Source organism: Prionailurus viverrinus, chromosome D4 (genome assembly GCF_022837055.1).
Source record: "Prionailurus viverrinus isolate Anna chromosome D4, UM_Priviv_1.0, whole genome shotgun sequence".
Lineage (NCBI taxonomy): Eukaryota > Metazoa > Chordata > Mammalia > Carnivora > Felidae > Prionailurus > Prionailurus viverrinus.
The window spans coordinates 1,138,073-1,252,303 of NC_062573.1; the positions used below are offsets into that span (position 1 = coordinate 1,138,073).

At 56.8% G+C, this 114,231-nt stretch overlaps 6 protein-coding genes and 1 long non-coding RNA gene across 19 annotated transcripts; 6 read left to right on the top strand and 1 right to left on the bottom strand.

Moving 5' to 3' along the window:
- Nucleotides 1-7,512: 7,512 nt before the first annotated feature.
- Nucleotides 7,513-42,992, top strand: EEIG1 (estrogen-induced osteoclastogenesis regulator 1). The gene is made up of 11 exons (XM_047830117.1): nt 7,513-8,485; nt 30,884-31,004; nt 31,254-31,283; nt 33,246-33,362; nt 35,325-35,371; nt 35,499-35,653; nt 37,694-37,798; nt 37,882-38,077; nt 38,529-38,650; nt 38,757-38,826; nt 40,242-42,992. The coding sequence occupies exons 1-11, from the start codon at nt 8,340-8,342 to the stop codon at nt 40,285-40,287; spliced, it is 1,155 nt and encodes a 384-aa protein (XP_047686073.1). The 5' UTR covers nt 7,513-8,339; the 3' UTR covers nt 40,288-42,992.
- A 1,872-nt stretch (nt 42,993-44,864) lies between these two features.
- On the top strand, nt 44,865-47,730 carry DPM2 (dolichyl-phosphate mannosyltransferase subunit 2, regulatory). The gene is made up of 4 exons (XM_047831426.1): nt 44,865-44,949; nt 45,240-45,329; nt 46,121-46,223; nt 47,039-47,730. Exons 1-4 carry the CDS (start codon nt 44,947-44,949, stop codon nt 47,095-47,097), a joined length of 255 nt encoding a protein of 84 aa, XP_047687382.1. The 5' UTR covers nt 44,865-44,946; the 3' UTR covers nt 47,098-47,730.
- Nucleotides 47,731-50,317: 2,587 nt separating this feature from the next.
- PIP5KL1 (phosphatidylinositol-4-phosphate 5-kinase like 1) lies at nt 50,318-59,004 on the top strand. The gene is made up of 11 exons (XM_047831104.1): nt 50,318-50,559; nt 51,371-51,574; nt 52,664-52,714; nt 52,921-53,075; nt 53,348-53,472; nt 53,965-53,999; nt 54,090-54,145; nt 55,147-55,259; nt 55,567-55,720; nt 57,756-58,520; nt 58,849-59,004. The coding sequence occupies exons 1-10, from the start codon at nt 50,530-50,532 to the stop codon at nt 58,021-58,023; spliced, it is 1,191 nt and encodes a 396-aa protein (XP_047687060.1). The 5' UTR covers nt 50,318-50,529; the 3' UTR covers nt 58,024-58,520; nt 58,849-59,004.
- On the bottom strand, nt 56,262-59,082 carry LOC125150771 (uncharacterized). Its single transcript, XR_007146471.1, has 3 exons — nt 59,046-59,082; nt 58,561-58,730; nt 56,262-56,335 (listed from the first exon to the last, which is right to left on the bottom strand). It is a non-coding gene; the product is annotated as an uncharacterized LOC125150771 (long non-coding RNA).
- Nucleotides 59,083-59,224: 142 nt separating this feature from the next.
- ST6GALNAC4 (ST6 N-acetylgalactosaminide alpha-2,6-sialyltransferase 4) lies at nt 59,225-71,781 on the top strand. 4 transcript variants are annotated; one of them, XM_047831109.1, is made up of 8 exons: nt 59,225-59,317; nt 62,220-62,393; nt 62,823-62,909; nt 64,436-64,621; nt 67,940-68,352; nt 69,329-69,386; nt 70,134-70,241; nt 71,098-71,276. In XM_047831109.1, exons 3-8 carry the CDS (start codon nt 62,898-62,900, stop codon nt 71,134-71,136), a joined length of 816 nt encoding a protein of 271 aa, XP_047687065.1. In that variant the 5' UTR covers nt 59,225-59,317; nt 62,220-62,393; nt 62,823-62,897; the 3' UTR covers nt 71,137-71,276. The 4 variants fall into 4 exon arrangements, with proteins under 4 accessions (XP_047687065.1, XP_047687063.1, XP_047687062.1 ...); XM_047831107.1 differs by lacking the exon at nt 69,329-69,386 and having other exon boundaries at nt 59,235-59,317; nt 62,775-62,909; nt 71,098-71,781; XM_047831106.1 differs by lacking the exon at nt 69,329-69,386 and having other exon boundaries at nt 59,236-59,317; nt 71,098-71,781.
- A 6,509-nt stretch (nt 71,782-78,290) lies between these two features.
- ST6GALNAC6 (ST6 N-acetylgalactosaminide alpha-2,6-sialyltransferase 6) lies at nt 78,291-91,543 on the top strand. Of its 8 annotated transcripts, none has more exons than XM_047829072.1 (7): nt 78,291-78,430; nt 79,600-79,656; nt 81,289-81,379; nt 83,203-83,382; nt 86,090-86,496; nt 89,249-89,356; nt 90,042-90,376. In XM_047829072.1, exons 2-7 carry the CDS (start codon nt 79,631-79,633, stop codon nt 90,229-90,231), a joined length of 1,002 nt encoding a protein of 333 aa, XP_047685028.1. In that variant the 5' UTR covers nt 78,291-78,430; nt 79,600-79,630; the 3' UTR covers nt 90,232-90,376. The 8 variants fall into 8 exon arrangements, with proteins under 8 accessions (XP_047685028.1, XP_047685022.1, XP_047685020.1 ...); XM_047829064.1 differs by having other exon boundaries at nt 78,312-78,383; nt 90,046-91,543; XM_047829066.1 differs by lacking the exon at nt 79,600-79,656 and having other exon boundaries at nt 90,046-91,543.
- A 6,044-nt stretch (nt 91,544-97,587) lies between these two features.
- On the top strand, nt 97,588-106,289 carry AK1 (adenylate kinase 1). Of its 3 annotated transcripts, XM_047829074.1 has the most exons (8): nt 97,604-97,687; nt 100,244-100,315; nt 100,502-100,540; nt 102,211-102,246; nt 102,417-102,580; nt 103,285-103,401; nt 105,601-105,792; nt 106,044-106,289. In XM_047829074.1, exons 3-8 carry the CDS (start codon nt 100,534-100,536, stop codon nt 106,110-106,112), a joined length of 585 nt encoding a protein of 194 aa, XP_047685030.1. In that variant the 5' UTR covers nt 97,604-97,687; nt 100,244-100,315; nt 100,502-100,533; the 3' UTR covers nt 106,113-106,289. The 3 variants fall into 3 exon arrangements, with proteins under 3 accessions (XP_047685031.1, XP_047685030.1, XP_047685029.1); XM_047829075.1 differs by lacking the exon at nt 100,244-100,315 and having other exon boundaries at nt 97,588-97,687; XM_047829073.1 differs by lacking the exons at nt 97,604-97,687; nt 100,244-100,315; nt 100,502-100,540 and adding an exon at nt 101,768-102,046.
- Nucleotides 106,290-114,231: the final 7,942 nt, after the last annotated feature.

The window sequence follows — 114,231 nt, forward strand, 5'->3', positions numbered from 1 at the left end:
CTAGGGCCACACCTGCGTGTCCCCCACCGCAGCCCCAGTCCCAGGGCAGATGGTGTGATAAACACCTGTGAGTGAAAATGGAGGAATGAAGTGCTTGGCAGACCTTGGCAGGCTGGAGACCTCGGACGCAGACAGACGGCAAGGCTGGGGAGGCTGCTGGGCTGATCTGCAGCTTGTGCTAAGATAGTACTAAAAGGAAGGGCGGGGCCAGCATTCAGAGCCCAGGATTTGGACTTTGCACTTTGTTGGGTTAGTGATTTGGAGTCCTGGGCTTAAGGCATGCTGGAGCCAAAGCCAGGGTTTAAGAAAGTAAGGCTGCCCTCAAAGCCACAGGGGAAGGTGGGTGGCTCTGGGGAAAGCCACCCACAGGTCTCTGGACACAATGGGAATGGGGTAGACACACTGTCATGTTTTAGCCTCGGAATCCGGCCTGATTCTGCACAGTGTCGGGTCAGGCATTGGGCCTCGGCCTTTACACACTCGATGATCGAATCTCCCCAACAGCCCCAGGAGGCAGGGACTGCTGTGGACCCCACTGGACAAGATGGGGAAGCTGAGGTTCAGAGAGGTGGAGCGACCTGCCCCAAGTCACACAGGGACTCCCTATCCCTGCCTTAGTTATAAGTTACTGCAGTTCGCTCAGAAGTTAGGGGGATCCAGGCCATCTAGACCTGCACTGTCCAATATGGTCGTCATTAGCCCCCCGTAGCTATTTAAATTTTAAATTGAAATTAAATGGAGCTTAAAATTCAGTTCCTAAAAAAAGATAAAGTAACATAAAAATAATAAAATAAAATTCAGTTCCTCAGTCCCACTAACCACATTTTATTTTTCAATGTTTATTTTTTGAGAGAGAGAGAGAGAGACAGAGCAGGAGCAGGGGAGGGGCAGAGAGAGAGGGAGACACAGAATCCAAAGCAGGCTCCAGGATGTCAGCACAGAGCCCAAGGTGGGGCTCGAACTCATGAATGGAGAGATCGTGACCTGAGCCGCAGTCGGGGGCCCAACCGACCGAACCACCCAGGCACCACACTAGCCACATTTTATGCTCTATAGCCACATATTGGATAGTTCAGATATAGAACATTTCCATCACTGCAGAAAGTTCTATCAATACTGCTAGTCTAGACTGTGAAGGTGGACAGGTCCTCGGAGACCATTTAATTCAATGCTCTTATTTAACAGACAAAGATAGATCAGGGACTGGTTCAAAGTTACACAGTGAGTCAGTGATAGGGGTGGAACTCAAAATCTCGGCTCCTGACTCCCAACCCAGCTGTCTCCATTGACTCCTATCTCTTAGCTGGAGCTTTGTAAGGGGCTTCTGTGAGGCAAAAAGATCCCACAAAGTCCTAAGACAATTGCTTAAGTAGAAGTAATACTTTAATGTTGAAATATAACAGAGGTTGATATCCATAATATGTAATAAGCTACTGCAAATAAATAACAACAACAAAAAAAGATGACTACTTCAATTGGAAAAAATAGACGAGGAGAAGCCAGGCAATTTACAGAAAAAAAAAAAAAAAAGAAAGAAAATTGAAAAAGATTCTAGTGAAAGAAATGTACAGTACTATAGCTTTTTTATTTTTATTGTCTTCGCCAAACAGACTGGTAAAGGTGGAGAAAATGTGGGAATGGGTGCTATCTTATACTCTTGGTGGCAGTATAAATGGGTCCAACCTTTTTGGAAGGCAGTGTGGCCACATTTTTTCAACACTAAGTATGTAAATACTCTTTGAATCAGTAATCCCTAGGCTGGAACCCAAGGCCGTCTGACTCCAGATCTTGTGTTCTGAACCATGACTACTCTCCATGAGTGATGGTCAGGCTTAGGTTGGAAAGGGCAGAGTCAGCGGGTCGACGGGGATACTTGTGGACTTGACTGTGGGAGGTTTAAGCAGGACGGATCCCCGTGGGCGAGTTCTTTGGTGCCCTTTATCTTCTTGTGTGACTGGCTCAGATATTAGCAAGGGGCCCAGCACCAATCAATACACGCTTGGTCAGCTGCTGTGGTGGCTCAGCCGCCATTCCAGTTCTGCAAATAATTGGAGCCCAGTCACCGGTGAATCAGCACCGGCCGCCCTTGGCAAGCAAGGTTGGGAAGGCGGCTTGGCGTGGCGCTCTGTGCTGGGTGTCAGGTGACAGAGAGCAGACCAGCTGGGTAGCTGCCCTGAGGGTGATTTGGGCAAGTGACAGTCTCCACCCTGCCTCAGTTTCCTCTTTCCCCCTTTCTTTCCCTTTCTTTCCTTGTTTCCTCTCTTCTTTCCTCCCTCCCTCTCCCCCCACCTTCCGATGAGTTGCCAAATATGCGCCACTTATTGTGACAGCAAACAGAGGGCGAGGTCTTATTTTCTCTGCATACAGATGGTTGGTAACTTGGGGGGCACAGATCAGGGAGTGAGTGTGGTGTCTGACGTGGGGGCATGGGGTGGGAGAAGATGCTTGAGCTGAAGCTTCATGCCCGGTAGGTGTCACCAGGTGGGCAGAGGACAAGGCCAGAACCTTTGGGTGGGGCTACAGGGGCCTGGGGGAGGCAGGTAGTGAGAGGCTCACCCTCAAGAGGGTCTTGAATGCCAGGCTAAGAACCTTTGATTTTATCCAGAGGGTGATGGGGAAGCACGGATATTATTTATTTTTGCTTGCAATATCCTTATCTGTTATTAAATTACAAAATGAATTCATCATATTATAAAACACAAACGATACCCCGTCCCCAATTCATTAAAGTAGGGTTAAAATTTCCCTGTAAACTCTCTCCCCAGGTGGAAGCTTCTGGTAGCAGTTTAGGGTGTATCCTTCCAGATTCTTCTCTATGCACACATAAATATACCCGTGCTTCTTGACAAAAATAGGCTCGCCCTTCACATACTATTCTGTGACTTGCTTTGCCACGGCAGGGTAGACGTTTTCCATCTCGGCCACACACACACATCTCCCACATCCTTGTCACAGCTGCGTAACATCCCATCGATGACACTCCCCTTCATATGACAAATATCGATTGAGCTCTGTCGTGTACCAGGCACCATTCTGGGTGCCGAGGATGCAGCAGAGAACAAAACACAGTTCTTGCCCTCAAGGCTTCCTTCTTCCTGTTGCCAGACATCAGGGTTGCTTCAATATTTTTGTGTAACATACAAGGGTGCAGGAACAGTCTTGCATATGTATCTCTGCATGCATGAGTGAGTACTGCTATTGGGTAACTTACTTTCTTTATAGAATTTTAAAAAGTTTTTTTTTTTAAATGTATTTCAGTAATCTCTACCCCCGACGTGGGGCTTGAACTCACGACCCTGAGATCAAGAGCTGCATGCTCTTCCAACTGAGCCACCCAGGCACCCCTGGGAACATACTTTCCAAGGTATTGTGCACATTGAATTTTGGTAGTTATTGGCAACACTGAGGAGTTTTAGAGTAGGAGGTGATTTGGTTAATCATCCATCCACCCTTCTATCCATTTACCCATCATCCATGCATATGCACATATATGCACACGTACATCGTGAATGCATCTGGGCATCCATTGCTTTGACAGTCATTTATGGAATATCTACCATGTGGCAGGCCCTGAAATTGACATACAGACACCATGGATGAGGTGTCTGACCCTGTGAAGCTCATGCTGGAATAGGGGGGGAGAGAGAAGTAAACAGTATCACAGGAGACTGTCCAAGGCCAGACAAGGGTAAGGATTCTCTAAGGTCTCCCGCTTTCTGCAGCCGTGATTCTGTTCCAGAGGCTGTGGTCCCACAAAATTCCTCTGTTCCCCCTATTCCTTCCTCATACCTATTCTAGTGCTTATGCTCACTCACATCCTGACTTCAAGAACCCGGTGGAGGAGGGGCGCCTGGGTGGCTCGGTTGGTTACGCGTCCAACGCTTGATTTGGTATGAGCTTTTTTTTTTTTTTGGTAATGTTTATTTATTTTTGAGAGAGAGAGAGCATGAGTGGGGAAGGGCCAGAGAGAGAGGGAGACACAGAATCTGAAGCAGGCTCCAGGTTCTGAGCTGTCAGCACAGAGCCTGATGTGGGGCTTGAACTCACAGTTCGTGATCATGACCTGAGCCAAGGTCGGATGCTTAACCGACTGAGCCACCCAGGTGCCCCTATCCAACGCTTGATTTGGGCTCAGGTCATGATTTCATGGTTCGTGAGTTCGAGCCCTGCGTGGGGGCTCTGTGCTGACTGCACCGAGCCTGCTTAGAAGTCTCTCCCTCTCTCTCTGCCCCTTCTCCCCACCAAAATTAATAAATAAACATTAAAAAAAAAAAAAAAAGAACCCTGTGGCATTCAGTCAAGTTCAAAACCCTGGGAATATTCAAGAAGTTCTATTTGAGTAACTACTACTGTTGCTCAGGAAATGCTGAGCGCTTCCTCTGCAATGTGTCCCCTTTCTCCTCACAGCACGCTGGCTCCACCCTGGTCTGAGCTACCAGTCTCCTGTGTGGCCATAATAGCTTCCTCCCCTATCTGCCTGTTCCTGTTCTTGCCTGCCGGCAATCAGCCCATTCTCCACGTAGCCAGAAAGAACTTTGAAAGAGGCATTTTGGATCTTGTCATTAACCTTCTAGCATCCTCCAGTGACGGCCCTTTGGGCTTAGAATAAAATCTGAACTCCTTCCAGGCTCACAGAGCCCATGTCAGCAGGTTCTGACCCCATGCCTCCCTCTATTCCCCTGCAGTCACACACAGCCCCCCAAACACACCAGTCCCTGTCTCTGCCCCTGGAGTTTCCTGCACTTGGGCCCTCCTTATTATGAAGGTCTGGGCTGAGATAATACCTCCCACAGGCCAGGAACCCCGATCCAATCATCCTCTCTCACATTTCCCTGGATTTCCCTCCCCAGACCACTTGTCTGAATTATCTTGTTAGTTACTGCTTTCCTTATATGTCGGCTCAGGGCCTCGAGTAGGTAGGACAGGTTACGCTTGGGAATTTGGGGGGTGCCGGAGAACTGTAGAAGTGCTGGCCTGGGCCCCCTTCTGACCCCTCGCTCAGATCTCCACGTCTCTTCGGGCCTAAGCCATTTGCAGGTGTAGCCCATTTGAAGTCCTCACAACTTTCTGAAAAGGTTGATATTCTTTTTTTTTTTTTTTTTAATTTTTAAAAATGTTTGAGTCTACCGACTCAGCCAGTCAGGCATCCTAGGTTGGTATTCTTATTCCCCTTTTACAGGTGAAAAACTATGGCTCAGAGATTTAAAAAGAAAAAAAAAAAAGTTTAGGCTGTATCCCTCAAGATTCCTTTCTATCCATGCAAAACTCCAACCAAAGTTTGTGCGACGCAGGTGGTCAGTGTTATGTAAGCCAGGTTTCGAACCCTGCCCTGATGGCTTCCGAGCAAGTAGTTCTAGCCATATCATACTGAACCCGCTCTCTCTTTGGAGTCCCCAAACCTCAGTGTCCCAAACTAAGGCTATACTGCCACTGTGCAGCAGAGCCAGGATTCTAAAACGAGTTTCTCTCACCCTAAATGGAGCATCCTGAACTGGCACCAGGCTCTCTCCCTTCCTCAGGCACCATCTGGGAAATGAGGAAAGGGAAACTTCCTGGGCTCCGAGCCCTGAGGCTACAGAGAGAGAAATACCCCATCCGAGCTAAGTCTGGCAGCCAGGCCCACCCTGCTTCCTGTTAGAGCAGTCTGAGGTTACTCATGGTCACAGCTGAGGAGCCAGCCAGGCCTTGAGAACTCCTTGGCTGGTCCTCTCCTCTGAAATCCCCTCCTGGGGTCAGGTAGGCACAGGATCTTCCCCTGTGGAGCAGACCCAGCTAGGATCAGCAAGGGGGACACACCCCACAGTGTGGGCAGCACGGCTTGGCCCTCTAGCGCCTGTGCTCCAGGGTCAAGACTGTAGGCAAATGATCTAAACTTCCCAGGCCTCAACTACCCTGGCGATAAATGGGGATATGTGAGAGCAGGGAGAGCTGCAATCATAATTTTTCACCTACCTGGCTGAATTGTTTTCTAAATGATGGGACAAACTGGAGAGAAGCACGGGTTGCTACCCATTTTATGGCTGGGAAGCAGAAAGAAATCAGAAATTTGAGCCCTCAGTTACATGTCTGGACCCAACTCAGCCCCAAGTCCATTCCGTTTCTGTCTCCAAATGCCTCTCAAACCCATCCTCTCGTTTTCTCTCAGCTCTGAGGTTCTGCCTTCATCATTTCTTGCCTGGATCACCACAAGCCTCCTCGCCCCTGTTTCCCATATGCTCTCCTCCACACTACCTACCGTGAGAGCAAGCTTCTTACAACAAAAACCAAGTCTGGGTCACTCTCCTGTTCAAAATGTGTGAGTGGCTCCCCTCCTTACTCTGGCCTACAAGACTCTGCAAGATCCAGCCACCACAGGCCTTCCAGCTGTATCTCTTGCCCTCTGCCTCCCCCAGATCTCAATGCAGCCAGATGAAGTAGTCAGGGCTTCTGTGGGCACCTCACTCTCTGTTTTCCTGGCCTCTAGAGGCTCCCTCTGCATGGGCCCTGCCTAACTCGGGGCACGCATCCCGCTTTGGCTTGGATAACTTTGTGTGAGAAGCCTCATGGTTTCGCCCCTCGTCCCTGCATCCACGCAGCTCCTCCAGGCCCCTGTACATCCACTATCACAGTTCTCATCTACCAGATTTGTTGCTGCCTGTGTCCCAGGCTGCTTCTTCACCTGATCCTTGGCTTAGAGAGGCTCGGAGGAGAGGGCCACCACTCACACAGCTGGGAGCAGATTGCCCCTTAACATTTCGGGGCTGAATGAATGAACGACAATGTGTTCAGAGCCTGGGAGGTCCGAGGCTCTAGAAGCGGTCTCTGCATCCAGGGGAGTTAATGTAGTCAGAGAGACCAGCCATAACTATCTAAGAAGCTAGCCGACAACAAAAGGCTTGGAAAGCAGGTTGGGGGAGAAGCTGGGTCTAGCACGGGTTGCGTGATGAACTGCCCCAAGTCATTCCTTCGGCTAAGCCTTTGCAGACACTTCCTTCTCAGTGTTCGGAACTAGATTCCCAGGCGAAGAACCTGCTTGGTCTAGTCCTGGCCACCTCTCTGGGTGTTTTTTCTGAAAAATGGATTCACTACCTCTGGGCTCGATTTAGTGTCTGAGTTCAAGTCTGGGGGGGGAGGGGGGACGCTGGAGGGCCATTACAGCCATAGTGTTCGTATAGTTTCTTTTCATTGTTTCTTCTTTTCTTCCGCTCGCGCCCTCCTCCTCACCGGACCAGCCTGGGCTTCCCGCCCCGCGACCTCCCACCGCCTTCTCGGGGGCCCTCTCCCCTTCCCTTCTCCCGGCCTAGTCCGAGGAGGCGGGTCCAGCCGCGCGGCGCACCAATCCAAGCGTCTTGGGCCGCCTCTGCCTCCCGCAAGTCCCGCCCCACGCTGCCGTCCCCCAATCGCGCTCCGCGCCCGCCCCGCGGGGTCGCCCAATCGCGGGCAGCCTGGGCCGCCGGTGCCCCGCCCCTCCCGCGCTCGGCGGCGGCTCCGCGGGCGGCCGCGCTGGGCCTCAGCATTCTCCGAGTGGCGCCGCACAGCGTCGGGCCCGGGCTGCCGCGTCCGGAGCGCAGGCGGCGGCGCTGCTGCTCGCGGGGTGCTGGGCAGAGTTGGCGAGCGAGGCGGGTGCCACCGGCCGGCCGGAAAGGCGCCTCAGCTCCGCGGGGCCCGCGGCGCGGGACCCAGGACCGAAGAGGAGGCGGCGCCCCGGCTGCCCGGGCCTGGTGCCCGCCCGGAGGGGGCCGCGGCCGGCCGTTCCCGGCCGGGAGTGTCCCCATCGCGCCTCCCGGAGAGGCCCCCAGAGCTCCCGGTCGCCCCCTGGGGGTGCCCTCAGCAGCCCCGGACTCACCTGCTAGGGCCGCCCCGCTCCCAGGTGCGGGGGCGTGTGCGCGGCGAGGGCGCCTCCCCCGGCCGCCAGCGGGGCGGGGGCGGGGCCGCCCGCCGCCCTCGGCCTCCCCGGTCCGCCAGCCGCGCCTGGTAGCGCGGCTGAGAGCTCCCCGGGGACCGCGGTGCGGGATGCTGCCCTCCAGCGCGGCCGGTCTCTCGCCGCCTGCCACCCTTACCCCTGCCTCCTGGGCCATGCCCCGCTGTTTACATGCCGGTGAAGCCCCCGGCCACTCTGAGCCCCTCCGAGCCCCGGCTCCCCGACGGTGAAGCCAGCCGGCCCGCGAACTGGACTGGTCGCTCAGACCTGGGCCCTCCGGACTCAGATCTCCGCCCGCTCGGCCGCCTTCGCCACCATCTGGGCGGGATCCGGCTCTGATGTTTTGAGGAGGGGGTGTGGTGTAGGGAAAGGAATCCTGGGGATTTCTGGCTTCCCCCCTTTTTTGGCCTTCGGGGCTTCAGACTCAGGGAACTCGCTCATGGCTTTCTTGATGAAGAAGAAGAAATTCAAATTTCAAACCACTTTCACCCTGGAGGAGCTGACTGCGGTCCCCTTCGTGAACGGAGTCCTCTTCTGCAAAGTCCGGCTGCTGGATGGCGGGGATTTTGTCAGCTTGTCGTCAAGGTAGGAGCTGGGGCAGTCGCGCCTGCAGGGGAGGGGGATGATGAGCCAGATCTAGTCACTTGGCACGTGGAAGCGCCCTTGTGGGCCCAGGGAGTTCTGGGGATTGTGTGTGTCTGGGGCAGGTTTGCACAAGGCAGGGCTGAGTGATCTGGGAGGTCTGGGCCTGAGAAGCTGGCAGGGTGCCGGGCACCCGTCTGCAGGTGACCGGCTGGTTAGGTGGGGGTTCATTCTTTCAGCCCGTCTTGGGGCCCTGCATGCCGGCCCATTCCTCAGACTTGCACAAAGAGCCCACCAGGGTTTGTGCCTGGAAGGGCTGAGGCAATCAGGAGTATTCCAGGCCACCTTGCACCCAGCTGGCCGCTTGGGCTGTCATATGATTTAGAGACTGGGCCAGCCACAGGTTCCCAGGCACTCCTGGTCTGGATGGAGGGAGGTGGCTAGGTTTTGGCCTGCCCAGCCCTGTCTGAGTGACTGTCCTCTTTTGGCTGGGGCTGGGTTGTTTTGCATTGCAAATGCCCTTGTTAAGGAGGCTGCCACTCTCTCAGAAAGAGGCCCAATCCAGTTTGGTCTTGTGTTCTTCCCCATCCTGCAGGTCCAGCTGTCCAGCTCATTGCTGAGGGTGACTGAGTTCCCAAGCTGCCCCCACTGAATGGGCCCACCTGGGATTACATAGTTTGGGCCTGTGGTGGGGAGAGTGTCTCTGAGTCTGACAGATGGGGGTTTGAGTCCTGGATCTGTCACTTTCTGGGCCCAGTGCAGGTCTCTGTAAGAGTTGTGGAGAAGTTTCAGTAGATAGAATGCAGTACCAGGGCCTGGGACATGTGCCTAGGACATGCTGGTTCCCTTCTCTGGTCTGTCCCTTTGCTCCTCAGACCTCCTTGTGGGCCCAGTTGGCTGGAGCTGCTTCGTGGTTCTGCAATGGAGAAACTGAGGCCCAGAAAGAGGAAGTAAGGGCTTTCCAGGGACCTCATAGGAGGTAGTTGTCAACTTGGCCTATTTGGAGACCTGTTGGATGAATCTGGTGATCTGGGAGGACGGGTGCGGGGCGTGGGGTAGGGGGTGGGTGGGCATACAGCCTAACCCAGATTTAGGAATCTCCGGTGTGGACAGGGTGGGGTGCTTTTTCTCTGCACTTGGGCCCACTTAGGCCCGGAGGCTCCCCAGTCTTCCAGGAATTGCTTATCTGAGGAATTCAGAGAAGGGCTGCCCTTTGCTGTGGGGGCTGGTGGCGGTCCTCCGCTGCCTGGGAAGCCTGTGATCCCGTGGCCACCCACATAGCAGCACAAGGTTTCGGGGATGGGGTTGTGCTCAGAGCTAGGGCCTGGGGTCGGCCACTCACGGCCGGGCGACCTTGGGCGATTTACCTAACCTCTTGGATTCCAAGAACCAGCATTCGTTGGTGTAGTGCTGCCTGTTTTATTAGCACTTCTTCCTTAATTCCTTGACTATGCCATGGAGCCGGGTCCAGGTGGGGAGGGGCTGTTGTAGGATTTTTATCCCCATTTTACAGAGGTGAAAACTGAGGCTCAGGGAAGGAGTGATTTGCCTGAGCAAATACAGCAGAGCCCAGATTCAGAGTTGGGGTGTGCTTTTAACCACTACCCTCTTCTACCTTTGAGCCTTTGTTGCCTTGTCTGTGAAGTGGGAGAAGTCACACCTGTCCCTAGAGTTGTGAGGATCATGGGTAATGTCTGTGCCTGTTGCAGCAGTTGTAGTTACTTATGGCAGAGGGAGGGGTCCAGGCCCCAGGCCCCAGCAGTCCTGTGTCTTGGAGGGACCAGCTGGAGTCAGCAGAGGGTCTATATGTGAGCAGGGTATTGGATCCCGTTGAGGAACCGGTATTCAGCCCCACACTGAGGTCTCCTCCCAGGCACTGGGGCCACCGTCACCCTACCTGGCCCGTCAGCCTTTCCATTGCCATAAAGCTGCCTCCTCATCTAGGAAGCTCTAGAAAGTTCTAGGTTTTGGCCCACAGCGTGTGGATTTCACCCTCTGCCTCCCCTTCTTCCCTCCTGGCAAGGAGCCATGGATTCCCTGAACCCAGCCGAGCCCAAACAGCTTTTCCCAGCCCTCATCCTGGATGAAACCTGAGAGGGTTGTGGAGGGAGGAGCTGACGTTGAGCCCCCAAGGCTGGACGCTTAGTGAGCTCTGGGTACCTGTCTGCTGCTGGGCAGGTGTGGCTGAAGAGAGCAGACAGTGATGTTGGGACCTGAGGCTGCTTTAGAGCTGCTTTGGCTTCTGCCCAGGAGATAGGGGTTCCTGGGCTCCTTTCACCTCCACTCCCATCCCACCCATCCTGTTCTGCAGTCTGGGAGCCCCGCCTCACAGCCCACCCTTCCAGATGGCCAAGGCCCCATTGTTTTGGAGTTCGAATAGGGTCAGAGGTGATGAGACCTGCTCAGATCCTGGGCCCAGATCCAACACCATACGCTTCCCAACCCCAGGGACCCCTGGGATGGCCCAGAGACTGCTGGTGGCGGCATGGGGGTTGTGTGAGTGAGGCAGGCCTGAGGCCCCACCCCTGCAGCACCCGCCTTCCTAGCCGGAGTGTTTCCTTATGTTGGGTACCATGGCAACAGCCGGGTACACAGCTCCAGCCTGACCCAATTTGAGCAGGTAGAACAGGTGGTATGTCGCGCTGTTCCCCAGCCTCAGCCTTCTGAGGCCTCCTTACGAACAGTGACGCTCACAGCTACCATATTCCGAGGACCGGCGCTACGTGCCCGGTGCCGTGCTCAGTGTTCTGCAAGCGGTATGTCCGCTAATCCTCTTGGTCACCCGGAGGGGCACCAAGGCCGGAGAGGTGAAGTCACGTGCCAGTCACCCATCTGGTAATGCAGTTGGGAAGATAACCTTTTTATCATTAGGGTTTAAACTGCCTTTGATGTGTACTTACCGTGTGCCAGGGACCTGCCGAGCACCTTGGATGTGTGATCGGTTGAGCCCTGGAACCGCTCCATGAGCTGATGAGGAAACTGGGGTCAGGACACCTGAAGTGATGGGCCCGTGTCACTCAGCTAGGGAGTGGCAGGGCTGTGATTTAAATCGGGCAGGCCCAGCTCCGAAGTCCTGCCTTGCCTTGGTAACAGAGGGCTGGAAGCAGCTACAGCCCATGTGATATCCTCAGACTTTTGAAGAAGGTTCTTTTTATTGGGCTGGGTCCAGATTGGGAAAGTCCAGATTTGGATACTTTCTAGGCACCAAGCTAGGTCCTGTGACATCTGAGGAAAAGGGGCCCTAGGGCCACAGGTGGGGGTGAAGCTAAAATCGCTGCTGTGGATTTGGGGCCAGGCATGGGCTGGCACTGGGGCAGAGTAGGCATTTGCCAAGGTCCCTGCCTGGAGGCCTTCCAGGCAGATGCATCCAAATGGCATCTGGAAGGCTTTCCCCGGGGTCCTGGGAGGGATGCCGAGGTCCCAGCCAAGTCTGGTGAGTTGGGAGGCAGCAGGCTGGGCCGTGGTCTCTCCAGGGCAGGGTGCAGGCTTCCAGCCTTGAGCCAATCTATCCTTCAGGCAAGAAGAATCCCAAACATCCCGAGAGGGCTCTGTGCCCGGTTGGCACGGGTCCTGTGGCCCGGCCCATGCACGTGCTGGCGGTGCCAGGGGAGGGAGGGAGAGGGAGGCGCTGATTTACCTTATAGCAAGTCCTCTCAGGAGGAGAGCACCTCCTTAGCCGAAGGGTTGGGGGGCTGGTGCAAATGAGGAGGAGGAGTTGCCGGGCCTGACTGCTCCTGGCCTTGAGGGCCCAGCCGAGGGGCAGGGGAGCAGTGCGGCCTGGTTTGCCCATTAGGATGATGGCTCTTGGCTGCTGAGTGGAGAAGACACAAGGGGGCCTGACCAGCACCCTGTAAGGGCCAGTTGGAATTGGCTGAGCGGGTTTTGCTGGCCCGGCTGCGTGGTGGCAGGGAGAGAGAGAGAAGAGTGGGGAGACTGGAGAGAAGGTTGGCAGGCAGAGTGGGCAGGTGGGTTTCCTGGTCCTGAAGTGACTGGCACCACTATTGCTTAGTGGCTGCTAGAAGGTGGAAGTTCAGAGGGTGCACAGTGGCCAAATATCGCTGGGGTTTGGCTGCCCCATACTGTGCTCTGATAGTTTTTGACAGAGTAAAAATCCAGACTTTCGGTTTCTTTTAAGTTGGGTATCTGGCAACAGTGCCACGTGGCAGCATTTGGCCCAAGGGGCTTTGCGACTGCCTTCTCCACGGGCTGCCTGCTCTAGGCTCCTGACCCCACTGTACACCCTTGGACTTCTGCCATAGTCTGTCTCCCTCACTTTACTAGGTCCTGCCTGGTCCCCGGGGCCTCTGCAGAAGGCCTTCCTTGTGTGGGCTGGGGGGCATGAGGAGGCAGACACTTGCGGAGAGAGGTCCTGCTGGCGAGCCATAAAGGCCACCCCAGGCAGCCGGGCTGTGGCACCAGGCCAGCCGCTGGGTCAGACCGTGCTGCTGGTGCCCCTGGTGAAGCCTAAACCTGTCCAGCCTGTGCCTGGCCTTGGTGTCTGCTCCTTGGACCCGGCCTTTGCTGCCAGCTGGCCACACCTTTGCCAGGTGCCACCCTGGCAGCCCTGCCGCCTGTCTCCCAGCCTGGCAGTGGCAGAGCCCTGACCTGAGGCGATCTGAGTCTCCGGAGCCAAGGCTATTCCCTGAAGCCTGTTCCTCACTTCAGGCTCTGTCCTGGTAGCCACTCTGGCCAGGGGTTCTTAGCAGCGATGACATCATGTGTCTGAGGGCCCTGAGTGCCCTTGAACTCGGCTTGTTTGGTACCTGGAAGTCCTGACTTGCATTTGGGAAGCCTTTACTGAGCCTTGTGATGGCCACTGGCTTGTCTGCTCACGTGCCTCAGGAGCCTGAGGACTCAGCGTATGGAGTCTGGTGACTGCCATGGGGCGACCGTGCGGTCGCTTGCCTGTTGCCGGGGATGGGCAGTACAACACCATGGCAGCCAGTATGCGTTTATCTTCATCCTGACAGACAGCCACGGCAAGGTTTGAGCAGGCGACAGACCTCGGATTTGCTTAGAAAGTGACCTGTAACTTAACATGAGGTGGGGGCAGCGGGGGCGTCTCTCTTCATTATCCATCTTGCCTGGCCAGTGCTTCTAGTTGTAGAGGCACCAGACCAGCTCCCAGGGCTTCAGATGTGCCCTGTGACCCGATGTCTGTCATCTCCTGGGCCTTCTGGCTCTCCGTGAGGTCACACCATGCCGTTGGTGGCCTTGGTGAGGCCTTAAACTGCCCAGTCTGTGCCTGGCAATGGTGTCTGCTTAGGGCTGTGGTTGGAAACCTGTGGTCTCCGCTCTGAACCATTTTTGGCACCTTGGGCTTGGAAAGGCGCCCACGTGCAGGCTTGGAGTCGCCATCCCCCCGTCCCTACCCAGATGTCAACTGAGAGTGGCCAGCCAGCAGCCCCCTCAGCCAACTTGGTTCAGCGGTCGGGAGGAAGCAGCTCTGATGGAGGACTTTGCGTGTTCGGTCAGGCTGGTGCCTTGCCCCTGCTGTAGGACTGGGAAGGACATTCCTGTCCTGCCTCTTGCTGCCTGTGTGACCTTGGGCAAGGGACTTAGTCCTTTAGACCCTACCAAGTGGGGCTGGTTGTGCCTGCCTCGCAGTGTTCTTGGGAGGACGCAGTGAGATAATGCCTGTCAAGCGTCCAGCTTGGCTTCTGGCACATGCTAGAAGCACAGTGCACGCTGCAGTCCATCCTCCCGTCCCTGGACTGGGTCACAGCGTTGGGCTGGGTGCACACCTCAGTTCCCACCCCCTTTGCCCACTGGTCCTGTGGCAGCTGGCACCTGTTTGTGGGCCAGGACTGACCGGAGTGCTGTGGAGAGAGCGCACTTTCCCCAGGGGGCTCTCTGCCTTCCAGAAGTGGGGGAGTGGGCGAGGAGCACGTTTAGTGTCTAAGGGGCGTGCTAGCATGCTGGAGCACAGGGTCTCCGGTGGGTCTCCGTGACCGTGCCTTTTCTTTTTTTTTTTAGTTTATTTATTTTTTAAGAGAGAGAGAGAGAGAGAGGGCAGGGGAGGGGCAGAGAGAGAATCCCAAGCAGGCTTCTCGCTGTCGGCACCAAGCCTAATGTGCAGCTCGAACCCAGAAGCACTGCGAGATCATGACCTGAGCCGAGATCAAGACGGGACACTTAACCGACTGAGCCACCCAGGCGCCCCGGTGGGTCTCCGTGCTTTTTTGCCCCCATTGGTTAGAACCTTGGGGTGCTTGGCTCTGAGCCAGAGAGAGCTGGGGCACTCTCCCCAGGAGGGCCTGGGCTGGGGTGGGGTGGGCTCCTGCCTGCGGGAAGGGACCCTCTCCACGGCCAGCTTTGGAACCCACTCTGACAGGCTGAAGATAGCCCCCCCCACTCGAGGTGGAGGTCCCCGGTGTCAGACTCTGGAGACGGGAGCGGGCGAGGAAGCCAGGGGCCCCTCAGTGGGTGGGAGGCCCCTGGCGCTCCCCTGGCTCCCACCGGACCTCACTCTTCTAGCTATTTGTTTCTGCAGTTACTTTGACCTCAGGCTCCCTTCCCCCACTGCTTCACTCAGCTAAACTCCTGCTCAGCCCAAGAGCCACCTCCTCTGGGAAGCCCCCCCTGGATTCTTTTGTCCTGTACACCCACCATGGGCCCTTATCTTGGGACACTATAGGCTGTGTCCCTGTCTCTTCGCTTCTTCCCCGGACTGGGCAGGAGTGGCCTCCACTGCATCTTAGTCCTGGGACTTGCTGCTGTTGGTCGTTGCTGGCACGGCGCTGGGACTTTTCTCTCTTGGCACCAAACCAGCGTGGGCACTGATGGTGCCGGATCGTGTGCCGGATCGTGTGCCGGCCACTGCCAGCTGCTTGGGTCCAGCCCCTCCCCACCCCGGGGCCAGAGGTATCAGTCCGTGTCAGGAGCAGCCCTCACCCGCATAGCGGGCAGCTGGGCACCACCATGGGCTCAGAGGGTGTGATGGAGAGGCAGCTGGGGGCACTGATGGGTTGTGGGAGGTGGGGATGCTCCTGGTGGGATGCGGAGGACGAGGGGGTTGGGGCCCGCCCCGGGCTCTGCTGTTGGACCTTGGCAGCTGCTCGCTGGCTCTGTGACTGTGGCCAGAGGCCTTGTCCTCTCAGCCTTGGTTTCTTCCTCCATGGTGTGGGGGTGCTCATACGGGGGCGGGGGGCTACCTGTTCAGCACAGGGCCACGTACCTGGCAGCCAAACACAGACGAAACTTGCTGAGAGGGGAGAAGGTGCATATAGCCCAGGGCTCGGGAGGGCACTGGGAAGGAAGGCAGAAGTCTGGGTCCTATTCGCAGGCCCGGCATCTTCTCCCATTGCTTCCTCTCTGCAAGCAGACACGCGGGGGCAGCACACCTGCGGCCCTCAGTCCCTCAGGGATAATTTCCTGAACACCTTCTGTGTGTAGGGCCCGTGGTGGCTCCTGGGGGTAAAGTCCTACAACCACAGCCCTCCCCCGCCACACACAGGAAGCAATGCTGGGTTTGGTCCCAGTGAGGAGTGGGCAGGTGGTGGGGAGAAGAGCACCCTGGGGTGGAGGGAGGGCGAGGGCAAGAGTGCTGAGCAGGGAGGAGCCAGTGGCCTGGGGGCTTAGAGTGGCAGGAGGCCATGGGAGGAGGGGGTTGGACCTTTCCCAGGCAGGAAGCCGGTGGAGGAGTCAGATCGCTTAGGACCAGGGGCAGCCATGGTGTTGACCGCCTGGGGCTCCAGTTTGCAGAAGGGGAGGTGGCTTTCAGCTGAGAGGGCAGCTTCCCACCTCGGTCATCATGGAATGGTTCAAAAACAAGGCTCAAGCCTCCACCGCTGCCCCTCACAACCAGGACGGGCATCACAAACGACATTGAGGGAAGGAAGCAGACAGGAGCACGTTGTGTGATGTTGTTTATATAAAGTTCAAAAACAATCTGATTCAAAACCCACCTGATACAGGTCAGGATGAGGTTATCTTTGCCGGGTGGCTGTCATGCCTGGGAGGGACTTCTGAGGCCTGTCCTCTTCCTTGGGGGCTGGTTACAGGGCTGTGCTGAGACTCTGGGAGCTGAACACTGAGGATGTGTGTGCACACATGTGTATCAGCAACAGCCGTGAGACCTCCCACGCCTTCGGGAGTGCTGGGCGCCTCTAGACAAAACTGAAGCTCCTTCTTGGGTGCCTGGAAGCCTGGAGAAGGTCCTCAGTCTTGCTGGAAGGGCGGTCTGAACCGTCCTGACCTGATAAGCATCGCTCCTGTTTACGAGGCCATAACTCATCTTGGCAGCTGCCAGCGGTCTTCTCCGGCTGCAGATTTTCCTTCTGCTGCTCGCAAACCCCAGCAGGGGCTTCTGGACCGCAGGGCTTGGCAGTTCGGAGGGAGGAGTGGCTCTTGAGGCTGCCAGACCACGGGATCTCGCTAAGCCTTGCTTTCCTCATCTGTGAAATGGGGTGATAAGCTATTTGGTGTGGGATTAAGTAGATTAACACCTGTTGTGTACCCAGCATAGCCCCTGGCACAGAGTACGTGCTCAGCGAAGGCTGGCAGTGATTGTTATTAATCCCGGGCAGTTATTGGAGGGGATCCACGGGTGGGACAGAAAGGAAAAATCCACGTTCCTCCATTTCTCCTTTTAACTGTTTCTCTTCTCTCTTCCTGTTTTTCACCCAGTCAGCAAACATTTGTGATTCGAGCCAGGCTACTGCCCTGACCCTGCACTGGGCACTGGGCCCAGCAGTGGCCAAGACAGCCATGGCCCCTGACCTGGGGGCCCATGAGCCGGGGGAGACCATTAGTCGCAACCATGCTCAGGGAAGTACTGAGCACCGAGGGGGAGGGGAGGCATTGGCTTCTCCCTCCTGCTCTGGCCCTGCCCCATTTTTTGGGAATGGCCCTTTGACTGACTGGGTACTCTCTGTGAATGCCAAGAGAAGGCTCCAGCCCCTTCTGAAGATTTTGAGTTGGCTGAAGAGGAATCACATGGACTTGAGTAAGAATGGCCACGCCCGGTTTGGATGCAGACAAGACTGATGCCCAGGCTTATTCGGGGGGTATCTTCAGCGTCCCCCTCAGGCCCAGCTCAGTGTAGTTAATGCTCAGTTAATGTATATGGCATAAGTGAATGACAGAGGCAGTGATTGGCCCAGGGTCAGAGCATGAGTCTGTAGGAGAATCAGGTGTCAAGGAGGAGGTAGAGAATGGTGAGTGATGGCCTCATGGTCCCACCTGACCCTGAGCTTTCTGTCCTGTGGTTGGAATCTCGGAGAAATGCTGAAGATGGCTGGTAAAACAGGTCTGAGTCTGTGAGGAGACATGACTCTGAGTCTGAGTGGTCTCTGAGTATTCCTCGGTCACTTCAGGAGACCAGGGAGCCATGTGCGGGGCAGTGGGAACAGCTGGGGACAGATCCAGAGGTAGCGATAACTCTCGACGCCTTGGACTCTGTGGAGAGCCAGAGGACATGGCCCAGCCACCGCTGGGAGGCTCTCTTCCTGGAGACGGAAAGAGCATTGCACGAAGGCCCATGGCAGCCCTTGTTGAGAGCAGGGCTGTGAAGGTCACTGATTTAGTCATTGGATACTTACTGAGTACCTACTATGTGCCAGGTGTCATCCCAGGACTCAGAAGCAGCAGTGAGTGAGACAAAGGCCCTGCGTCCAGGAGTCCCATGCTCTGAGACACAGGAGCCTTGTTTTGTTTTCACCTAAGACCCAGACCCAGAAGAGGAAGTGATTTGTCCAGCTGCAGTAGTTGGGGGAAGGGTGCTTACCTGGAAGGCCTAGCGGGGTTGGATAGGGGCTCAGAGGACAGGGACACACCCGTGACTCACTTACGTCCAGCCATTCAAGGAACAGGACTCTGGGGATGGGATTCCCTCCCCCCTGTTTGTCTTCCTTGGATGATTCAAACGCCACCCAGATGTGAGTCAGCCAAGAGCAGCCTGGGCCACCTGCCGGGTTCAAGGCCTGGGGAAATACCCAGATATATGGTCCTGGGGTGGGCAAGGGGAGGCTCAGTTAGGAAGTTAGGAGCCTGGCTTCCTGCTTCCGACGGTTGCAGCCACATCCCCCATTCCACGTGAGTGCCCTCTGGGGGTGGGCTCGTGAGGTCAGGCTTGGTGGGCCAGATAAGCACCTCCTGTGTGAGCAGAGGACTTCTTGAGAGTTTGCTCATCTGTGAAGTAGGTGGCGGTCGTGCCTGCAGAGAGTTAATGCTTGAGTAGCACCTGGCACGTGTGCCTGGATACCTAGGAAACAGGAGCCAGGCTGGGTCACACTGGGTAGTGGGGTGCGTGGGATTGGATCAGCACTTGGTCAAAGCTAGCAGTCTACTTTGGACCCCTTCAATGGCCCGCTCTCCTCTTGGGCTCTAAGAACAAGAGGGAATGGCCCCCCGTTGTCAGTTGAGAAGAGCGTCCATAGGCCCTCGCCTGCGTGGTGGGGAGGCCACCTACATGGCCTGACTGGGTGCAGAAGGCTGGGGCAGAGAGGCTATGTGCCTGTGTCTGCAAAATGGGGAAGCTGGCACTTGCCCGCTTTTGGGGTTTTGATCCAGCTCGGGGTTGTGGGGCTGATGAATGGCAGGATTCAAACTCAGGTGCATGTGACTCCAGAATCCTACTCCTAACCCTATGCTTCCCCACTAAGCCTGAGTGGTTTGGCTGACCCCCTACCCCTTTTCCGATGTGGAGTTTCTGAAGCCCCCAGGGGGCTGTCCATTCTGTACTTCCATGGGTCACTTGCTGATGCCAGCCTTTGCTCCTGGGCCACCAGCAGGACTCCTATTGGCAGGGGAGCAGAGAAGAGGTCTCGGGGCGGCCGGGGCCCCCTCCCTCCACCCGCCCGCCCCCGCCCCCGCCCAGCACTCCGGTGTCAGCACAGAGTGACTGGCTTCTAGGAACTGGCTGCCGCCTCACCCTGTCACTGGCAGTGTCAGAACCACAGCAAGCTGCTTCCCTGCACGCGGCCCTGAATTCCTGGCAGGAGCCCGATGCCGCTGGGCTGCCACGTTGGCCACGTTGCTGGGATGGGAGCTCGAGCGCCTCACAGCCCCTGGATGGACGCCTTGGCTGCTCCCTGGGGTGGGCCCCTCCCCGGGCGGCTGTGCTCTCTTCTCTTCGGGGAAGCGCAGGCAGATGTTGTGGATTTAAATTGTTTCCTTATTAGACTCTCTCCTCTCCCGGCCTGGGCTGGGTTTCATCAGCCGGGAACCTGGGTTGCATCACTGCGACCGCTCGTTCCTCCAGGAACCCAGCCAAGGGCTGGAGATGATGGAGTGGGTGTGGCTGAGGAGGAGCAGGCTGGGCACCGTGACAGCACCCCCTTCCCCGGGGGTGCTGGACCAGCTGGGAGGGACTTAGGGGGTGCAGCCTCACTCTGCTTACCTGTCATTGTAGGGGCTAGATGGGAAGAATCCAGGGGCCAGCGTTCTCAGGAACCCAGGAGCACAGCTGGGGCTGAGGGGGTCCCTGGGGTCCCACTCAGTCCTTGCGGATGTGCCCTCTCTTAGGTGGCGGCCCAGCTCCCGCATCGGAATCACAGGAGGGCGTGTTCCAAAAGTTCGGCCCGAGGCCTGTAGCAGTGGTTCTTCACGGGGTGACTTTGTCCCCGGGGAGACAGCTGGCAATGTCTGAAGACAGTTTTGGTGGTCCCAGCTGGCGTTGTACTCCCGGCAGGGTGCTGCTGAATATCCGACGATGCACAGGAGAACCCCCCCCCCCCTGCCCCCACAACCCAGAATTTCCATCTCGGGATGGCAGTGGTGCTGAGGTCCAGACACCCTGCAGTCTGTAGCTCTGGCAGGGCCTGGGAATCCGCGTGACGAGCCAAGGAGTTTGCGGCGTTCACTCAAGTCCGAGAAGCCCTGTCCTATGGGGCCTTGCCTGTGGCCACGACTGAGCCACTCCCTGCCAGACTGGGGTTCTGTGCTGGCGGGCGGCGGTGGTCACGAGCCGGAGGTGCAGACGAGGGCAGGCGGCTGGGAGGGTGAGGTGCTGAGGCTGGGCGTGGGGTCACACCGGAGGCTGTTCCATGGGCCGCCCCACTGATACCCCAGGTTCCCTTCTCCCGACTCTCTGCTCCTCTGGTGGCTGCTGGCCATGCCGCATCCTTGCTCCAGCTCCAGGGGGAGGCACTGAAGGGCCTAACCGGTTCCCATCTGCAAGGACCCTGAGGGCCATGGACAGCCTGTGGCCAGGAGGTGGCTCCCACCGCACCGATCCCTCGTCCCCTGAGTGACGGGGACGCCGGGGCTGCTAAGGCTCTGGGATCTTGCTGCGCTTCCTGGGTCATGATGCTGGTCTGGGCCGGGTGCCGGGGACGCGGCAGTGAGCCGACTTTGGGGAACCGTGGAGCCTGGCCTCTGAGGTGTCTCCTGCTGGGAGTCCCAAACTTCTCTGAGGGGCCGAGGATGGGGGCTCACTTCAACCTGGCCCGCCACTCCTCACAGCCTTCAAGTGGCTGGGGCCCAGGAAGAAGCACTTCCCGCCTCCCAGGTCCACTTCCTGCTTTTGAGGGGAACGGACACGGGGAAGAAGTGAACCTGTGCCGTGATGTCGGGCCGCCTCAGACTAGCATCCCACCCTGTTGTTCTGTGAGTTGGAACCTATCCTGCCCTTCTCTGGACCTCAGTTTCTTCATCTGTAAATTGGCAATGATAATGGCACACGCCTCATGGGATTGTGGTAAAATTCGGTTGGTCACGTATATGAAACACTCTCCTGTAGGGGCGCCTGGGTGACTCAGTCGGTTGAGCGTCCGACTTCGGCTCAGCTCATGATCTCACAGTTCGTGGTTCGAGCCCCGCGTCGGGCTCTGTGCCGACAGCTCAGAACCCAGAGCCTGCTTCAGATTCTGTGTCTTCCTCTCTCTCTGCCCCTCCCCTGCTCATCCTCTGTCTCTCTCTGTCTCAAAAATAAATAAAAACATTTTTAAAAAATTAAAAAAAAAAAAAAAAAAAGAAACACTCTTCCTGTACAACAAGCTCAGTGAACAGGATCTGATTTTACTATTGATTAAATTAAAGATGAGCCTGGAGGGGTGCGGGGGAATGTGGTCTAGAGTGAGAGTCGCACTCTGCTCAGCTCTGTCCTGGGCTCTGGGGAGATAGTGGTGACAGATGAAATGCCATCATCATCTGCGTGAGGCCCCAGTGGTGGCCAGCTGCCTTGGTCTCTGACACACGGCAAGGCAGATACCAGGAAGATGCAGCCACCCGCACCGTGTTGACAGAATTCTCTGTGTTCCCCGTCCAGCTGATCAGGAGGAAGGAGCTGGACGCGGCACCGCGGAGTCACCCTGTGACAGCCTCAGGCGGTGGGCAGTGTCACCCTTCTGCAGATGAAGAAGCCCGGGCTCCCTGAGACAGACCTCCTGGGGTCACTCACCAACCTGATCCCGCCCCTCCCTGGCCTTGTCCTATCTCTTCCTGGAAGCCACCCCTTTCCCTCTGGGTCTTCCTGGGCCGTTCCCATGACCTAGGACGTCTCATCTAATCTTCACCTGGCCAACCTCACCTTGAGGTCCCAGCTCTGGTGTCACTGCCCCAGACCGGGTCAGGCCCCCGTCTGCACTCTCGGAGGCTGGTGGCAGTTATCGGTCACTTGTGTAGTGTCTGTCTCCCCCACTCAACTGGGGACTCCCTCAGGAGGACTGCTCCCGTAGTGTCCCCACACCCACCCGGGGCCTCGTGCCAAGCCAGCACCCACAGTAAGTCTTTGTGGGTACGTAATAGAGGCCCTGGGATTTGGGGCCAGGGGGGCTCCAAGGGAGTTCTGCTGGCCTGATGACAGCAGCCTGGTGTGGTGCTCTGTCCTATTTCAGGACAACCCAGAAATAACAGAATTCTGCCACTGGGATGGCCACAGTGGGCTGCGGTGGGTGGAGGGCTCACCCTGCCTCCTGGGATTTGGACGTCTAATTGTATATCTTAAAGCTAAAAACAAAACTCCCCTGAAAACCCAGTCTCTGTAATTACCTATCCCTGGCAGCATGGCTCTGGGTACTCAGGCCTGAAACCCTAGGCTTGGGGGGTGAGGGGCGCCCGGTCCTGAAGGAGGGCGAGTGTGGGCCCAGACCTTGAATCAGGGAGATAAGTTTGCTTTTGACCACCCCTTCTGATCTCACGCCCTTTTCGCATTTCTCGGTTTACATTTCGATTATAGAAACGATTCTTGGACAGAAATGAAGAAGACGGTCTTGGTCCCTCATCCCACCCCAGCCAGACCTGCTGTGAGCTCTCTCCTTCCCTCGACCTGTCCCCTCATGCCAGCACACAGATGAATGAGAATGAGCCCCTTGCCCGGAAGCCCGGAGTCCAGGCTTCTGGATAGCCTCCTCTCTAGGCTTCATCGTCTTTTTAGTTCCATTTTCCCACCTATCCTGAGCCACGTCAGCAGGACAAGCAGAGGGGACGCACAGCCCTGTATGGTTTTTATTTTCTTTTAAGTTTATTTATTTATTTTGGGGGGGGGGAGGGGTGGAGAGAGACCATCCCAAGCAGACCCCGCACTGTCAGCATAGAGTCCGATGCGGCGCTTGCAGCCTTGAGATCACGACCTGAGCGGAAATCAAGAGTTGGCGCCCCAGTCCTGGTTTCTTAACGAACATCTTATTTATGACTTTTCTCCCTAGATGTTCGTTGGTTTTAATTCTTTCACACTCCCCATCTTTCCGAGACAGGCGCTCACTGTGCCTCCTGTCACTGCCCGTGTACGCGGAGGCCAAGGGTGCCTAGCCAGGCCCGGTCCCTGTCCCCGGGGCCCACAGTCCATCGAGGTCATAGCAGTGTCACGTGGCACTCACCTGTCAGGGTGCTAGCCACCCATCAGGGGTCTCGCGTGGGGCCTCTGCTATTGCCGGGGCTCGTTCGCCACGGTGGCTTTGTGGCCTCAGACGTCACTGCAATGCTGAGGACTCCCAGACGAGTTCATTTCCCCCTAGTTGTGCTTTTAAAAAAAAAAAGCCACCTTGATAGTTCCAGTTCGGAAAGAAAAGGACACAGTTGCCCGTCCCCTCATGTCGTCTCTTTGTCCTTCCCTACCCACCTGTGCACACGTGGACGTCCATGATCGACGGCACCTCTCCACGGCTTGGAAGCTTGGGGCCGTGACCCCCTCTCCCGTTTCGCCCCCACCGGCCCCCTTGCTTACTCTGCTCCAGCCACACTGGCCTCCTTGGCTTTGTTAAACATGTCAAGGGGCACCGGGGTGGCTCCAACTCTTGATTTCGGCTCAGGTCACGAGCTCACGGTTCGTGAGTTCGAGCCCCACATCGGGCTCTGCGCTGACAGTACAGAGCCTGCTTGGGATTCTCTCACCCTCTCTCTCTCTCTCTGCCCCTTCCCTGCTCGTGCTCTCTCCCTCTCTCTCTCTCTCTCTCTCTCTCTCTCTCTCTCAAAATAAATAAATAAGCATTTTTGAAAAGTCTCTTAAACATGTCAGGCACGCCCTCACCTCAGGGTCTCTGCCCTTAAGCTCTTCCTCCTGCCCGGACGGCTTGTCCCCAGTGCCTGGGTCACTCTCACCTCCTTCAGCTCTTTGCTCAGATGTCACCTTCCCTGGTCACCTTTCTCTCACGCTCTCTCTGCCTGGGCACTGCCTGCTTCCCCACCTGGTCCCCTTTTTCCTCCACAGCACTTAGGCCACCATCTGATATGTGTCTGTCCCATTTTGTCGGTCTCCTACTACCCACTGCCAGACTGTAAGTCCCTGGAGGGCAGGAATTTCTGTTGCGTTCGATGTTCGTATCCCCAGGGCCTTCAGCTCTACCTGGCAGCTACCAAGTGCTTAATAAAAGGTTTATGAGCGAATCAAGTCCCTGAGACTTCCACAAGCCTGGCCAGTTCCCCCCTGGGGCTCATGGCAACTGACTTGCTTGACATCCTCATGCCTGCCTTTTTTATGAACAGCCCTCCCCTGCCCCTGAGCCTGTGTTCATCTCCCTCCATCATCCCTCTCCTGAACCTGTGACTCCCTTCCACCCGACTAGGGGTGCCCGAGTCCCTCTCTCCAGAGGTGGCCGTAGGGCCGAGTCCTGGCCGGGCCATCTCTGGCTCTGTGACATGGGCTCTGGACACAGACGTGCTCCTCACAGCTCTGCGACTATGGGTGGGTGACTCAACCTTTCTGAGCCTCACTCAGCGAGGAGTGGCCACGACAGCACGCAACTTTTAGTGTCGAAGGGCTCCAGGTAGCACATGGCAGGCCCTCAGGAAATGGCCGCTGCTGGGTGTTTATTTTACCCTCCCTGTGCCCTCCTGGGGTGGGCCAGGGCGGAGGTGTGAGCCTCTCCCGTGGGAGTGGTGGCATTTAATAGTGTGTATTTAGAGCCCTGTGGAAACAAGGGGGTGGCCCAGCACTGATTCCGGTGAGCCCTGTCCTGGCCCATCTTCCTGCGGAGGGAGAGGAAGGCGCCTGTTACCTGAGCCTGGGAGGGCACCACGTGGCTTTCTCTGGTTCGGCCTGGCAGGCCCACAGGAACCCGGAGAGGGCCTCAGGCTTCCTGGCCGCTCGTTCCCAGGGCAGACTCACAAAGGGGCAGGGAGAGAGCCTACCATCCGATATCGGCTTTTGTTCCCAGACACTAATCCTAATTCCTTGGGGTGTTTCAACATGCCCGACACTGTGAGCGTTCTCCTCAGGTCTCCAGCAGCTGCTTCCATCGCCTGGGCTGAGTTGAGTGGAGGGGGGGCGAGTGGAGATCTGAGGGTCCACGTGGAAGCCATGGCCGGCCCCCGGCTTCCCATTTCAGGCTTGGGCCTCTGGCTGCTTTCCACCCTTCCACCCACCTACTCCAGGGTTGCTCTCTGCCTGTGCCTAAAGCCGTCGTGGCAAGACAGAGGCACCGTCAGAATAAGATTCAAAGACCTCACCCGGGCCCTTGAGGCCCCTCATGACACCTAACCCCCTGCTCCCTCACCGACCACACCCCCTCTGTTTTCTCCAGTTTTCTCTCTTTATCCGACCTACCGTGTTTTTTGGTTTTTCACCTGTTTAAAGCACACATTTCAGTGGCTTTTAGTCTCTTGACAGTGTTGTGCAGCCATCAGCACAGTCAATTTTAGAACATTTTCATCACCCCCAAACGGAAACGTCATACCCATTGGCAGTCCCTCGCTATTTTCTCCCGAATCCCCTAGCCCCTGGCAATCACCAACCAGTCTTTCTATCTCTTAGCGATTTGCCCATTCTGGACGTCTCATGTAAGTGGGATCACACAACATGCAGTTCTTTGTGACTGGCTTCTTTCGTTTAGCATATCACAAGGTTGAGCCACGGGGTAACAGGTGTTAAGTGCTTAATTTCTTCTGATTGCTGAGCAGTAATTCCACTGAATGGATAGACCACGTTTTATGGATTCATTCACTGGTTGATGGATATTTGGGTAGCTTTCGCTTTTGAGCTGTTACGAATATCGCTGTATACATTCATGCACAATCTGTTTTTTGTGGACATGTGTTTCATTTCTGTTGGATATACACCTAGGAGTAGCATTGCTGAGTCATAAGGTAACTCTGAGTTGAATGTTTTGAGGACCTGCCAGATTGTTTTCCAAAGGGGGTGCACCGGCTTACATTCCCACCAGCTGTGTAGGAGGGTTCCAGCGTCTCCACCCCCTCGCCATCACTTGTTATTATCGGTCTTGATTATAGCCTTCCCAGTGCGTATGAAGTGGTAACTCGTTATAGTTTTGATTTGTGTGTCCCTGATGGCGAATGATGTTGAGCAGCTGCTCATGTGCTTGTTGGCCATTTGCGTATCTTCTTTGGAGAAATGTGTGTTCAGATCATCTGCCCATTTTTAAATTGGGTTGTTTTTCACTGTTAAGTTGTAAGTGCCCTTTACCTATTGGTTGGCGACAATTCCCTTGTGATGTATCTGGTCTGCAGATAGTTTCCTTCATCTGTGGGTTGCCTTCTCACTATTGATTTATTTTTAATTTTTTTTAATGTTTATTTTTGAGAGAGGGAGAGAGAGCAGGGGAGGGGCAGAGAGAGGCAGAGAGACAGAATCCAAAGCATGTTTCAGGCTCTGAGCTGTCAGCACGGAGCCCAATGCAGGGCTCGAACTCATGAACTGTGAGATCATGACCTGAGCCAAAGTTGGACGCTTAACTGATAGCCACCCAGACACCCCTGACGTTTGTTTATTTTTGACAGAGAGTATGCGCATGCAAGTGGGGGCGGGGCAGAGAGAGAGGGAGACACAGAATCCAAAGCAAGGCTCCAGGCTCTGAGCTGTCAGCACAGAGCCTGACACAGGGCTTGAACCCATGAACCACAAGATCATGACCTGAGCTGAAGTCAGATGCTTAACTGACTGAGCCACTGTCTCACTTTCTTCATGGTGCCCTTGGAGTCACAAAAAAGGCTAATTTTGATGAAATCCAGTATTTCTTTTTTTTTATGTGTCTACACATTTTTTTAAATGTGTCTTCAATATTGAGAAAGCTGTTTCTTTTTTTAATTTTTATTTATTTATTTATTTTTTTGAGAGAGAGAGTGTGTGTCAGCAAGGGAGGGGCAGAGAGATAGGGAGACACAGAATCTGAAGCAGGCTGCAGGTTCTGAGCTGTCAGCACAGAGCCTGACACGGGGCTTGAACTCACGAACCACGAGATCACGCCCTGAGCTGAAGTCGGATGCTTAACCGACTGAGCTACCCAGGTGCCCCTGAAATCCAGCATTTCTATCTTTTGTTGCCTGGTGTCCTATCTGAGAAACCCTTGCCTAATTCCAGATCACAAAGATTTATCCTATTTTTTTTGAAGAATTTCATAATTTGGGCATTTAAAAAAAAGTTTTTATTTATTTATTTTGAGAGGGAGAGAGCGGGTACACAAGCTGGGGAGGGGCAGAGAGAAGGAGAGAGAATCCCAGGCAGGCTCCACACTGTCAGTACCGAGCACGATGCAGGACTCAAACTCACAAACGATGAAATCATGACCTGAGCCCGTCAGTCAGATGCTTAACCACCTGGAACTACCCAGGCGGTTAAGGGTTTGAGCTCTTAAATTTAGATCTTTGATTCATATTGAGTTAGTTACTGTATGTGGTGTGAGACACGAGTCCTACATCATTCACTCGCACAGGAATATCTCCTTGTCCCGGCAACTTTTGTTAAAGACTACCCTCTTCCCCTACTGGCAGGCACCCTTGCTGAAAACCAATTGGCCATAAACGTGAAGGTTTATTTCTGAGCTCTTAATTCCATTCCGATGATCTATGTGTCCATCCTTAGGCCAGAACCATCTTTTCTTGATTATGGTGGCTTTGTAGAAGTTTTGCAGCCAAAGACATTGAATCCTTTGATTATGCTCTGTTCTACTTTTTCTAGATGCTTTGACTATCCTGGTTCCTTAAATTTCGAAGGTTTAGGGCCAGTGTGTCAAATTTCTACAAAGAAGCCAGCTGAGACTGTGTTAAATTTTTAGATCGATTTGCTAGTATTGTCACACCAAGATTAGATCTTTTGAAACATGACTGTAGGATGTGTTTCCATTTATTTAGATCTTCTTGAATTTCTTTCAATAATGTTTGGTAGTTTTCAGAGAATACATTTTGTACTTCTTTCGTTAAATTTGATTCTATTTATTGTGTTCTTTTTGGCTTTTCTATAAATGGAATTATTTCCTTCATTTCATTGTGGATGTTCACTAGTATATAGAAATAATGGATTTTTGTTTACTGATCTTGTATCCTGAAACCTTGCTAAACTCTTGTATTCTGATAGTTTTTAGTGGATTCTTTGTGATTTTCTTTTTTTTACTTTTTTTAATTTTTTCTTTTCAATGTTTATTTATTTTTGGGACAGAGAGAGACAGAGCATGAACGGGGGAGGGGCAGAGAGAGAGGGAGACACAGAATCGGAAACAGGCTCCAGGCTCTGAGCCGTCAGCCCAGAGCCCGCCGCGGGGCTCGAACTCACGGACCGTGAGATCGTGACCTGGCTGAAGTCGGACGCTTAACCGACTGCGCCACCCAGGCGCCCCACTTTGTGATTTTCTACATACAAGCTCAAATTATCTGCCAATAAAGGTAATTCTAGTTCTTTCCGCCCACTACCATTTCTTTTTCTAGTTTGCTTGACCTCGTTTTTGTCCCACCACAATGTAAGCTGGTCACTGCGGTGGTCCCAGCGACAGGGACTGGCACATATTTGAATGAGTGGGTGGAACCAGCATGGTTGCGGCAGGGGCTGCTCCCCAGCCCAGGGCCCCTGCTCCCCCTGTGGCACCCGCTTCTTGAAGGTCCCTGCCACGTCTGCTGGGGGTTGGGCACTCTTCTCCCTCCCCCTCGTCTCCAGCCCCAACCTTTTCTGTTTGTGCCAGTACTGGGGCTGCAGGGAGTCGCTGGAGCTCCCCTTCCTAACAAGGTCAGAGCACGTTGGGGACAGTCCCTCTGGACCCCCAGCGTCTTCATCACGCAAGACACGTCTCACGGACCTCCCCAGGCTGGGGCCTCTGAGGGACCTACTGATGCCTCCTGGTGCCCACAAGTCAGCGGGTGGCGTGCCTGTTTTGCCCATGAGGGTGGAGAGGTCGAGCTCTCGCTGAGTCACTCAGTGATCTGAGGGCCGTGAGCCCAGGTCTGCCTGACCCAAGTCCTGTCGTCCCTCGTCACGGCCCCGACAGGATGTAGGAGAAGCCTTGTAGAGTCCGGAGGGGGCTCCTCAGAGAGGCTTGGCGCAGGGGTTTTCATAGCCGAGGAAACCAAAGTCTATTTGTTCCTCACTCATGCTGTTTCCTCTGCCTGGAACTGTCTCCCCCACTGGCTACTCCCCTCTCTTCATTCCTGCCTGAGCTTGAATGTCACCCCCCTGCAAGTCAGTCATCTACCCTGACTCACCCTTCCCTCCACCCCCTCCTGGTGACACTGAGTCATCACCGGGGTAACTGTCACTGTCGGTCTGTGAATAAAGTCCACCACAGGCTCAGTGCCTGACTCATACTTGTCAGTCAGAGACACTGGTGGGGTCTCAGGTACATCGCAGGGCACTGCTGGCCCCAGAACCCTGGTGGGTTCCACCTGCCAGGCCTTCCCCGGCTCTGGGGCCTGTGAACCAAGGTGATGGCCAAATGCTTTGACTGCAGTCAGACAGTCCTGGGTTCAAATCCTGCACTGTCAGTCACTGGGGATGTGATCTGGGGCAGTCTCTTGGGGTCCCAGTGCCCTCAGCGGTAGAAGGGGGTGGCATAGAGCCTACTGTCTGAGGTCGTGCGAGAAGCAAACACGCCCCCGTTCCGATGATGCTCTGCTTGCGCTGACCCTCCAACCTCAGGCCCCAGTCTGACAATTAACCTGTGATCCTCGGGTCCCCCGGGGTGTAGGGCGGTCACTTCCTCATCTGTCCACGTGGCTGTTCCTGTTAGATGGGATGATGAAGCAGGAGATAATGTCTCTCATGCCGTCCCTTCCCTTCCGTGGCCACCCCTTCCTGAGCACGGGCTCTGCCAGGCGGGCTGCGTGGGGCCGGGGAGCTGTGCAGGAATGCAGACTCACCAGTGCCACCCCAGGTCCTGCCGAGCAGCTGGGAGAGGCTGGGGGAGCTCCTGGCATTGCTCTGGCTCCCAGGGCACGAAGCATTTCCCTATTAAGGGTGTGTTGCGGTTTTCGGTGTGGCGATACTTCCCAGGTGCAGCAGGAGTGCGGGCCGGAAGGCCAGACCCCCAGTTAGTGTCAGGGAAGCCGAGGACCCCAAGGTGGTGTCTCAGGCCGGTATGGTGAGAGTGACGCATGCAGCCCCTGGGGCCCACTGCTCAAGGTCAAGGCCCTGTTCTGCTGTGCCTGCGGTGGGCCTCGGGCCAGCATGCTAGCCCCCTGAGCTCCGGCGTCTGTGCATGTGGGATTGGGCTAAGGGTAGTAGCCGTCCCAGACAGCTGCTGGAAGGGCGGGCGTGATCGTGGGTCTCTGACCCTGGGAGCAGCCCCACTAAAGTGCCGTGAGAGCTGCCCAGCACGTGTGAAGTGCGATCCGAGCGCTAGACATGGCTATTATTACTATCATTGTTGTTGTTAGTGGCAAAGAAATGGTCTCCGAAGGCCAACTGTTTCCTGTTTGGGCGACACTGGGCAGCTTACGTCGCTTTTCGTCTGCTGGGGAAGACTGCTGTGAGGGTCGGCCGAACAGAATGGTCAGGGGCCAGTGGGAGGTAGAGGAAGGAGCCACAGGACAAGGGGAGGGGGCAGTGCTGGGAGCAGGGACAAGGAGTAGCTGCCTCCAGCCTGACCTCACCCCTACCTTGTGTTTTTTCACTTTTTATCACTTACTATTTTTGTTTTTGCAACACTTCCACAAGCATGTTCTTGTTAGGAAAACACAGTCACTCTCTGATACAAAGTAAAAAGCCAGAGCTCCCCTCCTCCCTCTACTCCCTAAAGGCCAGCCCTGTCCCTGATACCTGTGCTGACCTGCCTGCTTGTGCTCACCTGTCTGTCTGCCCTGCAGGGAGGAGGTGCGGGAAAACTGCGTGCGGTGGCGGAAGAGGTTCACCTTCGTGTGTAAGATGAGCGCCAACCCGGCCACCGGCCTGCTGGACCCCTGCATCTTCCGTGTGTCGGTGCGCAAGGTGAGGCTGGGCTCCGGGCTGGGGCGGGGGGCTGCGGGCCCAAGGCCAAGGCGGCGGGTGTGAGGCCGCTGGTCCAGCGGCTTTAGGCCCATCCCCTGACCTGTCCCCTTGAGAGACGCTCTGCCCCTTGGCTTGTCTTCCCCCCCAGCAGTCAGATTTGGTGTGGGGTGGGAGGCACCCGGGGAGATGCCCGAGATCACTTGGATTCCCCAGTTACACTGCTGCTTGTGTCTCTGTCTCTCTGTGCAGGAGCTGAAAGGCGGGAAGGCTTATTCCAAGGTGAGTGGGGCTGTGAAGGGATAGTGGGGTGGGACAGGCATGAGAGAAGCTCCCAGAAGAACTTCCAGTCCCTTCTCTGCCCCAAACAGGAGACACTCAGCTCTGCATGAGATGTATTGTTTTTTGGAGATGTCTTTATAGATTGTCTTTGCCCTTAATATAAAGGTCCCATGTGCTTGTCACAACACAAATGGCACAGAAGTTCGGAGTGAAAAGGGAAGTTGCCACCCCTTTCCCCTGTAGGCTTCCTCCCCAGATCCCATCCTTGGGTTCGTTAAGGTCTCTCCAGACCGTTTAAGGAAAAGAAAGTTAGGAAATACACAGAGCAGCGAGTAAAACATATGCGCGTGTGGGTCAGAGGAGTAGACAATGAGCTCCCCGTACGTGTACCTATGTGCACGCAGACAGTGGGATCTTTAAATACACAAAAGGGACTTGTTCTCAACAGATTCGACAGCGTGGTTTCCGCTTGCTGGTGCACCGTGGGCATGTTTTCACGTCCTCACAAATTCCTTCTGCCGGCTAACAGAGGCAGCATCCCCTTGTACGGCTGGGTGCCGGGTACTCCGCCAGCCCCCGCTGTCGCACGTCTGTGCTGTTGCCATTTGCATGGCACCCCCTGGGAAAAGTGAGACAAGGTGGCTCCGGAAGGGTCACCTCTGGCTTTGAATAAGCCTGCTCTGCCCTCGACCCCCTTCGTGGTGGGGACTCACAGCCCACCCTCCGTGGCCCCTGGGAGGCGGCCTGGGAGCAGGGGATGGGCTCAGTCCGGAGGGGAAATGCCTTTGCCTCACCTCGCCCTGCGTGGAAGGCGTGTCCCTTCCCACTGACCAGAGCTCAGGAAGCTCAGCATTCTGGGCTGTGCACTCTGCCCTGGGCACGGTGGCTAGAACTGGGCTGTGGAAGGTGCCACCAGAGTGGAGATTTCTCCTGCCACTAATTCACATGGGCAGGGACAGCTGCCCAGAAGGAACTACTGGCAGACGCTTAGCAGGTGCCTGGCGCGTGTCAGACCTGCAGGCCCTTCCCCTCTGTCCTGTAGTCAAACGCCCTCGCCAGGCCCTGCTCCCGTTCTCCAGGGAAGGAAGTCGGGGCCCAGAGGGGCGGCTGGACTTGGTGCTGGGAGGGTCTGGTCTTGGGCCTGGCTCTGCGGGTTAGGCGGTGTGGGGCCCTGGGGAAGTCACTTATCCAGAACTTTAGTTTCCTTCTCTGCCGAACGGGGGTCCCTGTGACTTGATGGCAGGGCTAGGATGTGAACCCCCTAAACCTCTAATTCTAGCATGTGTGCCCCTAAACTCTGCCGTGGAGACTTGCAAGCAGCAGGTGGTCAGTAAATGCCACTTGTTGCTTTGGTTGCCCCCCAAGTCCCTAATCCCAGCACCCCCTGCCTTAACTCAGTTTCCTGCCCACAGGTCTGGAGACCTGGCTTCTATCGGAGGCTTTCTTAACTCCTACACTTTGTTCTCAAACGTTCTCCCACCTCCCTCTGTGTCTCTGGTGCCTCTCTCTGCGTCCCAGAACAGCCAGGTGTTCCCACCAGCCCCCCACTCCAACCTCCATGAGGGACTCCTGCCCTCCCACCTCCCCCCCCCCCCCCCCACGCCATACCAAGTTCCCACGGGCCTTTCCTCCCCCCTGCGTGCTGGCCTGGCGGCTCCCACAGCACAGCCTTGTTTCCCAGGGAACAATGCCTCTGTGTCACAGACAACAATGTCCTTTCATCTCAGGCGCTGCCCTAGTGCACGCTGGGATGTGGCACAAAGGGCGCTTTGTGCGGCTCAGGGATGTGAGCCCCAGACCAGCCTCTGTCCTTGGGTGCCATTATGCAACACTCAGTCTGGGCTGTGGGGCGGGCCCGAGGGATCTGCCTGCCCCCCACAACCTTGACAAGTTAACCCTTGTGCTGCCCGCTGTGCGCCCACACCCCCTGCAGCTTCCCACACTCTCCTCTGTCCCTCCCAGCTGGGCTTCGCCGACTTGAACCTGGCCGAATTCGCAGGCTCAGGCTCCACAGTGCGCTGCTGCCTGCTGGAGGGATATGACACGAAGAACACCCGTCAGGACAACTCCATCCTCAAGGTACCAGGGTCCCCCACCACCTCTTCTGCCCCTTTTACTAAAGGAGCCCGGCAGACCTGCCCCCATCCTCTGGGGGGTTGTGAAAAATACGGATTCCTAGCCTAGACACTAGGAAGATGTGGTCCCAGGGTCAGGAAACCACCCTCAGAAACCTGGCTCTGCCACTGGCCTCAGTTTCCCCATCTTTAATTGGGGGGGTCGGTGGGGGGGGACCCCAGCAGTCTCATTAAGGGTTTGATGAGCACTTTTGGTGAGATGCGCATCCCCAGGTGTTTGCCACTTCGCATCTCATGACACCTGACAACAGCCCCATCGGGTGTGGTGTGTGGTTTGGTCCCAGTTTTGCATAGGAGGGGGTCAGGGCACAGAGGTCAGATCATTTGCCTGGGGTCACAGGCAGAACTGATGCTTGGCCCCCAGCTGTTTGACTCCACGGTCCGGCTCCCAACCGTTGCCCCATGTGACACCAGACTGCCTGAGCTCGCAGTGGAGGGTCAGTGTGGAAGAACCTGCCATCCCTTGAGCCGGGCAGACCGAGGGATTTCCTCCGAGAGCCCAGCCACGGGCAGGTTTCTGGCGGCCGGGGCAGCTCCCTCCCTCCAGGCAGCTGGCTCTCTGGCCTCTCAGGACAGAGCTATCTGGGCATCTGCCACGGCCAGCACACCTCTCTTCCTCGTCCCCACACCCTTCCACCCGATTGAGAAAACAGTCTTGCCCTAACCACACCTCTGCCAGCTGACCCAGCGGGAACATGTTGTGCTTAAAGCAGAGCCAGGCAGAGGTGGTGGCCTGGGGTGCTGCAGCCCCTAGGCCCTTTGCGGAGACACCCAGAAGTACCCAAAAAGGTCCAGGCTAGTTGTGATGGGAGCCGGGACCTTTCAGTCTCACCCCACTGGCCCTGTGCGCCCTTAGGCAAACCAGGGGGCCTAAGGGGGGGTGGGTTGCAGGTGGCTGCAAAGCCAGCTGCCTCACGTCCTGTCTGCACGGCTTTGGGCCCTTACTTCCCTTGAGTCTGTGTCTGGGTCCTGCTTCCCTCTCCTACAGCCTGGGGTCATCACCTACTTTGTAGGCACTATCACAGCCAGATGAAATAATTCATTAAAAAAAAAAAAAAAGGAAAAACAGTCTCAGGGGGTGCCTGGCTGGCTCAGTCTTAGAGCATGTGACACTTGATCTCTGGGTCATGAATTCGAGCCCCACATTGGGTGTAGAGCTTACTTAAAACAACAAAAAAGTCTCAGCCCAACGATCTCCATTTTTGTCAGTGTTGGCACTGGCTTACGAGCACCCATTTCTTACCCCATCTCCTTCTTCCCGTCGCTCTATCTCAGCCCAGACTTGGGGACCCAGCCTTGCCTTGTTTGGTCCATTGATCTCTGCCCAGGTGCATGATGTCGAACTTCTGATGGCTTCTTGCTTTCCTTTACTCAACACGCTTTCACCAAGCCCCCGCCCTCCGTGTTGGGCTCTGTGGGCACCCCATCTCCCACTCCCACCCACCATGTTGTGCCTGGTGAACCCTCTCCCTACCAGGTGGGCTTCGTGAGCCTCCCTCATGCCTGCCTGCCTGCCTGCCGTGTGGAGCTCGCATACCCTTGCCCACACTGAGGCCATGAGCAGGCCCTGAGGCTGGAGAGGGACTGTAGCCGCCTCCTCGTCACAGTGTTAAAGTCACAGTAGCTAACTTTTTCTGCTTGCCCTCACTGTGTGCCTGGCGCCAAAGCATGCCAAGCCTCATCTCCCCGAGTCCTCTCCACTGTCTCAGGAGACGGGTGTCAGGAGCGCTTCTGTCCTCCACCCACGGAAACGGGGGCTCGGTGCGGTTCGGTGGCTTCGCCGGGGCCAGCGAGGGGCAGAGACGGGATCAGAGGCCAGCCCATCTGAAGCCAGAGCAGGTGGACCGCAGGGAGGCCCCTGGGCCGGGGGGTGGCCGTGGTGTGGCTGATCTCTCCCTCTGTGCAGGTCACCATCGGAATGCTCCTGCTCTCCGGAGACCCCTGCTTTAAGACGTGAGCGTGGGCACAGGCTGTGGGGGGCCACACAGGGACTCTTCCCACCTCGGGGCTCTTGGGCTCCCCTGTCTTTGTCTGACCCCGACCATGGGGCACCCCAGTCACAGCCATCTTTCCTCCCCAGGCCGCCGTCCACCGCCAAGTCCATCTCCGTCCCGGGCCAGGACTCCTCCCTGCAGCTGACGCGCAAGGGCGGTGGGACCGGCAGCGGCGGCGGTGGCACCAACTCCCTGACGGGATCCCGGCCCCCCAAGGCGAGGCCCACCATCCTCAGCTCAGGTGCCACTCTCCACCTGCCCTGCTCCTCCCTGTGGCCCAAGGCTCAGCTCAGTCTCCCCAGGTCCCAAGGGGGACGCTTGCTGAGAAGACAGAGGTGTTGGGATGGCGTTTACACCGGTCCATGCTTCCAGTGGGCCGAAGTCTCAGCCCCTCCTGCATGCCGGGCGCTGTGCTGGGCCCCAGGATCGCAGCAGTGTCCTGACCTCGAGGCCCCGTCTTTCAGGAGAGACAGAAGTCAGTCCGGCGGTAAATAAGTCCATGTCACCTTCAGGTGTGACAAGAGCTGTGACGGGCACTGGAAGCATCTGCCTGGGAGCAATCATGGAAGCCTCCCTGAAGAGGTGGCATTTGAGCCGAATCCGAGGTGTGGGGTGCGGGGCAATGTTCCTGGCAGAGGGATGTGCCGTGAGCGCTTCTCTCCCGCTTGCTGCCTGACCAGGACTGGCCATTTTGCCTCTCCAGTCTCAGCATCCTCCCCTGACTAATGGGATCAGCCATAGTAACTACATCCTGGGTTGCTTTGGAGATTAGCCTTGCCTGACACACAGTAGGTACTCTATATATTTCCCAGCACTGGCTTTCTATTAAATTACCGTTATTACTAACGTCATAAAAAGTGCAGATGCCTGAATCCCCAGAGGAGACAGCCTGGCCATTAGGATAAGGAAGGGCTACGGGAGAGGAGGCTCCAGCCTCCCCTGCCACCCCGTGTCTAGTGCTGTGCATGGTGAAGTGGGGCCCCTGAGTACCAGCCTTGTACAAGGACCCCGTCCCTGGGGGTGAGCCCGGAGCTGGGAGGCAGACTAAGCCGATGAGTGAGCAGGGCAGCACCTGCCGCCCTCATTTGCACCATGAGAGCAATGAGAGAGGGTGCTGGGCCTCCGGCAGCTCAGCGGGTGTTTGCTGAGTGATTCTACCCCCAGGGCGGCTGGGAGCAGAGAGGGCCCTGACCTCAAGGGCCAGCTTTCTTCCGCTCCCATTTTTCCTGTAGACTCAGTCAGGTAAGCCCTAGAACTGAAAGCCCGCCTCGGGCTGGAAACTGCTCACAAGATCAAGGGCTTCCCTGCGCCATCGCTCTCTCCAGCTTCTGGACCAGGCCACCCCAGTGTAGACGGTGCCTGTTGCACCAAGTAGAAGAGGTGCCTCTCCCAGGCAGGGCGGGGATTTGAGCCCCCACGCGCCTCTTAACTGGTTTTCTACCCATCTCCTCCTGCAACCCCCACCCCGTCTGCAGAGCACCTGTTTTGAGAAGCCCCGTGGCTTTGGATGGGGACACAGGCAGGACTGGGGTCCAGCCTGTGGCCTGGTGTGCTGTTCTCTGAGGAGGAGATGGACGAGATGAGTCCTTCCTTCCTGTGACCAGAACTGGTGGGCAGGCACTCGTGGAGCCCTGAGTGGATCCCGCCTGGGCCCCTTGTGCCCCCTGCTGGCGAGTGCCGGCAACTTTGTTTCCGAAGTTGGGCTTATGGGTGGCTTGTGACAGGACTGTCAGCCACTCCCCATTCCCCTTATTCCCTCCACTCTGGCTCTACTGACCTAGGCTCATTAAAGCCTCGGGGCCTTTGCTTCTGCTGTTCCTCTGTGTGGAAGGTTCTTTCGCTGATGCTTTATGTGGCTTGTTCCCTCCCATGCCTCCTGAAGGCCTCCCATTAAGGCCCTCTCCTCAGAGGAGCCTTCCCTGATCCCAGACTGGGTCAGACCCCCGTACACACTGCTCCCTGTTCTGTAACACGCACCTCAGTTGTGGTTAATTGTGGGTCATTATTCAACATTCTCCCTTCCCACTGGCCTTGTGACACCATCTCCCGTCTACGGCCCCCGGTAGAGAACCCTGTGCAGAGGAGGTCCCCACGGATGTTTGTGGAATGGACAGACCTGGGCTCTAGCGGTGAACTGTGGCGGCGGTAGAACTCAGCTTTTCAGTCTGTTAAATGGGAAACACTCAGCGCGCCCCCCCACCCCCCACCCTGACCCAGGGAGAGGACGTGGGTGAATGGCAGGGGCCGGCACCGCTGGTAAGCCTGTCTCCCCGCCTTCCAGGGGTGCCAGAGGAGGCCGAACAGAACCTGTCCAGCCCCGAGGAGGTGTTCCACTCCGGTCACTCCCGCAACTCCAGCTACGCCAGCCAGCAGTCCAAGATCTCTGGTGAGTGCCCGCCTGGCTCCATGCCCCTGGCCCTCCACCTCCCTGGCCGGCCCCTGTAACGAGCCTCCCCAAATGCCCACCAGGCTACAGCACAGAACACTCGCGCTCCTCCAGCCTCTCGGACTTGACGCACCGCCGCAACACGTCGACGAGCAGCAGCGCCTCGGGCGGCCTCAGCATGACTGTGGAGGGCCCCGAGGGCGGGGAGCGGGAGCACCGGCCCCCCGAGAAGCCGCCGCGGCCGCCTCGGCCCCCGCATCTGTCTGACCGTTCATTTCGGTGAGCACAGCGCTCCTGGAGAACAGACCCGTCTCAGGAGCACCCTGAACCTCTGCTTCTTTACCTGTGACACGGGGACAGCAGGGTCCCCCACCCCAGAGGGTTGGATGGTGATGATTCAGCCAGTGGTCGTACATGCAAGGCATGGCCTGGGCCTGGCATGCACGTGCCGTTGTGTGTGCCTTGGTGTACCTAGGTCCCTGGTCTACACGCCGTGCAGCCTCTCGGAGGCTACGAGGTTAGGTAACCTCTCAGCCTCCGGGGTCGGCATCCATAAAACCAGGTCATGGCACCTGCCCCGTGGGCCGAGGTGAGGGCTGAAGGAACACAGTTGGGAATACATCCTCATGTGCACTCAGAGCAGCCTCAGTGCTGCAGGTGCTCCGGTGTCCTCCTTGTGCCTGTCGCTGGCCGGACTGCTGTGACTCTGCCCTGCTTTGCCCCACCCCAGGCGGAAGAAGGACTCCGTGGAGAGTCACCCGACCTGGGTGGATGACACTCGGATCGACGCAGATGACATCGTGGAGAAGATCATGCAAAGCCAAGACTTTACGGACGGCAGCAACACTGAGGGTGAGCTGCCCGCATGGGGAGGACCGGGGGACGATGCCAGCTGTTCCGGGGGTCCCCTGGCTGCCCCTGCCCCACTCAGCCTCCATCCTCCCCTGTGTCCCCACAGACAGCAACCTCCGGCTGTTTGTGAGCCGTGATGGCTCTACCACGCTGAGTGGCATCCAGTTGGCCAACAGGTAAGGGTGACAGTTTGGGGCTGGGTCACTAGGGTGGCCATGGGGAACAGGGGTGAGAACAAGGTCTCTGCAGACACTGACCTGGCTTTGAATGCCAGTTCTTATCACCACGTTGTGACCTTGGACCAGTCACTTCTCTGAACCTCAGTTTCCTTATCCGTCAAATGGTGTGGACCATACCGTCTCCACCTAGAAACCTGGGACAACATGCAGGGTTGGTTCTGACTGAGGGTTGCAAGGATAGCCTTGGAAAGTGCCTAGCACAGGGCTTGGCACACAGCAGGGGCTTTATCCGTCTCTATTTTGCCCTCTGCTCTTCCCTTCCTTCTGGATCTGAGAACCCCTAAAAATGATGCTGCTGACTCATTTTATTTATTGAACAAATATTTATTGAGCACCAGCTATGCACCAAGCACTGAGCTAGGTCGTGGGGATGCAACAGTGAGCAGCACAGATCTGTGCCTGCCTAATGTTTACATATGAGGGGGTGGTAGGACCAAACTTGGGCTTCAGGTCTGCAGTTTATAGAGGGCCTTCTTGTGATCATTTATTTATTTGTAGCATGTTTACTGGCTCACTGAATGAATGAGCAGAGGAGCTTCCCATGTGCAGGGTCGTCCTGAGGCCTTTCCCCCCTGTTCCTGTGGGCCGGATGGGAAAGTGCACATCTAACATCTAGGTTCCGGGGTGTGGGGGGACGTGGCTGAGCTGCCCAGGCGCCCGGCACCTTCCCTCTGGTGCTGCTATGCTGACACCTGCTGGCTGAGGCTTGAAAGTGCAGCTGCCTTTCCTGGTGGCTTCCTGGGCTGTCCCGGGTAAGGTGGGCAAGAGGAAAACAGGAGGAAAACCTCCTTGGAGGTTTGTAAACACCACCCCCTAACCCCCTATGACAGTGAGGATACGGGGGATGGGAGAAACCAATTTAATCAGGAGCAAGGTCTTAGCAGAGCTGCACCCCAAGCCCTGAATGTCCATGACCCTGTGGCTGGGTGGGCCTGGCTTCCGTGGGGGAAAAAAAAAGCCAACCAGGCTCCCTGACCTTCTGCTGTCTTCTTGGTAAGCTTCATGATCCCTCTGCACCTCAGTGCCTTCATCTGTCAAGTGGGGTGGAGTGAAGTCTTTCCCTGCCAGGGCTGCTCTGAGGATGGGTGCAGCACACCCCTGAGTGTAAGCCACTGGTGCTCAGGAAGGGCTCAGACGCGGCCCGTAGCAGCTCTGCGATCCCACAGACTCTGATACTTACCATCTGTGTTGCCCTAGGCAGGTGACTCAACTTCCCTGAGCTTCGGTTTACCCCTCTGTGAAACAGGGCCAGTTAGTTACAGTGCCAACTCGTGGGGTGCTTACAAGGGCCTGCCCCGGAAGAGCGTCTAGGAGGATAAGCTGACCTGTTTCTCCCCTCCCCTCCCCTGCAGGGTCTCCTCTGGGGTCTATGAGCCTGTCGTAATCGAAAGCCATTGAGGAGCAGGCGTCCAGCCTGGAGAAGGGCCCTGCCTTCGTGGGCATCCAGGCCCGCAGCATTCCACGAGGGACCTTCCGCTTCGGATCACCTTCCGCGCCACATCTCATCTGTGCCTCCTCCGTGCACTCCAGCCCCGCTCCTGCCCCAAAGCATCATTCCACTGTCCTCCCATCCATGCCGGGACCCTCCTGGCCTGCCAGGCCCCGGGCACCACTGTGAATATTCTCCTCTGAACCACTAGGGGGGCAGGCCATGCAGGCCCACGAAGCAGGTGGACAAGACCAAGATGGCCGGGACTGCCCCGCTGGAGACCAGTTGGGCCCCTCAGTGGGGACATGCAGTGGCATCTCTGCGCGGGGATGCCTGTGGCTGAAGGGCCTCTTGCCCCGTGTCCCTGCTCACCCCAGGAGCATTGGCTCAGCCGTGCCCTGGCAGGGCCTTGCTCCACCACCCCCTTGCCCTTGGGAGGGCCGGTCCACCCCCAGAATCCCGCCACCATGGCTCCCTGACTGCTTAGTGCTTCAGCTGTCCCTTCCCTGTGTCCTGGGGGACCCGCTGGCGGCCTTCTCCTGGGAACCAAGACCACCCACGCTCCACATTGAAACCCCCTCCCCCAACGAATGTTCTCCTGCTGCCCCGGCAGCCTGCACTTTGCACATGCTCGTCTCCAGCACAGCCCCCCTGGCCCTTGCCTGCCTTTCCCTTGAGCCCTTCGCAAGGATTCCCTGGCACTGCCTGCTGTGCAGCCAGCGCCTGCCTCTAGCGGTCCGGCTGGAACGTGGCACCGCCTCTCCCCCTGTTTAGCTCCAGCTCAGGCCTGAGCCCATGTCGAGAAAGGTCTGAGCATCGATGGTGGCTCACCTCTGCTCGGGGCTGGATCCTGAGCAGCTGGTTTCCTGTAGGAAGCCAGGGAAGGTGCCTCCCAAACCCTTAGAGGTTGAGAGTCTGGCTGGGCTGGGCTTGGCAAGCAAAGCCCCCTCTCCCTCCCGCAGGGTCAGCTAGCCCAGGCTGGGGCCGATGCTGAGAGGCAGGTGGGCTGTGACCGGACTGGCCCGGAGCTGGCTTCCTGGCCAGAAAAGCCTCAGCCCTCCTCTGGAAGCATCCCTCTCTCTGGGCGAAGGCGAGGTGGGGAGCAGTCTGGCCCTGCCCCCACCCCTCGCTAAAGCCTCTGCTGTCTGCACCCCACCCCTCCCGTCTTCCTTACTTGCTTGAAAATGGGTTCTGACTGCCAGCCAGTCCCTGGACAGACTTCCCTGCCACCCTGAAATTTCACTTATTTTGTGTGAACCCAGCAGGCTGGTGTTTACGTACTCCTATACCTTTTTTCTTTTTAACATTTCATTTCCTCTTTTCTTTCTTTCTTTCTTTTTTTTTTTTTTTTGAGTTCACAGTTTGGTATTTTCTCCTCCCCCCCGGTGAGGGGAGGTGGTTCTGTTCTCTGCCCTACCTGCTACCTGCTGGCTGGGTCCCAGCAGGACTAGGGATCTAGATGGGGGGGGGGGGGGCAGGATACTGGTTCTCTCCCTGGTGGGGTGCAGGTGCCGGTGGGGTGTCCTCCCCAGGCTGGGAGGGCTCCTTGCCCTTATGCTCCAGCTGGCAAGAATTGGAGCCTTTGTCTTGGAACCTCCTGGCCTTGGGAGGAGAGCATTTCTAGGATTCGTTGTCATTGTTTTTAATCCCCTAACTCTTAGAAACTGAATGTGAGGAGGCTCTTGCTAAGACAGGACAGAGTACTTGCTGTGGCTGGAGAGGGCTCTGGTTAGCCCTGCGGGTCCCTTCCTGCCCCGCAGGCACCTGGCGCTTTACAAGGAAGCTGGCTGTGCAGTCTCCAGGTGAAGTGACCCCCAGAAAACGAGAGAGCCCTCTCCTTCCCTTCTGTGTCTGCGTGACCTTTGCCCAATGGGGAAGCGCATTCAGGGTGTATTTGGGGTCTGGCTCAAAGTTGCGGGCTTCAGGCATAAAACAGCCAGTTCTGGTGCTGTTGGGACTCCCCCAAACCCCAGCCCCACCCAAGTCGAGGTCTGGGCTTGACAGACACCCCAGAAGCAGACAGAGCCTGCCACATTCTTCCATGCCAGTCTCTGGGCCAGGGTAATTGGACTGAGAATTCGGCCACATCCAAATTAACACTAGCTGGAGCCAGAGGCCTGGAGCCCTTTCTTCAATCTCTGGTCTTCTCAAGCTCGGTGAATTCCCGCCAGGCACCCACAGCTCCTGGACGTAAAATGCTATATATAGAGAAAGACTATATTAAAGATATTTTTGGAAAGGAATCAGTCTATGCAATGCCAGTTTGGAATCTTCTTGAAAGACAGTTTAACGTTTTTACTAGGAGATTTAAAGAAAATAAAAGTCTACAATATTTTTAGGTTACTTTTTTTGTGGTCACCCCAAACTGACCACATGGTGTGGTCTGCTGGGATGGAGATCTTCTGTGTTCTCCTCTCTCTTAGAGGGTTGAGCTGGGAAATGGGGGGGTGGGAGGGGGTATCTTTTTTTTTCTTTTGGTCTTTTTTTTTTTTTTTAACCCCCTCCTTTCTAACAGAATGTTGCCGCCACCACCGCCCCTTATTCAGAAGGCTGTGTTTGTATCTCTGTCTCCCGGCTTCTGTTGTAGAAAATCACATTGTAAGGGGAAATCAGCCTAGTGTCAGTGTCTTGGTTGGGGGGAAAAAAAATTAAATGTCGCAATTTTTGTTTGTTATGGCATGTTGGGTTTTGTTTGTTTCACCACGTGGTCAGCATCAGAAGAAAGCCAGATGTGCAGGTGGACATCCGGGAATGGGGGAAGGTGTAGGTGGCCTGGGTTCTCCCTGTCCTGGCTGCCATCAAAATTATTACCACCTTTATTACTCCAGATTCCTGGGGAGGAAACTGAGGCCCCGGAAGGCAGTTTCTTGCCAGTCTCACACCTGCTAAGTGGCAGCTCTGATCTCAGGGCACAAGTTCTAACCACTGGACTTCCCCAGCAGTCAGCCTGAGGGACAAATAACTGTCTGTGCCTCAGTTTCCTCAGCTGTAAACGGGCTGGCGGATGAAAATGGGTGTACAGCCTGACACGGGAGGTACTGAGTTTGTTCCCAACTCCTCTCGAGCCCCAGGCCACAACTGTCTCCAGGCCCAGGCCCCTCACTTCCTGTCCCCCACACTCAAGTTACACAGGAGCCAGCAGCTTGGCCAAGCTCTGAGAAGGGCAAGGCACCCTGGCCTTTAATTAGCTCAGAAGTGGCAGGAAGCCTCCGCGGCCGTGGACAGGCCAGAAGGGACCAGACCACCAGGCCTCCTCCCCGCTGCAGCATGACCTCGTCTGCACCCCTTCTCTGGGCTGACACCCACTCATGGCCCCTTTAAACCCTGGAGGCTGATTTTGAGTCTCTTCCTCTGTTCTGCACGGCACACCTGGGGAGGGAAGAGTCGGCCCCTGGCTGAGGCCAAAGTCTGTTCTGAGATGGAGAGGGAAGTCCCTGGGCTGTAGGCCAAGAAGAGTTGCTCCTATCATCTTCGAAGAGTGCAGCCCCCACAGGGACCGGCTCAGGTGACCCAAGGAGTCATGCCACCAGCAGGAGCAAATCGCGCCAGGTTCAGACACATCTCTGCAAGTCTGTCTCCCCGTCCTCCCGCCCCTCGTTCTGGGCACTAGGGATACAGCAGTGACCACAGACCCCATCCCCAGGGAGCCCACAGGCCAGTTCAACAAGTACATGAGCGAACGAAAACTCAGTGACAAGCGTTAGCTCGGAGACACACAGGGGGGCTGTGGAGCACAGGGGAGGGAACCCTGCCCGGCTGTCCAGGGGCTTCCCTAGGACGTGTGGCATCCCACTGAGACCCGATGGGTGAGGAGCAGGTAGCCAGCCCCTCGAGCTGTGGCAAGACAGTGTTCCAGACTGGGGAAGGACCTGCGTGGGGGCTCAGTCCAAGACCTGTCTGTGCTGCTGCCCGGGCTGCAGGGACACGCAGAGCCCAACAGGCAAAAATGGTGAGGAAACGGTGGATCACCCTGACCTCATCCCCGCAGTGAAGAGAAGACACCAGAAAGGGTCTCCTGGGAAGCCAGGCGACCGGAAGGGGGCACTCCCCTCACAGCCAGTGAGAATCCTCCTCATCCCTGGGGACGCGGGCTTACCCACCCTCCCTCTTCCTCCCACCCCAGGTGGGGGCAATGAACACCCTCTGCACCCCTGTCGACAATTAGGGCCTCGGGACTAGGAAATGGGTGCCGGTCTCGGCCCCACCACTGATTCGAGTTGTGATCTGCAAGTCTTCAGAGCCTCATTTTCCCCATCTGCAAAATGGGACTTCTGACCTCCCACGCCATGCCCGCTTTGGGTTTGGGGTCCTGGGATATTTAGAGATGGAGTTTTTCTTCTGGGGAGTGTTCGACAGGACGGACGGCATGAGTGCCAGCCAGTCTGGAGCCTCCTACTCGTTTCCCTTCACTAGAAAGCGTCTGGGAACAGCGTGTCCCATAATGCCCTCGGAAACTACATTTCCCGACATGCGAAGGGGGGGGGGGGCGGCACCCTCCTGTCTTGGGATACGTAATCCCGGGCCCACTTAAAGACTACGACTCCCAGCGTGCCCCGCGGCCCAAGGCCAGAAGGGTCCGGACCCGGAGCGCGCTGTGGCTTTGGCTCCGGGGAGGGATCGCCGGGGAGATGGTGAGCACCGGACCGAGTGCGGGGGGCGGGAGGCGGCTGGGAGTGGGGTCTGGCGCGGAGCGGGGGCTTGGGCACTCGGAGCCGGGATGGCTCGCTCTCCCGCCGGCCCAGTGAAGGAGTGAAAATCCCGCGGCCCGGCATTCGCCCAGCCCGCAAAGTGATACTCGTCAGGCCTGTCTGCGGCTGTTGAGTGAATGGGAAGCTTAGCGTAAGCAGGCTGCGACGCCACCCCGCCAGTAGTGCACCTGAAGGGGGAGTTACTTCGTCAGCTGAGCCCTCCTTTTCTCCAGGCCACGGGGACAGACCAGGTGGTGGGACTCGGCCTCGTCGCCATTAGCCTGATCATCTTCACCTACTACACCGCCTGGGTGATTCTCTTGGTATGTGTGCTGCCCCCGCCCTTCGTCTTACCTTCCACCCCCGGATCTTGAAGCCGACCCCTAGCACCCATTTAAGCTGCTGTGTGCCGGGCACGGTGCTAGGCGCTTTGCCTGCTTCGTCTCATGAAATCTCCAGAACAGCGCTATGAGGACGATGCTAGAGGTGTCCCAGTGTAGAGTATAGTATAGTGGCGAGAACCGCTACCCTTAAGGCCCTTAACCACTACACTGTACGGCCCTGTTACTGATTTGCTTTTGCCTTTGATTGGAGTTCTAGTCCTTCCGGTTATCTTGCTCGCCCCTGGGTATGATGAATGCCCGCGGATTTTGTGAGGGCCTTTAGGTTTTTGTTTTTGTTTCTTTTTCCTGTTGGAAAATTGGTTGGTTACTGCTTAAGAAGCGCAGTGTGGTTGGAAGGCAAAATCTTGCAGAACTTTGGAGGGAAATGTTAGTAAAGAAAACCTGGAGCCCACTTGAGAACTGCTCACGTGCCTTTGCCCGGTGTTGGGCCGTGAGTGGCTTAGGGCAAGTCCCTCCTCTTCTGTTCATTGCCGGGTCCCCAGCACCAACTTAGGGCAGGCACCAGGCAAGTGCCCACGGAACAACTGTTCAGTAAGTGAATGAAGGAAACAAACCCGAACTCCCCAAATGCCATCATCTTAAAGCAAAGCAGGTGCTATACCAGTGCACTGACTGGGGTCAGCCCCGGAGGTGGAGGGGGTGGTGGTGTTTGGGCTTGAAGGCCTGGGCAAGACAAGGAATGCTCACCAGAGCTCTGCCCCCGATACCAGCCGTTCATTGACAGCCAGCATGTCGTCCACAAGTACTTCCTGCCCCGGGCCTACGCTGTCGCCATCCCACTGGCCGCTGGCCTCCTGCTGCTCCTGTTTGTGGGTAAGTTATCACTCCCTCAACGCTGAGCAGGGCGTCTGCTGGGAGCTCCCACAACCCTCTCCCATCCCTGAACATGCTTCCCCATTTTGCCAGTTGCTGTCCACCTGCTTGAGGCTCCTTGCTGCGCCCCCCTCCCCCAGTTATCCCCTGGGATTTTCCTGTTCATCCTTCAAGACTGTCAGTCAGTAGCCCCTCTGGCCTTCCCTATGCCTCAGGCTCATTGGTCTCAAATGGGATGGCCCCAGTGGGGTGTCTCCCTTTCCCACCCCCCACTCCCTCCACCACCACCATCATCACTCTGTGCACACCTCGATCGCCTCTTACCCCCTCGTCACCCACTGGCTCATGATTCCTGCCCCTCTCTGTCTCCCCCGGGGTTTAGTGTGTGTCTTCATCATCATTATTAGGTCCTCAGCTCCTGGAACAGGCTGTGGCCCTGAGCTGGTGCTCAAGAAAGCAGTTTGCATGAGTCACCTGGATGACTGGATGGTGGGGTGGGAGGTGGATGTGGGTTAGGCAGGTGGGTGGGCGGACAGGTGGTTGATTGGGTGAGTAGACGGATCATTGGGTGGGTTTGTTCCCTGCAGAATCAAAAACACTAAACATGGCAAATTGCCCGGGGTAGGTGCTCTGGTGGTGTTTGTTGAACACATGTGGGTAGACGTGTGGCTTGCTGAAGGACCAGGGAGGTGATTCTGGCCTGGCGGGTGCTTGGCCCCGCGTGCAGGTCACTTCCACTATGCTGGGCCCTGCTCTGGCCTCCCAGCAGCCCGGAGCCCAGATCTCATGTGGCCTTTCTGGTCTGTGTATTCCAGGAGTGTTCATCACCTACGTGATGCTGAAGAACCAGAAAGTGACCAAAAAGGCTCAGTGAAGGCCCAGTGGGGCTGAGGCTGCCGGCCCTTCCTCTGCCTCCCCTCCAAAGGTGGGGGCACATAGGACGCATCCAGGCACCGCGGCCCCCCCTCAAGCCTGGCTGCCCTGAACACATCCTGGTGGGATGGAGCTGTTTAGGACTGACCACACAGGCCTGCTCCTCCCCTGCTCAACCTTCTGGAAGCCAGGAGGGAGGATTACTTGGAAGCCTCCCTCTCACCCCTTTCTGGCTCAGGGCCTGAAAGATGCTGGTTGTCCCCACCTCGCCTTCGGGCTCCCTGTCACCTTTTCCTCAGGGTCCCACCCTCTTGTTTCACTGTCCCTCTTGTCACCTGCTGATGTTGGACTTGGCAGGTTCTGAGGCGTCATGTGACCTTTCCCCACACGTCCTGCTCCTCATCAGAGGCAGCTTTCCCAGGTCTGACACAGCCCCAGGCCCCATAAGGACTTCTGGACCTGGAAAGCCTAAGGGGAGGAATGACAGGCCCCAGGGTTACCACCAGGCCTCGGGGCACATTAGGGTGGCCACAGGGGGCCCCCAGACCAACTGCTCCTCACAGAGGCCCAGTCCCCCAGCCCTAGCGCTAGCCTACTGGGGAGAGCTGAACAATAAACACTGATGATGTGTCTATCTCTGTGCTATCCCTGACCAGGGAAGCCGGGCTGCTCAGGAACTGGAGAGGGGCTGGTCTCAGGTCGGGAGACCCTGGTTTGTGCAATGAGGTGCCTCAGGCGCCTCCCAGACTGTCCCTGTGCTGGACACAGGATCAAGTGGGGACTGAAACAGATGTGGATCCAGACAGGTGCAGCCCACAGATGGGAGCTCGGTGGGGGCGTGGCAATGTGCCAGATGCCAACCACATCAGCCTGTACTGAGCCTCCCCTGTGCCAGCCCAGCTAGCGCGCACTAGTATTTTAGGGACCCTCAGGCCAGTCCCCGAAAAGGCCAAGTCCATTGTCCGTCTCTTATACCCAGCAGCCCAACCTAGCGTGGCTCTGGGCAGTGAGAGCTGGAGGAACCAGAGCAGGGCTGGCTGTGGTCAGGTTGACTGATCTGGCGCAGGCCCAGCCCTGTCTCCTGGTAATCAACCCCGCCCCCCGCGCAGCCAAGGCTCCCGTCCACAGTTCCTAGTTTAAGGCTCTGTCACGCCTTGGATGTTCACTCTAGTCAGCAGAGGCGGCTCCCTCATCTGAGAACAGAGGCCGACTGCGGGCACACCTCCCCTTCCCTCCCCTGGCCCATCTTCCCCCTGTCCTCCAGTCCAGGCAGAGCTACGACCTGGGCTTCGGGTTCTGTTCTCTCCCCCTGCTGTGACAGGAGTATCGTGTCTCTGATGGTCCCCCTCTCATTGGAACAGCCACTGCCTCTCACTGGGGTCCTCCCTCGGTTTCACGAGCATCCCCAGGCCTCCATATAAAGGACTGTCCATCAACCGAGTAATTTCCTCCAGGTCTCTCCCCTTCGTAGCCAAATTCCGAAAAGGGGGTCCACATCTGCTGCCTGGATTTCCTCACCTTCACTGTGCTCGGCATCCTTCCTGGGGGGCTAGATCCACTCCGACCACGGTGACCCCATGTTAGTCTGTGACATCCCCCTGGACGCACCCTCAGATGCTCTCAGTGTCTGTGATGACCCATTCTCATGCTCCACTTCTGCCATGAGACAACATTGGGCTCTTTGGGACTTGGTCGCGAGCCTTCTCCCCACATATCCTGGGTGGCCTTGTCCTCATCCAGGCTCGCCTCCCAAGCCCCGGTGTATTGCATATGCACCAGCTAACTGCCACTGGATGCCGTAGTGGCACCTCCGATGAAGCCTGTCATGATCTGAGCTCTCAGACGCCCCCTCAGCAATCTGGACCTCCCCTCATGCCTCGGCCCCTTCCGTGACTGGCATCATCCTGTGACCCTAACCCCAGCCAGAAGCCTGGCAGACATCACTGCCCTTCCTTCTCCAAGCCCCCATCCACATGACCTCAAATCTTGGCAATTCTCCCCTTCTCTCCCTCCCCCACCGCAGTCACCTTCCTGATGCAAAGCCACCATCCTCTACCCTAAGTCACCAAAAGATTCCTCACCCGCTCCCCCCAGCCCGCCCACCCACTCTGCTCCCTCCAATGTGACTATGCATGACAACCATGGCCTTTCTAGAACATCTGAGCATCTTTCTCATACACATTTAGAATGCTTGTCTGGGTTCTCCACTCCCCTCCCTAAGATGGCCTAAGAGAGCCTGCATGGTCGCTTGTTCGATTCCTTCTCATTCCAGCTACCCTGGCTGGGACTCACTGGCCCTTTGCACATCCTTTGCACTCACTGGCCCTTTGCACTCAGAGGCCCTTTGCACATCCTACTCACATTAGTTCATCATATACTTGTGAAACACTGGTTTGTGCCAGGTACCAAGCCAAGAAATGGACCCAGCCTGGTTCCTGCCCTCCTGGTGGTCCCATTCTGGGGGTGGAGGGGGGGGAAAGATATAAGAAATAAATGCACAAGTCAATTTCCTACAGTGTTGAGTGTGATGAAGAAAATTAAAACTAGGTGATGTGAAAAGCATGAGAGTTGGGGACACTTCGAGTCAGTCAAGGTCACAAGAAAGAATAGGGCAAATGAGAGCCTAGGGGAAAGGATTTCAAGCAATGGGAACAGCACCTGCAAAAGCCCCAGGTGTGGAAGAATTTTATTCCTAAGGACCAGCGGGATGGGGGGGGGGGGGGGTGGGAGGGCGTGTGGCTGTGTGGTGGGTGTAGGGAGAGTGGTTTGAGATGGGCCTGGGGCCATGGCCGGGGCGAGGGGTGTGGATTTTGTTCCAGTGCAGGGGGAAGCCACTGGAGGTTTTAAGCATGAGAGTGACATCATCCGATTTATGCTTTTAAAAGATCACGCTGGCAGCTGTGTTCCTCCCTCTCACCACTGAATCCCCAGGGCCTAGCACTAGCCCTGGCCCAAAGGGAGTGTTCAAAATATGCCCTGAATGAACGCGTGCCCCGGACTTCCTGTGTGACCTGGAGATACTCACTTCTCTCTCCGGACCTTAGTTTTCTCACCCGAGAGGCAGGCAGTCGGTGGGGATTTCACGCCAGAGTGGGTGGGCCGGAGTGGATTTAGGTTTCCCGCCTTCCCATGCGGCCCCGAGACCCGAATCCCCCACTTCAGGAGACGAACTGAGGTGGGGGGGGGGTGGATCTTCCCTCCTGGCGACCTGAAGCAATGCGCGGCGGCCCCGCCCCGGCCTGGACCGAGGTCTGAAGGATGCTGCAGCCCCGGGGGCGGGACCCGCAGGCGATCCCCGGCGCCTCCCGTGCGGATTGGGTGCAGCGGTGACCGGCGCCGCGCTATTGGTCGGTCCAGAAGCAGGGGCGGGGACCCGCTCCTGCAGCGCGGCGGCGGGGACACGGCCAGAGCCCGGGAAGCTGCTGCGGGGGTGATGGCCGCGCCGAGCCCGGGGCCCCGCGAGGTAGGTGCGGACCCAAACGAGGACAGGAGAGGAAAGGGTTGGGGGTCAGGGTCCAGGCCTCCCCTCCCGGGGTAGCGCGGACACAGACCCTCAATCCAAGCCCCGGAGGGGTCCTGCCCTGGGCGGGGACCAGGACACGCCCCACAGGGGGCCGCAGGTATGCAGGGGAAGTCTGGCGGTTATCCCCAGAGAACTTCCTCAGTTTTCTCATCGCGAAAATGGAGGTGATTATAAAAGCTCCTCCTTCATAGGGCTGTCAGGAAGTCAGACTCTCAGCCAGTGCTGGGCACATGGTGGGTGCCCACTACTAATGGGTCAGCTGCTGCGAGCTCAGCTTCATGCTGACCCTCCGCTCGGCCTGGAGGAACTCCAGTCGAATAGATGCCCCCGTCCCTGGCGTCACAGCTCCTACTATCAAGGGTTCCTGGGCATGGAGCTCAAACTGCCACGAAGGAGTTATTATAGTTCTCATCTTACGGAGGAGAAAACGAGATGCAGAAAGGTTAGGTGACTTACCTAAGATCACACAGCTGGTGAGAGACAGGTTTGTCTGCGGAAAGCATTCTCTACCTACTGATAATAATAACCATCGTTCTATTCTGGGTGCTGACTGCATGCCAGGCACTGGGCGGCCCATCGCAACACCCAGTGAGGTGGGCAACAGCATTCTCCCTATTTTGCAACCGAGGAAACGGAGGCAGAGAGTGATAACAGGAGGGCTCACGAGTACCAGAGGTGGGACGCAAACCCAGGTCTTTCCCCTCTGGAATGCTTCTGTGTGCTCACTGCTTCTTGTGTTTCCTGCCACCAGGTCCTGGCCCCCTCCCCAGAGGCTGGATGCAGACCAGCCACCTCGACCTCTGGCCGCCGTGGCCTCCTCTGGCGTCTACGAGACAAGCAGGCTCGCCTTGGCCTGTTTGAGATCGGCCCGGGGCATGAGCTGCACCAGCTGACATGTATGATGCAGGCAGGGCTGTGGGCTGCCACTCAGGTCTCCATGGACCACCCACCCACAGTGAGTGGCTGATCTGTGCCATGCACCTCAACAGTACCAAGGGCAAGACTGCGTCGATGCCCTGTCTTGTTAATACTGCAGGACTGGGGATGAGAGGGCTATAAGAGGAGAAAATCAGGGGCTTGGGGTGCAGGGAGGGACATGCTGGGGTGGGGGCTGAGGCCAGGAAGCCACACAGCCCAGTGTGTGTTGGGGAGGTGAAGGCCCCCTTAACCCAGGTGGTTGGTGTGTGATCTAGTTGGGCCTCTTCTTCTTTGGGCCTCAGAGTCCCCATCTGTATAATGGGTAGGGGGGACTGTATTCCCTGGTCTCTGAGGCCCTCCTAGCTCTGCTAGGGTGCATGGCTGAGAAAGGACCCCACCCCCACCCTGCCAGCCTGGCCCATCCTCCCCGGAGCTCAGGCTGGGGCCAGGCTGGCTCAGCAGAAAGGGTCGCCCAACTGCAAGCTCAGCAGCTGGACGGAGCCCGAGCAAGCACGTGTGTTGTTTGTGTGTGTGCACACATGTGCACAGTGTGACCACAGCCCATAGGCCAAGTCCTGGCACATGGACCTAGAGGTCCAGGAAGAGTGTCGGAGCCCGACAAGAGGTCCTCTAACTCTCATCGCCTGCTGCCAATCTAACATGGCTCCCCAGTACTCAGCATGGCCTCAGGACCTTGCTGGCTCAAGTCCAAGAGCCAGCTGTCCAGCTGCATCCATACTCCATCCTTCCTGCAGCCACTTGGGCCCTCTTGCTCTTCCCGGTGGCCACCAGTGCTGTTCCCCCTGCTGTGAGCACCAGGCATGTCCTCTCCACCACCTTTCAGATTTCACCTTAGAGGTCACCTCCCCCAGGAAGCCTTCCCTGATCCTGCCTCTCTCACACTGAGTCAGGCAGGTCCCTTGGCTTTAAGGCCATCCCCTGTCCCTGGGATGGCCTCCGGCTTCACTTGGCCAACACGTGCATCTGGGTGAATGGACCAGGCTCTGAGTTCTGGTGCTGGTTGGCTGGAGCAATCAGACTGTGGAAAGGTGGTGAGGCCAGAGGCAGGGCTCTTGGAGATCCTGGGGCTGAGACTTGCCCTGAACCCCTCCACCCCTCCCTGTAGGGACCACCCACCGAGGAGGATTTCTCCGAGGTCCTGACCCAGGTTCATGAGGTAGGAAGCCCAAGACTGCTGCATGGGAGGGGCGTGTACTGGTGTTCCTTCTCTGTCCTCGGTCTCCCCCTTCGTGCAGTGGGAGTGCTGACTTGCCTCAGGGCCTTGTGGGAAGGATGTGATTACCCTGACCCTCCCACGCTAGGGCCAACTGCACACACCTGGCCCCCGTGGACACTCTTGGGTCTGCTTTTCCTCCCCTGCAGGGCTTCGAGCTGGGCACCCTGGCCGGCCCGGCCTTCGCCTGGCTACGCCACTCCCTAGGCCTGGCTGAGGGAGACTATCAGGCGGCATTAGGCCCAGGTGGCCCCTACCTGCAGTTCCTCAGCACCTCCAAGAGCAAGGCCAGCTTCTTCCTGTCGTGAGCTGGCAGCAGGGGTGGGGAAGGGGTGGGAGTGTTGTTCTTGGGTGAAGGGGGGGGGAGGCGGAGAAGAGAAACAGGATGGCAAGGTCGGGGAGGGCCAGGGCCAGGTAGGGATCAGACGGAGGAGGAGAGGGAGGACGGGAGGTGACAAGGGTGGAGGTGGGGAGACCTCCAACCTGGGCCTGGGGAGACAGATACACATTCGGGCAGAGGGCCTGATGGGGGCCGCTCCAGCCCTGCCTGACCAGTGACCTCTCCCTCCACCCCAGCCACGATCAACGCTTCTTCCTGAAGACCCAGCGCCGCCGGGAGGTGCGGGCGCTGCTCGCCCACCTGCCCCGCTACGTGCAGCACCTGCAGCGGCACCCGCACTCGCTGCTTGCGCGGTTGCTGGGTACGACCGGCCAGGAACCCGGGACTGCGGGGCTGGGGGAGGGAAGAGAGAGCAGAGGAGGAGGGTAGGGAGTGGGGCGGTTCCCGGGGGGGGGGGTGTAGGGGATCTGAGCCCGAGCCGGGCGGAGGGAACCGATCCGCCGGCCGCGGATAGTTCCGTGGGGGGCGTGTCCTAGATGGTCCTGTAGGGGAAAGGTGGTGTTTGGATGGGCGGGGCCTAAAGGGGGCGGTGTCGATTGACAGTCCCTTGTGGGGAGGGTATGTGGGTGGAGTCACGCCTGAGGACCGCGCATCTCTGGGGCTGCCTAGAGCCGGGCCCAGTCGGGACCTCTACCCAAGCCGCGGAAGAGGTCTGGGGGCGCGGCCTGGCGGGGCGGGCTCGGGAGGCGGTGGACCTCGAGAAGGAGGCGAGGCCTGGCGCCGGGCCTAGGGCGGGATGGGCCCAGGGGTGTCGAGTTTGGGGCCCCTCACCTGGCGCCCTCTCCCCTTCCAGGAGTGCACAGTCTGCGGGTGGCTCGGGGAAAGAAGGTGGGTGAGGCCGAGGCGAGGGGGCCGGGTCAGAGGGGGCGGCTGGAGGGTGAGATCCTGTCCTCCCTCACTCCCTACCCCCGTCCCCAGAAATTCTTCATCATCATGCAGAGCGTCTTCTATCCCGCCGGCCGCATCTCTGAGAGGTGAGTCGCCTCACAGGGCCCCGGCCCCACGCGGGACGTGCCACCTGCAGCACCCATCCCCCCCTAGATAGATGCGAAACTGGAGCCCAGGGAGGAGAAGGGGCATCCCCAAGGTCTCCTAATGGATCAGAGACAGTGCTAGGCACGACCAGCGTCTCTTGAGCGCTCAGGATGCACTGGGCACTCGAGTCTTCGCATTCATTGCCTTCTTTATTCCCAGAACGGTTCTGAGGGGCAGGTGTGGTTATCATGCCCATTTTATAGATGAGAAGCAGAGGACAAGGAGGGCCAGCTACTCTGCGAGGAACAGGGATTCGAACCCAGCCTCTTACTTCACATGGCCTCTGTGCCTCCTAACCCCGACTCTGCCTGCAGGGTCTCCGTTAGTGCTCCCCTGGGGCCACGGACTTCCTTCAAGCCCTCCTGGTGCTGCTGTCTAGGGTTGGATGCCTGTGTCTGGAACAGCTCCAGGGATGACAGGGTGCTAAGAGGCAGGCACAAGCAGGGGTAAAGCCTGAACTGGGCTTCCAAAGGCCCGAGTTCAAATTCCTGCTCTGCCTTTTTTTTTTTTTCTTAGTTTATTTATTTATTAATTTTTAAAAATATTTTATTTATTTTTGAGAGAGAAAGAGTGAGAGCGGGGAGGGGCAGAGAGAGAGGGAGACACAGAACCTGAAGCAGGCTTCAGGCTCCAATGTGATGCGGAGCTGGAACCCCCAAGCCTCGAGATCATGACCTGAGCTGAAGTCGGATGTTTAACCGACTGAGCCACCCAGGTGCCCCACCCCCACCCCGGCTCTATTCTTTACTTACTGTGTGGGCAAGTCAAAGAAAACTCTGGGCCTTTTTCTTCACCTGTGACATGGGGCCAATAATGGAATGGGTTGTGCTGAGGCTTTGAACATCCACCCAGTGGAAGCTCTGGTTTCTTGGTTCCCTGTGTGTGTCAGTCTGTGTCAACCTGAATTCTGTCATCCCCTTTCTGTCATACCCCGTCACAGGTATGATATAAAGGGCTGTGAGGTGAGCCGATGGGTGGAGCCAGCCCCTGAGGGTAGCCCTCTTGTCCTCGTGCTGAAGGACCTCAACTTTCAAGGCAAGACCATCGACCTGGGTGAGCCATGGGGACAGTCAGTGGCTGCTCTTTCTCCATTGCGGGTGAAGTCAGAAGGGTGTCCCTGGCACTGCCCTCTGCCTGAGTCATTAAGAGCCCAGGGTCTAGAGTCAGGCAGAGCAGAGTTCAAATCCTAGCTCCACGACTTACTAACTAGGCGACCAGGCCAAGTTACAGATGAGTTTCCTCATCTGTGACGTGGGGCAGTAATGACACCTGCCCTCTTGGGGCAGATATGTGTGGAGCCCTCAGCACCTTGCCTGGCACACGATGAGCACTCAAGCGGGGGGCACTGATGCTCTGGCAGGGCCCCAGCGGAGCTGGCTCCTCCACCAGATGGAACTGGACACCGCCTTCCTCCGGGAGCTCAACGTGCTGGATTACAGCCTTCTGATGGCCTTCCAGCACCTCCACGAGGATGAGAGGGGCCCGGGCAGCAGCCTCATCTTCCGCACAGCCAGGTGGGCCCCCCTACAGGGCAAGGGCAAGAATGAGGTGACGGGAGCCTGAGAGCGATGGGTGGTGAGGTGGGAAGACAGTACAGACAAAGGCTCAGAGACTGGAAAGTGCAGCGTTTGTGTGTCCGTGTGCGCGTGTGTCCACGTGTAGGGTGAAGGGCTGGAGAAGCCTGGCTGGCAGGGTGGGGGGACACATGCGGACAGCAGCAGAGGACAGAACAGGGGAGATCCAGCTGGACAAGGACTTCGGTGCTGATTTAAAGAATCTGCCCACTTTCCTGAAGGGGTGTGGGGCCATGGAAGATTTCAGAACAGTTTTCAGACCTATTTAATTTTTACTTTAGAAGGAGCCCTTGCCCTTTAACCCCGTGATTCTACTTCTAGGACCCTGGGGTCATCACCATAGGCACCATCATCATGGTGTCCCCCTGCCTTGTAGTAGCAACTGTTCTTTGCATGCTGGCCACGAGCCTCATTAAGGTGGGCTCCTTCCCATTTTAGAGATGTGATAAGTGAGGTTCAGAGATGGGAAGTGAGGTTGTAGAATGACTTCTGAGGATTCATGTTAGTCCTTGGTTGGTTGCTTTGATTTCAATCCTCCAAGGCCCACCTTTGTGACTGAACAGGATTAAGTAGGGGGTTAAGGAAGGCACATTAAGGAAAGAAGCCCAACCATCTGGTGGGTGGAAAAGAAAAGTGGAAGATGATGTCCTCTCATCTGGCCTCCGAAACCACCCTTTGGAGGAAGACCTTGGGATGGGTGAGGCCTGGGCAGAACCCAGATTAACGGCTCCCCACAGCCCTGTGGCTGGGCTGACCACATCCTGACCAGAGGGTGAAATTTCTGCCATGCGGCACAGACGGGTCCCCAGCCAAATCTGCCCATCCAAACTAGGTCAGCTTCTGCCTTGCCCTCTGCCCCCATCTGGGGCTTAGATTACAGCCGTCATTCAGCCGGTAAACCCTAGTTTGCATATAGTGGTTGTTGTCATATTGAAATTTGCTAGCTGGTAAGTTGCCACTGTTCCAGCACCACATCTACCAGTTCCCAGCCCCCCATTCAGAAAAAGACTGCGCCCCGCCCCCTCCCAGCACCGCACCGCACGCAATGCAAAGGACACTAGCGGTTTGCCCAGTCTCCCACACCACTGGGTTCTGATTGGTCGATGCCTGGGCAGGGCCTGTCTTTCATTGGCTTATTTCCCTCCGCGACACTTCCCCAACTTCCCTCCACCTCCAAGAGGACGAAGTAGGGAATTGAACCTGCTTTGGGCTGGGACTGGGACCCAGCCAAAGGCATCTTCGGATTTGGAATACATTTGGAAGGCATCCCATCCCCCAACACACACATCATCTATAAACCGGAATTGGACTTTGTTCACAAGGTTTCTTTCAGCTCTGCCACCCCGAAACCTCCAGAGATGGACGACCCCAAACAGAAGTTTGGGAAATACCCCAACACCAGACTTGCCCAAAGTGACCCGGCGGATAAAATGCAGAGCCAGGGTCTGCGTGACCCAAATGCTCTAGACAACAGAAATGTAACGCGAATCACACATGTGGTTTTAAATTGTCTAGCAGCCTCTTTAGAGAAGTAAAAAGAAACAGGTAAAACTAATTGTAAGAATATATTTGTTACTCAATACACCCCAAATTTTATCGTTTCATCATCTAATCAATACAAACATTTATGAGGTATTTTACATTCTTTTTCTCATACTGTCTTGGAAATTCAGTCTGTCTTTTACTCTTAGAGCGTATCCCAGTTGGGACTGGCCGCAGTTTAATGCTCAACGGCCACATATGGCTAGTGGCTACGTATTGCACAGTGCGACTCTAGACCATCATCCACACTTTACTCGGCCTCCCAGTTCATCTGACGTCATAGGCCTGGCACACAGGAGTTGTGGGAATGAGCGGAGGAAGCGCAGGGTCAGCGCAGAATCACCGCGGGCGCGCCGGGGCTAGGCTTGCGGGAACCCTTTGGCTGGGGCCCCCCTGGAGGAGGCAGTAGCCTCACCCACCTGTCGGCCGCCAGGTCTGTGCGAGGGGTACAGAGCCCGGAGGAGCCGGGATCCCAGAACCGCCGGCTGCTGCCCGACTCCCCCAACGCCTTACACATCCTGGACGGGCCGGAGCAACGCTATTTCCTGGGTCTCGTGGATCTCTCTACGGTCTACGGGCTCCGCAAGCGGCTGGAGCATTTATGGAAGACGCTGCGCTACCCAGGTCGGACCTTCTCCACCGTCAGCCCCGCTCGCTACGCCCGTCGCCTCTGCCAGTGGGTGGAGGCTCATACCGAGTGACCCGCGCCCGTCGCTCCCTCGCATCTGGACAATGGGCACACGCCGGGAACCAGGGTTCCAGTCTGGCCCCGGCGGCGGGTCGGCCTCCCTTCACCTGCTGTTCCTCCCTTTGGCCTCCAGAGGGCAGCATCCCCTAACTAATACCATGACATCACAGCCTCATTTGGTGGTGATGACTGGTTGGCATTGTGCCAGGGACTCCCCAACATTAGCTCGATTAATCTTCAAAAAAAAAAAATGCTATTATTCTCTTTTTACAGACCATGAATTGGAGGCTCAGGGGGTGAAGGTACTGAGCAAGATCATTCAGCAATAAATGCTGGAACCAGGACTCGACTATGCCTTTTGGACTCAGGAGCCTGTATTCTTACCCACCAGCTCCCTTAGCCCTGTCTTCATGCTCTGGGGAATGGTGTAGGCTGAAGGCTCCAGCCAAGCCCCTTTGTCGTCCAGATGGGGAAACTGAGGCCCAGAGACTTTAATGGGCTTACCCATGGGTAAGTGGAAAGGCCAGCCCAAGATCCCAGGTCTCCTTACCTCCTGTCCACTGGCCTTTTGGGGTGGTTCCTGTGGCTCCTGCTTCTCTAGGGATGCAGGCAGGAGAAGGGGAGGTTTTGGGGGCGGCTGCATCTCTGGAAGACACTATGTTAGGACCCACCGTTGATCTTGAGTAAGTTCTTCCTTCCTCTGGAAGTCGCTCTTCTCATCTGCGAAAGGGGGACAGGGGTTGGTGGCCAGTCCAAGGGCCTGGCCGCACAGACAATACCAGCAGCAAAGAAGCACAGTGCGTGCACAGCCCCTGATCATCCCTTCTCCTTCCTCCAGGAACCTCCAGCCTGGCCTCTGACCCTGGCCCGATCCAACCATACCCAAGTGGGCCTCTCCTCTAGAGCTGCTCTGGGGCCTGGCTGTGTGACCAGGGCAAGGTGCTAAACCTCTCTGTGCTTCAGTGGTCAAATCTGTAAAATGGAAAGGATGAAAGTGGACTTCGTTAACTCATTAAATATTTATTGAGCACCTACTATGTGGCAGGCCCTCTACTGGGTGGTGGGGACCTGGGGAGCAAGATCCAGATTCCATAGATTCCACAATTCTCTCCCTCACAGAACTCACAGTCTAGGGAGAGATTGTGACAAAAGCAGCCCAGTGTGACAGAGCCTCATGAGGGAGCATGGGGCCATGGTGCTGAGGGAAGGGGCCTCCACCTAACAACTTGACTCTAACGTTTTAACTGAGACCAGAAGAGTCCGATGCAGCCCTGGGAGTCAGGCCAAGGTCATGGCAAAGGTCTGGGGTGAGAGAGAACGCCTGACACTTGAGAGAGAGAAACATCTCACTGTGGGAGGGACAGTGTGTCGGTGGTGGGATTTTGTGGGCCAAGAACTGACCCCCCAGGACTGGAGCTTGACCTTGGGAAAGCCCTTCAGCCGATACCAAACATTGCCATTCCACTAGCCTTTAGAGGAAATGAAGAAAAATGGTGGGGAGGGAAGGGAGAGGGAAGGGAAGTTGAATGCCACCGCCCTGGAGTGTGGGCTTCTGGAATGCGTGTACAATTGTCCTCACCCCTAGTTGTCTGGGTGACCTTGGGTGATATTCAACCTCTCTGAACTGGCACAAGCCACAGAGAATTTCTTGTTTGGGCTCAGCAGGAAGTTGAGACATGGAGGCCTTAAGGTCATCACTCAGGAGGTGGGTGGGTTGAGGAAACTGTGCTGTGGGGCAGCACAGAAGGCTTGGCCCTACATTTCCCCAGGGTCTGGGTCTGACAGGACTGGAGCCTGAGAGTCCTGCACTCATAGATAAGCATGACTCAGCCCCTCACCTAGCTGGGGTCTTTCACAATGGGCTAAGCCAGAGCCTGAGGCTGGAGAGCGACATGACTTATCCGAGATCTCACAGGGCCCAGGACTCCTGGTTGTCCTAAATTGCTCATTCAACAGACATGATCTAGCACATGGTGCTGGATGATTACTATGAAAAAGACCAATCAAGGTGAAACTTAGAGGGATGGGCATGCAGTGTCACATAGAGTAGTTGGCCAGGGCCTTTCTGAAGAGGTGACAGTTGAGCTGAATGGCCGGAAGGAGCTGGCCGGAAGGAGCTGGCTATGTGAATAGAGCAGTCCAGGTAGAGGATACAGCAAGTGCAAAGGTCCTGAGGTAGGAATGAGCTCAGTGTGATTGGGGGTCAGAAGGGTGACCAGGGTGAGCAGATGGTGATTAAGAAGAAAGCAGGAGTTCAGACTGTACAGGGCCTGGTAGGTCAGGATAAAGAGTGGGCTTTTGCAAAAACCAAATTGAAGAGCTTTATCTGAGCCTGCAGGACTTCCCGGTGTCAGTTCTACTGTGGATTTATGATTCTCATCTGCTCTGGGAGCCCAGGACATTTGGGCACATCCTTGTTTCCATGTGGCCAGGAGAGTGTTGCCTCTTTAGAGAAAGAATCCTCACATCAGGTCACCAGCCATTGTGGGTAATGAATGGATCTGTGGGGAATTCCTCACAACTGTCCCCTTAGGGTTGAGTCTATGAGGAAGAGAAACGTGAAGGATGAAGACTGGGGGTCAGGGGCAGAAGGACTCAGGCTTTGTGTGCCCGGCCTCGTGTGAATGGGAGACCACAGAGAGAGTTTGAACTTGGGCCACCACCCTTGAGCTACGCCCAGGCTAGGGTGCAGGGACAAAGTAGGCCCATGCTCAAAGGAGGCCCAGGGACAGGGCTTGCCTCAGCGTGCCCTCCCCGCAATAGGATGGGGAGAGTCATGGCCGACTTGGTTTTGCACCTGAGCAGGCAGCCTTGGGAAGTTGCTGATCTGGGTGTGGATCAGAACGTGGGTACCTTGGCATCGTGCCCACGTCAGAGCCCTTGAGAAAAAGGTGAATGGAGTTTGAAATGGGGTCTGAGCAGGAACCTAGCCTGGATCTCAGGGGAAGGCCCCATAGAGGGAGGTGGGTGTGGTGGAGGTGGTAAGACCTCCATAGGTAAGACCTTTATGCTGGCCCATAAAGCATTATATATATATATGCTTCATTTATATATATATATATATATAAATGCTTCAGATGGAAAATGTGCCCTCTACTTCACCACAGGCCCACTATTCCCTATTGCCCCATATCTGCTCTTTCGACCGTTTGTGGCTCCTGACCGTGCTAGAGTTTGAAATCCCCAAGGGACCCCATTTGGGCCTTCAAATGGGACACATTGCGGGGCGCCTGGGTGGCGCAGTCGGTTAAGCGTCCGACTTCAGCCAGGTCACGATCTCGCGGTCCGTGAGTTCGAGCCCCACATCGGGCTCTGGGCTGATGGCTCAGAGCCTGGAGCCTGTTTCCGATTCTGTGTCTCCCTCTCTCTCTGCCCCTCCCCCGTTCATGCTCTGTCTCTCTCTCTGTCCCAAAAATAAATAAACGTTGAAAAAAAATAAAATAAAATGGGACACATTGCAGCCTCTGTGGGGGTGCAACACCGAGTTGGTTGGGGTCTGGAGGACACTTTGGGAGGGGGTGTTTGGGAGGTGAAAATTGGTGGCCACTACGTGGCAGTGAGACTGCCCGGGGTTCGAATCCTAACAGTGTCACAGCTGCTCTGCACTGTACCACTGACAGGTAGGTGCTGTTATTATCCCCACTTCATAGAGGAGAAAAACTGAGGCTCAGGTGTAGGTCACACCACCAGAGACAGTCCAGCTAGGGTCGACAGAGAAAATATAAGACGCCCCGTTACACCGGAACGTCAGATTTTTAATACAATTATACGCTGTTTATCTGAAATTCCAATATAACTGAGTGTCCTGTATTTTACTTGCTAAATCTGGCAACCCTACCCGCTTGAAACCCAGGGCTGCTTGACCCCAAGCCCCTGCTTAATTTTCCTACCCACCCCCCCCAAATTTCAGAAATGGAGAAACCCAAGTCCGGAAGGCTAGGCAGCCACGGAGGCGCCCTGGTTCCCACCCCCGCTAAGCCTTTTCTCTCGGATCCCCGGCAGGAGCTTGGGAGAAACGTGGTTGGGCAGAAAAGGGGAGATGCGGGAACTCCGGCTCCGCCCACGGCCTGCAGGCCCCGCCCCCATCCCGGAGGCCCCGCCGCCAGCCACGCACTTCCCTCCCCAGCCGCGCAGGCGGTGCTCGTAGGTCCCGCCTCCCTCCTCCCGGGCTCCGCCCCCAGCGCGCCTGTCTCCTCCCCGTCTCCGCAGACCCCGCCCCCGCTGCCGGCGGCGCACGTTCGGTTTCCAGTCTCCAGAAGCCGCGGCCGCGGTGCCGCCTCCGCCCCGGGGCTCAGGCTTCCAGCCCGGCCCGCCCGGTTTGCGGGCCATGGAGCTCCGAGCAGTGGATCGAGAACAGCCGGAGCGCCCCAGCCTACCCGTCTGGTTAGCTCCCGGCCGGGGGAAGGGGCGGTGGAATCTGGGAGAGGGGTGGAAATCTCTCGTCCTATCCCGCCTCAGGCCTCTCCGTTTCTCCCGCCCGTAGGGAGGTAGGAAGGATGGGGAGGCAGTCGGGGCTCCAGGCTGCTGGTTCTAACTGACCCAGACTCGATGGGTGACCTTGAGCCGAGGGCTCCCCCTCCCTGCCTCTCTTTCTCCATCTGCACAATGGGGATTGGGTTGGTTTGAGGTTTCCCGAAGGTCACCTGATACCAGGTCTTTTAGGATGCTGTCCGGTGTTTGGGGACTTTAAGGCGTTTGACTCCCGAAAGCCATTTGCCTTGACCCTGGCCCCATACCCTTCCCTGCCTCAATTTCCCTGGGCAGGTTCCTCAGGGGCCTGGGACCTAGCTCTGAGTTTCTGGATCTTGGCAGGTGCCTGGCTGCCACCCCTTCCCAGCCTGAGCCCTGGAGACAGCAGCCCCCAGGCTGCTGAGCAGCGGCAACAGCATGAAGGCTCCGGTAAGTGGTGGAAGTAGGAAGGCTCTTGGGGAACTTCCGGCACAGCAGCCTCATAGCCTCTCCCACCCCAGCACTGACTCACTTTTGACCCACTGCTCCTGAGCTGAGAAGGGGAGACTGGCCTCAAAGCCCTGCCTGATCTGGCAGGCTGTGTGGCTTCAGACAAGTGGTGTTCCCTCTCTGGTCTCAGTGCCCTGTGCGCCTCCCCTGTAATGAGGAGATAACAGTACTACCTCTTGTGGGTATCCCCTAGGTCACCCAGGTGAGGCACCCACCTGGGAGGGGGATATGGTGCGAAAGTTCAGTTTAGCTGCTCTCAACTTTATTTAGGAGCTGCTGGTTGTGGGAGAGGACCCTGGATGTTGTGGGGAGTCCACCACCACTGCCTGAATCCGGGTCTCTGGGCCCCTTGTGGGCAGGGGACCAGATGCCGGGCAGAGCCTGAGGCCTCAGGGGCTGAACCCCCTCCCCCCCGTACAGCTGGCCACAGACAGATTTATTTTTAGAAGCTGATGTGGCTTGTGGGCAGAGAAGGGTGGGCCTCTGGCAGGATATGCCCTGGGAGGGGGGCGGGGGCGGGGAGCTGCATTTCCCACCTCCGATTTTCAGAGTACCAGCCAGCTGCTGGGTGGGTTCTGTGGGCCAGCTGAGGGACCTCTGCCTTGGGCGGGCTGGGAGAATATTAGAGCCCAGAGAGACACAGATGGTGACCAGGGTGGCCCAGCACATGACGGCAGCCGCAGGTCGTGCCCCCTGTCAAGGGGCTCCTCGTTGAAAGGCTTGGTGGGGGCACTCCCTAAGAGGGCCAGCGGGCCCCCGGAGGGCGTCCTGCTTCACGTGGCCTTTGGTGCATGTTTTCTGGAGGTGGGAGCCTCTGAACCAGCAGCTGTCAATTACTGAAACCATTTCTTGAGTGACACTTCCCTTTCTGCCATCCTCCTTACTCACCTGGGCTGCTGATCCAGATCCGGCACCAAGTCAGCTGGGGGAGGGGACAGGGGATGGGCACCCTGGCGGCCTCAGTCCAAGGTCTGAAGGAGGAGGGTTTGCCCTCCTGAGGGGCCACTCTTGCGTCTTCTTGTGCACATTATAGTCTACACAGCACTGTTACCGCTGGCCTCACGGTGAGCTCACAGGTGCTACGGGCCCTGAGTTTTTAGAAGAGGAAGCAGGTCCAGAGGGGTGGAGAGTTGCACCCAGGGCTACGGAGTGCACCTAGGCTTCTGGTTAAGAGTATGGGCTCTGCAGCCTGGATTGAAGGGCCCATCCTGTTTCCATGCTGTGTGGCCTCGGGTTTTCATCCCGGATCCCTTATCTAGAACATGGGAAGAATAAAAGGGCTTGTCTTCAGGGCCTGAGCAGCCCAGAGGAAGCCCTGGTTAACTCTGGGCTCTGCTGATGTTCTGGAAGCTACCGAGCTGGGGTTTGGACCCATGAGGCTGGAGCATGGCACCCCAGCATAAGCTTCTAAGAGGAGCCCCAGGGACACCCCCCGCACACACCCCATGACTGTTTGTCTCTCCCAGGGTCGGCTCCTGCTTGTCATCCTGTGCTCCTCGGGCTTCTCAGCTGCCTACATCCTGCTGTGCTGCTGGGCCTGCCTGTCCTTCTGCCTGGCCCCCTGCCTGGACCCCCACCCGTCCACCAACTCCAGGCCCACTGTGCCAGGGCCCCTGCACTTCAGCGGATATAGCAGCGTGCCAGATGGGAAGGTGAGCTGGCCGGACAACATGTCGAGACAGGCCGGCCAGGGTGCCCCCTACTCTCTGGGCATAAGTGAGAACCAGGCGCGTGCCAGGCCAGCCTGGACCCCAGGCTTGGCCCCTCTGCTCACCAGCTGTGTGACCTTGAGCAGTCACTACACCTCTGTGAGTCCCAAGTTCTAAGAGGAAGTGGATTTATTTTTTTTTTATTTTGTAATTTTTTTTTTTTTTTTCCAGAGAGAGAGAGTGAGCACGAGCAGGGGGGAGGGACAGAGGAAGAGGGAGAAAGAATCTTAAGCAGGTTCCACACTCAGTGTGGACCCCAGTGTGGGGGCTCAATTCCATCATCCTGGGATCATGACCTGAGCCAAAATCGAGAGTCGGATGCTCAACCAAATAAGCCACCCAGGCGCTCCAGAAATGTTTTTGTTTTTGTTTTTTAATTGAGTAAATATTGTCTGGCTGCTCTCAGCTGGGTGCTGGAGGTAAAATAGGTGAGTCGGCCAAGGTGCTCACCCCTGGAGCTCCCAGTCTGGTGGGGGAGACAGACACCTTCACATCGTGGTGATCTGTGTATCATTCTGTGTATGTATTTTTTTTTAATTTTTTTTTTTAATGTTTGTTTGTTTTTGAGAGAGAGGCGGAGACAGAGTATGAGCAGGAGAGGGGCAGAGAGGGAGGGAGACACAGAACCCGAAGCAGCTCCAGGCTCCGAGCTGTCAGCACAGAGCCTGACGCGGGGCTCGAACCCACGAACTGTGAGATCGTGACGCTTAAGCGCCTGAGCCACCCAGGTGCTCCTGTCTTTAGATGTAACTATGTTTGCACATAAGCCATTCATTCGGCAAGTGTGTATTTGGTGCTTGGATGCGCCTTGTCTTGTGCTGATGATCGCTGCTGGGGATGGAGATGATAGAGAAAAGTCATGTCAGCCCCAGACCTTTCGTCCTCTCGTGGACGCTGGAGCTCAGGGGTGATGAGGCAGCTTTGGCCCCTGCCCCGTGACGCCCCCCTCCCCATGCTTGCTCTGCCAGGTGCAGATTGGAGTACGTTATACCCCTCACCCTGGTTTCAGTGGCCCCCCATGGTAGCTTTCTCAAAGGCATCCCATACTGACACCCAGCACAGAAAGCTCCCGGCTCTGAGTCTGATGGCTCTCTGAGCACAAAGGTCAGAGGGAGGCATGTTCAGGGACCCCGGCTCGGAGGAGACGTATTTTGGGCCTTCATTTCTCTGAGTCTTGGTTGCCTCCTCATTGGTAACTTCTACCGATGAATCAAGAATCTTCTGGTTTCTACCTCTGTAGAGTTGCTCTGCTGATCTAACTGGGTGATCCGTGGCCAGTGTTCCCAACAGGTGCCATGTAAATATTTGATCAAGATGTAAAACCACTGGGGGTTTGGCCGCATGGGACAAGAGGTGGGGTGGGCCGGGTAGATGCTGTCCCATCTTCCGTGGTGGTGGCCAGTGTTTATTTCAGACACTCGAGCCCATGCGGATATGGGCTCGAGGTGGCCAGATCCTCTGGGTTTCTTAAGAGAAGCCAGAAATCCAGGTTTTGGATATCCGGAAAAAAATCTGGTTGCAGTTAAATAGTTTAAAGCCCTTGCGTGGGACAAGCTGAATATCTCCTGGGGCCAGCAGTGACCTCAGATCTGAATAGACCACAGTGGGCAGGTTAGGCTCAAACTGTGGGCAGAAAAAAGGAATCGTGCTGTCTTTTGGAGGCATGGAAAATGGGCCTGTGAGTCCCTAAATCAACATTAGGTCTGATATAAAATATCTCAGAGAGGAATACAGGACCATCGTAAACCCGTGTCCTCTCGGGAGGGCATGGAGACATGGGGTGGGGAGCAAGTCTTTTTCTGGGACCCCAGACCGCCAGTGAACATTTGTAGACATGTTGGCTCAGCTTCAGCTTCTCGGGGGATAATGAGATGGTTGGGCCCTCACTGTCCTCTGGGTCTGGGCTAATCATTCCCCAGGCAGTTTTATTTTATTTTAATTACTATTTTTAAAAATTGTTTTAATGTTTATTTATTTTTGAGAGAGACCGAGCATGAGTGGGGGAGGAGCAGAGAGAGAGGGAGACACAGGATCCGAAGCAGGCTCCGAGCTCCGAGCTGTCAACACAGAGCCCAATGGGGCTCAAACTCACGAACCCTGAGATCATGACCTGAGCCGAAGTCAGACACTCAACTGACTGAGCCACCCAGGCGCCCCTAATTATTATGTTTTTATGGGGGAGAGAGAGAGAGAGAGAGAGAGCATGCACGTGAGTGGGGGAGAGGGGCAGGGAGAGAGAAGCAGAATCTCAAGCAGATCCCACGCTCAGTGCAAAGCCCCACTCGGGGGCCCGATCCCACAACCCTGGAATCAGGGCCTGAGCCGAAATCAAGAGTCAGAGGCTCAACCGACTGAGCCACCCAGGCGCCCCTCCAGGCATTTTTAATTGAGTCCTCTCACAACCTGGTCAAGTAAATGCTATTTTCATCCCCATTTGACAGATGAGGAAACTGAGGCTCAGAGAGACAGAGGAAGTGGCAGAACCAGGATTCAGGCTCCGAGCCAGACGTTCTCAATGTTGTGAAACCCTAAAGACTAAAGACCCTTCTTTTACTTACAAACCGGGCACAACATGAGTGGGGCTCAGGCAGAGGAGGGAGTGGCCTGAGAGTCATTGTGAAGAGCCGAGGTTCATGTTTACTTAACAAGCACATATATGACCCCTGGTACCAGTGTGTGCTAAGTACCGCTTCAAGTGCTTTATAAACGTTTGCTCACGTAACCGTAATAAAGAACCCACGATGGGGTGCCTGGGTGGCTCAGTCGGTTGGGCGTCCGACTTCAGCTCAGGTCACGATCTCGCGGTCCGGGAGTTCGAGCCCCGCGTCGGGCTCTGGGCTGATGGCTCAGAGCCTGGAGCCTGTTTCCGATTCTGTGTCTCCCTCTCTCTCTGCCCCTCCCCCGTTCATGCTCCTTCTGTCTCAAAAATAAATAAACGTTAAAAAAATTAAAAAAAACAAAACCCACGATGGAGGGCGTATTAGGGCCTCAGCAATAGGGAAAAGGGACATGAAGGTGGCCGATGAGGAAGCATGGGGCTCTGAACGCAGAGTCTCAGCCCTGCCACTTGCTATCCATGTGACCGTAGGAAAGTCACTCCCCCGGCCCAGCCTCGATTTCCTTACCTGCAAAATGGGTTGACGCCGTACTTGCAGCTGATACAGGGGCCATGTGAAGGCGGTGGCTGTTACCGGGTGGAGGGACAGGGATGTGGCAGCTGTGTGCTCATGCCTTTCTCTTCCTCTCTGCCTCTCCCTGCAGCCGCTGGTCCGAGAACCATGCCGTAGCTGCGCCGTGGTGTCCAGCTCCGGCCAGATGCTGGGCTCGGGCCTGGGCGCGGAGATCGACAGTGCCGAGTGCGTGCTGCGCATGAACCAGGCACCCACCGTGGGCTTTGAGGCGGACGTGGGCCGGCGCAGCACCCTGCGCGTGGTCTCGCACACGAGCGTGCCTCTGCTGCTGCGCAACTACTCCCACTACTTCCAGCACGCCCGTGACACGCTCTACGTGGTGTGGGGCCAGGGCAGGCACATGGACCGGGCGCTGGGCGGCCGTACCTACCGCACACTGCTACAGCTCACGAAGATGTACCCGGGCCTGCAGGTCTACACCTTCACGGAGCGCATGATGGCCTACTGCGACCAGGTCTTCCAGGACGAGACGGGCAAGAACCGGTGAGCCTGGGGCCGGCCTGCGCGGGGCGGTGGGGGAGGGTCTCCCTGCTGGCTGGGGACCTGCCTTCTCAAGCCGCTTCTTGTCCATCACGGGTCTGCTCCACCGGGCGCTGGGGTTCAGCAGTGAGGGAGGCAGACGTGCTCCTGCCTCTGATGGGGGACAGAATCAGAGAGACTGTCGTTCGTCGAGTTAGCACATAGATCAAAAAGCCCCTACGGTGGCCGGCCTTACGAGCACAGGCTAGGGGAGCACTGCCGCGGGGAGCGGTGTCGGGAGCTCTGGCCTCGGGAAGGGATACTCCCTGAGATCTGAATTGGCCTCTGAAGTCCCTGCCAGATGACAGAAGTAACAGTGACGGTAGAAACTAGAAACGGCCCTCTTCCTGCACCAGGCACTGCCTTAAGCCCTCTGGGTTGAGGATCTCCTTTCATCTCACACTCAGACTCCTCCCAGCCTCCTCCTCCACGCGCTGGCTCCTCCCACCCCCACCACAGCTCTGGAAATCTGGCCGCCAGCCTCCAGTTTCCCAGCCAGAAACCTGGGCTTTGTACCCGCCTCCTTTCATTCCATCACCTGCGGCATACGGTGGCCTCTTGACTCTCCTGTGCCCACAGGTGCCACCTGGACCCAAGCCACCGTGGCGCCCCAGCCTCCGCTGCGCTTGTAGCAGCCCCTTGCTGCCGCCACTCTTGCCCCTTTGCAGTCTGAGCGCCAACCGCCTGCAACCTGACGGAGGCTTCCCTTCACGCGGAGAATAAAGTCCAGGCTCTCGTCCCTCCCCTCCCCTGGCCTGTAAGCCTCCTACGAGGCCCGCCTCCGTGATCCCGTCATCTCCCTTCTCTCAACCTGCCCGTCCTCTGGGCCTCCTCACATCTCTACACTGGCTCTCACCTGCAGGGCTCATACATGTTTTCCCTCCGTCTAGAATGTTCTCCTCTCACGCCTCCCTGTGACTGACTCCTTCTTGCTATTCAGGTCTGGATGGGATGTCACCTCATCAGAGAAGCCCTCCATGACCACCCCCCGTCTGAAGGTGCCCTTCCCTGCCTGACATTCTTTGTCCCCTTCTCGTCTCAGCATTCCTGGCCCTCCCTTGAGAATGTTAGCACCGGCCATGGCAGGTCCCTGGCCACCCAGTTTGAAAGAGTGAGCCACCCCATAACCCTTCTGTCAAGGTGGGTGTGAATAGCCCTCGTCTGGGAGGGTAACCAGTGCTGGTGCATTGAGAGAGTTGAGCCCTGGGCTGCCCACACAGTCCCTCGCTCCCAGTTGGGTGTGGGGACCAGGGGAGGTGCTGAGCTGACGGTGTCCCCTCCCCATACCTACCTATATAATTCTCCCCGTTCCACAGACGGGTCAGCGAGGCTCAGAGAGGTTTGTGAGCAAAGCTGATACCCTAGGGCAGATGTAGGGTTTGAATTGAAGACCAACTTGAATTCAGACAGGGGTCTTCCCCACTCTCACCCGCTGTGCTCGGTGGCCTCACACGATCGTCTGGGGGTTTGCTCAAGCCCCTTGTGGGTGGTGAGGGGCTGAACGAGCCTGGGTTGGCGTCCAGCTGCACCTCTTTCCTGCTGCTGATCTCGGGCTGGCTCTGTCCCCTCCCCAGCCTTCCCCAGGGCCCCCTCTGTAGGGGGTCAAGGGGAGGGCCCTTGGCCGGGAGAGTGACCAGCGCTGTGCCTGGAGACAGCTGAGGCTGGGCCTGTCGCACAGCCCCTTCCTTGCTCAGACCCGCATTGGGGAGGGACGCGGCTGCGCTGACTGTGCCCCTTCCCGCCAGGAGACAGTCCGGCTCCTTCCTCAGCACCGGCTGGTTCACCATGATCCTCGCCCTGGAGCTGTGCGAGGAGATCGTGGTCTACGGAATGGTCAGCGACAGCTACTGCAGGTCAGGCCAGCCGGGTCCTGGGCGGGAGGAAAGGCCGGGGCGGGGAGGACCGTGGGCCCCCTGTCCTGGCCTCACCCTGGGGGAGCTTGGGGCACGGGGTGCGTGGGCTCCCCCGTGGGCGGCTGAGGCTCAGACACCCCTGGGGCCCAGGGCCTCCCTTTCCTCATATGTAAAAGAGAGAGCGATCACACCTTCCCCAGAAGGTTGTAGAAACGTTTAGAGAGAGAATAAATCTACCGAGGTGCTCAGAAGGGCATCATCAGGCACCAGCCGCGTCGAAGCTGCTGCCGTTGATACCACAATAGTTCAGTATTATTGTAAGGAACATGTGCACAAGGGACAGGACGGGCCCCGGGTCTTTGTTTTCTGTTCTCTTGGAGCTTGCTTGGTGAGCACGTGGGCCAGATGACAGCCCATGTGCGCCCTCTGCCATGGCCCCGGGCCAGACGGCCAGTGTGCACGGTGCTGATGAGCGGGTGGGGGTGCAGCCGCGGGGACTGACGGGACGCTCACCGGAAGCCCAGGACCCGCAAGGCACTTTGCAATCTTACATCTTTTTGACCCAGGTGGTCTCAGGTGACCGTCTGCGTTTTACAGACGGGTTATTTATGCTCACAGAGTACGTCTCCAGCCCAGAAGCGGCCAGCTTGCAAGAGCCAGAGCCAGGGTCAAACCCTGGCCCGTGGGATCCGTGGGCTGCCCTGCGCCTCCCCTGTCCTGACCTTCCCCGGGACCAGGCATGGGGGTGCTCCAGCGGGGAGTCCCTGATGAAGGGCTGGTCGTGGTAGGTGGCAGGGTGTGGCGGGAGGCAGGCGAGCTTAGGTGCCCCACGCCTGTCCCTCTTCCCCACCCGCAGGGAGGAGAGCCACCCCTCGGTGCCTTACCACTACTTTGAGAAGGGCCGGCTGGACGAATGTCAGATGTACCTGGCCCACGAGCGGGCGCCCCGCAGCGCCCACCGCTTCATCACTGAGAAGGCCGTGTTCTCCCGCTGGGCCAAGAAGAGGCCCATTGTGTTTGCCCACCCATCGTGGAGGACCCAGTAGCCCCATCGCCTAGCCAGCCACAAGGCCCTCACCGGGCCTCTGTTCCACACTCCACCGGAAACATTTAATTTATGGATCCTGTCTCCTGCCACATGCCTAGTGGACCTAAGGTCCCTTCTGGCCCTACCCTGGGGACACTTGGAGCCATCTTAGGCCTCCCGACTTGAGGGGGAGAAGAGGAGGACTGTGGTGACCTTTGCAGCCCTTCCCTGCACCCCACTTTCTGAGTAATCCAAATCTTCGTTTTGGGGTTCACCCCCCCTCTGGGTCTGTCCAGTGGCCTTTGCCCCCGGGGCTGATGGCCCCTCAACTCACCAGCATTGTGATCTTCGATCTTTCAACAGCCCTGGTCCTTCTTCACTGTCCCCACTCCACCTGCCTTTGGTGCCACATTTCCCAGGCTGGAGCTTGGGGTTCGTTGGGCGAAGGGGCCTTTGAACTGTGACTGCCAGGGCCACCTCTGGAGTGTACGGGTAAACATGTGTTTTCTGGAAGCCTGTCTGAAGTGTGGTCATGTGTCTGGGGGTGGGGATTGGGGCTCCTCTTCCTGCCACAATCCCATAACCTGTTGACTCGAGGGCAGGCTGGGTCCTTGGGCCCCTCCCCGGGCCCACAGCCGGCTGGATTTCTGGCATTTAACCTGCCCACGTGTTTCTTCCCCAGGAGCCTACCTGCTTCCCCGCCAAGTCAGGAAGCCTCTTCCTCACCAGGCCGGGAAGTCTGGCTCCCTGGCTGCACTTGGCACGGGGAATGCCCCACCTCAGCAGCTTCCAGGGTACCCCTTGTCCTGTACCAGTGGGAGGAGAGTCCAGAGCTTGGGAGGAAATGACTCAGGGTGGGAAGGAAAGTGCCCCACCCCGTGTCACCTCCCTGCTCCGTGGGTTAAATTCCAAGGATCTTGCCAGTTAAATCCCCTGTTAACTCTGAAGTTGGTCACACTGCAAGGAAGGCAGGCAGAGCTTCAGTTTCCTCACCTGTAGGGTGGGAAAAACAGACTCATCAGTAAACAGCAAGGGCCGGTGAACAAGGGTCTGGGGCCACCTTGGGGAGCGGGACAGAGTTAGCACATTTTACAGATAAGGAGAAGCCACTTGGCTGAGCCAGGAGAGCAAGGGGTCTGAGTGCCTGGGCCCTGCACCAGAGGGCTGGGGAGAGCCCGTGAAAGTACTTAACTACCCCTCCCTCCCTTTTTCCTTTCCTTCCTTCCTTCCTTCCTTCCTTCCTTCCTTCCTTCTTCCTTCCTTCCTCTGCTCCCTCTCTCCTTGCCTCCTTCCTTAATCTGGAGACCAGGAAACTAATGAAAAACCAGGACCCCAGGACCTCAGGCTGTCAGCTGCGATGGAGGAGCCCTGGGGTCCTAGCTCCCCCAGCTCCAGGGCTTGGGGCCCACCTCACGGGCATGTGACTTGCGCAGTTGTTTAGGATCTTATGCTTAGCGTAACGCTCTGCTGTTGTCAACCTGAAATTCTTAACAGTGCTTTGTCACAAGGGGCTGCACACTTTCATTTTGTGCTGCACCCCGCAAACTATGTGGCCAGTTGTGCCACGGATCCGGGGTGCCAGGAGCACACTCCCCCTGCTGCCCCCAGCCTTCTCAGGAGAGCCTGGAGACCCGGCCCCTGGCCCACAGCACTGCTTTATGCGCCTGGCCTCCCCCGCCCCAGTGCCAGGCAGGCCCAGAAGGCTCTGCAAGCGTGGGAGGAGCGGGGAGAGCCCTGAGCTGGGGAAGTAGGAGCAGGCTGGCAGCCGAACGCCAGCTGCTGGCCTGGCAGTGGCCAGTGTCTCTGAGCAGGTATTGGGCAGAGGTAAGGGTGGGATGTAACCTGGCAGGGAGAGGGTTGGTGGGGGAACTTCCAGGCTGGGAGGGAGGGCTCTGGAGTGAGACCTGGCCTCCCTCAGGCTCCTGCCGTGGGATCCTGGCAGATTAGTGCCTTCCTCCTGGCCTCAGTTTCCTTATCTGTGAAAGATATTAAAGTAGTCCTCACTGGGGCACCCAGCTGGCTTGGTAGAGCATGCGACTCTTGACTTCGGGGTTGTAAGTTCAAGCCCCATGTAGGCATGGAGTCTACTTTAAAAAAAAAAAAAAAATTAGTCCCTACCTCATGGAATTGTATGAATTCACCAAGGTGGCCCCAGGGATGACACTTGATGTGTGGGACTATCATTTTCTTTTTTTTTTTTTTTTAATTTTTTTTCAACGTTTTATTTATTTTTGGGACAGAGAGAGACAGAGCATGAACGGGGGAGGGGCAGAGAGAGAGAGGGAGACACAGAATCGGAAACAGGCTCCAGGCTCTGAGCCATCAGCCCAGAGCCCGACGCGGGGCTTGAACTCCCGGACTGCGAGATCGTGACCTGGCTGAAGTCGGATGCTTAACCGACTGCGCCACCCAGGCGCCCCAAGGGACTATCATTTTCAATGGGATCTCCCTTGCTCAGCATCGGCCCTGCCCTCCTTGGCCCTGACCAGCTGCCTCCCTGCTCACAGTCTTGTCCTGGGTCTCCAAGGACAGAGGCTGCTGTTTCTGGGGAGATTTGAACTCACACCCCTTCCAAGAGGTTGCCTCCTCCTCCTCCGTCCCCCAGGAGATGCTGGCTCAGCCCCTGGGCCCAGTGCACAGAGGAGCCTCTGTCCTGGTCCTGCCCCCGGGTGGGATGTTTATTGCTGGGTTGGCCTAAATAATGTGTCTTTCTGGGATGGTGACCTGGCAGGCACCGTCCACCAGTTTCTTCCTCTGGGCCAAAGACAATGACCCCTGGCTGCTCTGGTGACTGGTTCTGGGCCTGCTGAAGGCTCTCCGAGAAAGCCTCTTCTCTGCCACTGCAGTTCCAGCAGCTTCCAGGAGGTGAGTTGGGGGCGGGACCTTCCTCCCAGCTCTGAGGAGTGTGGCCGGGTGGGGCACCGTGTGTGCGGCCCCCCTTCGGGGATCTGTTTTCCTGTCCACACCCCTGCTCCTTTGTCCCCTCGGCAGGCCTGCTGAGGACTCATCTACTTCCTCCTGAGGTCAGAGGGGAAACCAGGTGAGCCTCACAGCCTGGCCGTGTCTTAAGGGGCCTCTTCTCAGAAGGAACTTGGGGCCAGCTACTTCCTGGTTCCAGACCCACTGCCCAGGTCTTGGGAACATGTGCTTGGGAGCAACTCCTGTGTGCAGGCCCACACCTGCCAGAGATGCTCACTTGCCTCTTCTGTGTCCAGAGGAAAAGAGCCTGGAGTTCCGAGGCTTGACTCCCACACCTGTGCCCAGGACCCAGGAGGGAGAGACCTGGGCAAGTCTTGACCCCTCTCGGGGCCTTGGTTTGGGTCTGTGTAAATTGGGAGCTAGGGTGGCAGGTGAGGGAGTCTCAGGGCTCCTCCTAGGGCCCCGCGGAAGGGGAAAATCCCAACAGTGCAAAGATTGCTAATGGGTAAGAAGGGAAGGTGGTCACACTCAGGACCCCCACCCTGGGACAAGAAGGCCTGAAGCAGAGGCCATCTCCCCCACACCATGGATGGGCAGCTCTGTGGGGAGGACCAGCTCCGGGCAGAGTTGGAGAACAGCACCAGAATTGGCCACGGCCACCCGTCCATGAAAGCCCTGCTGTGGGTGTGGGGCAGGCCTTGGGCTTTGGGGCAGAATGACTTGTGGTTATTCAGCAGATAGGCCTGGGGGAATCCCAGCCTGGGCACCTGTGCGCACCCCAAGTGGCACTTTCTCCCTCTGGAGGGTAGTAGTACCCATCGCATAGGCTACTTTAAGGATTCAGTGAGGTGTATCTGCAAAGTGCTTAGCACAGGAGAAAGCACCTGGCATGCGACCCACTGGAGCTGGTTTTTCTTATCCTTGTTATTACCGAAGTGGTTCTTTTGGGGGGGGGGCCCCGAAAAGGGAAGTCAGCCCTACAGCAGAGCTTCCTGGAATAAGCCTTGGCCCGGCAGGCCTGAGGGGGGAGCTCCAGGTCCGGGTTTGGTCTAGGAACTGGTTCTGCAACACTCTGATCTCCCTAGTCCCTGTCATTGGCCTGGGGCAGGGAGAAGAGCTGGGGACAGAACACCTCCACCCCTGGTAGAGGCTCTCACCTGAGGGGTGACTTTGGGCAAGGGGCTCCTGTTCTCTGAACCCCCATAACCAAGCTTCCCACCCGGCTGCCCTGCTCCCTGCCCTGTGGTTTTGTGTCCTCCTGCTGGCAGGGTGAGAGGTCTGGGGCTGAAGTGGGGTGCGGCTCAGGAAGCGGATGGAGGTGGACACCAGAGGGGCAAGAAGCCTCGAATCCACCTTTGGCCCTCCCCACTGAGCCCCACTGCCTGGTGGGCAGTGTCTACACAACCTGGAGGAAGGACCTTAGGCACGCCCCCCCCCCCTTTGGTTTTAATTTAAAACAAAGTGGTATTAACAAATGAGTCCAATGTAAACAGCCTGGAACTTTATGAAGCAGAAAATAAAGGTAGCACCCACCCTTCCTGCCCCACATCCATTCTCCAGGGGGAAACTACTGCCAGTGGTCTAGTGTGGATTCTTCCAGACTTTTTGTGTACGTTTACAAATATATAGGCATATGGGGCGCCTGGGTGGCGCAGTCGGTTAAGCGTCCGACTTCAGCCAGGTCACGATCTTGCGGTCCGTGAGTTCGAGCCCCGCGTCAGGCTCTGGGCTGATGGCTCGGAGCCTGGAGCCTGTTTCCGATTCTGTGTCTCCCTCTCTCTCTGCCCCTCCCCCGTTCATGCCTCTGTCTCTCTCTGTCCCAAAAATAAATAAAAAACGTTGAAAAAAAAAAAACAAATATATAGGCATAGATAGTTATATACTTAAAAAAAATTTTTTTTAATGTCTATTTTTGAGAGAGACAGATTGCGAGCGGGGGAGGGGCAGAGAGAGAGGGAGACACAGAATCCAAAGCAGGCTCCAGGCTCCGAGCTGTCAGCACAGAGCCCGACACGGGGCTTGAACCCACAAACCACAAGATCATGACCTGAGCCAAAGTCAGATGCTTAACCGACTGAGTCACTCAGGCACCTCCCCCCACCCCGCCCCGATAGTTGTATTTTTTTTTTAAGGAATCATGCTATAGATGCAGTTCATTTTTTTATAAGTTAAAAACTCAGTTTTTAAATATAAAAACATTGTGGCTGTTAATCTTAAAATTTCTGGAAAATACAGTTAAGCCAAAAAAAAAAAAAAAAAAAAAGCAGCCCATAATCTCATCATTGCAGAAATAACCACTCTTAACACTTTAATCACTGATAGGCAAAAAAGTATCTCCTTATTTTAATTTGATTGTCTCTGTCCTTTTTTCACTTGTTTTAGTGCTTTTTAAAAAAAGTTTATTATTTTTGAGAGAGAGAGAGAGGGTGTGCTTGCATGCACGAGCAGGGAAGAGGCAGAGGGAGAGAGAGACAAAATCCCAAGCAGGTTCAGCACAGAGTCCGACTTGGGGCTCAGTCTCACGAATTACGAGATCATGACCTGAACCAAAATCAAGAGTCGGACACTGAACCGACAGAGCCACTCAGGCGTCCCTCTTTCTTTCACCTTTTAATTACTGTGATACATGGGGCACCTGGGTGGCTCCGTCAGTTAAGCGTCCGACTTCAGCTCAGGTCATGATCTCACGGTCCGTGAGTTCGAGCCCCGCGCCGGGCTCCGTGCTGACAGCTCGGAGCCTGGAGCCCGTTTCGGATTCTGTGTCTCCCTCTCTCTCTGACCCTCCCCCGTTCATGCTCTGTCTCTCTCTGTCTCAAAAATAAATACACATTAAAAAAAATTACTGTGATACATACAAATGGTGGCATAGATCATTCTTGTAAATTATAAAACATAACAATATAGTGAACCTCTCAAAACCCACGTCCCACTTAAAGACCAGAGTGGCACTAGAAATGCCCGCCTCTGTTTCCTCCCTCCCCTTTCCTGCATCCCTGCCTATCCCACAGAGACAACTGTGTTCTTGCTTGTAAAACTTTAATCATTCGGATAGGCAAAAGCTAACCCCCTCCCTGTCTGGGAGAAGTAGCCTGCTGCCAGCTGTATGCTTAATATAGTGTGTAGTTTTGTCTTCTGGAACTTGTCTTTTTCACCGCTCGTGTCTCTAAAACCCATCCATGTCATTGTAGCTTGTTCGTTTTCCCTGCTATATAATATTTCACCGCCGCATATTGCAAAGGAAACAAATCCAGTCTCCTGTTGATGGATATATAGGCTGTTTCCAGTTTGGTGTTATTTCAAGGACTGCCACTCAGGATTTTGTTGTGTACACGTGAAAGAATTTCTCCAGACTACACACATGCAGGAGGGGAAAGCAAAGTTTTACAATTTCCTTTTCTAGAATGATTAACTTCTTTAAGTTGCTTTCTTCACTTAAATAGCCTGTAAATATCCTGGACATGCCTTCCTGTCAGCATATGGACCCTGCATCATCCATTTTAGCGGGGCTGTGCCTTTATTTAACCAGGCTCCTAGAATGGCTACTTAAATTGTTATGTTTCGTTATCACATGAAATGATGTCATGTATACCCCAGTACCTATAAGTAACACAACATTTTGAATCCTTAAAACACCCTATGAGGTCGTTCTTCCTGTTTTCCAGAGGCAGAGGAAAGGTAAGTAATGTGCCACGACCCAACATCTGGTGGGGTGGCACACAGCTGGACTTGAATCCACAGGAGGACCGGTGAGTTCACCCACGGTGACTCCTGGATGCAGGGCTCTGGAGGTCCTGGGGAAGGGGGCCCAGAGAGGAACTCAACTGGTTCCAAGCTCAGCGTGCTCCGGGACTCAGTTTCCCCATCCGGGTCGTGGCGGCAGTAAAGCGAGATAGAAGCGGGCCCGACCCACACTGAAGGTTTCCAGAAGGCTGTTGCGGTTTTCATTGCCCCTACCGGCTGCCCAGAGGGGCAAGCGACGCGCCAGCGCGGCCGGGTCCCGGGGTCGCCCGCCCCTCGCCCTTCCCCGCCGGCGCCGCCCGGGGGGCGGAGCCACCCGCGGCCCCTCCAGGCTCCGCCCGCCTCCCCGGCCTGGGCCAGAGCGGCGGCGGCGGCGCTAGGACCCGGCGGGCGTGGGCTGCGGCGGGGCCTGGGCGGCCGGAGCAGCGCGGACCCCGGCTCTCGGCTCCCGGCGCCATGTGAGGGGGCTCGGGGGCCGCGGGGGGCCGGGCGCTCCCCGGGGGAGGTGAGCGGGCGCCGCGCAGAGGCGGGCAGCGGGAGGGGGGGGGGGGGCTCTGCCTGCGCCCCGGGGCGGGGGCAGGGAGTCGCCAGGGATGGGGAAGATGCGGGGCCTCGGGGCTCCTCCAGACCCGCTCGCTCTCGGCGGTGGCGCCTGGAGGTACCGGTCCTCGCGCCCTAGGGCTGCCGCGGGGTTCGCGGGGCCCCTGCCACTGACTACCCCATTAGAGCTCGGGGACCTGCCGCCGTCCTGCCTCCCTCCTCGTCCCAGCTGGCGCTAGGGCTCCGGACCCCCCAGAGTGCGGAAATCGGGGGGCTTAGCGCAAGAGGGGGCGCAGAGAGTGAGTCGTCCCCCACTGGTGGACCCACGGGCTCAGCGCCCTCCCCCATCTAGACGTTAGGAGCCCCCTCCCCCTCCTCCCCGGAGCCCTCCTCTCGAGCGGCTTGTGGGGGCTTCTCGACCCTGCAGGAGGACCCCACCTCCCCTAGCCCCCCGGCTGGGAGAGGCAAAGCCCCCGAACAGAGGGCAGGGTGTGGCCCCCACCCTTAGCCCACGACTGAGCCCTCTTCCTGAACGACCAGCCTCGGGGCTGAGGCCACGCTCCTGGCCCGGTGCTCTGGGCTGCCGCCTCCCCAGCCTTAGCAAGTTGCTCCCCAGCAGGCCTGCTCCCTGGTGCTGGGCCAGGTGCTGGGCACACACTTGGTGGCCTCTGGCCCCTTCCAGCGCGAGGAGATCCTGGAAGGAGATCCTGGCAGGCTCAGCCCTGGGCTGCTCCCTGCAAACAAGCTGTAAACAAGGCTCCCCAGCAGACTCTGGGCAGCTGTGCAAGGAGCTTGGCCTCTCTGAACCTCACTCTCCTTATCTGTGAAATGGGAAGTAAGAGCCCTTCCTTTGCAGCGTGGCCAGGAGGATTGGGTGAGTGCGTGATGCATAGTGTGGCTCCCTGCACGCCTTCCTCGATATTAGAGGGAAGTGGCTAAGCCAGGTGTCCAACAAGGGGCAGCATTTAAGCTGAAGGTGAGGCAGGCCTTCAACAATGAATACCCACACGACTCACAGCTACTGTCAGGCACTGACCCAGCACTCGCAAGCTCCTTGCTTCCCTTGCCGCAGCTGCTTGAATCCTTTCAACAACCCCGTAAGTCACCTACTCTTATTATTCATTCCCATTTCAGAGATGAGGAAACTGAGGCTCAGAGAGGTCACATGGCTTGCCCGAGGCCCCTCAGCCAGTAAGTGGTGGAACCGGGATTCGCACTGGCACCTGAGATGCTGTATGACCAGGACCTTCCCAGAGCAGGAGTGTGACGGGGCTGACCAGGGGGTCGGTGGTCCTGGCTGAGGTCACTGCTCGGGCAAAGGTGGGAAAGTATTGGGTCGGCCTGGGAACTGGAGTGCTCTGGTGTGTCTGGAGCTTGGGGCATCCGAAGCAAAGGGTAGTGAGAGGGGAGGCTGGACCGAGATGGCCTGCACTGCCAGCCAGAGGGTCCGTGCTCATAAGCGCGACCCTGGGATTCTGGACACCCGTCTTGCTCCCCAAAGGGCTGTAAGGCCCCGGACAAGCTGCTTTTCTCTTCTAATGAGCCTCAGTTTCCTGATCTGTGTGGCAGGCACTGTACCCAGTGAGAGTCCCCAGTGCGCCCTGACTGGCCCTCCGGCCTGGGGGAAATCTGAAATCTGAAACCCGGCTTGGGAGGAGGGGGGCTTCCGCGGAGAAGGGGGTGGGGTTGGGCAGTGGGCGGAGTGATGGCCCAACCAATCAGGAGCGGCATGTGGGGGGAAGCCTCCTTTGGCCTGTTGTGCCGTGGCTATTCCTGGTGGCTGTGTAGGAGTAAACAGCCGCCAGGTCAAGGGGTGGGGATAGTGGCGGGGCCGGGAGGCCCCTGGAGGGGAGGACCGAGCTGGGGAGCCCTGGGCCTCCGTTTCTCTTCTGCACACTCTCCCTCCCTTAGTGCCTTTTGGCCTTGAATCTGCTGGAGGTGGCTGGATGCAAGTACTTACTCCCTTTTGACAGGTGGGGAAATTGAGGTCGGAAAGGAGCTAGGGCCTGTGAGGAGGTCCCCTCGCAGCTGCGGCTGCTAAGGGCCGACTGGGGCAGGAAGGAAGGGCTGTTACTTGAGGCTCCCCACCTACCCTCTGAGGGTGCGGCTGTGGTTATAGCGGATTGTCCAGTCTGTGCCCTTAACTCCTAAGGGCTTGTTGTTAATTAACGAAGTCATTCAGAGAACCTCCTGCACCCACCTCCACGCCTTTGGAGGCACAGTGGAGAATGTGAGTGAGGATCTGTGCCGGCTGCACGCTCGGAGAGCTCTCAGCCTAGCCGTGAGGGGACACACAGAGGAAGTTCCTGGTCTACCCTAGGCTTGGATGCTGAGAGGGCATGAGCAGGGTCCAAGAGGGCAGGGTATTCTAGACAGAGGGACAGTTGATGCAACTTCTGGAGGGCTGCCTGTGCAGAGGAGTTTGGGGACCTATAAGGAATAGTGCTTTATTCCAAGCCCACAGGGACCTAAGTCAGAGTAGGAATATACAGTGGGGCTCTTGCTGTGTGGGGGGCAAGCCCCCCGGCTTGGGAGCCAGCTTTAGGCCCTCCAGCTGCCTAGGAGAGCTAATGAGTGGGAAGGTCCCTGCTCAGGAAGCAGAGTGGGAGAGAGAAAGAGAGAGCAAGGAGAGAGGTCAGGCTCTGCATCACCGGGCTGTGTGACCTGAAGGCAGGTTCCTGCCCTTTCCAGGCCTCAGTGTCTCTCTCTGCAAAATGCATATGACCCTGAGCCTTGAAGTCATGGGTGGGTAGGAGAGCTGGCAGGGTGGGGAGGGTGTAGCCTTTGACCAGCTGTGGCCATAACCCTTTCTGTGGCTTGCAGGTGTGACCCCACATCCCTGCCCCCTGGGCCACCTGCAGGACGCCGGCCCCTGCCCCTCAGCAGACGCCGGAGAGAGATGAGTAGCAGCAAAGTAAGTCCCCCTTCATTTCTCGTCCCGATCTCGGCCTTTTATTTACCCAGTGAAATGGGCTCCTTTGGATCTGTGCCCCAGACCCAGACAACCACCAGTGCCTCTTCCCGGCCAGGAAGTGCCTGATGCCCCGGAGGCCCTGGCTGGAGCTCTGCCGTGGCCACTGATCTCTGTGGCTTTGGGCAAGCTCCTACCTCTCTCTGGGCCCGTATCCACCTGTGTCTTCCTAGGTTTGACTGGTCCATCTGTGGTAAAGGATTGGCCCATGTGATGGACACAGCACTGGGATGTGCTGGACGGAGGGTACTGCTCTGAGCATTGGTCAAAGATGACGGAATGTTGTTTGCCTCACTCTGAGGCTGTCAGAGTGATCGATTCGTTCCTGCTTTCCTGAGCACCTACTATGCGCCTGGCGCTGCACACGCCTTTCCTGGGATCCACTGCAGCGAAGCTTTGGAAGAAAGAGCCTGAGGGTTGGGGGTGGTGTGGTGTGGACATACCAGTGTGGGTCCAACTGAGAGAGAGAAAGCACACAGTAATTTGAACAGGGAGAGTTTAACATAAAGAATCATTAGCTACAGCCGGGCATTGGAGTCACGAGGGATGGGCATTCTGAGAAATACAGGAATAGCCAGTACAAGGAACAGCCACCACCGGCAGGGCCGAGACCCAGGCCTTGCTGGAGAGGGCACAGCTCTGGCCCACCGGGTGGCAGAGAACTCACTGTGGCGGTCTGCTGGTGGAAGTCGTCACAAAACCACTCCCTGGGCTACGGGGAAGGCTGCTCACAGGAGACGACTCCCAGGAGGCACCGGAGCTCATACAAAACTGCTCCGGGGAAGCTCATGGTCTCTGGGTGTTGTGTGTGGTTGAGTGTATTACACCCGCTGAGCTCTAGAGAGGCTGTGATCATAGAAGGGGCCAGAGACACTCTGCTCCCAAAGTGCCTGAAGGCACGTACAGGAGGAAGCTGCTGGCCACATGTGCTGTGGAAGCCATGTGCTCTGGGGGAGCAAAGGCACCGGGACCAGGCGTCAAAGCCACCAGACGCAGGAAGCCAACTCCTTTTCTCCTGCACTGCCTCTCCAGCGTCCTTTCCTGACAAAGCTTCATCTGCGTTTAGCTGCCAAGGACGTGCATCTAAGGGCCCAGGTCCATTTGCACAGACAGGCAAAAAGGGTGAACTTGGAGCTGAGAAGCGATACATGAATAACCAGCACAGAGGGGCGGTTAGCGCAAGGAGCCAGGATTTCCAGGCCTTGCCTAGCTGTGCCGACCCTGGGCAGATGAATCCCAAGGGACACTTTGGATCTCGCTTTCCTGCCCTGGCAGTGACAATGCATCCCACTTTGTCCCGTGCATCCCACTTCCTGACCAGATCCGTCCCCTCCAGCTTTAATGAATGATAAACATGACATTGGATTACTGTTTGGGGAAGACCTGGCTCCCCTCCTTTGAATGTCCCACCTGTCTCCAGGCATCCTTCCAGCTGTAGCTGGAGGGGTCCTTCTGACACCCACATCCAGTCCGATCCAGCAAGCCTTCTTTGAGAACCTTCCGTGCTTCTGTGCTCCGGGAGCTGGGATACGGTGGCCATGGAGGCCATCTCGGTCCCAGCCCGCGGAGCTCATGGCCTCACTGGGGGGGACTGCAGTTTGAACAGTGTGACCGGCGCTGTGATAGGGGGTACTCGGGGGCCAGACGAGGTGGTATCTGAGCTGGTCTGGAACGAAGAGCGGGAGTGAGCCAGGCGTGGTGGGTGGCAAGGATGAGGCGGGGGCCTGCCGGGCGGCTGGGCGCTCACCAGCCTCTCCCCTCTCCAGGAGCAGCGGTCAGCAGTGTTCGTGATCCTCTTTGCCCTCATCACCATCCTCATCCTCTACAGCTCCAACAGTGCCAATGAGGTCTTCCATTATGGCTCCCTGCGAGGCCGCACCCGCAGGCCTGTCAACCTCAAGAAATGGAGCATCAGCGACGGCTACGTCCCAATTCTTGGCAACAAGGTAGCATGACCACCTCGGGACGCTCCCTGAGACCGGGCTGGCGGCTGGTCTTTCCCATTGCCCGCCGTCACTGTTCCTCCCTCCTCCTCCTCCTCCTCCTCCTCCTCCTCCTCCTCCTCCTCCTCCCTCTGCTGCCTCCATTCCTTCTAAAGGAAAGGGGGGACCCCAGGAGTCAAGGCCATAGCTTCCAGTGCCTTCAGCCCCTTGTTTGTTTGTTTTTTATTTTTTTCTAAATGTTTATTTATTTCAGTGGGGGGAGGGGCAGAGAGAGAGGGAGACACAGAATCGGAAGCAGGTTCCAGGCTCTGAGCAATCAGCACAGAGCCCGATGGCGGGGCTCGAACTCACGAAACCGCGAGATCGTGACCTGAGCTGAAGTCGGACGCGTAACCAACTGAGACACCCAGGCGCCCCATTCGGCCCCTTGTTTGCTGTGTGATGTTGCACAAGTGCCCTGTCTCTCTCTGGGCCTCAGTTGTCTTCAGGGTTCCATTTTTAGTGCTGATAATCCTACTGCCTCCTGAGTCAGAATTCCTAAGGAGAGATGTCTCTGGTTTTCACGGATCTCCGTCTCTGCTGGGTAGTCCACACAGGGTTTGAGAGCAGAAGGCTCAAGTATTTGACAACACCAAAACAGTCCTAATAATGGCTGCCCTTTGTCAGTTCCCCGCTGTGTGCCGGGCACTGTGATTAGCAGTAATGAGCATACCAACCCTGTAAGGTCAGCATTGTTATTCGCCTTGAAGAGATGGGGAAACCAAGACTCAGGGAGGCAAAGTCACTTGTCCAAGTCCACACAGCAAGGGAGGGGAGGAGCGAGGGTATTTTTTGCCCCAACCCCTGGGGAGTTGTAGCTGTAGAGAGAAGCCAGAAATCATTCCTGGGGCTTCTGTTTGCCTTGGGTAGCCGTGAAACGCAGGTTGTATTTCTGGGGTTCACCCCATAATCCTCTGAGCCCTAGATGTTTTCTGGGAGGCCAAGTAGATAATCATTGGCCTGGAATATGAACTCCGCCTCCCAGGAGAAGGTGGTCTCCCAATCCCTGCCTGCCTCCTTCCCCTCCCTCAAACCCCACCCCCCCGGGGGTACCTAGGCAGCTCAGTTGGTTAAGTGGCTAACTTGGGCTCTGTCACAGTTCCTGAGTTCGAGCCCCACATCGGGCTCTCTGCTGTCAGTACGGAGCTGGGTTTGGATTTTCTGTCCCCATCTCTCTCTGCCCCTCCCCATCCCCCCCCTCTCAAAAATAAACATTAAAAAAAAATTAAAAACAACAACGACCCCCTCCTAAATCCCTCAGGGTCTTTGCACACGTCGTGTGTGGAGAGCCTGAACCAGGGGCTCTGAATGCACCCTTGCTGGGAAAGGGCCCGTTGGCAGGTGTTCAGAGATGGATTAACACCTAACTGAGACCCTAAGAATCCTTGAAAGAGAAACACAAATAATGGGACCAGGGAGAAAGTGGAACAGCCTGAGTGTGGGTGACACCAGCCTGACAGGGGAAGCCAGTAGAGCTCGGGAAAGCTGGAAAAGCCATCCGTTGAGGTCCATGGGAGCTGTTGTTAGATCTTGGAGCGAGGGCTCAGAGCAGACTGCCTGGAGGAGGTGGCACCTGAGCTCACACTTAGAGGCCGAACAGGAATTCCATGGGCAGAAAACAGGCCCCGGAGAACACGTGGTTCCAACTCATTCACCGGTGGGGGAAACAGAGGCCCAGACGGGCTTCCACACTCTTTCCTTTTCGACAGGTGGTGTCTTACGTGTGGATGGTGTGGAGATGTCATGGGTGCCCTGGGGAGGTTGCCCTCTTAGGAGAACTGGACCAAGCCCGGGGCTCTGTGGCCATATCGACCTGGGTTCATACCCCAGCGCTGCACTCCTCTGCTGGGTGACTTTGGGGACATCCCTGCATACCTGTCCTGTCCTCCTGTTCCTTCACTCGGCTCCGGACAAGTGGCCGCCTTTGGCTTCTCAACACACGGTGGCCATTCCCACTTCAGCACCTCTGGTCTTGCTGTTCCCCCGCCTCAATTATTTTCCTATGTGGTTCCTCTTCATCCTCCTGGTCTCGGCTCCGACAGGCCCCCACTGGATGATCTTTCTAGAGGAGCCCCCGCTCCTGTCCCTCCTGATCCCTTGCCTCTGTTGTATTGTCTTCGTGGTACGTTTTGCTCACCACCTGGCATCATTTTATCTTTTCCTTGTTCTCTGCCTAACCGTGCCTCTTGAAGGCAGGACGGGGCTCTTTTCCTCGTAGCTCTGTCCCTGGTATTTAGCCATTAGCCAGCTCGCTGGAAGTGTTTGTTGAATGTCGAGCGAACAGCCTTCAGCTTCCCTGTTTTTTTGTTTTTTTTTTTTTTTTAATTTTTTTTTTTTTTAACGTTTTTTTTTTTATTTATTTTTGGGACAGAGAGAGACAGAGCATGAACGGGGGAGGGGCACAGAGAGAGAGGGAGACACAGAATCAGAAACAGGCTCCAGGCTCCCAGCCATCAGCCCAGAGCCCGACGCGGGGCTCGAACTCCCGGACCGCGAGATCGCGACCTGGCTGGAGTCGGACGCCCAACCGACTGCGCCACCCAGGCGCCCCTTCCCTGTTTTTAAAATGGGCAAAATAATTCCTGCCTCCTGGAGGCCTGGATGTACAGAGCCTAGGGCCTGGCACGGAACGGTCGTGATAGTGTTGACTTTCCTTGCTGCCTCCCCCCAGACGCTGCCCTCCCGGTGCCACCAGTGTGTGATTGTCACCAGCTCTAGCCACCTGCTGGGAACCAAGCTGGGCCCTGAGATCGAGCGAGCCGAGTGCACAATCCGCATGAACGACGCGCCCACCACAGGCTACTCAGCCGACGTAGGCAACAAGACCACATTCCGTGTGGTAGCCCATTCCAGCGTATTCCGTGTGCTGCGGAGGCCCCAGGAATTCGTCAACCGGACCCCCGAAACTGCGTTCATCTTTTGGGGCCCCCCAAACAAGATGCAGAAGCCCCAGGGCAGCCTTGTGCGTGTCATCCAGCGGGCAGGCCTGGTGTTCCCCAACATGGAGGCCTATGCCGTCTCTCCCGGCCGCATGCGCCAATTTGACGACCTCTTCCGGGGTGAGACGGGCAAGGACAGGTACCAGCCTCCTGCCTGCCCCCTCCGGCCGGCCCTGTGCTCCCCATCAGCATTCTCTGCCCAGAGGGCCTGTTGTTCCCGGCATGCACTACCCTGAGGGTGTGGTCACTTCCTGCTGCTCTCTGCTCAGGTTTTCCTAGGGGATTTTCATTGTGTCCAGCCCTTAGCATGGGTCACTTCCAACGTGCTCTGAGTGGTCTCGTCTCCCCAGGAAGGCTTCCCAGCCTGCATTGCTCTGAGGGAACAGGGCTCCTAACATGCTCTGCTCCCCGTAGTCTGCCTCTGGAAGGTATTGACTGTACCCAGCATGTCTTGCTTTAGGCCCACGGTTGCTCCCAGCATACTCTATCCTAAGGATACATCGGCCCAGAAAAGCTAGGCCGATGCTATCCAGTAGAAATATAACGCAAGCTGTATGTGTAATTTGTATTTTTGTAGTAGCCCAATTAACCCAATACATCCAACATATAGACCCTGTGCTTACTTTGTTTGACTTATCCCTAAATATTTATTTTTATTTTTTTTATGTTTATTTATTTTTGAGAGAGAGGGAAAGACAGAGCGTGAGCAGGGGAGGGGCAGAGAGAGAAGGAGACACAGAATCCAAAGCAGGCTCCAGGCTCTGAGCCGTCAGCCCAGAGCCCGATGCGGGGCTCGAACTCACGGACCGTGAGATCATGACCTGAGCCGAAGTCAGAAGTTCAGCCGACTGAGCCACCCAGGCGGCCCCTGATTTATCCCTTAATATTTAAAATTTGAGGGTGCTATTATAAATTGTATTTAAAATTTTGGGGGGTTCCCAACTGTTCATTGCTAGTGGATAGAAATACAATTGGTTTTTGTGGGTTGACCTTATATCCTGTAATCCTGCTAAATTTCCTTATTGGTTCTGGGAAATTTTTCTAGGTTCTTTGGGATTTTCCATATACGTGATCCTGTTGTAAGGACAATTTCCAATATGTATGCATCTTATTTCTTTTTCTTGCCTTATTGCACTGGCTAGGACTGACAATACAAGGTCAAATTGTATTGGAAGTGGTGAGGGTAGACATCTTGCCTTGGTCCCGGTCTTGGTGGGAAAGCATTCAGTCCATCATTGAATATGATGTTAGCTATAGAGTTTTTAGCTGCTCTTTATCAGGTTGAAAAATTTCTCTTTTCTAACTAATTTGCTAAGAGTTTTTATCATTATTGGATATTGAGTTTTATCAAGTGTTTTTAGGCATCAATTAATATGATCATGTGGTTTTTCTTAAGACTATTACTATGGTGGATTATACCAATTGATTTTTGAATATTGAATCAGACTTGCATTTCTGGAATAAACTCCACTTGGCTGTGGCGTATTATTCTTTTTTATATACTGCTGAATATGACTTGCTAATATCTTGTTCAGATTTTTGTGTCTGTATTCATGAGAGATCTTGATCTGTAGTTTTGTTTGGTTTTTGTACTGTTTTCGTATGGTTTTGGTAGTATGGGTAATGCTGGCCTCTGAAAATGTATAGAATTGGTGTTATTTCTTCTTTATTTTATTTTATTAAAAAAAATTTTTTAATGTTTATTTTTGAGAGAGAGAGATAGACAACACAAGCAGGAGAAGGGCAGAGAGAGGGGGAGACACAGAATCCGAAGCAGCTCCAGGCTCTGAGCTGTCAGCACAGAGCCTGACGCAGGGCTCAAACCCTCAGACTGCGAGATCATGACCTGAGCCAAAGTCGGACACTCAACCGACTGAGCCACCCAGGCGCCCCGGTGTTATTTCTTCTTTAAATATTTCGTAGAATTTGCCAAACTCTCTGGGTCTGGAGAGTTCTTTTTCAGAAGGTTTTGAACAATGAATTCAATTTCTTAATAGTCACAGACACTTAGGTTAATCTGTTTCATCTTGGCTGTGTTTCAGTAGTTTCTGATTTTCAAGGAATTGGTCCATTTCATTGAAGTTGTGAAATTTACGTATGTGCTTGTTTGTGGTTTTCTTATTGTCCTCATGTCTACAGGATCTGCAATGATGTCCTCTGTTTTATTCTTGATACTGGTAGCTTGTATCTTTGCTTTTTCTTGGTCAGTCTTGTGAGAGGTTTATTTTCTTTCCAAACTTTCCAAAGAACCACCTTCAATCAAATATATCCAAACTATTTTCGGTTCAACATATGATCAGTATCAAAAACTACCAGTGACATTTTCTGTGTTCTTTCCCTCATACTAAAAAAATCCCAGGCATATTTTACACCGACAGCACATTTCAACCACACATCGTGTGCCCACATGTGGCTACTGGCTGCCATAGTGGACAGCAAAGGCTCCAGGTCCTTGGCTACCTCCCATGCCTTGCTGTGAACCCGTGGTCACTCTCAGCATGACCTTCTCTGATTAGTCTCCCTTTAGGCGTTTGCTCCTAGCGTGGGCACAGCTGTTCCTAGCAAGTTCCATTAAGCAAGGCCATGAGTCTAGTGAGCTCATGGTCACTTGCAACCTGCCCTACTGTGACCAGTCTCCCCGGGAGTCTATTCCCAGCGTGCCCTGTTCCTTCAAAGGCGCTCTCTCCACACCCCTCATCTCTGCCCAGACAAGTCCTCTGCCAGCATGCACGTGTTCCCACAGTAGGGCTGGGCTGCGGGGCGGGGGGTGGGGTGGTCACTGAAGTTGGGGGAGGGCCCTGATGGTGGGAGGAGTTCTGGGAAACCCCAGGTGGGTTGACCGTTCCTCCCTGTCTGCCTGACCCCTCATCATGCCCCCTCTCTGCCCGCAGGGAAAAGTCCCATTCGTGGTTGAGCACCGGCTGGTTCACCATGGTGATTGCAGTGGAGTTGTGTGACCACGTGCACGTCTATGGCATGGTCCCCCCTGACTACTGCAGGTGAGCCCCCCACCCCAAACAACGCCCAGTCACTAGCTGCAGCTTGGAGCCCAGAAACATTGGCTGGGGGTGCCTTTGAAGCCTCTGTCTTAGGGTATTCAGACTGCTCTGCAGAGATCTAAGCTCCTTGGGGCTAGCTGCCTCGGGGGCCTCTCCCCAGCTCAACCATAGTCCAGATTTTGTATATTAATAGTCACTATTATTGAGATGACCACATGAAAAGCCCATGTACCAAGCGTGGCTTCATTCATTATCTCGTGTACTCCTCACGGTGACCCACATGGATAGTTGCATTACTCTTTCTGTTTCATAGATGAGAAAAACTGAGGAAGATGTTTTGGGAGTGGCCTAAGGCCCCACAAACAGGAAGCAGTGGGGCCAGGCTCCGGAGCCCATATTTCTTACCACTACCCTACACTGCCTCCCTCTTCAGGAAAGGAAACATTTGGATCATATTAAAAAAAAAAAAAAAAAAAAAAAAAAAGTTGGATGGTCATAAACCTAGTCCACCCTGCATCCATTTTACAGATGGGAAAACTGAGGCCCAGGGAGGGGCAGGGATTCCAACCCCCCCCCCCCCCCCCCCCCGCCGAAATCCTATAGCAAGTCAGGGGCTGGAAAGGGCGAGGGCTGTGCTGGTGCCTGCCCTGCCCTGCCCTTACAGCCCCTCTCTGCTCTGCCCCAGCCAGCGGCCCCGTCTGCAACGCATGCCCTACCACTACTATGAGCCCAAGGGACCGGATGAGTGTGTCACCTACATCCAGAATGAGCACAGCCGCAAGGGCAACCACCACCGCTTCATCACGGAGAAGAGGGTCTTCTCATCCTGGGCCCAGCTGTATGGAATCACTTTCTCCCACCCCTCGTGGACCTAGGCCGCCCTCCCTGTGGACCCCTCCTAAGGGACACAGGAGAGGCCTCTCTCCTGCCAGCCACTCAACCAAGGGCCGTCTCCTGGCCAGTCAAGGCTGGTCGGAGCGTCTTCTGGCCAATCAGGGCCTTGTCGGGGGTAGTATCCTCTGGCCAGCCAAGGCCCGGGGGTATCTCTTGACCAATCAGGGATTTGAGCTTCTATGTGGTTAATCAGGGGTGTTGGGGGTATTTCTCGTCCAGTCAGGGTCTGAGCATAGTCAATCAGGGTATTTCTGAAGTCATCTGAGGCTAAGGACATGTGCTTTCCCATGAGTCCTTGGTCCAGAGCCCCAGGATGGACCTCCAGTCGCTCCCTGTGGCTGGGACCGTGAGGTCCTGTCCTGAGGAGCTGGGAACTTTGTGTTGCTCCCTCACTTGCCAGAGCCAGAAGGAGAAGCTGCATGGGAGTGGGGCTGCCTGGAGGGCAGGCCAGACCATTTGGGGGGTTGTGGGGGATCCTAGAGGTGGGAGCCAGCATCCGGGTCTTGGCTCTGCCCTGAGTGGCTTTGGACAAAACCCTTGCCCCCTCTCTGGTCGCCCTTCTGCCCGTGTCAGGTTCTAACGTGGAGTCTGAGACCCCCTCCCACTTTCCCCATTGACCTCCTTGGGTCTGTCCTCCCTGAGACTGGACCCCTCCAGCCACCACCTTTGGCTGGGGGGCTCAGCTCCCTGGGGGACTGGGGTTCCCTTCCTCACCTCCTTCTGGAAACTTAAGGGTATTTTTGCGCAAACTCCCACAGAGTTTGGGGGGAATCTAACAGGAAAGGGATAAGCCTTCAGCTGTTTTCTTAGTCCCTCCACTCAGCTGCCATTAGTTTGGCTCTTAAAGAGCCAGGCTCCCTTTTCTGCCATCCAGCAGTGAGGATTTCTACCTATTGGAGGAGACTTTGGGGCTGAGAAGGGGGGAATCCCAGCCAAACTGGGGTTTCACATAGCCCCTTTGCAGCTGCTGTAGTTGTCCGAGGGCCTCCCCTCCGCTGGGCCTGGGAGGGCTCTAGGGGGCCAGGAGCTGTGTTGCCTGGGTTCTGTCCCCTCACTCTACATCAGGCACTTTATTGCTGGACCTCAGTGGGGTGGGTTCGCCCCTGCTCTTCCAGAGCCTGGAAGGGAAGACTGGAGGGCTTCCTGGAGGAGGCTGTGGAGTGGGAGGGGTCAGGGGGAGAAGGAAGAGGCCAGCAGCAAGCCTTTGCACATTGGGGTGGGGGCTGGGGACCGGCAACTACCCCAGACTTGGTTTTGTAACGATTTGTACAGAATAAATGCACCTAAGCTCTGGTTCCGTTTCCTGTGTCTCTCAGATCCAGCTTGACTCCCTCTGGCCTGGCTGTGGGCTTCCTCAGGACAGTGCCCACACCCTCCAGCCAGCCTGGAAGTTCATACACAGGATGGCCAGCTCCTTCAACCGGCCAGTGAGTCACGCGTTTTGCAGCTTGGGTGGAGACCTGGCAGCCCCGGAGGTGTGTGGGGTTCCTGGAGCCAAGCCCACCTGGCTTTTCCAGTCCCTCCTCTCCCTTCCTGTGTGACCTCAGGCACATCACTTCCCCTCTCAGAGCCCTGGCTCCCTCATGGGTGCGACAGGTCCAGACACTGCTCTTGAGGTTCTAGGGAGGGGAGGGGCCGTGTGGCAGTTCTGTCCCAGACAGGCCGCGGAGGGTGGTAAGGACTACGAGACAATGACACAGGGCACTCTGAAGAGGTGACGTGCTTCCCTTCCCTTCCCTTTGAGGCCTGAAGGAGGAGGAAGAGACCTGCGGAAGTTTGGGGGAGGTGCTTCTGGCAGGGAGAAGTTGGGGGGGGGGGTGGAGAATGACATCTGTCACAGAGAGCAGCTGGGGGGCACTGGAGAGAGAGAGCACATTGAAGGGGAGAGGACAGACGGGGCTCAGAGGTTGACTCTAGGGCCTGGGGACACTGAGGGCAGGGAGTGGAAATTTCCCGCGGGGCCCAGTGGGAAGAAGGCCGCAGGGCTGCAGCCCTGGGAGGGGCCTGGTGAGTCCTGGACCGCACGAGGCAGCCGCCGCCTTCTCGGCAAAAGGGTTTGTTGACTCCAGGTTGGCAGGAGGACGGGGGTCGGTGACTCTGGCAGATCACAACCTGTTTAGGCAGATAAGATGCCCTTGGGAGCGGAGGCCTAACAAAGGGTGACTGTGTAAGACAAGGGCGGGCGGCCTGCTGGGACGGGAGAGAGTGCTCCCCGGGCACAGGGCCAGCTGGGATGGTGGGCCCCAGAGCTGGGAGGCGAGAGCTCGCTCACGGACACGCTCCCGCAACGGGTAGCCGCGTGCCGTGCGCTGTGTTAGGTGCCATTGGCGAGGGAGGGCATGTCAGGTGGGAAGAACGGCCGGACGACAGCCTGGTGGGGGCGACCCACAGCCTGCCTCAGTAGACAGTGAGTCCACAGAAGGAAGGAGCGGTGGGAGATGAGACTGCCCGGGGCTGGCTGGGAAAAGGCCACGAGTGCCCGTGAGAGGGGGGCAGAGCCACAGTCGTGTGGCAGCAGCAGGATGGGCAGGAGGCTGGGACCGACCAGGTACAGTAATGGTGGTGATTGTCCTGTCAGAGGGATGGTGACCCCTTGCAAAGTCCTTATGTGGGGAGCCTAAGGCCCCGCATGAGAATGGGGAGATGGGAATACCACCCACTTCCAAGCCCACGCAAAGGCTGCTGGGGATCTGGGTCCGGGCAGAGGTTTCTAGGTAGACTTTCTCCCAGAACACTGAGGCCCTTTTGTCTGCCCACTGGTGGGCATGAAGGGAGGTGCAGTAGGAAAGCATCAGGAGGGGGTGAGTTGTTGGGGGTGGACCCTGGGACCATTCAGCTTCGCATCAGAAGGTAGGACTCGGAGGATGCGGAGGGCAGGAGGCGTGGGGCTCTCAACTCCACAAACTCACCCCCCGAGATGGGACCCAGCAGAGACTGGTCCACTCTCGTTGCCAGAACCAACTTCCTAAAGCCACCTCATCACGGTCCTCTTTGCTCTGGAAGCTTCACCGGCTCCCCACTGTGCCAGGACCAAACCTACCTCTTCTTTTGGGGTTCAGGGCCCTCCGACCTCCATTCTTCTTTCCCAGTTACCCCACTAAGGCCCCAACCTCTCACCCCTCCTTGGGCGTGGGGCCATCTCTTACCAGCTGTAGACCTGACATGTGCTTCCTGAGGTAGCCACTCCAGCCGTTTCCTGCCGTGTTCGGCCAGTGGGGACAGCCAGGCCCACCTGGGGCAGCTGGGCTATGCGTGGTTCCGTCCGTGAGCCTCTGAGGGAAGCCGCCCCAGAGTCCTCCTCTACTCCACCCCCTGCCCCGCCCCACCCCACCCCAGCAGGCTTGTCTTTCAGCCTTGGAATTCTTTCTTTAACCAAAATATTTTTTAAATATTTTAAAAACTGGTTTTCATGGGGATGCCTGGGTGGCTCAGTCAGTTAAGCGTCTGACTTCAGCTCCGGTCATGATCTCAGGGTCCGTAGGTTCAAGCCCCGTGTGGGGGCTCTGTGCTGACAGCTCAGAGCCTGGAGCCTGCTTCGGGTTCTGTGTCTCCCTCTCTCTCTGCCCCTACCCCGCTTGCACTCTCTCTCTCTCTCTCTCTCTCTCTCTCTCTCAAAAGTAAATAAACATTAAAAAAAATATTTTTAAACAAATAAAAACTGGTTTCATTTTATGGTTTTTTTTTTTTTTCATGTTACAAAGTAACATAAGATATACAAATGTACAAGATAGCATCTCCTGGGGCGCCTGGGTGGCGCAGTCGGTTAAGCGTCCGACTTCAGCCAGGTCACGATCTCGCGGTCCGTGAGTTCGAGCCCCGCGTGGGGCTCTGAGCTGATGGCTCAGAGCCTGGAGCCTGTTTCCGATTCTGTGTCTCCCTCTCTCTCTGCCCCTCGCCCGTTCATGCTCTGTCTCTCTCTGTCCCCCAAAAAAATAAATAAACGTTGAAAAAAAAAAATTAAAAAAAAAAAAAAAGATAGCATCTCCTGGTCTCATATCCTGTTAACAATCTTCCAGATTTTTCCCTTATGCAATTTTTGCCTGCCCCCCCCCTTTCCTCCTTCCTCCCTCTCTTCCTTTCTGCCTCCATTTTTCTTTCTTTAAGTTCTAGCTGGGGGAAGAAATCCTGACACTTTAATATCCCAGCATTGGTGGAAAATCCACAGATCATACATGAATGAATAATTAAAACAGGTACTCAAATACGGAAATTCGGTAGGTTGGAGAGCTCGTTGAACTTCCACAAAAGGCAAACTTGTGTTTTCACATAGACTTAAATATGGCTTAGACTTGAATGCAGAAGAAAACAGGTACTTAAAATTGGATTTCTTTCCCCAATTTTTAAGATTATGGAATTTTTTTCATTGTGGCAAAAACCACAGAAGATTTACCACTTATCCGTTTGGGTAGTGTTAGGTACATTTACGTTGTCGTAAAACATCTTCAGAACTTTCTTATCTTTCGTGCCCAAAACTCAAAATCTGCCAAATGGCCGGGTCGTGATCTCATCATGGTTTGTGAGTTCGAGTCTTGTGTTGGGCTCTGTGCTGACAGCCTGGAGCCTGCTTCAGATTCTGTGTCTCCCTCTCTCTCTGCCCCTCCCCCACTTGTACTCTGTCTCTCTCTGTGTCTCAAAAATAAGTAAATGTAAAAAAAAAAAAGCTTTAAAAAATCTGCTAAATGGCAACTCTGAATTTCTCCTCCCTGCCCCACCCCGTTTGCCATTCCGCTTTCTGTTTCTATGAACTTGAATACTCTAGATACTTCACATAAGTAGCGTCATACAATATTTGTCCTTTTGGGGACTGACTGATTTCACTTAGCATTGTGTCCTCAAGGTACATCCATATTAAAATTGTTTTATGTGTAAAGTAATAGGTTGTTTTAACACAAAGAAGAAGGAAGCAAGCAAGCATGGAAGCTTTTAAGTAAGAAGTGAAAGTCCCAGGGGCGCCTGGCTGGCTCAGTTGGTTAAGTGTCTGACATGTGATTTCAGCTCAGGTCATGATCTCAGGGTTCATGGGATCAAGCCCCGCATCAGGCTCTGCAGTGACAGCTTCGGAGCCTGCTTGGGATTCTCTCTCTCCCCCTCCCTCTGCACCTTCCCTGCTCCAACTCTCTCTCTCTCTCTCTCTCAAAACAAATAAATAAACATTAAAAAAAAAAACAAGTAAATTTTTTCAAAGTGAAAGCCCCACCCCCACCAGGGAGGGTCAGGTGCACACCCTGGCCCCTCTGTTCTGCTTCATTTCATCAACTTAAAGACACCATCAATTTGATTATAAGACAACACGATTTCAGAGAAGTTAAAAAAAAAAAAAACACCCTAGGAATAGATTTTACACACACACGCCCCCGCATGTTTAGAATTATTTTCACTGGGCTCTTTGCCTGTTTCTCTTGCTTCGGCAGACACACGGACCTCTGGCTTCCTTTCTCATGCTGACGCTACCGAGGACCATGACCCCACCCTGCCTGGCTGCACCACCGTCCCTCCCACAGGCCCTTCTGGCACCTGACACACTTCGTGCCCACATTTCGTGCCCATGTGTACACATTTCGTTCCCACGTGTGGGATTCCTAAAAGTAGGAGGATGTTTAAAATTTTGATTGACGTCAGTTTGCTTTCCCCAAAGGTTGTGCCGGTGCAGTCAGCCACCTACAGCTTTTGAGAGGGCCTTTCAAGCAACTTTGAAGACAGAACCTCTGGCCCAGCACCCATCCCTCCCACAGATGGGGAAACTAAGCTCGCAAGAGACAAGGACCTTGTCTCATGTCACAGGTGGCAGAGCTGGGACTAGACCCAGGCCTTGGTATCCTGGCTGTTGTTGCTCAGAAATGACCCACCGGAGGCAGTCTCAGTCTCCTGGTACTCTCGCTCTCTTGCTCCAACACCTCCCATGGCTCCCTAGTGCCTATGAGACAAATTCTAAATTCAACTCACCGTCATCTGGGGCTGCTACCTTCAAGGTCATGAGTTCTGCCACTGCACGGTCCCGGTCTCTGCCCTGCTGCATTATTGAGCACCTACTGCTATGTGCCGGTCTCCATGAATAAACATCACTTCTACTTGTTTTGACCGAGAAAAGAGGAAGAATCGAAATAAAAAGCATTTAATGGGCGTCTGAGAATTGCAATTTGGGGAGCACAGATTCAGGGAGCAACCCAAATTGTGTCCCTTTGAGGAATAAAAGCCAGGGGGTCGTTATTAGCAAATTGTAGAAGTATTAGGAAGACCACGCAAGTTGTTTTCCAAACATTACGATTGGAAGAGAGAATGACATTTTACAGTGCGTCAATTTTCTAGTACATTACGACAGTTACTAGGAAAATATCCAGTTTTTCTCAAGAACGAGGGTGCAACAGTTCTGGGTTCAGTCATATGCCTTTGTCTAGTTTAACAGTTCAGTAGCTCCTGTGTCAAAAGCTGGATGACGTTTTCAGCCGCAAATAAGGTTTCGTGTTCAGGGATTTTTCTCAGGTTCCCACTGGGGACCTCAGGCAAGCTATTTTAAGGGTATGACCCTCACTTTCCTCCGTACTTAAGGATTCACGGACCCCGTCTGAGCCCCAGCGCTCTGCCCAGCGCCTGACTCAGTGAGTGCTCGTAATGGGAACTGTCCTTTTTATCAGGATTGGTGGTCCCCCATCTGGGTGCCCACGTCCCATTCAGCATTCTGAATGTCCCACATTCTCGCGCTCACCTCACGGGAGCTGCCTGGCAGTTTTGCGGAGGCAGAGCTGATATATATAATCTACACAACCACTAGCTGGGAAATGGGTACATGGATGGTCTTTGGGGGGTCCCGAGAGAGTGCGAGTTCCAGGGGGTTCTTGGGCCCCTTCTAACGGAGGGGGGCAGGGAGTTCCAGGTGGGTCTTGGCCCAGGGGTCCCTGAGCAGGATCTGAGGAGGGCAGGTCCTTGGGGGTGGGGAGGACTGTTCTGGCCGGCAATCCAGAATCCACGCAATGATTGCCTCCCGCGCTGGGTCTGGCCTCTCTCTGCCAACAACTGGCTGTGGGATTTTACACAAAGAGCCTCTTCTCTCCGGGTCTCAGTTTCCCCAGCTGTCCTACAGGAAGCCGGGTCCTGTTCCCCCGCCGAGATGTGGGCACACGGGAGGTCAGGCAGGAACGGAAAGCCCTCTGCAAACTGTTAAGTGCCGTGCTGTGTGCAGGCACAGCCAGCGGGGGGGATGCGCGGCGGGGAGGCGCCGGCCTTGCTCTGGCTTCCCATCGGGGCTCACGCCGGTCCGGCCCCCCACCCCCCTCCCGGTCCGCTCTCCCTCCCTCCTTCCCCCCTCCCTGCCCTCGCGGAGCGCTGGCTCCCGGCATGCTGCGCGCTGCTGACAGCCTTATAAATAGTCGCCTTTGCGGGCGGCCGGCGAGGACGGGCAGGGCACCACTGGCCCCGGCGCCCGCCGCACCCCTCCCCCAGGTCAGTGTGTGCCCGTGTGCATGTCTGGGCGCGCGGGGGGCGCCTCTGCGGGGCGTGGGGAAGCCGCGCGCGCCAGGGGGGCGCCAGCCTGTGTGTGTCGGGGCATCCTTGGGGTTTGTGCGGCTGTGTGTTTGTGTCGGTGGTTATGATCCGTGTGTATTTTGGCCTGTCTGTCCTCCCAGTCTCTGCTCTGGGTGTTTGTGCCACCCTGCGTGTGCCCCTGTAGGGGGATGTGTGTTGCCGTCCTTCCTAGCCTCCTAGACAGTCGCCCCTTTGTCCCGGCTGGCACTCCTGGGGCTGGGGCTCCAGGTCCCTGCCCTTGGCACGTCCCAGCTGGGGCCCGGGGAAGGGGGCTGTGGCCTGACTCCCTGCCCCGGAGGACCTGGCAGGGGCAGCCTTTGTGATTGGAGGAGCTGTCCTGCCATGTCATTTTGAGTGCTGGGGGGGGGGAGAACGGGGGGGGGGGGGGACGGGAAGCCCCCCTGGATGATTGGTGAGGGCTCTAAGGGAGCCCTAGGGCCACCTTTTCTGAGCACTGCTCAGAGATCCACTCAGGACTCTCCAGCAGGAGCGGGTCACGGCCTGGGGATACAGGCCCAGAGAGGGGACACCAGGTGCCCAAGGTCACACAGCTGAGCGATGAGCCCTTAGGTCGCTGTCCCCCCGGGCCCCTGTTCCCCAGGCCCCTCGGCAGACCACCCAGTCATGAGAGGAGTTGCTGCAGCCTGGCTCGGGGGCCTTATACGGTCTGGGTGCTGAGCCTGTAACCCAACTCCGTCCTGGACCCCTGGCCTCTGTGATGCCTCCTCACGACTCGAGTTATTTTGGACGAAGGAAGTGGCAGGTGCCAGCAGGACAGAGGGGCTTAGGTTACTGGGAAGAGGCAAGGCAAGGTGGGTTGGAGGCCACTCCTCAGGGTCACTGCAGGCTCTCCCTGGCCTGGGGACCCTCCTCCTCCCTTGCCAGCTGCTGCGGGCCATTGGCAGCGTCTGCCCTTCCCTAAGCACACTCAGCAGGAAAAAGGCTATAACTCATGGCCCATGAGTGGTAGGACAGCCAATAAACCTGCTGAAAGACCTACTGGGTGCCAGGCCTAAAGCAGCAGAAAATGCAACCCTGAGTTTGACCCCAGCCTGGCTCTGGAGCAAGTTTCTCCTTCTCTCCGAGCCTCAAATCCATTCCAAGACAGCTGGGAGGTGGAGTGAGGCCCCCAGCCCTATGCTCAGCCTGGGGCCAGGCCCGGTCTGGTGGGGCACACAGGCCTGCAGTTCCACAGAGAGGTCCGATACCGTGTGGTATGTGCTATGCTGGGGGCGTTCAAAGGAGGCACCTGCCAGTGTGGGAGCGGAGGACAGAGTCCAGGAAGACTTCCTGAAGGAGGTGACACCTGAACCGGGTCCTAAACAATAGCACCTGGGGAGAGGCATCCAGGCATCAGGTGCAACAGTAGCTGGGCCTGGAGGTGGGAAGCAGTCATGGTGGGTGAGGAAGCTCCAAGCGGTTCAAGCGGTGGCTGTGAAGGCTGCGGGGGGGGGGGGGGGGGCAGGTTACTGAGTCCTGTCAGCCATGTTAGGGGCCCAGGCTTTATCTTGGGAGCCAAGGAGCCACAAGTGGAAGGGTTTTAAGCAGGTGAGCGATGTGGTCTGATGCTTATCACAGAAAATCCTTCGGACTGCCTGGTGGGGTATGGAGAGACCCACGGGAGGCTGGGGCAGTGGCCAGGTGCCCTGCTTGGAACAAGGAAGTGGTGTTGAGGACACAGACTGCAGAGAGGATCGGGAGCAAGAGGGTTGGGATGTGGGTGTGCAGGGTGGAAGTCGGGTGTGAGAGAAGACAGGGCCTCTGGCTGGGTAATAGGGCACGGAGCTGGGGACGTGGGAAGGTCTTGGGGCCTGTCCAGGGGCTGTAGACTCACAGGGCTGGGGAGGGAGGCCGGGGCTGCCTGGGCAGAGGCAGGGGTCCTGGGAACCTGAAGCCAAAGTGAGAGCGAGGAGTAAAGGGCCTGGGGTTGCAGGCATGCCAGGCGGGAGGAATGCTGTGGCAGGCGTCAAAGGTCAAGGCAAGAGTGGCTGTGATGGTAGCTGGTAGCCTTGGGGAGGGCCGGGGGGGGTGGGGGGTGGGGAATGGAGGCCGGAGGTGTGTAGGTGGTAACTGTAGGTGGGAGGGGACGTTGAAGCAGAGTGGGGTCCCCAGAGGGGTCGAGGTGGACTCACATGCTGAGGAACACGGTCCTCGAGGGGGTGAGGGGGCAGGGGCCATGTGGGGGGTGGTGAGAGCCGGGGATCCCCCATGACAGCTGTACAGGGCTGTGTCCCCCCTGAGCAGCTCCTACAGCTTCCTCCCCCTCGGGCCTCCGTGATGTCCCTTTGAGCATCCTTGTCCAAACCCCACCCCAGGTGGGATGTATTGCAGCTCAAGACCCCCTCTCTGGCCTCCACAAGTCTTTCCTCCTGGCCCCGGGGGAGCATCACCAAGGTGTTAGGCAGATGCCTGTGTTCTGGGACTCACAAAGGGAGCGGCCCAGCAGGTGCTGATGTCACTGTTTCCGTCCCTCAGCACCGCCCTCACCACCCGGCTCCTCCAGCGGGAAAAGGTGGACAGGAGGGGGCTGCCGCCCTCTTGTTACAGGTGAGGCAGCGGACACACACGGAGGAAAGGTGACTTTCCCGAGGTCACCCAACCTGCCGGGGGCCTTCGCTGCCCGGTGCCGCTGGGACCATCAGGGCCTGGCGCACACCGTGGGGCTGGGCAGGAGCAGAGGCAGGATGGAGGAGAGCCCCCCTCACCGACCCCACCTGTGCCCTTGTCTTGCAGAGCGCTGACTCGGCTCCCCGGACCCCAGCAGGATGGAAGGTACTGAGTCTCTTCTTTGCTGCTCATTGCCTGGGCCTCGGTGTGCCCATCTGTTAAGGGGGCGTGCTTTCAGGAGACATTCTGGGAAGGGTTGGGGGAGCTTCTGGGGCCGCCACAGGGGCCCGTCTGGGAGCCTCCGACATCCTCCTCAGGCATCTCACGGGATGCGCCAGCGCCAGGATTAATTTCAGAAGCGATGAGGCCTCCTTGAGGCTCCTGAGGGCCCCACGGCTCACCTCCTACACTGGTATTTATAGAGCTGAATCCCTGCCTCTTTCTAGAAAGGGTGGGCGCTAGCAAGGGGAGGCTAGCCCTGGGGAGAGGCCCCAAGTGTGTAAATGCCAAGCCTAACAAGGACGAGGCAGCGCCCAACGCCTCTGTGGGACTCAGTCTCCCCGTTGTCCAGAGAGGGTGGGTCTTGAGGATGTCTGGGGCCCTCCTGGCTGCTATGGGCTGGGACCTGGAGGGAGACATGGGGCCAGCAGGGAGCCTGGCAGGCCCGCCTCCTGGCGGCATCACGGCCCCATCCTTGGCGTTGTGCCTCAGCCTGGGTGGCCCTTAAAGGAGCCCGCTGCTGCCGCCCGAGCCGGCGGTCACCCTGCCACCCCTCGGGCTCCGAACAGCAGCTGCCGCCGGGCTGTGGCCTCCCCCACCTCCAGGTGGTTGCCGGCCCACGGCAGGCAGCGGATGGGAGCCCTCGGGAGAAGTTGTTCTTTTTTTTTTTTTTTTTTTTTTAATTTTTTTTTTCGACATTTATTTATTTTTGGGACAGAGAGAGACAGAGCATGAACGGGGGAGGGGCAGAGAGAGAGGGAGACACAGAATCGGAAACAGGCTCCAGGCTCTGAGCCATCATCAGCCCAGAGCCCGACGCGGGGCTCGAACTCCCGGACCGCGAGATCGTGACCTGGCTGAAGTCGGACGCTTAACCGACTGCGCCACCCAGGCGCCCCGGGAGAAGTTGTTCTACAGATAACTCCTCTGGGTTTCCAGCCTCGGGGCCAGAGGGCCCCTGGGAGCTGCCAGGCCTTCGTCAGTGGGGAGGGACAGAGAGCCAGAGAGGGCCGGGGACTCCTTTCCTAAGGTTACGCAGTGAGGACCTTCTTCTCCCCTGAGAAGAGGGGAAGGCCGGGCCGCCTGGGAAGAGGGCCCAGCTTCCGGTTCTGGGTCTGGCGCCCTTGGAGCAGGCCTCAGTTTCCCTCCGTCTGGTGAGGCTGTGGTCCTGCTGAGTTCTAAGGGCGGGGCTGAGGCGGGAGCATCAGCGCACCTCCCACTCTGGGCAAGGGTTCTTTGTGCCCACCGCAGCCGGCTTCCCTGGCAACCGTCTCCGGGGCAACGTATGTTGTGGTTGCCGACTCCACGTTTGAACCGCCCAGGCCCAGGGAAGGCGGGCGATGGGCAGGCCTGGGCTCTGGGAGGGAAAGGGTAGGGGACACAGCAGAACGGGAACCATGGGGGCCTGCTGCGTGAGAAACCTCCACAACACGGAAGACTGTAAGGCCAGAGGTGACCCGCCCTTGCCCAGCCGCCCACAGGGAGGGGCTGCGAGGGTGGGCGTCCAAGCCCCTCAGTGGCTCCAGGCTTTAGAGGGCCCGGCCCAGGCCTGTCCCTCCCGAGGTGCTGTTTGCCAAGCGAGTGACTGAACTCTGTTCCCCTCTTCTCCCCCACAGAGAAGCTGAAGAAAACCAAGATCATCTTTGTGGTGGGTGAGTCCAAGGCAGGCGGGGAAGGCGGCCAGCAGGGAGGCTCTTTGCAGGCGTCGGTGGGAGCCTGGGCCTGGGGTGGCACCCCGGGGCGCTGCCCCCTCTCTGCGGGGTGACCCTATCCCTGCGGCGGCCCCATTTCCTGGGGCTTCTGAACGGGTGGGTGCTTGCAGGAGGGCCCGGCTCGGGGAAGGGCACCCAGTGTGAGAAGATTGTCCAGAAGTACGGCTACACCCACCTCTCCACCGGGGACCTCCTGCGGGCCGAGGTCAGCTCGGGCTCGGCCAGGGGCAAGATGCTGTCGGAAATCATGGAGAAGGGGCAGCTGGTGCCACTGGTGAGTGGGCCCGGTGGGGTGGGGGGTGATGGTGGCCCTGAGTGGGCTCCAGCCGGCAGAGCCCATGGCACTCTGCCTTGACCTTCCCTGGCTCCAAACACTCCTGGCTTTGGTCCTCATGGCCCTCGGCAGAAAATTCCTTCTAGAAGCTCCCAGAGCCTCTAGGACCCTGCCCTGCTGACCCCTTTAGCCTCACTCCACCCACTCAACCCCCCTCTCCCCAGCTCTCCGCCCTCCAGCTGCCCTGGCCTTTCTGTCCCGTCCAACTCATTATATTCCTTCCTGCCTGGAATGTTCTTTCCTCCTCAGCTTTCAGACCCTCCTGGCTCCACAGATTTGGGCTCAGACCCCCTAATTTTATCACTCCTTCTCTGCCCATTCAACCTGTGCCATGTTTGGAAATTGATGAACCGGCCTCACCACACTGTGAGCTTCTTGAGAAAGGCCTGCTTTGTTCACAGTGGTGTCCTCAGAGCCCTGGACGGGAGCTGGCGGGGAACAGGGGCTCCATCGATATTATTGAATGAATGAATGAATGAATGAATGGGTGAATGAATGATTTAATCAGCCAGTCAAGCCTTCACATCCAAAGGAAGCTTCCTGGAGAGAGAGGCTTGTTTGGAACTTCTTTATTAGGGCAGAGGCCTAGAAGAAGGCGGAGGGAGAGGGGCTCATGACCCCTCCATCTTTTCCGGTGCCCCCAGGAGACAGTGTTGGACATGCTCCGAGATGCCATGGTGGCCAAGGTAGATACTTCCAAAGGCTTCCTGATCGATGGCTACCCTCGGGAAGTACAGCAGGGAGAGGAGTTTGAACGGAAGGTAAGTGCAACTTGGTGGGTGCATTTGGGAGCTGTGATGTGGGGTGGTCAGGTGGAAAGAGGGCTGCCACGATGGCCAGAGAGAGTTTGGGGCAAAGAGACACTGATTGTGGGGTTGGGGTGGGGAGCGGGGTAAGGAGGGAAACTGGAGAAGACTTTCTGGAAGTCTTTCTAGAAGTTGAGAAGAAAAGTCTAGAAGAGGAGGAAGCACAGGCTGGGGAGCTCACAAACCCGAGCTCAGGTTCCACCTCAACAGGCCTGAGGCCAATCATCCTGCCTCCCTGACCCTCAGTGTCCCCCCCATTTGCAAAATGGGAAGACACAGTTGGCAGCTGCCTTCAGGAGCAGAATGGAGATTAGAGAGAATGTACCCTCCAAAAGTGGGGCTTGGCACCTTACAAACACAGAGGGCCAGGGAGTGGGAGGGACAGGGCTGGAAGGGTCCGGCTGGCATGGGGAGAAGAGAATCTATGGGGCAGGGCAACCAGGACGATGTGGGAGAGGCGACTCAGGCCTGGCTGGAGGCCTCCAGTGCCAGGGAGGGGGGTCCAGTCTCCTTCCATGGGCCGCGGGGAGTCTGTGAAAGGCCTAGAAAAAGTAGGCCTTGAGGATGACGGCCCCGAGTTGCCTGAACAGCTTCCCACCAGGAAAACAGGGTGGGGGCACCTCTCCCAGACATACACACACAGGCCCCAAGCACACGCACGTGTGCGTGCACATACACAGCACAAAGCCACAGGCACATACACACATGCACACAGGCACGCATACATGTGCACACACGTCTGGCAACGCACATACATGTACGTACATGGACACAGCTCACTGATACACAGGGATATACACATACGCACACACGTGGGCACACACACGTACACCCACGCCTCCGGTGTCACAGGTCATACTAGGGAAACAGGGCTGCAAGCAAGTGCAAGGGTGGGGGCTGGGCTCAAGGAGGTTTTCTTGGCAGAGGGACTCCTCCCTGGCCTTGTGGGGAGGACCAGGCATCCCGACAGGATGGGGCAGGACCAGACCCCCAGCCCCCACTTCCCAAGCCTGTGAGGCTGGGGCCACCTTTGGGCTTCCATAACTCTGAGCCTCCTCCAGTGGAAGGAGATTGGATTTCCTGACCTTGAAGTGCCCGCAGGACCTCAAGAAAGTGTCTACCCTGCTCTGGGCCTCGGTTGCCCTGTCTTTGAAATGGAAGCGGGCTGGGCTTCCTTCAGACTGGGAGGCCATGGACCCTGTGGTCAGGTGCTAGGCAACCTCAAGGCACGTCCTGTCATGACCCACCCATACCAGCTGTGTGACGTCACCTCTGACCCTCAGGGCCACATCTAGAAAATGAGATTACTAAAAGTCTCCTTCCTTCCTGGGGCTGTTGGGGGCGCCACTGTGGGTGGTGGGCTCAGCGCAAGGGCCCAGCCCTGCCATGGGCTCCAGGGGTCCCGGCAACACGTCTTCTCAGATCTGGACACCAGGGGGCATCAGGGCCCCACCGAAGGAGGACAGGTCAGCCTCCTTCCTTGCCTTTCCCGGCTTATTCCAACAACAGTGACGTTATTCAGAACCCCCCAGAGCTCGGCAGCCCGTCACCCCTCAGTCAAGTCCTGTCCAGCCCTGCTGTGTCAGACAGATGCCTTGATGTCCTTAGGGGCTCCTGGACTGGCAGGGGAGAGGGACACTAAGTGAATCACCAGAGGCCTCCTGAGACATTCTGGGCAGAGAAGTAAAGGGGACTCAAGAGTGTGCCCCAGAGGGCTGGGGACGGTGGGCGGGGTGGGGGGGCGTGGGTTGCATCTGGGAAGACTGCCCCAGAGGAATGAGATTTTAGCTCAAATCTGAAGGCAAGTACTTGGGATTGAGGATGAGGATTCTTGGCATGAGCGAAGGCCTGGCTTGGGAGGAGGTTGACGAGAGCCTAGACTTCAGAGAATCAGTGTGACTGAAGCCAGGAGAGCAAAGGAGTGGGAAACACAAGGTGAGGAAGGCGGGAGGCCCTCTCTGAGGGCACTGGAGAGCTATGGGAGAGGTTGGAGCAGAGGAGTAGTTTTAGGAAGGTCCTTTAGGCTGCCCTGGGGAAGGGCTTGATGGTCTGATCTGAGTGGGTCTCAGGTGAGGCCTCAGGCATGGGAGGATGGGGAGGAGATGGCCCCCGGGGACGGGAATGGGGCCCCTGTGACTACCGCCCCACCCGCAGATCGGACAGCCCACGCTGCTGCTGTATGTGGACGCAGGCCCTGAGACCATGACCCAGCGGCTCCTGAAGCGCGGAGAGACCAGCGGGCGGGTGGATGACAATGAGGAGACCATCAAGAAGCGACTAGAGACCTACTACAAGGCCACGGAACCTGTCATCGCCTTTTATGAGAAACGTGGCATCGTACGCAAGGTGCGCCCCCTGCAGGCCGCGGGTAGCCCCAGGAATCTGGAGTTTTGCCTGGGTTGGCCAAAATCCCCCTGACCCTGGGCCAGCCCTCCATTCCGGGCCTTGGTTTCCCCGCTGGCTCCGTGATGGGCTGCTGTCCCCTGTGGCTGGGCTCAGAGAGTCAGGCCACACCTCTGGGGGAAGTGAGCCCCTGCCCCAATGAGGCCCGCATGGCCCTCCCCAGCATCTCTGCCCTCCCGGCTGTCTCCCTGCAGGTCAATGCCGAAGGCTCCGTGGACAATGTCTTCTCCCAAGTCTGCACCCACCTGGATGCCCTCAAGTAACAGCACTGGAGCCCCTTCCCCTGCTGCCCGCCCCCCCACCCCCCCACCCCGTGCTGACCTGAGGCTGTCCTGGCCTGAGCTCAACGCCTCCACCCTGCCCGGCTGGAGCACAGACAGAGGAAGCCACTTTATCCTGTTTTCATGGACAGCCAAGCACTAAAGGAATTTCCAAGGACATTCGGTTTTATTCCTTTTTCTTTGCTTTCACTGGAGTTGATCCACGTGATGTGGCCTCCAGCAGCCCCTGACCCTCCCAGTCCTCCTCAAGCCCCTCACCCCACCTCTGCCAGCTGCCCTCCCCTAGTACCAGGGGAAGGAAGACCCAGGGCCCTTCCTCACCCAGGGCATGCTGGGTCTGGGGGTCCCGGGTGACTGAGGCAGGGTCCTTGCTCTCAGGGACTTGTGGTCAGGCAGAGCTGGGCCTTGGCCTGCGTTCCTCTGAACCCTTGCTGTGCGGCCTTGGCCCTGACCCCTCATGTCTCTGAGCATGTTTTCTATGCTGAACCCCACTGGGGCCTGTGTGCAGTAGGCAGTGGGGTTATAGGCTGTGGGGGGCTTCCTGGGCAGTGGGGGTGGCACATGTCAGCTGGCTGGGGAGGCAGTAATTGGCCTCCTGCGTGTAAGAAGTTCTGAGCGTCCGGAAAGGGCATCGAGATGGAAGGGTCCGCGGCACCTCCCTGAGGAGGCGAGACACGAAGGGCCTCCCACCAGTGCCTCCCCGGACGGGTCACAGCCTGCCCTTTCTGAGCCCGTTTCCAAATCTGAGTTAGGGTCCGTGCCCCCTGCACCCCTCCCCTCCCAAGGGTAGGACGAGAACACGCTGAACGGGGGTGTGGGAGGGAGTCACCGGGGCCTGCGGGAGCCGAGACCAGAGCGGCCTTGGGGATGGTGCAGGGCTGGGGTGCTTCGGGGATGCCCCAGAAATCCCTGGGGGAGAAGCACCTTCCCTTTTCTGTTCTTTCACTCTGTGACCTCCTCACCGAGGAAGGCTCAACTTGGTGCTCACGTGTCCTTAACACCCGTCCTAGTCCCCGCCGACTCCCTTTAGAGCCAAGAGAACCTTCAGCGGGCCACACCTGGCTGGACCGAAACGCGACGTGGGGCTGATTGGGCCCAAGGTGTGTCCCCTTTTATTTACGGCAAGCGTGGCCGGTCTCCCTTCTGCATTAGTTATTTAAACTTTCCTTTAAAATAAACATATTTAAGTTACGAAAGGTGAGTCTATTGAAAGAATAACAGCACAAGTAAAGCCAGCACAGGGGAGGTAGGAGAAGGCAGGCGTCGTGGGCGGATGAGCCTTCTGGCCCCGGGTGGGTGCGGGAGGGCAGGTCTCTGCTGCTGGCCTCTGTTCCCCGTGCCAGCTGGGGCGTGCGGGGGGGCCTCGATCTCTCTGTGACCTTCCACCTCCGGCAGCGGGCACATCCGTCCAAGCGGGCTAACACGCGCACACGCACCTAGCGCAGGGCTGCGGGGATCAGCGGGGAAGAGACGCGGAGAAAACACGCCGAAAACGAGCGGCGAAAAACACGCCAAAGATGACGAGGCGCTGCGGAGATCACCTGACAGAAGCATCTTCATCATCTGTGTTTTTTTCTAGTTACTGCACCGTCACTCCAGGTGTGTCCCAGGTGAACGACAATCTAGGCTGACCCCAACTACTGTTCACCGCAGAATCACTTTATGCGCTTAAAACAAGAAGCGGCTTGGGGCGCCTGGGTGGCGCAGTCGGTTAAGCGTCCGACTTCAGCCAGGTCACGATCTCGCGGTCCGCGAGTTCGAGCCCCGCGTCGGGCTCTGGGCTGATGGCTCGGAGCCTGGAGCCTGTTTCCGATTCTGTGTCTCCCTCTCTCTCTGCCCCTCCCCCGTTCATGCTCTGTCTCTGTCCCAAAAATAAATAAACGTTGAAAAAAAAAATAAAAAACAAAAAAAAACCCCAAAAACAAGCGGCTTGAAAAAACACGGAAATGTAAAAGCTCCAGTGACCATCACCCGGTCCCTGCTACCACAGACACTCCCTTTGAGGGTGTCCTCTGTGCGTGTTTTCCAGAGCACTGGGCCGTGCTGGCAAGACAGGCTCATAAGCCGCCACCTGCTGGGATGTGCCCCCCCCCCCTCCACCTCCAGCGCCAGGAGGGGGCCCGTGCTCACAAAACTGAGATCAGTTTTCAGCAGCTGAGTGCACAGGGGTCCCCTGGTGGCAGCGGGTTCCTTGAGCTGGAGCTCTGGAGCGGGGCCTTGAACATTCCTTAGGAGCTCTCTTCACTGTAAGACAGGGCACGGAAGGGTAGAGGGAACAGCTCTGCTGAGTCACAGAGGCCTGTTGGATGGAATACGGGCGAGAAGGGGGTACAGTAGCAAGAGGCAAGCCCGGAGGGGCCAGATTTGCAGGGCCTTGAATGCCGACCCAAGCATCTAGTCTCTCCTCTAGGAGCAATGGGAGTCTCAGAAAGAGGATTTTTGTTTTGTTTTGTTTTCAATGTTTATTTCTGAGAGAGAGAGAGCGTGAGCAGGAGAGGGGCAGAGAGAGAGGGAGACACAGAATTGGAAGCAGGCTCCAGGCTCTGAGCTGTCAGCACAGAGCCCGACGCGAGGCTCGAACCCACAAACCGTGAGATCATGACCTGAGCCGAAGTCGGACACTCAGCCGACTGAGTCACCCGGGTGCCCCATTAATGAAAAATTGTAAACAAATTGAAAATTGGAGGAAATAATACAGTGAACACCAACATACAGTAATTGTTATCATTTCCCTATATTTCCTCATTACTGTTTTACTTTTGGCAACGTATTTACAGTAAATTACAAATGAGAAAAATCCCACCCCTAAAGTATGACTCTAAAAAGCAAGGACATCTTCCTACCTGACCACAACTCAGAGCTTCAATAACACTGAGTTAACACTAATATCATAATATATAATAGTCCACATGCAACTTGTCCCAAAGGTCCCCAAAACGCATCTTTGTTGAAATCAGGGTGCAACCCAGGACCCCACGCCGCAGTCGGGTGCGATATTTGTCAGGCCTCTGTCAACCAGGATGGCCCTGCTCTGGTGATGACACAGGCCTGTGGCGGGACCAGTTGTCCCGCAGAAAACTCCTTCCAGATTCACCCTTTGCTTCCTTCTGGTGTCGTCCCACCTTCTCCTCCATCCCCTAAATTTCTTGGAAACTGGAAGGTAGTTGTAAAGGCATCATAGATTCAGGCTCAGCCTCGGAGACAAGAACACCTAAGGGATGAGGCCCAGGAAGGACTTTAAACCCGGGGAGGGGAGGGGAGGGGAGGGGAGGGGAGGGGATGGTGGGGGCGCCTGGCTGGCTCAGTCGGTTAAGCGTCTCTTGATTTTGGCTCAGGTCATGACCTCGTGGTTCATGAGATCGGGCCCCATGTCGGGCTCTGTGCTGACAGGTGCAGAGCCTGCTGGGGATTCTCTCTCTCCCTCTCCCTCAAAATAAATAAACACTAAAAACAACAACAACAGGCAGGGGACCAGAACTGCGTGCACCCAGGCTTCCTGTGCAAGCAAATCTCCCGGGTCTGGTTAAAAAGCTGATGCTGCTTCAGCAGGGCTGGTCTGGGCAGCGAGGCTCAGCTCCTGGTCCGTGGCCCACACTTTGGGTAGCTCAGGGAGAACCTGCTCAGCGGAGGCCCAGACCCTGGGGGTGGGGAGGAGAGAGAGTCTCTGGGGTCAGGGAGCACGAGTGCTCATCCGCTAGCGTGGGCTGGGAGGTGGGTGTGGCACTGGATCCAGACAGGAGACAGTCCCGCTGTCACACTCTTCACGTCTCTAGGGACGCTCCAGGCAACAGCTTTGTCCCAAAGTGCCGGAACATTATGACCAGCCAGAGACCTCAGGGTCTCAGAGAGAGAGTGCTCTGCGGGGGTGGTGGCCTCAGATGCCCCCCCGGCTGGACTGCGCCCCTAAGTCTTGGCCTCAAGGGCCCTGAGGGCCTGGCCGGAGGCGCTGAAGTGGGAGAGGAAGGAAGCGGGGAGCAGAGGAGGCCAAGGCTGCGGCCTCCCAGCCTCGAGAGGGGCCTCGAGTAAACAGGAAGGCCTGGCGGCTCCACAGTGGGGGGGCTTTGCAGGGGTGGGAGGCCAGAGCCCTACTGCACATGTGCAGCCTGTGACCACAGGGCTTCCTCGTTGGGGAAGCTGACCCAGAGAGGCAGTGTGACTTGTCCCAAGCCACACAGCAAAGCGGAGGCACAGGGCTAGACCCTCGCCTGCCTCTCCTGCTTCTTCCCTCTTCTTAGGGTTCTGGTTCAGGGTCTCTTGCCTGTGGTGCCCTCCATGGTTCATGGGGTGCTGGGTGAGTCTCTCCCCTTCGTGGGCCTCAGCTTCTCTTTCTATGAACCCTGAGCCCTATAACTTAGAGGTTCTAGGATCCTGGCCCAGTAGAATTCTTTCTCCTCCTAGGTGGTCCTCGTGGGCTCTTCAGACTTCGGGGAGTGGGTTTCATCAGAAAAGCCAACCTGTACTTGGGGAGTGACAGGGAGACTCTGAGGGACTTCTCTCTTCTGGAACACAGCAGCGTCTGGCGGGACCACTGACCCTTGTGACCACCACGTACCCTTGGGGGGTCATTCCCCCCTCATCAGAGACCCTGTCCTTGGGCTCAGAATGCTTCCAGAACCCACCCCCTGGCACCTGAGGATCACAACGTATGCACAGCCCGTTCATGTATCCCCATCAGTACTTAGCCAAACACCTCCCACGGGCCGGGCACTATTGGAAGTGATGGGCGTTTGGTAGCGAACAGAGCAAGGCCCTCGCCCTCATGGAACTTGTGTTCTCGAGAGGGAGACGGACAAAGTAAACACTGTATAGTGTGTCAGATGGAGACCAGTTGCTGACGTGAGGAGGGGGCTATTTTAACGGCAACAGTTGCGGAAGTCCTCACTGACCGTGCGACATTCGATCTGTGGTTTAAGAATGAGGAGCGAGCGCCCTGGGCTTATCCAGGGAAACAGTGTTTCAGAGAGAGGGAATGGCAAGTGCAAAGGCCCTGAGGTGGGCATGTGCTTGTCGCATTCAAGGAACAGCACGGGAGGCCAGGGCGGCTGAGTGTGGGGGGCCAGGGGGAGAAGAGCAGAAGATGAGGCTGGAGAGGGGACGGGGAAGCCTCGCTGGCCATTTGAGGGGGCGGAGCAGAAGGGCTGGAATCTGACTTCACTTTAACAGCCTCCCTTTACTGTGTGCAGAATGGCCTGGGGTAAGCCGTGGGGGCGGGGGGGGGGGGGGGGAAGGGAGCTCCATGAGGTGACTACAATATTCTAAGAGGTTCTGGTCCCGACCGGGGCAGTAGCTGTGGGGTAGTGGGAACCCCCCAAACCCTGGGAATTTGGGAGCGCCGCCACCAAGGTTTGCTTGTAGGTTGGACGAGAGGTCTGAGAGTCAAGGTTCACCTCAAAGCTTGAGCAATGAGAGGGGGGCGGAATCGTCACGTTCTGAAGATGGAGACACAGAGGCAGGAGCGCTTGGCAGAGAATCAGCAGAACGTGGTTTTGGACACTGGAAGTCTGAGCTGCTTATTCACAATCCAGGAGCCTGGAGCCTCGTGGGGGGGGGGGGGTGGCGGGGGAGAGTTCTGGCTGGAAATAGAAAGCTGGGAGCCATCAGTATATAGAGGGTACTTAAAGCCATTTGTCTGGATGAGGGCGCCCAGAACAGCCCTTCTCAAGCTTAATGTGCACATGAGTGCCCTGGAGGTCTCGATAAAATGCAGGTTCTGAGTCAGCAGGTCTGGGTCAGGGCCAGAGAGAAGCTCTCAGGAGATATTAGGGCCGCACTTGACAGGCGGGGATCTAAGGCATCATCTTTTATGGCCAAGACCTGCTGGTGGATAATGAAACCAACAGAGGTGGCTTGTGATCAGTGTTTCAAAGAAAACGAGGCAAGATGGACGCGCATCATAAGGGCATATACATATGTTCACAAAACGCTGGAATTGTTTGAGTCCGAGTCCCAGGATTTGTGCGGGGACACAACATCACGGTCCCCAAGGTTTGAGAAAACCCGACCCTGAAGTGAGGGTAAACAGAGAAGGGAAAAGGCCGAGTAAGGATGAGGAGGAACCAGCAAAGAGGCAGATAAGGCGACCAGGGAGACGGGAAGAACACCAGGATGGAATGTTCTAGAAGCTAAGGGAGGAACTACAGGCCCAGATTTGCTTTGCCCCAGCCCTGGTGTCGTGTGCACTTGAGTCTCCGTCTCCTCCGTTGTAAAATGGAGACGTGACAGTCTCAGCCTGTTAGGTGGCAGTAGGTTGGCACTTGGTCCAGGGCCGGGCAAGCTTTGTTCATGGGGGAGCGATTGCGCTTCCTGTCCCGGGCTTCAAGCTTCTCCAGGCCGGCAGGCTGCCATCCCCTTGTGCAGACGAAGAAACTGAGACCCAGAGCATAGAAAAGTCTTGCCCGAGGCCACCGGAGACCGAGTCTGCACACCCTGACCCCAGTCCCGTGCTCTCTTTCCTGTGCACCCACTTTCTCCCTTGTCCTTGCGGGTTTGGCCCGGGTGTTCCAACAACCCCTGGCTCCCGGCCGATGCTGGAGACAGACAGCCGCCTGGGGGGGGTCCCTGGGGATTGCCTAAAATTCCTCCTGTGGCTGGTGGCCAAGGCAGACGTGCTGATCCCTTCCTGCAGCTCTGGCCTTCCCAGCCAGCCAGGAGGAGGAAGCAGCAGAATTTGTGCACCTGCCCATTGTAGGGTTGAGGCGCAGGGGCCTGGCCATTGGCCACATGTCTCTTTGGCGTGTGGCTAGGCGGCACCTGAACGCATTTGTGTCAGTCAGGGCCCCAGCAGGAAACAGATGGCACGCTCCAATGGGATAATTTGAGAATTTAATGGAGGGTCTGTTTACGCAGGTGTAGACAGGGTGTAGGGAAACCACGAGGGACAGGGCAGAGCCCAGGGCTGGCAGCAGTGTGGGCCATGACCACCCTCGGCCTGGAGAGGGCCTGGTCAGCGCCGTGGCCTTCAGCGGAGTGATCCAGCAGGGAAAACGTCCGAGGAATGAATCCTACCCGCCCGGCCCCCTCCGCCTTCCTCTCTGTGATCTGTGCAGGGCTGAGGGGAACAGGAGGCAGCAGATGTGTCCGTCGAGATGGAGAACACATCTGGGGGCAAACGGAGGATGGCTAACCCAAGGTCTGTCCCCAGGTGTGAGACCATATGTAACCGTCAAGCTTTCCAGGGACAGGCAACCCAGATTGAGGACTGGCTTCTTCCACTGAGGAACAGGAAGCAAGGCCCGCCTCTTTGTACCTCAATTTCCCTATGCCTGCCCAGCCCCTGCCCCTGCCTTATCTTTCTGAATACGTCGGGCTTTCAATAAATATATCTGAAGGCCCAAAGGGTCCTGGGCTCTGTGCCGGGGACACAGCAATGCAGAGGCATCAAAATTCCCCCACAAGGGGCTTCCAGTCAAGCGCAGAGACTTAGACAACACAATCCCACACAGACTAGGGCGTGGTGGGGAGGCCCAGGGTGCTGTGGGAACTTCAGGGTGATCTCCTCACCACAGCTGGGGGTCCCGATCTCCTCCTTCCTCCACGAGGTCTCTGGGGCCAGGGCTCCAGGCCCTTCTATAACCGCCTATAGGTTTTTCTGTCCCTGGACGTTTCCTGTAAGTTCTTCCTTGTGTCTGCCTGCAGCCTCTCCTGCTTTCTAGAGCAGTGGGTCTTGTGTATAAAGTGGGTGGAGATGGGTTGTGTAGCGTAGGGAGGAAGTGAGAAGGAGGAAGGTTTGGGGAGAGCCTCCCCTGGGGTCCTTGCTACGGCCTGGGATGGCCATCGCCCTGTGACAGCCACAGCGACATCTGTCTTCTCCACATTCAGCGAAGGAGGAGGTGAGCTTGGAGCCAGGCAGTCAGTCCCGAGGTCTCCACTTTCCAGCTGGGGGTCAGGCAGACTTCAGGGAGCCTTGGGTTCCTCTTCCGTAAATGGTTTGATGTCACTGGCCTCCAGGGGTGGCTGTGAGGATTCAGAGCTGATAAGGTGACCGCCTAGGGCGGAGCCTGGTACCCTGGGGAGTTCAGCCCCTGGGGCTGGATTAACTAACTGTCCCTGGGGTACAGACTCCTGTTCCGAGGGCCTGGGGAAACCTCGCCGCCACCTTTGG

Excerpts from the sequence above, each read along its gene's own strand:
- EEIG1 (XM_047830117.1), top strand. The coding sequence starts at position 8,340 with ATGGCTTTCTTGATGAAGAAGAAGAAATTCAAATTTCAAACCACTTTC. Across the intron at positions 31,005-31,253 it reads TCCGTGTGTCGGTGCGCAAG|GAGCTGAAAGGCGGGAAGGC; the intron begins GTGAGGCTGGGC and ends CTCTCTGTGCAG. Across the intron at positions 35,654-37,693 it reads GCCCACCATCCTCAGCTCAG|GGGTGCCAGAGGAGGCCGAA; the intron begins GTGCCACTCTCC and ends CCCGCCTTCCAG.
- DPM2 (XM_047831426.1), top strand. Across the intron at positions 45,330-46,120 it reads CCGCCTGGGTGATTCTCTTG|CCGTTCATTGACAGCCAGCA; the intron begins GTATGTGTGCTG and ends CCCCGATACCAG. Across the intron at positions 46,224-47,038 it reads CCTGCTGCTCCTGTTTGTGG|GAGTGTTCATCACCTACGTG; the intron begins GTAAGTTATCAC and ends TGTGTATTCCAG.
- PIP5KL1 (XM_047831104.1), top strand. The coding sequence starts at position 50,530 with ATGGCCGCGCCGAGCCCGGGGCCCCGCGAG. Across the intron at positions 51,575-52,663 it reads CCATGGACCACCCACCCACA|GGACCACCCACCGAGGAGGA; the intron begins GTGAGTGGCTGA and ends CCCTCCCTGTAG. Across the intron at positions 55,721-57,755 it reads CTCATCTTCCGCACAGCCAG|GTCTGTGCGAGGGGTACAGA; the intron begins GTGGGCCCCCCT and ends GTCGGCCGCCAG.
- ST6GALNAC4 (XM_047831107.1), top strand. Across the intron at positions 64,622-67,939 it reads GCAGCGTGCCAGATGGGAAG|CCGCTGGTCCGAGAACCATG; the intron begins GTGAGCTGGCCG and ends CTCTCCCTGCAG. Across the intron at positions 70,242-71,097 it reads GTCAGCGACAGCTACTGCAG|GGAGGAGAGCCACCCCTCGG; the intron begins GTCAGGCCAGCC and ends CCCCACCCGCAG.
- ST6GALNAC6 (XM_047829064.1), top strand. The coding sequence starts at position 79,631 with ATGGCTTGCCCGAGGCCCCTCAGCCA. Across the intron at positions 79,657-81,288 it reads TGCCCGAGGCCCCTCAGCCA|GTGTGACCCCACATCCCTGC; the intron begins GTAAGTGGTGGA and ends TGTGGCTTGCAG. Across the intron at positions 81,380-83,202 it reads GAGAGATGAGTAGCAGCAAA|GAGCAGCGGTCAGCAGTGTT; the intron begins GTAAGTCCCCCT and ends TCCCCTCTCCAG.
- AK1 (XM_047829073.1), top strand. The coding sequence starts at position 101,935 with ATGGGCAGGCCTGGGCTCTGGGAGGGAAAGGGTAGGGGACACAGCAGA. Across the intron at positions 102,581-103,284 it reads AGGGGCAGCTGGTGCCACTG|GAGACAGTGTTGGACATGCT; the intron begins GTGAGTGGGCCC and ends CGGTGCCCCCAG. Across the intron at positions 105,793-106,043 it reads AACGTGGCATCGTACGCAAG|GTCAATGCCGAAGGCTCCGT; the intron begins GTGCGCCCCCTG and ends GTCTCCCTGCAG.